Genomic DNA, 144,179 nt, shown 5'->3' on the forward strand with positions numbered 1-144,179 from the left:
TGCCCCTTATTTTGCACAGGATTTTGTAGTAAAAACAGTAATTCCTACGCCACCCCCAAGGCTGGCATACTTTTCTGTATCTGTTTTGAGTGATGAGACCATTTAGTGAATATGAATCGGTCTTACAAGAAAACTACCACTAGAAGTCAGACTTAAACCAGCTTTAGGGTCCATTCACACGTCCGTAATTTGGGTCCGCATTCGTTCCGCAATTTGCGGACCCATTCACTTTCAATGGGGCTGGAACGGATGCAAATCCACATTTCCTGGATCCGCATCCGTTTTTTCGGGATCCGCAATTTCGTTCCTGGAAAAAATAGAACATGTCCTATTCTTGTCCGCAATTGCGGATCAGAAAGGGCATTTTCTATTATAGTGTCTGTGATGTGCGGATCCGCAAATTGCGGATCGCACATTGCAGGTGTCTGTGTTTTGCGGATCCGCAATACACTTACGGACGTGTGAATGGACCCTTAGGCTCATGCACACGTCCATATGTATTTTGCGGTCCGCAACAATGACGCCCGTTTGCATTCCGTATTTTGCAGAACTGAACAGCTGGCCCAAAATAGAACAGTCCTATCCTTGTCCGTAATGCGGACAATAGGGTATGTGTGTTTTTTTTTATTTATTTTTTTTATTTTTATTAAATGTGCCCCTCTGTTCACCTAGTCTGACAACTACTCGGGGTACATTTATCAAACTCGCCGTTTTTAGGTGTAAAATTTGACTGGCATATTTGATTCGGCTGTCAGTCCTTTGCCTAGTATTTCTGAAAAGTCGCACAGCAGTTGATTTATACTAGGCATATTATTATTGGGCTTATGCACACGGCCCAAAAGTGTTTTTGTGGTCTGCAAATTGCACATCCTGGCCGTGTGTATGCTACCATTTATTTTTTTCTTTAACTGCTGTAGAAGTGTTGGGGCACATTTATTAAGAGGTTTTGTGCTTGTTTCAGTCGTATTTTATCTGTTTGGCAGACTTCTCTATTTAATCACATTTAGGGCTCATGCACACGACCGTAATACACGGGCCTCCGGTCTTAGTTTTCCTCTCTGTGCTGCCACCATAATTCAGTAGGCATGGTCATGCAGAGAGGGGCACATTTACTATGGGCTTTTTATGCCGGTCTTAGTTTTCACATCTGCGCTGCCATAAGGTCCGTCTAATTTATGGCGAGGCATACGCCTCGTCCTAAATTAGTCGCATCTGTGAGCCTGGAGTAAAAACTACGCCCTGGGTGGTGTAGTTTTTAGCTATCACTTGTGCCTGTTTCCAAGCGTAAATGTAAGTAAATTTGCTGGGGCTGGAGTCTCCTGTCATGCCCAACTGGTGTACAAGGCGCCAAAGTTGTCGCACAGCTGGACAGAAAAGGGGACTTGTGACGCTTATAGATGTAAAAAGTGTCGCAAGTCCATTAGTAAATGTGCGCCTGGAGTAAAAATTACTCTATCCCCTGAACCAAACCAGAGTTCGGTAAAAGGTTTTTTACAGTAGAAATGTATTTCTGAAATTACCCGAAGTCCCGCAAGACTTCGCAAAGTAATAACTTCGGCTCATAGGAGCCAATACATTCTAATACTGTACGGAGCGCTCACTCCGTACAATATTTTAGCAAAGCATTAAGCGAATCGGTTTCATCCCTACATTATATAAGGTCACGTTATAATGGGGAATTTTCTTTACAGGCACACATTATAGGGGGAATTATTACTACTGGGGGCAAAATAAGGGACATTTGGATGCACTGTTACCACAGTGTACTCTGGCAGAGAATTATTACTATTGGTGGTACTTTTGGGAGGCACCCTGGCACAGTATCAGCAATTGTTTTTGGAGGACACCACTATGTTTACGGCACTAAGTTTCAGAGACACTATTTGATGGGCACAATTTTTTATTTATTTTTTTAGGACACTGTGTGCCAATAATTATTGAAGGGGAACTATCTGTGTGGTACTAGTATTTTCAGGGGTATTATCTGTTTCTGCAGTATAGTACTGGGAAGCACAGTATTAGAGGTGGCAAGATGGGGTATTCAGAAGGTGGAGGAGGATGGAAAAGAAGTTGTCAAACTCTACAGAGACAAGAGTTGGCTGGAAAAAAAAAAATGGAGAAGATAGAGACCGTCTACATCAGAGGACACATCACTGGATGTAAGACGTATGTGGCGCTGTAATACCCTGTATGTTTTGTAGCGCTGTATGTAATGTTTTCAAAGTATCTCTTTACCAGTAGGGCTGAAGGGAAGGGATTAGGTAAACAAATTGGCATTGGGGGGATGCAGTTTCAGTTTTCTCCTCCGGCAGCAGAAAGGCTAGGTGCACCCCTGGGCACCTAGCATAATAAATCTGTATACTGCCATGCACTTCTGCAAGATGAGCAGTGTCCAGAACAGAGGATCCCGCTCCCACACAGAGTGTGAATTTTGGACTGCACACGCTTGAGTGAGACAACCCTAGGGCTGAATATTGGAACATGAGCTGGATATTAAATCCAGACAACTTCCCAAATTGACCTAAAGTTGTGCAATTAACAATATGTACTACAGTTCCCACAGTAGGGTGTATCTTCTCAAACAGGTAGCTAATCTGTTGTGAAAGTGTGGTGAGAACCAGAGACAATTAACCCTTTTCACCAGCAGCAAAGTCCATAGCCATAAATGAGGATTGCCTTTGCTATCACGCACTTTCCACTATGGTCCTGTAAATACCTGTTCTTTCTCTCATGCAGCTCCTCGCACTCCGGCTGCCTAGGCCAGATTCTTCCTCAGAGGCTGAAGGTCCAGCCTTCCTCCCAAGGTAAGGCAGCGTTTTCTGTCCAGTGCTGTTTTACATTAGGCGTCCTCAGTAATGCACCAGATGAATATGAATGATCACATAGAAAACTATGGGATCAGTTCTAGCTTCAGTTCCCCTCAAATGTTTTCTACTTCGCCGGTGGGGAACTGAACTGGATCACCAGATATATGTGGAGCTGGCCTGACTAAGCTGTGCTTCCTATATACAGATCTTGGATTTACATTCAAAGTATGAAGTACGATTTAAATGAAATTTCAAGTGCGGACACCGTATCTGCACTTGTTGTAACCACATTCAAACTGGCCAAACCATTGTTTCTGTGGCCAACCCAATTTTTTTTCACTAAAACAGTACATCAACTGCAACACTCACTTTGTGGTGTACTGCATCACCTGCACGTTATGCCGCTTGCTATACATAGGCTGTACCTCCAACAGTCTTAAAACAAGGATCCGCAGGCATATTTCCGACATTCCTCATGCGCTGACTAGAAAAGTTTCAGCGGTTTGTCGTGCAGGTGATGTCAGTGGACTCATTTCTTACGGTGTGGTGCCCTTCCAATGTATTTAAGAAGCAGCTATAAAAGTCTAAAAAAAATTTTTTTGAGCCCCCAGAAAATTTTACCTTCAGTTTGTTGTTTTTTCTCTCAGAAATGGGATAGAAAAATAGAACTGTATAATATTTACTGCAATACTTCATACAACCAGCAGGTGGCAGTATGGGTCTTTTCATGGCATGGACAGTAGCTATGTTCATTCTCCAACCTGGAAAATTTGGCAATATCAAAAAAAAAAATATTTTTTTGCTTGAAAGCTGACAATACCAGTAACTTCTTCCAGTAAAGGTGTTCCCAGCTTTACACATCTATAATGCAAAGGCGGCTGCATTCTAACATTCACATTATGCTAACACTTGGTTCCGCCAGAGTTCTGAACCGAACTTGGATCACCATATATGGAAAATGTTGTTTTTTTTATGTCCAGTTCAGTAGAATACCAGGGGAAGCAGGTCTTGTGTCCGTAATACGGATGTGTAAACAAGACCAGTCTCTAATGGTAGATTTACACTGCACAGTTGTCGGGCCGATTATAATGGGCTGTGAATGTGCTGCTGATAACCCGATGAATGAGCAATATGCCGCTTTTCACCTCCACTGACGAGCGGGCAGTTATCGGGAACAGACCTTTCCTGATAATTGCCTGCTGTGTCGGCGCATGTAAATGCAGCATAAGCCCTGGTTTCATGGAACGCAGTTGGGGGAGGGAGCTTTGCCTACATTCATAGACGCAGAATATATATGGTATGCATTAATGGGGTCCTATATACAGATCACATCTGCATAGGTGCTAACAATGCCCTCTGCCAGCCTGGTGCTGTGCAGTCAAAACTTTGAGGACAAATATACTATCTTGTCCATTAAACTGTGCCGCTCTTTGAAGTAAGTGAGGCTGAGCTGCAATATCGGGCAAATTGATTTGTATGGCAATTGATAGTTGCAGTACCTTTTTCTGTTTTTTACTTTTTGCTTTTTTATTTTTTTGGGCCTGTACTAAAGCCCTTTTGTATAATTAGATTAGGTTAATTCCTGTAAGTAGCTTACCGTTATATCTACTGGGCAGTGGGTATCACAGCCTATTCAGGAATTGGTTTTGTTACATCTTGACCAGTTTAGACTAAAGGCAGATAACTACCGGTACATTTCAAATTCACTTAATCTCCATGCATCTATTTAAGGATGTATTTGGCATTCACTTAATGAAAGGGTTACAAAATGCCGCACTGCAGCAGATGTAATACAATTTTTTTTTTGTAGAAGTTGTATGTGGAAAATAGTCTGTTTTTTTTTTTTTTTTTCCCCCTGCAATATTTTTGGGAATGTCTATTTATTTTGGCAGAGGTTTGAGCTGCGCCTGTTGCTAGGGCACCATAGTCACTCCAGGCTACTGTTTGCTCTGACCGCAGTGAAGCAATTTGAGTCAATTTGTCTAAATTGTTGTCTTTTTGTAGATTCTGAATCGGATACATGGCTGTCTGACGGAAGCACAGGGGAGATGCTGACTGCTCACTCTGCCATGTCCCAGGATTGCTTTTCACCATAGTTTCTGCATATCCTAGTGACCATGTTAGTCTTTTCACTTGCTGGGTAAAGTGTCTTTACGATGGCAAGGTCATGTAAGTGGACGTTCTGTCCCAGTGTCGGGGTGCAGGCACTACTGTGACAGATCGCATGTCAAGTGCATTCAAATTGGTGGTCAGCTATTGATGGTGAAGAAGGGGAAAAAAAAAATCTGGAAATGGCACAATATTTTATTTTTAATCAATTTAATGTAGTGTTTTTTTTTTTTACATTAATACTATAGAACTGGTGCTTCAAAATACAGTACAGTAATTGATTGGATTATTTCATGCCATTGAGCAAATTTGCTCACTGCCAGTACTGACCTGAACTATCAATAGTTATATCACATAGGTGAAAAAATGCTATTTCCATGAGATGCAATTTTTGGGGAATTAAGTGATCCCTTAACAGCACTTCTGTTCAGCCTCTAAGTCATCATGCACACAACTGTATTTTTGGTGTGCACGGACCCATTCATTTCTATGCGTCTGCAAAACCTAAAAATAAAATATAAAATTTGTCCATGGTCAGGCCACAAATTATAGAGCCTGTCCTATTTTATGGGTCCTGTGAAAAATGCTTGCTGCACGAGGACCACATCCGTATCTTGCAGATCTGCGTTTTGTGGACCGCAAATTTGCAGCAGTATTCTATAAACTCATTAGAAAATATTGTTTGTTCAGTTTTAAAGGTTTATTGCACACCCATTAACAAAGAACACTAAATAATACTGTAGTTCTAATGAGTCAAAAGGGATGATCAGGATTAAAAAACATGGCAGCTTACTTTAAACACCCCCCCCCCCCCCCCCCCCCTCCACCGTCCATGGGTTGTGCCTGGTGTTATTGGAATCGATGGGCTAGAGCTGCAATACCATGCACAACCTGTGGCCAGAGGTGGTGCTGTTTTTGGAAGAAAGCAGCAATGTTTTTCTAATACTGAACAACACCTTTAGTTATAATACCACCACAGCTTGCTTGGCAGTTGCGGTTCTCTTCCTCATGGCAACCATGTCTTGGCAACGTCAAAGATGTGCCATGTGGTTGAACACTTAGGAATGTTGGATGCAGAGGCGTAGCTATGGGGGGTGCAGAGGTAGCAGTCACTACTTGGCCTAGGAGCCTGAGGGGGCCCAAAGACCCTTGTGCTGCATAAGAACACACCGGTATTATAGAAAGCGCATGCTGGCTGGAGGGAAGGGGTTAGGTGTCTCAATTTTTGCCTCAGGCAGCCCGAAGGCTATGCGCTTTCCTGCCCCTGGCCACAAAGCACTGAGGGAAGGGGGGCCCAAGCTGAACTCTTGCACTAGGGCCCATAAGCCTTTTAGCTATGACCCTGGTGGGATGGATTCATCGATCGCATTGTTCACATACTAACTGCCAGTACTGAAAACAGCGGCTTGGGTAGACCTAAAATGGAACCTATCAGGTCATGGAGCAGGAGGAGCTGGGCAGGCTAATATATAGTTCAAGGGGTTGGCCACTTTCTGGCTACCGTTTACCAATGTGTATGGAAGATTACTACATGGCACTTACTAATATAGCCTTTTTTTTATATTCTGTGCCATTTGCTATATTTCATAAGCCATGTCACCTTGGAAAATGTTCTGTGCTGTCCACATAAAGGTCCTGTCCATAAGATGGCCGCTGATGGAGGATCATGTGACCAGACAATTCACTCGGCCTCCTCCATTCACACACACCGCACCTGCACTAAACTCCCGACTGTGTGAGGGTAAGGTCCTACTGAGTGACCGCTATCCCTGCATGCAGTCGTACAAGAGACTGTCATTCGTTAGTTAGGAGTCCAGTGGGCGGTCCTAAGCATACGAGCAGGAATGTAATTTTGATAAATTGAGTTATACTGAATGTTTTCACACAAACATATATATGTCTGCTCAGATTGCCTTTCATGGAGCTGAACTGCAAGAGCCCAGGACACAAAGTGTTGGCATAGGGACGCTTAATTCTACACAGGAATAGTCTTTTTGGTTCTTTTTATGTGGCAACTTTATATAAGTTGTCCTGCTTGGGTTACATATGACATCCTATTGGATTAAAGGGGTGGTCTCGCATGAATAACTCAGTTGCCCACTTAAGGGTACTTTCACACTAGCGTTATTCTTTTCCGGTATTGAAATCTGGTAAAGGGTCTCAATACCGGAAAAAAATGCATTAGTTTTGTCCTAATGCATTCTGAATGGAAGGCAATCCGTTCAGTATGAATCAGGATGTCTTCCGTTCCGTCCCTTGTACGGTATTTTTTCCGGCCAAAATCCAGGAACATGACCACACTTGCCAGATCCGGCATTAATTTCCATAGAGATGTATTAATGCCAGATCTGGTATAAAGAGTCCTGGAAATTGCCGCGTTGCCCAATCCGGTTCTCCGGTCTGCGCATGCACCAGGACATAGGAGGAGCTATTTTTGCTTTTGATCTTTGAAAAAAATGAAATACCGGATCCATTATTCTAGATGAGACTGATCCGGTATATCACCGGATCTGGAAAAAAAACATATTTCCGTTTGCATACGGTTTGCCGTCATAAATCATAAAAGGAGGTTTGTCATTCCTGATCCCTCCAAAGAACATGGAAAGTTGTAAACAGTGGCTCAGGTGACACATTCAGAAAACATGGCTACTAGCTGATTGTAATAAAGGGCTTGACTCCCTTTTAACTTATCTGTGTCTTTTAGTCAAGATCTACAGACTGCCTTGACCTCTGACAAGTCCATTGCTGATAAAACTAGTCAGGTCACCCCAGGGAGGGCTGTAAACTTGTCCTGCTGTTTATTACTTCTTCTGTTCTTTTCCTGCTGTATTGTGAGTCTTTTAATGATTAAAAGGTGATGTCATGTGTGAGATTGGCCTCCCTTCCTGTAAATGCTTCCAACGGCAAATTTAAGAGTGCTTGTGTAGATCTAGCTGTGCAAAACAAGGAACACATTGAATTCCATTACTGTTCTGCTTACACTGATGAAGAATAAATTTAGGCCTCATGCACAGGACCGTTTTTTGGTCCGCCTCCGAGCCGCAGTTTTTGCGGCTTGGAAGCGGACCCATTCACTTCAATGGGGCCGCAAAAGATGCAGACAGCACTCCGTGTGCTGTCCGCATCCGTTGCTCCGTTCCGTGGTCCACAAAAAAAAACTGTCCTATTCTTGTCCGTTTTTATGCGGACAAGAATAGGCAGTTATATCAATGGCTGTCCGTGCCAATCCCCAAATTGCGGAACGCACGCGGCCGCCATCCGTGTTTTGGGGATCCGCAATTTGCGGACCGCAAAACACACAACTGTCGTGTGCTTGAGGCCTAACGGTGTTGAAGGTGACTGAAGGTTATACCTGATACTGTGGTGTTTTAGCACATTTAGGCCAAGTCCACACTTCAGTCATTTTGAGCCGAAACTATTAGTGAAGCCTCAGAGGTGGGGTATAATGGAAACTATCTGCTCCTGTGTTTTTGTACCAGCATTTGGTTTTGTCTGTGAAGGTTCTCATTTATCCAGGTCATGGTATATCTGTAAAGAATAAATCAAGGCAACTGGACTTGCTGTAGATTTCTTGGAAACGTTTCACTCGTTCTTCCAATGAGCTTTCTCAATTCTGAGTGACTGTACAAGAATTCTCTGGGAATAAATATGTAACTGAATCAACATCTGGTAATTATACCCAGCATGGGGTCAGAGGTCATTACACCCAGCATGGGGTCAAAGGTGTTGATTCCATTATCCTAATTGGAGTCAGTAGGTGATAATGACCTCCCAGAAAAAGGGGTCAAGACAGCATTGTATGTGGCAGACAATAGATGTCTAACCCCCCCCCTTCCCCCGCCTCTATTCAAGCTTGGCTTCTCAATTTTTACATAGATGGCCTCCTTCACACCTCGTTTGTACCAATCGGCCTCCTTATCCAAAACACGGACTTGACTGTCTTCAAAGGTGTGACCTGTTTTGTGAACCCAAAAGACCCAACGCCTAAACACAAGATGGACAACATTGTGTACGCAGTCCAGTGTAATGAGGAATGCTCAGAACTGTATATAGGCGAAACAAAACAACTACATCAGCGTATGGCTCAGCATAGAAGAGCCAAAACCTCTGGTCAAGATTCAGCCGTGTACTTACATCTAAAAGAAACCGGTCACACCTTTTGAAGACTGTCAAGTACGTGTTTTGGATAAGGAGGCCGATTGGTACAAACTAGGTGTGAAGGAGGCCATGTACATAAAAATGGAGAAGCCAAGCTTGAATGGAGGCGGGGGGGTTAGACATCTATTGTCTGCCACATACAATGCTGTCTTGACACCTTTTTCTGGGAGGTCATTATCACCCACTGACTCCAATTAGGATAATTGAATCAACACCTTTGACCCCATGCTGGGTATAATGACCTCTGACCCCATGCTGGGTATAATTACCAGATGTTGATTCAGTTACATATTTTTTCCCAGACAATTCCTGTACAGTCACTCAGAATTGAGAAAGCTCGTTGGAAGAACGAGTGAAACGTTTTCAAGAAATCTACAGCAAGTCCAGTTGCCTTGATTTATTCTTTACAGATATAACATTTGGTTTTGGCTCCCATTAACTGACTAAATAACTGAAGTGTGAACTTGGCCTTATAAGAATCCCTGCTATAGCAAAGTCAGTGGGTAGTCCAGTACTTAATAAGTACCTAATTGTAAAAAATGTCTCCATGTCGCATGCAAATGCAGTCACGTGAGCATTTCCTTTGGATGGGACACTAAAGGGTCCTCTACACGGGCTGAGAATCCTGAAGGTAATCACTAACCAGCGATCATAGGAACGTTGGCTAACCATTATCTGGCGGAGTAAATGTACCGCTGATTACCCGATGAACAAGCGAAACGCGCACACAAAAATCGTTATTTTTTAACAGCAGATCTTTGGAGGAGATCGCTTTGTGTAATAGCAGCACTCTGCGCCACTGACGAGCAGGCAATTGTTAGGAAGGAATGCTAATTTCGACGCCAACCCAGGGCTGGCGTACTTTTTATTTTGAGTGGCGAGTTACGCCACAATTTGCCTACTTTCATTGAGATGTGCGCCACATTTTTTTAGTTTAGTGAATATGAATCTCTTACAAGAAAACGACCACTAGGTGTCAGACTTAAACTAAAAAAGACAAACCAGATTTATGAAAAGATAATAAAAGTAAATTAAAATTAAAGACCGACTTTGCCAATACGCCTGCAAGAAAATTCTGCATGGAAATTCTGTTTGGAAACCCCCACCCATGTGCAGGTAGCCTAAGGCCTCTTTAACACGGGCGTCACTGATTTGGGCCGGATAAGATGCGGGTGCATCGTGGGAAAATGCGCAAATTTATTTTTTTTCGCGTGAGTGCAAAACATTTTGCACGCGCGTGAGAAAAAAAATCAGCATGTTTGGTACCCAAACTTCACAGAAGTTTGGGTTAGGTGTGTAGATTTTATTTTCCCTTATAACATGGTTTTAAGGGAAAATAATATCATTCTTAATACAGAATGCTTGGTAAAAAAATTAAAAATTCATTTAACTCTCCTTAATCTACTTGTTCGCGCAGCCCGGCTTCTCTTCTTTCTTCGAGGAAAAGGACCTGTGGTGACGTCACTGCGCTCATCACATGGTCCGTCACATGATCCATCACCATGTTGATGGATCATGTGATGGACCATGTGATGAGCGCAGTGATGTCACCACAGGTCCTTTTCCTCCTGGACAGCAAAAAAGACAGAAGAGAAGCCGCTGTGCGAACAAGTGGATGAGGTGAGTTTAAATTATTTTGTATTTTTTTTTTTTTTAACCCCTCCAGCCCTATTTTACTAAGCATTCTGTATTAAGAATGCTATTTTCCCTTATAACAATGTTATAAGGGGAAATAATAATGATCGGGTCCCCTAGCAACCATGCGTGAAAATCGCACCGCATCCGCACTTGCTTGCGGATGCTTGCGATTTTCACGCAGCCCCATTCACTTCTATGGGGCCTGCGTTGCGTGAAAAACGCACAACATAGAACATGCTGCGATTTATCGCGCAACGTACAAGTGATGTGTGAAAATCACCGCTCATGTGCACAGCCCCATAGAAATGAATGGCTTAAACTCGCCCATGTGAAAGGGGCCTAAGGGAGCCTGTCACTATGAGATGCAATCTGCAGGCAGCAATATATAGAGCACGAGAAGCTGAACAAATTGATATCTTTCAGTGATTGATAGCATTCTCAGTATAGAAGTACGGTAATTAAAAATGTATTACAGCTACTGAGAGATTTCATTGAATAACTCTGTATAGCGCCACCTGCTGTTTGGTCTTTTTATTTTTTTTTATTTCGCTGTCCTGCTCACTAAGACGAACACACCTGCTCAGTTCCATCCTTCAACTGTCACCCGCTGCAGCAGAAAGGACACCCCCCCCCCTAAGATGCCTTCTTGAAATAAATCTAGCAAAGCAATTGGAGCATTGAATGAGGAGATCTCTGGGTCCATGTGAGGTACAGGGCTGGTTCTAATTTGTTAGAAAGAGTGTCATGTATGATTTTCTTTTTTTTACTTTATGGGATAACCCTTTAAATATTTAAATTGCAAGTTGTACTGAATATTTTCCCATAAAACTATAGATCACTCTTGTCAGTTCCTTCTGCTCTATAACATGCTGCATGCAGGTTGCACTGTATTTTGTGGTGACAGGTCCTCTTACGAACACATCAGACTTCTGATCCCTCTATTGTGGGCCTGTTTAGTGCATGCTGAAGCACTAACTCCCCTTTATCTTGTAGATGCCCTAAAATATAGACACTGTGCATGTCACAGATGTTGTTTTAGGGTACATCCATGTGGCATGATGCACTGCAGATATGTATGTGGTAAATCCATAGCCTGTTAGGGTACCACCACATGGTGTACAGGCCGCACCTGGCTCTAGTAAAACTAATGATACCACTATGTTTATTCAGTCTGCATTGTTAGGCCTCTTTCATGTGGCCATGTGCTGGCTGGGCCCGTGCTACAGACCGCAAATTGCGATCCGCAATGCATAGGCACCGACTGTGGGGCAGCCGTATGTGGATCGCGAGCCCATTCACTTAAATGGGGTCCGCGATCCATCCATTCTGCAAAAAGTTCTATATTTTTGTGGAACGGAACACCACGGAAACACTACATAGTGCTTCCATGGGGTTCCGTTCCGTGCTTCCGTTCCGCACAGCATCTCCAAGTGAATGGGTCCACATCCGTGATGCGGGACTGCCATATGCGGCCCACAATACGGCCATGGGAGCACTAAGGCTGTGTGAAATCTCCTGCTGTTCCGCAGCATAATAGGCATGCTAAGAAATAAAAAATTCAAGGCATGCCCTGAGTTCAGCACTAATGGGATTTTAAAACTGCAGCTTTTCTTAAAGGGGTTCTCTGGGAATTAGGAAAATGAAAATGCTTAAATATGATTTTATGATAAATATATTCGTAAATATCTTTCATTAGTTATAATGGCTTGTTTTGTCTAGGGAGCAATCATTATAAATAAAATGGCAGCCGTCCTATTAGTACACACAAAACATGCCCTAGTCACACAGGTGGCCAAGTTACTTCACAACACTGAGCTAAAGAGCTGCCTCATCCTAAATACAGGTGAATCTCTGTGGGAATGGAGATGACGAGGAGACATGAGCAGAAAAGGAGCAGCAGCACTTTTATGCAGTCACCATTACTACAGCCTGTCCTGTCCGTCCTCTCTGTACTTCATGTCTCCTCATTAACTAAATTCCCAAGGGATTCAGATAAAGTTCTTATCAGTTGTATTCAGGGAGGTGGATGAGGCAGCTCTTTATCTCAGTGTTCTGAAATGATTTGTCCTGCTTGTGATTAGGACAGGATCTGCTGCCCAGAAACAATTAATTATTCTGTATGAGGACGAGGGACCACAATATAGATTCCTTTACTTTATACAGTGAAGGAGATCGCTGCCTGTAAATGCGCGGTTTCCTCCTTTACTGAACAAGGAGCTGACCGTCGGGAAGGAACGCCTCCTTCCCAACAACTGGCTGCTACAATTCTGCAGTCTAAACCTGCCTTTATCCCTAAAAATACTTGAACCTTGGCACATGATCTATTGGCTGCAACTTATGCTGGATTTAGATGGGCCGACATGGCAGGTAATTATCGGAAAGGAATCGTTCCTTCCTGATTGCCTACGGGTCAGCAGAGATGAGTCGCTGCATCTACATGCAGTGGTCACCTCTGATGTATGGGAACAATTGATTGCTACTGGCATTGCTCATCCTCATACGGATTCATTATTTTTGGGCAGCAGATCGCTGTCTACACAAGGGCATCTGCTGCACAAAAATAATTTCACAGGATGAACGTGTTTTGTCTTTTGATCGGCAGCACATTTACATGGGCCAGTTATCGTGAGTGAGCATTCATAGTAACATTCTTTCCCAATAATCGGTCGGAAAATTGAGCCATGTAAATCCAGCTTTACTTGGCAGAGGAATATGCCTGCTGCACGTTTACTCCAATATTCTGTGTCAAAATGGTGCATGTCTTTAAATTTGCCGCATGTTACCTCTTAGCCACATCCCTTTTTAAAACTGTTGAGGTGTCTAATATACATTACAGCATTGGCACATTTTCCTTACTTGGCCTCCACCCTCGTCCATTCCAGACCCTTAATTTTATTCAGTAGCGTTTGGCTATTTCCAGCTGTATTTGCAGACACAGTTAAGACCCCATCTTACCCCCTTCCTCCTTTTTTATATCCTTCATTTTCTCCTCCTTCGCCTCCGTAACCCCCCCCCCCCCCCTCAAAAGGTTATAAAGCATCTACAGCTGTGTCCTTTATTAACATAGCCATTCTCTCCACTACAAGGGGGAAGAGACGAGATATATTACAGTCATTACCTCTGTCAAAAGGTGACCATTTTAAAACCTCTCTGCTTTTCACGGGAAAGTCTCTTCTCACAATAGAAGTTTAACTTTTCTTCTGGCTTGCATCTTAAATATAGGTCACTTGCCTCTAATCGTTGGTGCAGATATAAGAGTTCAAAGCTTAGAACAATTCCTCAAGATATTGCAGCTTAAACGTTCTGTTGTAGTAATTGTATTCTGAGCTAAATCCTTACTAAGAAGAATACAAAACAGAAACACTTCTTGTTCTTTCTTGCTAATATATTAGCCATGTTTATTGTATCAAGGTTCTTAAAGGGGTTGTCCAAGATTAAAAAGAAAAGGGTGTTTTTGTGACCCCCCCCCCCCCCCCCCTCTAGAAACAAAACCACTGTTAGGCATGGCTGGGTCTGGTATTGCAGCTAGTGCTCATTAAAGAGCTCTTCCGTCCATGGAACCATTCGCTGAACATATAAGAACACACCCTGACATAAAAGGCCTAATGGTAGATAAACAAGAACATCGCATAGGCCTATTCGCCGATGTACTGATAATCACATCAAACCCGATTTCATCTTTACCTATTAACAGCATAATCAATAAATTTGGCCAGGCCTCATATTACAAGATAAACTCTAACAAATCACAAATGCTAGATTTAGGCTTGTCACACCATACAAAATTAGCAATCGCCACATCCCAAGAATTTTCATGGGCGCAAGACTCCCTTACATACTTAGGCATTCACCTCACTTATCCAATCAGCAACTTATTCTCCCATAACTACTTACCTTTATTGGATAAAATTAAAACGCGTTTAAATAACCTCAGACTTCATGCTTTGTCCTGGCTGGGGAGAATAGTAGCGATCAAAATGGTGGTCCTTCCAAAAATTTTATGTTTTCCGAAATGTGCCAATCTGGATCCCAGACTACTTCCTGAAAAAGCTACAATCTCTCATTAATTACCACTCTTGGAATAAACGTAGATCAAGGATTAAAGCTTCTATCCTATACAAACCCATTGACCAAGGCGGCCTCAATTTCCCTTCGCTTTCTAATTACTATAAAGCAAACATCTTAGGTCATTGATAATGCCCGATCTATCAAAAAAAAAAAAGGGTAATCATAGAAAATGGTTATTTAAACTCAACAAATATATACTTACACCTTCTAGCTCAAAGCATTTTTGGTTCTTCACTCAAATCACCACTGCTAACCAATTCCTCCATATCTAAAGTCTGGAAACAGATCACCAGAGTGGAAAATCGTCTCCCCATATCAATAATGGATGCCCTTCTCAAACTTTGTGAGCTTGTTATACCTGACTTATCTTTGAGGGGTTGGGAACAAGCTGGCTTAATAAAAATTGCACAATTATGGCGAGATGGAATCTTGGTTGATTTTGCCCATATACATAGGACCTATGGCATCTCCAACAGAGTTCTACAAGTTTCTTCAAGTCAGACACCTCTTAAACTCTCCATATGTTTTCTTGTACTCGTTCAGACAAAAGGTTACAAAAGTGGTTATTTTCAACCTCTACTATGGACAAAGGGATCACTAACGCAGTGGCGTTGCTAGGGCTGGTGTCACCCGGTGCGGTAGAAAATGGTGTCACCCCAACCTGCCCCGCAGCTCACCTGGTGTCACCCCAACCTGCCAACCGCAGCTCACCTGGTCCTGGTTCTGTCTGCAGCAGCTGTCTTCTCCTCTGTGTGGTCCTGATATCTTCTCTCTGCTTCAATCTGGTTTGAGGACTGTACTTTTCGCCCTATAAGATGCACATAGGTTTTAGAGGAGTATAATAAGAAACAATATTTTCCATTATACCTCAGGTCAGACCCCCATATCAGCCGTCAGCACCCCATCCATCATGCCCATGTCAGCCGTCAGCACCCCATCATGCCCATGTCAGCCCCCATCCATCATTACCCCCCATGTCAGCCATCAGCCCCCCATGTCAGCCATCATGCCCCCCATGTCAGCCATCATGCCCCCCATGTCAGCCGTCAGCACCCCATCCATCATGCCCATGTCAGCCGTCAGCCACCATCCATCATGCCCCCCATGTCAGCCATCATGACCTTATGTCAGCCGTCAGCACCCCATGTCAGCAGTCAGCCATCAGCCCCCCATGTCAGCACCCCATCCATCATGCCCATGTCAGCCGTCAGCACCCATCCATCATTACTCCCATGTCAGCCATCAGCCCCCCATGTCAGCCATCATGCCCCCCATGACAGCCGTCAGCCCCCATCCATTATGCTCCCTAATGGGGGACAATGTTGGAGTCTGCACCATCAGGGGGGGTGACATGATGAGGGACAATGTTGGAGTCGGTGGCACAGACATTTCTTCTCTTCCCCTCCAGGCTCCATGGCACAGACATGTTTGTACATTTTGTCCCCCATCTCCCCCTCTCTGTTACAATTACAATACATTTACAGTGTCAGTACCTGATATATCACTGGGGTCTGGCTGGAGTGGGGTCAGTCTGGTCCTGGCTCCAATCTCAGCTGGCTCTGCCTTAAGGTGTCTTCTCCAACAGTCGTGCCACTGTGTTCTTCTGCTGCCAGCCTGGAGGGGCAGCTTTTACAGGCCACAGCAGACAGAGGCAGAGCAGCTCCGCCTCCTCTCCTCCCTCCGCCGCGGCCCCACTGACAGTCAGTGACGCCTCCTTTGGCCTGAGCCGGCACACATGTAGGCAGGATAGCCGCAGGCCCGCTGCCGCTGCCCGCACTGTAAGTAAAATTTAAATAGTATGTAAGGCCCCCGGACTTACTGCCGAAGTGCAATTTCAATGTGTTACACAAGCATGTCAAACTCAAAGGCTAACATGGGCCAAAAAAAACAAAATTTTAGTTTATGTGGGCCGCATAAAAAAAAAAAAAATATTTTTTTTTACAATATAATGCAGACGGATCCGTTCTGAACGGATCCACCGTCTGCATTATATGAGCGGATCCGTCTCAGACGGATCCGCTTTGAACGCAAGTGTGAAAGTAGCCTTAGGGGCGAGAACCTGGGATCTTTCATCCCTTGTCCTATTCAGCTCTATCAGGGTGAATAGGACTTCACACTGTCCCTGCTGCTCTGTGCCTTGTGCACACAGCATCAGGGATGTTACCATGGCAACCAGGGCTTCTGTAGCGTCCTGGCTGCCATGGTAACTGATCGGAGCCCCAGGCTTACACAGCTGGGGCTCCGATCAGAAGCTGCCACTGCACCACCAATGAGGGGGAGGGGAGAGGTCCCTGTGGCCACTGCCACCAATGATTTTAATACTGGGGGGGGGTTGAGAGGGGCTGGCGCACTGTGCCACCAATGATTTTAATGGGATGGGGGGTTGAGGGGGGGGGGGCACACTGCACCACCAATGATAAATTACCCCTTTATACAGGAGGCTGGTACTGGCAGATCAGCAGTTAACCCCTCAGGTGCGGCACCTAAGGGGTTAACTGCCTCTGATCGCAGCTCCCTGTCAGCGGAAGGGTGCCGGCAATGCGATTCTGCTGCCGGCACCCGCCTCCTGTATTGTGTTAAAGACTGACTTTCACTATCAGGCCACACAGAGCGGTGCCCAGCGATGTCTCAGCACTCACCATTAGTCCTGGGCGCCGCTCCGTTCGCCTTCAGTGCTCCATTACTGTCTCCTCTCCTGCTCCACATGCTGCTGATTACTATCGGAGCGATGGGAGGAGACATCAGCTTCACTAGTGGGCGTTCCTTCTTCCTGGCTGTAGCGCTGTCCAATCGCAGCGCAGGGAGAAGGAACGCCCACTAGTGAAGCTGATGTCTCCTCCCATCGCTCCGATAGTAATCAGCAGCATGTGGAGCAGGAGAGGAGACAGTAATGGAGCACTGCAGGCTAACGGAGCGGCGCCCAGGACTAATGGTGAGTGCTGAGACATCGCTGGGCGCCGCTCTGTGTGGGAAATGGGAATAGTCCTATCATTGGTGGCTCAGTGCGCCCGCCCCTCCCCCCCCCTCTCTTCTCATTGGTGGCAGCGGCAGCGGCAGCAGCACAGGGGGAGGGAGGACAGCTTCCTTCTCCCCGTGCTGCTGAGAGAACATGAGCGCGCCGATAGTAGCGCGCTCATGTTCAGAGATACTAGACTGCCGGGCCGCAAAGATATTCATTGCGGGCCGCATGTTTGACACCCATGGCAGCCAGACCTACCAAGGTGATTAATGAAATGATGTAACACATTGAAATTGCACTTCGGCAGTAAGTCAGTCCGGGCCTCAGGCGGCCGGGTGACACCCCATCAGACTGGTGTCACCCGGTGCGGCCCGCACCCCCCGCACCCCCCTTGCAACGCCACTGCACTAACGGATACCAGTTCCTAAAGCAACTTAGGTTAGACCCTCTATCTAAATTACTAGACTTATGGAATGTAGATCTAAATATGTCCATTTCCAATAAAGAATGGAAAGATGCTTTCTCGGCTACAGCTAAATTCACGATGTGCAGACCATTTAGAAAATGCTAGGAAAATTTTCTATAGGTGGTATAGAACTCCTACGTCTCTTAATGCAATATTCCCTGAAATGTCTTCATTATGTTGGAGATGCCATAAAGACACGGGTACTTACCTACACATGTGGTGGTCATGCCCTCGTATCAAACGATTATGGCAAAGTTTTTAACCTCCTGTCAAGTGTTTTACATATCACAATATCTCCATCTCCAGAGTTGGCCCTCCTTTCCATAGGCTTGAACTCAATTCCTAACAGCATGAGATCCCTTACCATTCATCTCCTTATTGCCACTCGGAGCAGAATTGCAGCCTGCTTAAGATCCAAGTCCATCCCCAACATTAATAGAGTCACGAGAATACTAGACAATAACTGTGTACTTGAAGGTATCTGGGCTTCCTCTAGAAACAAGAAATTAAAATTTAAGAAGGCATGGGAGCTTTGGTTGGGTAGTCATATACGTCAAATTGACGTAAACTCGTTTATCAGGTCCTAATTCTCAATTTCACTACTTTCACTTGTGGTGATCACAACCAATGTTGGCACTTTATCTACCCATACCTACTCGTATTTTGAAGTCCAGGGAACAAATTTATGATGTAATCCTATTACTCCATCTCTTTTTATGCATTTACTAACTTTTTTAATGTGTAATATGCATTTGCCAAACTATGTTCTTTCCAGAATATTATGTTCACTACATTATATCTGTATATGTAATTCACTATACCTATTACGTACTGTATACATGGTTTCCCATTTTGTCAAACTATTGTTCACAAAAAAAATTAGCTCTTCCAATCCTTTGATATTAATGGTCTATCTGGCCAATCGGGTGTTTTGCAATAACTTCAGGAACGAAACTACAGCTCCATCCATTGCGTGTAGTGAATGGAGCTAGTTTCTGCAGAGATGCCTCCCATTCGGTGGGAGCAGCGTTAGAATAACCAACTCCATTTACTGCAAAAAATGGACAGACCTGGAGCTACTGCAGAATAGATCGTGGGGGTGCAGGATGTCGGACCCCCCCGATGAACAGATATTGGTGGCCAATCCTGAAGATAAGCCATCAATATAAAATGATAGGAAGACCCCTTTAAAGTTAATAAAAATGAGCAGCCATGTTTCTCTAATCATAGACAAGCAGATAATACGGTAGGTCGAACAGATGCCTTCACCTCCTTTTGACTTTTCACTAATGAATGCTCAGTTGTCAACATCATTTTTATGAAACCAAAACTGATGGAGACCCGTATCTGGCAAAGAAATTTCCAAAATCACTATCACTTGGCCTAAATAGGCTAATTTCCGATCTTATCCCAGATATTGAAACTTAACTTTTACTGACCCATTAATAAAGCAAATCTAATAAAGCTAACTCTTAGAGTGATGGTGTACAGCAACTATGTTATAGAAAGTGAGACCGCATTGGGAAAGTGCACTCCCAGCTGCTGTTTGTAAACCATATAGCACCTCTGAGCCAAAAACAACCATGATTACCAGCTAGTTTGAACTACATGTGTTTGTGCTCACTAATAATTCACACTAAGAGTTAGCTTTATTAGATTTGTTTTATTAATGAGTCAGTAAAAGTTAAGTTTCAATATCTGGTATAAGATAGGAAATTGGCCTATTTAGGCCAAGTGATAGTGATCATAATTTTTGAGGGATCGGATGAAGAGCCCACTTTTATGATCATATAATGGAACTGTAATATGCCACCCTTAACTGACCAAGTATGCCCATGTTGGAGGCATTTGGGAGATATCGGCCAAGCAAGCATTTCTGACGGCTTTCTCTTCTGAACACCCATTTGATGTGCATGTGGGGTTAATGGGAAAGGGGAGATAGCAGCTTATGTCCCCAAAATAAAATGAAGAAATACTACATGCACGACCCTTCTCTTCTTCCCCCCCCCCCCCCCACCATCTACCATCAAAGGAGAGATGGGAGAACTCCTCCATACACGTTGGATGGTTCTCTGAAATTGGCAGGTTTGGCCATCATTTTAATGCATGTCCAGCTTTAGAATATGGGTCCAAATGGTAATGCACATTTGCAACTTATTTAGACACCATAAGGATGCCCAATTGCCCATGTAATGAAGTGACTCTTTAAAGGGCTTCTGTCACCTCACTAAACTCATATTTTTATTTTTTTATGTACTTATAATCCCTATCCTACCATATTGCCATACATTGGTATTAATAATTTTCGTTCAGTAGATTTAACAAAAACTTACTTTTATGATATGCTAACTACCTTTCTACCAGCAAGTAGGGCGTCTACTTGCTGGTAGCAGCTGCAGAAAACCGCCCCCTCCTTCTGTTGATTGACAGGGCCAGCCGCGATCTCCTCCTCCGGCCAGCCCTGTCAGCATTTTAAAAATCGTGTGCCTGTGTTGATTCGGCGCAGGCGCTCTGAGATGGAGGCTCGCCTCCTCAGCACTTCCTCAGTGCGCCTGCGCTGATGACGTCACTGAAAGAGAAGACGTCATTGGCGCAGGCGCACTGAGGGAGTGCTGAGGAGGCGAGCTTCCTTATCTCAGAGCGCCTGCGCCGAATCAACACAGGCGCGCGATTTTTGAAATGCTGACAGGGCTGGCTGGAGGAGGAGATCGCGGCTGGCCCTGTCAATCAACAAGAGGAGGGGGCGGTTTTCTGCGGCTGCCACCAGCAAGTAGACTCCCTACTTGCTGGTAGAAAGGTAATTAGCATATCATAAATAAGTTTTTTGCTAAATCTACTGAACGAAAATTAATAACATAATGTATGGCAGGATAGGGATTATAAGTACACAAAAAAAAAATGCGTTTTTAGTGGGGTGACAGAAGCCCTTTAATGGTCACCTTGTGTCCCTTAGTACCTTTTTCTAACCCATCCACCTCTAGCAATATCCCCACCATAGATGAATCACACAAGCATCAGTGAAGGAGGTTAGTGATCGTTTTGGAAAAACTGAAATGTAGCTGACATACGTTGACTTACTTCCAGACCAACCTGTATTAGTTGGCGGGCAGGGCCTCTAAGTTTTTGGGACACCAGATCCCCAACTTGTATTACACTGGTAAACCCCACCCAAAACGAATTCTCTCCTCATGTTAAAAAAAATAATAATTTTTGTATAATTTTATTACCTTGTCTTTTATGTACGAAGCCAGAAAATATGAAACGTGTTACCTATACTCTCACACCTTCAAAAGTCGCCACAGAGCGTCTTGAAAAATGGAAAAAGAAGTCTGGAAAACAAACCTGTATTGATTCATCTGATATTAAGACCAAAGGGCAAACCTCAAAAACCAGTGAAGCCCCAGAAGAACTCCTGGCAAAGAACATTAATAGACTCTTTGTGACTGAAGAACAAAATCCAACAAGGTGGGGTAAATAACTTTAATATATTCAATAGTGTGGTTCCTATGGGATAAAAGTGTGTGCATATCCTAAAGAAGTTGTTCAGAGCTAATGGCTCCCACGAACCCTGAGTTTCTTTGGAACATGGATGGCAACAAAAATCTGTTTACCAGGGGTGGACTGGAAACTTAAAGTGGCCCTAAGTTCTAGGGGAGTTCAAATTGACAGAAGTAGGCAGGACCAACACAAGCCACAATTAGGGATGGACAACAGAAGTAGACGGGCCACAAATACTGTAGTGAAGCACAAAATACTGCCCAATCAAAACCAAATGCCACAGCGCAGCATGAAATACAGCCCTGTCGCCATACCGAGGATGGTGATGCAGTTGAATTCAGGAGGACACCTGCGGTTGCTGGTCAAATGCATAAGTACCTGATGCTCCTAGTATGAATTAATGCTGAGAGCATTGGATTGTTATGTACCTGGCCAATGGTCATGAGGAGGACCCACCGGGAAATTTCCCTGTAGGCTATATGGCCAGTCTGCTCCTGCTATTTAGTTAGTATACATTGATGTTTGGCATACTGTTAGGCAAAGCAGTCAAGAAATCTGAGCCAGAATTTAGAATGCTTTATCAGAGCTGCTTGCGGCATGAAGGTTTTTGTGAGGTATAGAAAAAAATGTAAGCGTTCTGCCAAGGTAATAAATCTGGCAATGAAATCCAATGTTCTAAGGATTTGTAGTTACTAGTTATGCCATTTCTCATTACTTATTGACTTTTGGTTCAGAATACTAACAGAGCCAGAACTAAGCAAGAAGGGCTCCCGACTCCGAGGTCCACCATTACCCCTGAAATGTTCTGCATTAGAAGATATTGCTGATCTGATTTTGAAGAATTTTTGCAAGAAAATAATTGTTATGGCGGGTGCAGGAATTAGTACAGCAAGTGGCATACCTGACTTCAGGTTAGTAGCGGCCTCTTGTGTAGTAAAATGAAGGAACCTTTGTGAGGGTGGTGGGATCAGCCAGCATAATAAAAAATCTGAATTTCTAGTTTTTTCCGGGTGGTAGAAGGAAGGTAGCGAGGTGGGCCAGCCATAAACTACAGTATAGTTATAGGAGTCTGCTTTTCTTTATCCAGAAACAGCACCTCATGTCCATAGGCTGTGCCTAGTACTGCATGTCAACCCCAGTCATTTGGACAGAGTTGAACAAAATTATTAGACACACAACCCATGGACTTGTTTGGCACAGTTTCTGGAAAAAGGCAGACAATTTCTAATGTCGTGTAACTCTTTATAGCTAATTGTAAGTAATGATTGTAGTTCTTTGTCACAGGACACCAGGCTCCGGCCTGTACGACAACCTGGAGAAGTACAATGTTCCATACCCGGAAGCCATTTTTGACATTGATTACTTTACCTGCAACCCTCAGCCTTTCTTTGCTCTTGCCAAGGAATTATATTCAGGAAAATACAAGCCAAATGTCGTTCACTATTTTCTGAAGCTGCTGCATGAAAAGGGCTTGTTACTGAGATGCTACACACAGAACATTGATGGACTAGAAAGAAGTAAGATCTGATTTACTATATAGTGTGTGTGTGTGTGTGTGTGTGTGTGTGTTAGGGGCTCATGATAGTACAGAGTAAAATACCATAATGAACGTAGGATGGTATAAAATGGCAAGTTGGTTGTGGTGTGCCGGAACCGACGATGAGGTAGGCCTCAGAAAGAAGAGGGCTTACCAAGGGAAGAAAAAGGAAAATAATGTTGTGTGGTGGGAGGGTCATTCAACGCTGACCTCGAACGGTATGCAGCCAGGTAAGGGGCGTCCCTTAAATAGGTTAGGAGTAAATAACGAGCCCCTCCCACAATTACAGGCCAGCTAGCCTTAATACAAATATATATATATTATATATTTCTCATCTCTGACCAAAAAGAGAGCTTCTATATAATCCTATTGGGCAAGTCAAAGTTTGTTTTTAACTACCGAGCTCCAAATCACCTTCTCCCCTCTATTCCAATCTGATATTGATATCTTTAGAATAGACCATCAATATCAGATCGCTGGAGGTGTGAGACCCAGTAGCGATCAGCTGCTACCAGAAGCCACGGCCACAGGACTAACAGTGTACATAGCCAGAAGCAGATGGCACCATCCACTGTGTAGTGGTCTGTCCTCTGCACCTCAGCCTTCATTCTAGTGAATGGGTCATCAGTCAACTTCCACTAGCAGCCAGCACTCAGGATTTAAGAGGAATATAGAAGTCAGATTTTATTACTGAATTTGTTAGGAACTGTATGAGTGCAGTCATCTCCCACTGTCTTCCACTTACAGAATGACTTGCTACGACCTGTTTGTGACTAATTTTTATATATATATATATATATATATATATAATATAATTATATATTTTTTTTTTTTTCCAGTGGCTGGGATCCCTCCAGAAAAGCTTGTCGAAGCTCATGGAACTTTATCCACTGCATCGTGTCATTTGTGTTACACACCTTACCCTGCAAAAGAGGCACAGGTATGGACCTTGAAATTCTGAATGACACCTAGACCTTTTGGGCTAGTACAACTTTAGGGCCCTTTACACGGGCCAAGAATCTTAGATAATCGCTAACGAGCATTCCTAGGAATTCTAGTTAGCAATTATCTGGCGGTGTAAATGTACTGCCAATAAACGAGCGAAAAGCTTAATTTGGTAATCTGATTTGTGCCTCCACAAAAATCGTCGTTTGCCAGCAGCAGATTATGCTATGTAAACGCAATCCACTGTCGGCAAACAACGAATAAGTATGGAGAAGAGCGATGGCATTAGTGATCGCTCCTCTCCATACTCTGGAAGAGATCGCTGCATGTAAATACACCGGTCTCCTCCAACAGCAAGCAGCAAATTATCGGGAAGGAACACAATCTGTTCTGTCGTCCCATATAATGGGGTCTCTTGTCAATTTCTGTTACTATTTTTTTCCTTTTTAAAGTATTCCTCCTGTAATGAAGAATGCTGTCTATCCAGCCCTAAGAACTGATGGTCAGACACTGCAGGGATGCCAATACAAGCCAGTTGCTGTGCCCCTGTTGCTTTCTATTGTCATAAAATAAATTATCCAGACTTTTTATTTTTAATTTTTTAAAATATTTTTATTTTTTTAGTTTTTAGTATGCAAAATCAGCACCAATGATCCAGAGTTAGTCTACTTTCACACTGGCGTTTTGGTTTCCGTTTGAGATCCGTTCAGGGCTCTCACAAGCGGTCCTAAACAGATCAGTTTGCATTTTAATGCATTCTGAATGGAAAAGTATCCGCTCGGAATGCATTAGTTTACATCAGTTCAGTCTCCATTCCGCTTTGGAGACGGACACTAAAACACTGCCTGCAGCGTTTTGGTGTCCTTCTGATGAATCTGAGCCAAACGGATCCGTCCTGGCACACAATGTAAGTCAATGGGGACGGATCAGTTTTCACTGGCACAATAGAAAACTGATCCGTCCTCCATTGACTTTCAATGGTGTTCAAGATGGGTCCGTCTTGGATATGTTAAAGAGAATACAAACGGATCCGTTCTGAACGGAGGGAGCCGGTTGCATTATCTGAACGGATCTGTCCATGACTGATCCGCACAAAACGCGAGTGTGAAAGTAGCCTAATCAATCTCACAAATAATCCCAAACGTTGAACCTATACTGATCAAATATTGCTGGCCATAAATTTTTATTATAGGGGACCCAAACTAAAATCCTTTTTAACGTGGAGCTCAGTCTGCCTCAGAGAATGTTACTTTAGGAAGAAGGGGGAGTAAAAGAGCTGGAAAGTTGAGAAATAGGTATTTTATTTTGATAATATACAATAAAGTTTCTTGTATTCGCCTGTTGTATTTATTTTATATATTGTTTACTGTGTGTGTAAAATATATTAGTTTATTATACACACTCTCTTGTAAATTCTTTTTTTTTTTTTAAAAGGATTGCATTATGAACGGTAATTCTCCTCGCTGCAATGTCTGTTATGGAGTGGTTAAGCCGGATATTGTTTTCTTCGGTGAAGACCTTCCAAAAAGTTTTTCTAACTTTTCAAAGGATTTTCCTCAGGCTGATCTACTAATTGTAATGGGGACATCATTAGAGGTAAACAATAACAGTTTAAAATTCCACTTGTATACCTGTCCTATACCAGTGTGATAGACCCCCTGTCTTTGCAGTGCAAACTGTGTAGCCCATAAATGTGTCCTCTACCGTGCTGGCTAACTGAACAGGACACATGGCTAATTGACGTACCAAGTCACGAACCCTACAGATCATATGACTGCCACCATATCTGGTCTTATTCGGTAAACTTATGGATGTGTCCTATGTACTGAACTGCCCCTCATGTTGACAGATCTTCTAGATCTATGATGGCTAACCTCCGGCACTCCAGCTGTGGTAAAACTACAGCTCCCAAGATACACACTTGCTTGGTTATTCTCAGAAATCCATAGGAATGAATGGAGCATGCTGGGAGTCGTATTTTCACCACAGCTGTAGTGCCGGAGGTTAGCCATCACTGTTCTATATCAAGGTACCTAGCAGATGTTCTAATAATTTTAAAGGGGGGTTTCCATCTCAGTACTTGAAGAATGCACTTGAGCGCAAGAAGTAGTGTAAACTACTAATCAAGTGGGTTTTTCTTAATTTATTTTTGGGAGACCAGTCACTTCAGGGTATGGGTAATTTGTAACTTGGGCTTTCAAACAAATCAACCTGATGGCATCAATCAGTAGGCCCACTGTTGAAGATGCCCTCAATCAGGGCTGATTAGGTTTGCTCTACTGCTCCAAACTAATAGTAACCCAAGGGGTTTTACGTGCACGGAAGAAAATAACTGACACACACACTGGAGTCAAAGCAAATTCTCCTTTTATTTAAGGAAGTGAAGCAGTTTATATGTACATCAGAGGGGGCATCCCCCTAAAGGCTCATGGCATCGTTTCATTGGCGAGAATACAATAATAAGAAAAGAGATAACACTTGGCATCTGTGCATTGTTTTACTAACTCTGGTATACAAACTATGTAAACATCTAAGTCCAAGTGCCATATTGTAATGGCTTCACTCTAACAGCAGTACAGCATATGTCATATATGACACATCAGGGAGGAGGGTCCTCTTGGAACTTGAGCGAATAAGGCGTTAGCTGAGAGCTGGAGGATATGGAGGCCATCTTACTTAATCAAGAATTATATCCACATCTCTATCAGTCCCCCCTTTGAAGCCATTTCAATTGGCCTAATGCTGTTCCTAATCTAAGTTGGTTCTACAATCTGTTCCATTGTACCTGTTGGTTGTTTCACCACTTTGGAGACAACCTATCCCTATTGGATAGAATCCTTCGTAATGGACTTATACAATGGGAAGTCAGATTCTCACCTATCCCTAATACAGAATATATGGGGGCGATGTGAAGTGGTGGCTTCTCCATTATTGTTAACATAAAATTATTAATACTAGGAATCTTTGGGCAATACTATCCATGGGTCACTGGACTGGAAGTATCAGGCTGTAACAGCTTTGTACTTCCTTTTACACAACTTTTTCACAGCTCAGAAACCTATTTTTACTATCTCATTTGAAATCCATATTCTTTGAGTCAGGATCAGTAGTCGCACAAGACTCAACATTTTCTTGCAATGACTGATGTAGATCCAATTATGCTTTCCTTTTGAGCTTCACTGATGTGCTTGTGGTCAGCAACACTTGGAATGGACCATCATAACAGGGTTTAAGGACTTCTCTAAAGTGTTTTTTTTTTTTTTTTTTTTTTTTTTTTTACCACCACCCAATCTCCAGACACAAGTGGGTGGGTTTCTGGTACTTTATCAGGATCTGGAAGTGAAGCAAAAACTCGAATGTATTTTAGTCAAATGCCTGTGCAAACTGATCACCTAATCTGTCAGACAACCATGTTGCATCTGGAGCTGCTGTGGGACATACAATCCTGTCCTAGGGGCTGACCCAAAAAGGACCTTATAGGGACTAAGGCCTGTCTTACGGTTAGGGGTATACCTTACTGGAAAGAGGGCTACCAGCAGGCACTCTGATCATGGCTTTTTGAATCTTTAACTTTAGTATCCCGTTCAGTTCCTTTTTTTCCTACCCTACCGTTGCTTCGTACCATCCACAAAGCAAAACCTTAATCTCCTGCATCACTTCACCTGTAAAGTGAACACCTCTGTCACTTTGAATGGTCTCAGGTACCCCATACCTGCATACAACTTCGGCCATAATCCTCTTTGCTGTGGTCTTAGCTACCGGGTATGCTTCTGGCCATTCTGAAAACAAGTCATCGCACACCAATACATACTCGTATACGCCCACCTTGGGTGGTTGAATGTAGTTTGCAAGCGTTGAAACAGATACAAAGGGCAAGACGTGTGTTTCTGGAGTACCTTAACCACCTTGTCTCACGTTGTTCTGGGCAAAAATCATACATCCTTGAGTATATCTAGCTGCTACAGTGCTGAACCCTGGGGCGTACCATGTACTAAATCACACAAAGTAGTTTTTTGACTGGTGAGTCACTCAGTGCTGCCTGTGTCATCGTGGGTTAGCGGGACCTGGGAAGGCAGAGTTTCCCTTGGAACTGTATTAGGCCTTCATTTGCAGTCCCCCATTTATTTTTTTATTTTTTTCATCCACTAGTCCCTTTCCTCCTTCCCCATTTGGTTCTGTAAGGTCTTAAGAACTTCCAGCGAGGTAGGAGGAGGTATTTCAGGGACCTGAGCTGTATCCACTAAGGCAGGGGTCTGCCTAGGCAATTTGGCAGCCATTGTTGCCGCCTGATCTGCTTTGGCTTTTCCCTTTGCCTCCTCTGAGTCTGTTTTACAGCAACATTTGTTTTTATCACCGGCACTCAAGTTGGCGACATGAGGGCTTCTATAAGGGACCTCACTGCTTCCCCATTTTGATGGGTTTACCTTAAACTGTCAGGAAGTCTCTGGCTTTAAATGGGCCCATAGTCATGGGCTATATCTGGAATCAGTGTAAATGTTGGATGCTTTTTTTTTTTCCCCTCTATGTATCTGCATGCAATCTCTCTAGAGCCCTTAGCTCTGCTTCTTGGGCAGACATGTGTGGTGGTAAGGACTCTGCTTTTTAGTGTCCTGTTTCATCACCACTGCCCAACCTGTGCAGTACCTGCCATCCTGACCGTATCTCGATCCATCGACAAAGAGCACATAATCTGGTTTCTCTAATGACTGATTTACCACCCACTGTCTCTCGCAACATCCTCTGCAAACAGTCATGTGCCTCTTCCTCTGTATTTGGAAGAAAAGTTTTTTTTTTTAAATGCCCTAAGGCTGGGTTCACACGAGCGGATGCCGTGCGTGGCATCCGCTCCGTGAAAGAGTGCCAAGACCCGATGCAGACTGCAGAGGCACGGAGCATTAACATGACTGACAATGCTCCGTGCTTCTCTGTACTACGAAATCACAGTGACAACGTAGTAAAGAGGTCACAGAGAGGCACGGAGCATTATCAGTAATGTTAATGCTCCGTGCCTCTGCAGTCTGCATCGGGTCTTGGCACTCTTTCACGGAGCGGATGCCACGCACGGCATCCGCTCGTGTGAACCCAGCCTAACTCTTCCCTCACCCCCCCCCCCCTCCTTGCTCCAGAGGCAACAGGTTGGCTGGATGCAACATTTTACACCTTTTGGACAGTACCATTGTTGGGCAACAAAATGGAACACTGCATTCTCAAATGGCAGGCAACAAAAAGATTTGGTTGTAGTTTCATGAGGAACAAGCACTGTCACTTTGTGGTTCAGGACTATCTCAGCTTTTATCAAGCATGGCTCACAGCAGTACAGCATACGTCATATGACACATCAGGGAGGAGGGTCCTCTTGGAACTTAAGTGAATAAGGTGTTAGCTGAGAGCTGGAGGATATTGGGGCTATTTTACGTAATCAAGAATGATATCCACATCTCTATCACCACCATGGCCTACAAGTAGCCATTCGGCCAACCTATGTACACCCATGTCTAAACCTCCTTGTGTGTAGTATACCTGCTCAATCTTTGTGGCCCCCTCAAAACAAATACTAAACCTTAGTATTTTGGCTTTTGGCTTTTGGCTAAGTTCATCACTCTAACCTAAAGGTGCCCATACACCTTCGATACCTGTATGCAGTTTGAATGAGAAGAAAGGTAAAAGCTGCTGCCAGCCAGTGGCTTATCGCCACAATCGGAAGGATCGTGTGTTGAAATTCAACACACCCGATTCTTCTCTCCCATGACCTCATCTGGCCAGTTCCTCTGAAAATGGCATGTTTCAGCTGACAAGACTATGGGATCCTTAAGCTGGATTTACACAGCCCAATATTTGTCAACTAACATTACTACAAATGCTCATTCCTGATAATACACCAGTGTAAATGTGCTGCCAAATAATCGCCCAATGAATGAGCAAAATGCTCATTCATTGGCTGACATTACCCTTTGTGCAGCGCATTAAATCATTTCTGGGCTGCAGATCATGCTGCGTAATCAGCGATCTGCTGCCCAGAAATAATGAATTTCTATGAGGATAAGCAATGTCCCATACAGTGAAGGTGGTCGCTGCATGTAAATGCAGCCCTTACCTCCACTGACGAGCAGGCAGTTATCGGGAAAGAACAGTCAGGCTGTCTAAATCCAGCATTAAAGAGAATCTGTCAGCATGATCAACCCTATTAAACCAAGCCTAAAAAACAAATTATGATGGCCCATTGCTGAGAAAATTGCATTTTTATTCATATGCAGATAACCTCTAGAGCATTGAAGGGCCAGCCAGAGCCCTCGGAGCACCAGTTTTACACCCCCTTTCAGATGTAGTCCCTCCCATCTTCCCTGGGAGTAAAGTTATTTTCATATGAAAAAAAAGTTTTTCTCTGCAATAGACTGTCATAATCAGGGTATTGGTTTTATCAGCATGATCAACCCTATCAGGCTGTATGCCTGGTTTAATAGGTTTGATCTTGCTGACAGATTTGCCATCAATGTGAATATCCCAGGGAACCACTTTAATGGAACCAATCGGACAATTTCTAAGCAGAGGGATGCTGTGATTTTGGTCATGTCAACTTGATCTCCATTTGCATAAATTAGGTCTAATATTCATGGGTAGCCGCTACTATACTCGAATGCCAACCGCTCTTCCACCTTCTTCTGTCTGCAGGGTCAAACCTCAAGAGGGCCTGTTTGACAATGATTTCAAGTCAATTGATTCATTAGAAGCAGGAATCTTATAACAAATCAAGGCACTGGCTAAAAGCAGAATGTTATTGGCTGTGGGATGTGAAAAGCCCATTTGGCCCTTGTCGCTGGCAGGAATGATGTCCACAGATCAATGTGTCATTACCTTTTATTGGGACACTGATGGTTCTGTCAGGGCCACAGAGCACTTTTTAAAAACATTTGTAGATTTTTCAGTTTGCCTATCCTCATTTCAGTCAGAACTTCATTTTATTTTTTTCCAATTTTCCTTTTATATTCTTAGATTGAACCCTTTGCCAATATTGTACATGCTGTGCGCCCAAATGTCCCACGGCTTCTAATCAACCGGGATCTTGTTGGTCCATTTAAGAAGAAGCCATCAAAAAGAACAGATGTTGTCGAGCTGGGTGAGCTCTGCGTGGTCACCAGAAAGTTCATAAGTGCCCTGAACTGGCAGGCAGACCTGGATGACTTAATTAAATCTCAAAAGCTCTAGGTAGGTATTGTGCCATGTCAAATTTACAAACCTTGCCCATTTTAATGGGACTTTGTCCAAACATTTCTTTCCCTATATGGCCACATAAACCTATGTTGACGAGTTTGCTTCAGCAGACCACGGAAGCTGGGGAGGGGGTTTTGAGATCGTGGTGATCATTTTATGTGTAAATAATCAGAATGTCTACTTTTCAAAATTGTAAATGGAAGTAAAAGTGGTAGATGCAAGATTAGAAAAAACATGGCTGCTCTCATCCAGAAACTGTGGCACACCTGCCTTTTTTTTATTGCCATGAATGGAGATGCAATGCCACACACAACCTGTGAAAGGGAGTGGCACTGTTTCTGGAGGAAAGAATATTTTTTTTACCCTGTACATCTGCACTAAAACAAATTGTAACCCATTTGACTGCTTTCAGTGTGGATTCCATTCTCAAAATGTCATACTACATTAATTGAGCTGCTATACAAGATGTCCTTTGATCCAGACGTGATGAAGACCGACCACTGATGAACACTAGAAATCTACAGGGCATTGATTTATTTTAATTTTTTTTTATAATATACTGATGCCCCAATGCACTACAGCACTTAATATATCAATTGCATTTATTTTATCATAAATCTAAGGGAAATCTCAACCTTTTTTTTTAATCTAGGAAGAAAGTTTGCAAATATGTCAATAAATTCTATTAAAGTTGCCCTTTTCCCTAGAAACGGTGCCACTTTTCCACATAGGCTGTGTTCGGTACTGCAGCTCAGCCTCGTGCACTTGAATATATAGAAGCTGCAATACCAGAGTCTATGGACAAGATGTCGCTGTCTCAGGCAAAATCGGAATATAAACGCAATTAAGTTTTAATAATATTGATTAAAGGTTTGAGGTTTTATTTCTGCACTTTATTTCCTGTATGTGATGCCTACTGTCTAAACCGTTCAGATATATGTTTGTAAATGTATTTACATCAGTCTTTTACATGTTTTTTTTTTTTTTTTTTTTTTTTTTATACCTTGTTTTTCAATTTCCTTTTTGGGAATGTGCATGCTTTAAGATTTTCAATAAAATTTGCTTCATTGAATTTAATTTTGTTTTTGGTACTGAACTTGGTGCCTTTTTCTTTATTTTCATAGTGGTTTGAACTTTTTTTCCTTGCGATTTTACAGAGCTCCAGATCCCTTTTTATAGACATCGATTTAAGAGGTAGCATGCTGACTACCTGCAGCCACCACTAGAGGGAGCTGATTGTAAATTGTTATTGAGTTTAGTGTGTCACAGTATTCTGTAAACTTCCTCTAGTGGTGGTTGCAGGCAGTCAATGTTTTACGGACTACTGCCAGATAGGACCCAAATTCCCACTTTCAGCTTCGGCAGGGCGGAAGGAAGTCACGTGTCATGAGCTGGCTTGGTGAGTAAGGTGTGTGTGTGATGGACTGTCTGCACGCATATCCCTCATTGCTGTCATGGCTAAAAGGGGCGATTTTATCAGATTTGCAAACACACATGATTATCATCTTCCAGGCCAAGGGTGGCAGTATTTCTGAAACTGTGCAGTTTCTGAACTATTTGGGTGCCTTCACATGCGGCAGATTTTGTGGCAGAAAATTCTGCGACTGAAAATCTGTTCTATTCATTTGAATGGGGAAGCAAGCACATAGATTTTTACAAGCCTCGTTAAGGTGAATAGAACAGATTTTCAGTTGTGGAATCTTCTGCCACAATCTGCTGTGTGAAGCGCCCTTTATGTGCTGCTGTGGTGAGAATATCGTGAGTGACAAATGGCACCTCTGCAAATAAGTGACTTGGAAACTGCAGAGCACCATGTGCCACTGATGGCAGAGGTGAATGTCTGCTACGAAGGTGCGAACAGGCAGACTGACACTCTACAGTGTAGCCGCTCATCAAAATGAACCAGGAGGCTCCAAACGAGTCTAAGGGCTCATGCACACGACCGTATTTTGCGTCGCAAAAAATGTGACGTCTGTGTGCATTCCGTATTTTACAGAACAGCTGGCCCTTAATAGAACAGTGCTATCCTTTTCTGTAATGCGGACAATAGGACATGTTATATTTTTCTTATTTTCTACGGAATGCACACGGAGTAACTTTTAGTTTTTTGCAGACCCATTGAAATGAATGGTTCAGAATCCAGTCCGCAAAAAAAAAACTGAATGGACATGGAAAGAAAATACATTTGTGTGCATGAGCCCGAAAACAACAGTTCAGCGAACCTTGTGTGGGGCTCTGAAGCAGATTGTATAGTCACTGCACCCTGCTAACAAAGTAACATCAGCAGAAAAGGCTTCAAATTATGGGGGAGTATTGGAATTGGACCTCCGCTGATTGGCAAAGGGTTGACTTCTCCGATGAGTCACGTTTTCTGCTTCATCAAACGGATGGATGTTAAGCCTCATTCACGTTTCAATGTGTCACAGACATGTGCTTTACGTGTTCTCCACGGACAGTACACGTACCTATTTATTTTAATGTGTGTATTCAAACATCAGTGTTTTGGCACGGTCCATGTTTTTATCAAGGATGCATGCTCTATTTTTCACGGATCCATCATGCCAATCATAGTCTATGGGTCAGTGAAAAACACGGATGCTATCAGTGTTTCACAGACCATTAGGAAGAGATGCTTTGAATTATTTTTTTTCAGCTGTGCAGTGTCAGTGAAACACAGACAGCAAAAGACTGACACACGGATCCTTCACTGACCACCTTCTCATGGATTTGAGCATGGACATGAATGTGTGAATGAGGCTTTAGTGTGTCTGGGGAATGTTTTTATGGCATTCTTTGGGACCACTCATCCATGTGGAAAGTACTCTCAACTGATTTGTGTATATTAATCCATCCGTGCAGATCTCATACCCCCAATACATGCAGTCTTCCCTGGGGCAGATGGGACCTTCCAGAAAGGCTATTCTAGCCGTGTGACATGATGCAATGTCTGACATTGGTTAGAAGGGCATGAACAAGATTTCTAACTACTACCTTGGCCCCTTAACTCCCCAAACTTGAACCCAATTGAGAATCTATGGGCCCACCTTGATGGCTGTGTTCACTCTATGGATTCTTCCCTATTCACCATCCTCCAGCAGCTGTGTGATGAACTGCAGTCAGCATGGCTCCAGATACCTGTGACAGCCTACTAGGACCTTAGTCACTCCCAGCTCGTGAAGATGCGGCCTGTGCTGCACATGGAGATTACTCTGTATATTAGGTGGTGGTCATTATAATGTGATAAATTGCAGGGTTAGTGATTTATTATATACGTTAAAACATAACTTTTACTAAAGATATTTAGAATAATAGGCCCAAAAAAAATAAAGATAAACAATTAATAAACAGAGCGGCGGTTTGACAGGTAATCGTGCACGGCGGCACCCAAGGTAATATTAAGGGAATGCTCGGCGGCATCCAAATAAATGGTAACCCGTGCTCCTACCACTCTGTAGTCTGCGTCCAGATGATGTCACGGTAATCGACTCCTAGGAAGACGCTGTTCTGCTGTAAGGATGGCGGGGTGCAACTATGGCCCTGGTTTGCCCTATAAATGTGGTCTATGGCTTGCCCTGATACTAATAAGGGATAGCAGCCTAAACACAGGGCACTCGTCCTTAAAAGGGCGACCCCGTCCGGAACCTTGCCCTGAATGGCCCATTATAATGTGACTTGACTGTGTAGTATAAAGATCTAAACAATTCTTCGCAGTACGTGTATTACAGGTGAAACTTGAAAAATTTGAATATTGTGCAAAAGTTCACCTATTTCAGTAATGCAAATTTAAAAGGAATTGCATTAATGCAACTTTAAAATTAGAGTTTTGGGAAAAGGTTCAATATTCTAGGCTCAGTGTCACACACTAGTCAGCTAATTAATCCATACCCCCTGAGCAAAGGGGACCTGAGATTGTGACTTTGGGGTTTCATAAACTGTAAGCCATAATCATCTTAATTATAACAAATAAAGGCGTGAAATATCTCGCTTTGCATGTAATGAGTCTATCTCATATATTAGTTTCACCTTTTAAGTTGCATTACTGAAATACATGAACTTTCCATGATATTCAAATTTTTTGAGTTTCACCTGTATATAGACTTGTAAGTGCCAATAAACCCTCAAAGGATAAAGCTTACCGAAACTGGAAAAGTCATTTTTATTGCCAATTCCCAAAATCAGCCATACACAGTCCCTATAACAATACATAAATGTGTTCATATGTAAATATATATACAGTCCCCAGTGTATAGGATATGCAAAGCGCTTTTGAGGCTTAGTGGTTCTGTGCAACATCCCAGTGTGAGCAGAGTGGCACCAATCTAGGATTGCAGAAGATTAAGGCCGTGTTCCACGGCCGAGAGCGGTCCGTGGTATGCAGGGCTGGATTCCTGTTCAGAGCAGGAGCGCACGGCGTCATTGGTTGCTATGACTCCATGCGCTTCATGCTGCCGCTGCACTACAGTAATACACTCGTATGATCTATAAGAGTGTATCACTGTACAGCAGCGGCAGCATGAAGCGCACGGCGTCATAGCAACCAATGACGCCGTGCGCTCCTGCTCTGAACAGGAATCCAGCCCGGCATACCGCGGACCGCTCTCGGCCGCGGAACACGGCCGTGTGCATTCGGCCTAATACTTATTGTGAGATCACATCAAGATACAGTATAATTTCGCAATGTATGGAATCATCTGTGGCATTTACAAGGGTGTGAAGTTCACCCTCCTGTCTCATTGAGGGGGTTGTCCAGTATTCCGCTGCATTGTTTTTCTCACAAAACCTTTCCCTTTAAAAAACAAACATAAATTCTTGAATGCTCTATTTCAATTAAAGGGGTATTCCAACTTATAAAATAACACTTATCGCCTATCCACTGAAACCGTTTAAATGTTTCCATCACTCTTCTAAAATACAAGAAGACCAGCTGCACCGTTGCTCTAACCTCTTCATTGCTGTGGTCACTGTCTTATTTTTCTAAAGCAGGAGTCTCAGCAGTTGGATCCTAGTGGATAGGTGATACATTTTTTTGGTTGGGATAATACACTCTCTGAGAAATGACAAACTGACCGGGTTTTCCTCAAATGAATGCTGCGCTGTTCTTGGTCGTAATGGGAAGTCAGGCTAATATTGTGGTGATTGTTACATAAAGGTTACAAAAAAAACAGACATACAAATAAATAATCTATGAATGTACTATGTGAAAAGACCCTGAATAGTAAGTATAAATCCACTCCGTGTACATAAATACACCTAATACCAAAAATGAACTGAGATCAAACGGGTATATTCTCAAAAAATAAATCCTTTATTGAATATAAAATTACATCTATAAAATGAGAACATGATACAACAGATAAAAAAAATGACTACACCTGAGGAGGTAGGTCAGCGCCAGTACATCAAAGAGAAAAGGGAGTGGGGTAGAGGAATGGAGACAAAAAGGACCCCCAGAGGAAGGCATCGCCGAAATGTCTGGGTACGTGGCTCTCCTGAGGTGGATATCCCCAACACAATGGGTGTGCATTTATATTATGTCTCTGAGTTTTTAGGGATGTGGCTATAGGCCCTGGTCTTTGATTATATCTACTTAGGCCATTTTATGATAGATGTTGTTACTGTACCACAGCCATATAACTATGGATATGGAGATTCAGTTATTATGCACTTTGCTGTGTTTCCTGTGACCGTTTATTGATGTGGAGATTTATTTCATTGCATTCTTTACATGCACTTGCACTTTATATCCTTTTGGATGTTATATGTCTCTATACATACATATCAATTGGGGTCACAGATTTATACACAGCATTAAGCCAGCTGATTTACCTTTTGTCTCCATTCCTCTACCCCACTCCCTTTTCTCTTTGATGTACTGGCGCTGACCTACCTCCTCAGGTGTAGTCATTTTTTTTATCTGTTGTATCATGTTCTCATTTTATATATGTAATTTATATTCAATAAAAGGATTTATTTTTTGATGATATACCCGTTTGATCTCAGTTCATTTTCGGTATTGGGTGTAATATTGTGGTGAGCAATAGTGATGAGCGACAGGGGCAAAATTCGAATTCGCAATCAACACTACTCCTGAAGTCAAAGATATTGCAGCCTTCTCATTGGCCTACAAGCTAGAAGCAGGGAGGGATCATGTGTACGATTAAAAAACAATCTTGAATATTCGAAATTACAAATATATATCACCATATTCTAAATATTCGCGAATTCTCGAAGTGGCGATATTTGCGATAGAAAATTTGCAATTCAAATATTCGTGATCAACACTAGTGAGCAAGTTTGATAAATGAGGCCTATTATGTAGAAGGCAGTGTATGACACATGGATTCTATTTGGTGCTTACTGAGTCCCTGCATCATGCCCCCCATCCATCCCCTGTACTAGGCATAACAAGTGTATCAGGTTTAGGCCTCTTGCACACGGCTGTTGTGGGTCCGTTCAGCGCATTGGGGACCGCAATTTGCGGTCCCCAATGCACGGGCAACGTCCGTGCGGCAGCCGGGATGGATCGAGACCCACTCAACTTGAGTTTGTCCGTGATCCGTCCGCACCGCAAACAAATAGAACAAGTTCTATTTTTTTGCGGTGCGGAGGCACGGACAGAAACACCACGAAGCACTACGGAGTGCTTCCGTGGGGTTCCGATCTGTGCTTCCATTCTGAATCTCCGTGATTGGGGACCCACTCAAGTAATTGGGTCCGCATCTGTTATGCGGAGTGCACACGGGCCGGTTTCCGTCTATTGCAGACCCGCTGTATGCAGGCCGCAATACGGCCACGGGCACACAACTGCCGTGTGCAAGAGACCTTACCTAAAGTTTTCCTTTTAACCTCCTTAAGGGCCCGTTCGCATGGCTTTTTTTTGGAGCGGTTTTTCAAGTGAAATCCACACCAAAAAATACTCTTAGGCCTCTTTCACACGAGCGTCATGTTTTTGGCCCGGATAAGATGCGGGTGCGTTGCGGGAAAATGCGTGATTTTTCTGTGTGAGTGCAAAACATTGAAATGCGTTTTGCACGCTTGTGAGAAAAAACGGCATGTTTGGTACCCAAACCCGGACTTCTTCACAGAAGTTCGGGTTTGGGTTAGGTGTTGTGTAGATTTTATTATTTTCCCTTATAACATGGTTATAAGGGAAAATAATAGCATTCTTAATACAGAATGCATAGTACAATAGGGCTGGAGGGGTTAAAAAAAAAAAAGAAAAAAATTTAACTCGCCTTAATCCACTTGTTCGCGCAGCCCGGCTTCTCCTCTGTCTTCTTCTTTGAGGAATAGGACCTTTGATGACGTCACTGCGCTCATCACATGATCTTTTACCATGGTGATGGATCATGTGACGGACCATGTGATGAGCATAGTGACGTCACCACAGGTCCTTTTCCTGTGCAGAGCAAATATGAAGACAGAAGAGAAGCCGAGCTGCGTGAACAAGTGGATGAAGGCGAGTTAAATTATTATATTTTTTTTTTACCCCTCCAGCCCTATTGTACTATGCATTTTGTATTCAGAATGCTATTATTTTCCCTTATAACCATGTTATAAGGGAAAATAATAATGAATAATGAAACTGTGCGGGAAAATCGCACCGCATCCGCACTTGCTTGCGATTTTCACACAGCCCCATTCACTTCTATGGGGCCTGCGTTGCGTGGAAAACGCACAAAGAGGAGAATGCTGCGATTTTCACGCAACACACAAGTGATGCGTGAAAATCACCGCTCATGTGCACAGCCCCATAGAAATGAATGGGTCTGGATTCAGTGCGCGTGCAATGCGTTTACCTCACGCATTGCACCTGTGCGAAAATCTTGCCCGTGTGAAAGGGGCCTTACTGTCAAAAAGGCTAATAATATTCTTTCCAATAGGATTGTCACCCAGCCTCCATAGGATCCTAAATGGCAAATCTGCCTTACAAGCAGGCAGTGGAACACTGGATAAATGGACAATTTTTTCATAGAAAATTGTGGGCAAATTGGTTGACCACTATAAGAGCTTTATTGGTGGCTATAACCGTAGTGAGTAGAACTTGAGAAAAGAGAAACTTAAAGGCTATGAACACCTTTAAGGGCAATTTATTTTCTTACTGCATTGTACTCATTTTGAACAAATAATTTTTTTTCAATTTGTCTTTTACATTTTTAGCCCCTTTCTCTGTACAGCCTTGAGATTCTCTAGTGCTGGGCTCTGGTGTTTATACTGTTGACAGCTACTTATCTCTGATCTCTTGACTCATAAGAATTGAGCTATAATGAATGCTTAACTTACTGATAGGAATATGACATAATAATTGTCTATAAACTGTTAAAAGTGTATTTAGACGCACCAATAATCGTCCTGTATGTGCCACCAATCACCCGATGAACAAGCAAAGTTTTCACAAAGGCTAACTGAAAAATGATTATTAGCCCAAAATTAGTAAAATGTAATCTCAAAAAAATTGCCCCCAAAGGTGGTCATAGCCTTTAAGGACTTTTTTTTTCCAGGGTCACTGGACTGTAACAATCATAATTTAATATTTTTTTTAATTTGGACATATCAAGAGTATAAATAGCAATCTCTCACTGTAAGAAAAAAATAAAAATAAAATAAAACAGCAGGCGAAGGTCTAGTCTGAATCTGAACTGTCTGCCTCGGCAATCTGTGTATAGTGTACGGCTTCTTCCAGCGGAGCCATCGTCCCATCGGGTTTCACTCCCATCGGTTTAATAATATCTTCTCTGAAAGACAAAGTTAAAAAGATCTATTCAGTACTAGATAATAACATGGACGCTGCATCTTCCATAGACCAAAGCGACAGAAAAACTGTCAGACCGTAATGTTTAGCAAATAAAGGACCACAATGACTGGAGGAAGAATGGGCGCCGCTTGGGCATAGTTGTGGCTGTCCAATTAAAGGCAAGGCGCTGAAGCCGATGCTTAATGAGTAGCCGACAAGACAAGGGCTGTATCAGCAGTGTCTTTTGTCTGTGATTTTTTTAATTTTTTTAAATATAGAAATAAATAACTTGCCCCGGACCCAGCACCAGTTCAGCACCAGGCTCTGAGCCAATTAAATAGGTGACTTGATGTGTTTTCAATTTAATCGTTGAAGAAGAATAGGGGGGGGGGAATGGGTTGGTAGTTAGTAGGAACATTCTGCAGGCACATCCTCTAGTGGTGCTTGAAACCCAGTCGATTCACTAGGAATTAGGCAACCTTTTGTCTGCGCAGGTTTAATTACAGAGCTGACAATCAGTTTAATCCTTTTAAAGTTCCCGACGGCTCTCCAACATTAATCCAATTATATCTGCCCTGCAAGGCACTGCCACATTTAGGAATCATTAAATATTGATTTAAAGCTAATAAAGAAGTGCAGGAAATTAATTTTCAACTTTATGGCATCAACCAAAAACTTCAGGCTGTACCAAGATGTGTCCGGGACAACGGGAACAGCCTGCATGTACAAGATAAGACATGTTTCTACACTGGTCATGGACTTGATGCCGTTACAAAGAGGTTCATAAAACTGTGCCCCGAATAGGCAGAATTGGGATGACGTATATATATTACAAAATTGCACCCCATCCTACATAATCTATTAGGGATCAGGGAAAGAGCTGTAGGACCAGGGTGTGTGCCCTAGAAAGAGCCTACTCTATAAAATGGGGCTCTGCTCTTAGTAGAGCAGGTCTGGGGCATACCTCTTGGGATGTGTGGCGGAAGAATAGGTATGGGGTATTTACTAAAAAGCTGCCCCCCTTCCTATTGGTACCTACTGGTTTATAGCATTCTTCAAAGTAACACAACAAGTAAAACACTTATGTCTAGTGCTGAGCCTCAGGGGCAGGGCATGACACAGATTCAGAGAGGACAAAAGCGAGAATCAGCCATGTCCCGCCCCTCAGGACTTCCACTAGGCATAATACTGCGTATCAGTTTTGTCTGGAGTGTTCCTATACAGAATGAAATTGTGATTCACAACCACAATTTAATTATACATTTAGCTAAAGGGGGAGAGGAAATATTAAAATGCCCTTGAATAGTAGAGTAATGCAGCAGAATACCATCAATTCTAATGGTGGGGGCCAAATTAACCCCTCAGCAGTCAGTAGAACGGCAAAGCACCAACTGGACAACCTATTTAACGGCGCTCTGTCCTGCATAACGGAAACCGGACGAATCCGTTATGCTGCCCATAGACTTCTATTATGACAGAATGCAAAATGGAATGCCCCTTAAAGGCTTCTGTGGTGCGGTTATGGTCCGGTGTAACAGAATCCATAACTGAATTGCCAGAAAACCCGAACGCCGAACTTCAAAACACGAAGTTCGCTCATCACTACACATGAATCATTTCAATCGGCAGGATCAAACCTATCAGGCAGAATAGGACTGATCCTACTTCTCTTTAGATAATACAACTCTGGCTGCTTTCAGCTACCACTAGGGGAGCCAATGAGCTGACTGTATACAGTCACATGAATTTAATGTATGCAAACTAGTCTGGCAAGCTCCTTCTTATGCAGCATGTTATCTATGTCTACATAGGGGAGCCACCCCATATGCTTATTAGAAATTATTCCAACTACTTAACTGGCATTTAAGAAACTCACGGCCCCATTGTACCCCCTAAATAACTCTTAATAAGATGAGATATTGCTCAATTTCTACTCTAGGAACAGAATTAGACAACAACTGGCATAGACATATGGCACTTATCTAAGATTTAGCCAATGTAGCAGAGCAGGCACACCTATCTGGTGGCATAGCTTAAAAGCAATGTCCTGTTTAGAAAACCCATTTTCATACATCCTATTAGGGAATTCTGAGTTAATAAAAGTGTGGACCCTGTTTAGCATCCTGATCTCTCAATTAAATTGGAGAGCGGTTAAAAAGAGCGCCACTCACTCTGGAGGCCTTCTCTTTCCTGCCTTGCAAAGACAACCCACCGCTTTGAAGGAGCAATGTTTAATTCTTAATTTCCCCTGTGGTGGTGCTGCAGGAAAAGAGACAACCTACTCTCAGGTCATCTGCACTGATCACAGATGATTACTGATGGTTCCAGCAGGGGGACAACTTGTAATCTGCTCATCATTAAAGGAACCTGCTAACAAGTAGAGACCAAAGCACAGAACACTTTTAATGAGCAGAGAAGCAGGGAAATGGATAGCAGGAACAATTTATAAAGAGTTCTGTAAAAATGTTACGTAACTGCTAAAGTCTCATCTCCAACACAGGTCTGTCCGAGTCACATTCCTTCACTAGCTTCCAGGTCTCCTAAGAGGAGAAGTCCTTTCACCCACAGGTTTAATTAGAAACGTACCTGAGAAATCACTGTATTTCATCTACGACCTTTCATCCTGACAGTCACAAAGACACCAAAGCATGCTTCTTCCCATACACCATTAATGACTGTCTGCAGCGAACCAAGAGCCATTCACAAGCTGGAGCTCTTATTTCACAATATGGCGCTCCCTCCCTATTAATATTTGGTGTTAATTGAAGTCTAAATACCAACAATACTTTCTATTCCCTTTCTATGACATTATTTTGTTTTGTCACCAGCTACAAAGAGCGCAAGGAGTGACAACAGCACGGCCTTAACAATTAGCCTGTAATTACGTCTCTTTAATGAGCAGGCCCGCACAGGCCGCTTATATCCTTGCTGCTTTACTGAATGTATTACAGAACTCCGCGATAATTGGACCCGATTCTTCCACTGTAGGATTCCATTACCAACAAAAGGTTGGCTGGCAGCACGAAGCCTTAACTAAGAAGCCATTGTGATATACATAAAGCGCTGCATTCAAAACAGCTCACTTATTAAAACTATAGGTGGACGTACAAAGAAGGGTAAATGGGGAAGAGCATAATCTGAGGAAAATATGCAATATAACAGCCTTTAAAGCACCAATTTGCCATTTGTTAAACGGACAGTAAATGTTTATAAAAATATTAAATGAATGATGAACCATCCAAAATAGAGAAGACTGGATGGGAATATGTCTAAAATGCCCTTTCACACTTTGGAGTTATGCGTCCAGTTTCTGGCAGATTTAAAGGGGATGTCCAAGATTAGAACAATAGATCTGTTTTTTTTACCCCCTAGAAACAGCACTAAACCTGTCCATGAACGATGTTGGATATTGCCGCCTATCTTCATTCATACACTACTCACAAAAAGTTAGGGATGTTTGGCTTGTGGGTGAAATTTCAGGATGAACCTAAAATGCACTCTAACCTTTACAGGTGAACTTAATGTGACCTTCTCTAAACTTTTAAATGCACATGTCCAACTGTTCAACGTTTTAGTACTTTTTGCATAACTTGCTGTTCTCTAACAAGGAGCTTAACGGCAAAATTCAAATCCGGTGTTTGATCCATGAATCGCCCAATACATTTCCTGGTTCAATTAGAATTGGTATTTAAAGGGTTTCTATCACTTCATATGACATAATTAGCTGGCAGACACTAGCGATCTGCTAGTGTCTGCTCTGGCCAACCATCCTACTATAATCACTTGTGGGGCAGCGGTTTTGCTAAAAAACTAACTTTTATAAATATGCTAATAAGCCTCTAGGTGCTATGTGGGCGTCATTAGCACCTAGAGGCTCCGTCTACCTTCATACACAGCGGCCGCCCAGCACGTCCCTCCAGCCCTCCCATGTCCTCCTCCGTGTGACGCAGCGGCCGAATTCTCGCGCATGCGCCGTGCGCGGCTGTATTCGGCGCATTAGAGATGTCTGAGCTCGGAGCGGTCAGACATTCAATGCGCATGCGCCGAATACAGCCAGATGGTTGGCCAGAGCAGACACTAGCAGATCGCTAGTGTCTGCCAGCTAATTATGTCATATGAAGTGATAGAAACCCTTTAAACAGTCCTCCTCATCATGCTGTCCACATTCTGACATCATGAGACCAAGACGACACCAAACAATTGATCAACAGTACCTCGTCATTGCAAGGCTTCAAGCAGGATGTTCTCAGATGGAAGTGGCCACTGAACCTAGAGTGTCATCAGCAGGTTACAACAGACATACAGAGAGACTGGTAGAGTCACAGAAAGGCATAGAAGTAGACGTCCTTTGGCCACATCCCACACTGATGACCTCTTCATTGTGAACAATGCCCTGCAAAACCGGGTGATGAATGCCACACAACTGCAGGCACATTTAAAGGCGGTGAGAGGCACCCAAGTGTCACGTCAGACCATTCAAAACCGTTTACATCAGCGTAAACGACATGCAAGGGTACCTGACCACAGGCGTCATAGTTTTGCATAGGCCAGGGAGCTTCTACTCTGGACGATGTACCAGTGGGCCTCAGTGCTGTTCACTGATGAAAGTCGATTCATGCTGAGCAGAAATGATGGCCACCAACAATGTTGGAGACGTCAAGGAGAGCGCTATGCAACAGCCACAGTTTGCCTTTGGTGGTGGTGGTGTTAGTGTGGGCAGGTGTGTCTAGTCAATACAGAACTTCCCTATACTTTGTGAATGGTACAGTGACAAGCCCATACTACTTGAATAACATCATTAATCTAGTCATTGTGCCTCTGCATGAACAACACAGGCCTAATTTCATCTTCATGGACAACAATACGCCAGCTCATCGAGGTCACATTATTAGGGAACGGCTGCTGGAGACTGGCGTACCTCAAGTGCAGTGGCCTGCACTTTCTCCAGACCTGAATCCCATTGATAACCTATGGTATCAGCTGAATCGCCGTGTAGAGGATAGTAAGCCTCCGCAACCTCAATGACCTGAGGGCCGCCATTTAAGAAGAGTCAACAGCATGAGAAGTCGTTGTTAAGATGTAATTGATGCTCAAGGCCACATGACAAGTTATTGAGACATTGACAGTTTTTTGTGGGGGTTTACCCACCAATGTTGTTGTTTCAATAAATTTCTTGAGATGAGGAAATCACCATTGCATGCTTCTACTTAAATGCCCTACTTTTATGCCCTTGTCTGCAGTTCCCCGCACAGCTGGTTGGCCAGGAGTGAAGCTGTGTAGGGGAAACTTAGACACAACTCAAAATCAGCGCTTTTATTCACAGGATCAGTAAGGGTTTCAAAGGTCAGTCCACCCACCAAGCAAAGTGATGGCATATCCAAGTGAAATGCCATCACTTTACAAGATGGAAATACTCCTTTAAAGAAGCACTCCATTTTTATATATTTTTTATATATATTACTACCTCACCACCTGTACCGCTCCTCTGTATATCCCTTATTCTTTTGAAGATATAACATCTCCCCTATCTGAAGCAACAGGAGTGCAGATATATAGTAGTGTATACAGGGATTAGCTGCAGTTTTATAAACCTCCTGACACACTGCCTGTCTGTACTATCTGTATGTGCTGACTCTCCAGTGCAGTTCTATTAGAAGTGCTTTCACAATGGTCTTCTACCTTCTGCACGGAGAGCTGACAGGAGAGAGAGTGTTGACAGGGCATAGATGGGAGACAGGATGAAGCTGCATGACAAAGAAATACATGGAGAGACAGCAGTGTGAGGGGATAGCAGCTGTGTGACTAATCTGTCATGGCTGCCCTCAGAGGGCATAGAGCAGCGCAGTGTGGTAAGAATCTTCCCTCTGTCTCTGCAAATTCAGGTATGATGGGAAATGTACGATTAATTAGGAAAATCCTATCTGAGGGAGAAGGAATCAAGATGGCTGCCAACCTACAAATTAGACATAACATCAAACAGGTATACGGTAGATAAGGCATACACAACAGCCTCTATCCTTTTCTTTAATAACAGCCTATTCTGCACTATAGAGGCAAAGAAAAAAATCCCTGAGTGCTTTTTTTAATGGGTTCTAACTGGACTGATAGTATGACACAAGCTCTATGTGGCCTTAGTACCTGGAAAGTTTGTCAAACATGTTGACGAGTTTCATTGCCTCATATTCCTTCTGCTCCTCTGTCATTTCATCCATAGGATTTGGCAATGGTTCTTCCACATGACCCGTTATCAGATTTATGCTGAAAGACAGAGATGGGCATTAATATTATATTTCACTTTTCCATAGGCTAATATTAACATTAAAGATTATCTGTCCTAAAGGAGTTTAAAAAATAATAAAAAATTATTTTCTTTATGAATAAAATATAAAATGGCATACTAAGGGTGGGTTCACACTAGCGTTATAGAGTCCGTTATTGCTTTCCGTTATAACAGGGTTATAACGGAACATAACGGAATCCATAAGACGGAAGGGCGGATCTGTTTTGCTGCACATAGACTTGCATTATGATGGAATGCAAAACGGACGCCTTTGGACAGGACTTTGTTTTCCGTCTTGCATAACGGGACCCAGACGGATCCGTTATGTTTTCCCATAGACTTCTATTAGGACGGAGCAAAACGGAATGCCTCTTAAAGGCTTCCGTTTTGCATTCCATCCTATGGATTCCGTTATGTTCCGTTATAACCCTGTTATAACGGAAAGCCATAACGGACTCCATAACGCTAGTGTGAACCCACCCTTAGGCTAGTTTCACAATAGTGCTCATAAGTTGCTCTCTGCTGGATCTCTCTGTATCTGGCATTGCCAGACGATACATGGATGCGGTCCGGCCAAATTATTTATAATGGGGAGCAGCGGAGATCGTGCTGCAACCCACGAATATGGCGAGAATCGGCAGGACAAATACTGCTGCACGCAGCAGTATTTGTCTGACCATTTCTCTGCATATTTGCCTGAACAGCCTGCAGGATCTCACGAACGCTAGTGTGAAACTAGCCTAAAAGGACGTGGCTCATCTGTGCCAAGGAGATTAGGCAATGCCCCACAATGTCACTCACCACTAAGTGCTGGTCGAGCTTCCCTTCTATTGGAACCTGCTGCTGGGTGAAATATATATATAACATCTGAAATAGCACCACTCATGTCCAAAGAATGCCTCTGGTATTGCAAGTCATGTCTGTCAGATGTTTGGAATCCTGCTATGGCTACGCCCAACAAGCTCACAACTATGCTCAAGATATAGGCAGCCAGGGAGATGCCAACAGCTGGCTTTAACACCTCTGCAGACCATCTCCTATCATCTGGGCAACTGCACTCCTAGGAAATTACATTGCTGAACCATCAATGTGTGCCAACCTGCAGGAGCTCCATGTAATGATACCCCCTTAGTGTTACTTCCCACATGGAGCTGGCACTCTACACCCAGTACGGGCTGTAATTATGCCAGAATTCAGACGCATTTTGATAAGTAAATCTTAACTGTGTATATTGTACAGATTCCTGAAGAAGCTTTTGTCTTCTATATAGAAGGTGATTTATAGCTTCCAGCAGCTCCTTCTGACTGTCTTATGTAAGCACTTCATCAACCCCTTTTAGTGTTCTTAGTAGTCTTCTTAAATCTTCATTTTCTTCTTTTGGGCTGACAGTTTGGGGGCTTCAGAACCAGAGTTATGGTCTCAAGTTGCCATTATTTTCAACTTTAAAACGTTGTCCCAGAAACAATTAATATTGGAATTTGAGGGGACAATGTACAGATAAGATGGACAGACTAGATAGATATATACAGTGGATATAAAAAGTCTACACACCCCTGTTAAAATGTCAGGTTTCTGTGATGTAAGAAAATGAGACAAAGATAAATAATTTCAGAACTTTTTCCACCTTTATAGTGACCTATAAACTGTACCACTCAATTGAAAAACAAACTGAAATCTTTTAGGAGGAGGGCAGAAAACAAAAAAACAACTAAAATTATGTGGTTGCATAAGTGTGCACACCCTCTTATAACTGGGGATGTAGCTGTGTTCAGAATTAGGCAATCACATTCAAAATCATGTTAAATAGGAGTCAGCATACACCTGCCATCATTTAACCTGTTAGGGACATAGGGCGTACAGGTATGCCCTGATGTCGCGGTACTTAAGGACAGAGGGCATACCTGTACGTCCTGTGTAGTTCCGATCACCGCCGCCTGGTGGGCAGTGATCGGAACAAGGAACTGGACGTCCCTCCAAAATTGATGAAAAGACGAGAAGAAAACTGGCCTGGGAGGCTACCAAGAGGCCTACAGCAACATTAAAGGAGCTGCAGGAATATCTGGCAAGTACTGTCTGTGTGGTACATGTGACAACAATCTCCCATATTCTTCATATGTCTGGGCTATGGGGTAGAGTGGCAAGACGAAAGCCTTTTCTTACGAAGAAAAACATCCAAGCCAGGCTACATTTTGCAAAAACACATCTGAAATCTCCCAAAAGCATGTGGGAAAAGGTGTTCTGGTCTGATGAAACCAAGGTTGAACATTTTGGCCATAATTCCAAAAGATATGTTTGGTGCAAAAACAACACTGCACATCACCAAAAGAACACCATACCCACAGTGAAGCATGGTGGTGGCAGCATCATGATTTGGGGATGTTTTTCTTCAGCTGGAACTGGGGCCTTAGTTAAGCTACAGGGAATTATGAACAGTTCCAAATACCAGTCAATATTGGCACAAAACCTTCAGGCTTCTGCTAGAAAGCTGAACATGAAGAGGAACTTCATCTTTCAGCATGACAACGACCCAAAGCATACATCCAAGTCAACAAAGGAATGGCTTCACCAGAAGAAGATGAAGCCAGAGCCCAGACCTGAATCCGAATGAAAATCTGTGGGGTGATCTGAAGAGGGCTGTGGCACAGGAGATGCCCTCGCAATCTGACAGATTTGGAGTGTTTTTGCAAAGAAGAGTGGGCAAATCTTGCCAAGTCAAAATGTGCCATGCTGATAGACTCATACCCAAAAAGACTGAGTGCTGTAATAAAATCAAAAGGTGCTTCAACAAAGTATTAGTTTAAGGGTGTGCACACTTATGCAACCATATTATTTTATTTTTATATTTTTTCTTCCCTCTACCTAAAAGATTTCAGTTTGTTTTTCAATTGAGTTGTACAGTTTATAGGTCACATTAAAGGTGGAAAAAGTTCTGAAATTATTTATCTTTGTCACATTTTAACAGGGGCGTGTAGACTTTGTATATCCACTGTAGATCGACAGATAGACTAGATTAGACATTCTTACTTTGGTTTTGCCTTTATATATTCCTCAGTGTCTGTATCCTCATCATCAGAATACCAGCGATCGCCTCTCCCACCGGCCAGGAGACCTCTCGCAGCAAGAAGCCCAGCAGCATTTCCATAGCCCGTATATTTCAGTAGGTTATCCACTGCCAGGATAATCACAGTCAGTAAAAATACTTATACCACCCAAAAAGCTAAGACTTCACAAGAGACACAATACATAACCCACTCCTGGCCAAGTCACAGGAGATCAGGAAACAGAGAACTGGGGTCCTTGCTGCCTTGCTGGTAGTTTGGTACACAGGAAGATTTAAAGGGGTTGTGCAGTGTCACAATACTAATGGCATATCCTCAGGACAGGTCATCAATATCAGTTCGGCAGGGGTCCAATTCCCAGCACACCCGCCAATCAGCTGTTTGAAGAGGCGACTCCTGCGAGAGCTGCGTCCTCTTCAACGTTTACCTGCATGGTGTCTACACTGTAGCGGTAGTGCAATGTAATTACAGTTTCCTCTCCCTTTCAAGCGAAAGGGCAGAATGGCTGTAATTACTGTACACTGCACTACTGCTGCAATCTAGATTGTGAACACCGAAAAGAACGCAGTCTCTTGTGTGGAGAGTAGGACGCCGCCCATCTGAAATTTTCTTAATTTTTATTGTCAACAGATTTTGTCTGTTTGAGAAGGCAGCGGCGCTCCAGTAGCGCTGCGGCCTTCTCACTGTTCACCGCTGGCCCAGTGACATCACGACTAGTATCGAAAGGGCCTGGGCGCAGCTAAGCTCTGTTCCCTTGAATGGAGCTAAGCCCCGCCCAGGCCAGTTGATACTAGTCGTGACGTCACTGGGCCAGCGGTAAACAGTGAAAAGGCCGTGGTGCTCCTGGAGCGTCGCTGCCTTCTCAAACAGCTGATGGGCAGGGGTCCCGAGTGTCGGACCCCCGCCGATCAGATGCTGATGATCTATCCAGAGGATAGATCATCAGTTTAAACATACTGCAGAACCCCTTTAAGGTACAGTCATCCCTCTCATCAGTAACATGCAATGGAAAGGAATAGTAGACAAGGCTGTAGTAATGGCTTTACTTTCACGTAATACTACATCTGCTTTGCAGCAGCTCAGATGGCTAAGGTTTCCCCAGGCAAAATTAGTTTTAGTGGAAGCAAGACCAAATGGCCAGCTACACGGTCCGGCACTGATTAGACAGTGTGCAGGGACACCCCCCAACTGGTAATACCCAGGGGTCATAAATTCCTGTGATGAATAACAGAGGAACGGCAAAACACAGGGTTAAGAGAAAATATGCTCCAGAATTATTTCATGTGTAATATGAATATTCACTGACATGCCAGAAAAAGTGACAGATCCTTTTTAAAGGGGTTCTCTCTTGAAAGACAGTCCCTTTTAAGCTGGTCACTGAAATGTCATAGCTGATGGCAAATGCTAATTTACATGACCTCTATCTGTCCAGATGCCCCACTAACACGTATGGAATTTTTTTCTTCTATCCCCATTGGCCAGTACCCATAGACATTATATTGGATTGTCTGAACTTTCTGTAAAAAGAAGGGCCCCTTAGCCACTAAACAATAAGGTCTGCATAGGTCAATTACCTCTTTCTTTGCACAGAACAAATAGAAATTCAGCAGCAATTTGCTTGACCCCTAAATCCACATGGGTCATCAATCGCACCAGTTTGTTTCTTACGGTTGTCCCCACTTCTGGCCGGTTTGAGACATCCCTCAGTGGTGGGAGAACCTAAAGGAAGTGAAAAAAAATAGGTCCGCTAAAGAATTCCTTCACAAATCTGCGTTCACACATGATGGTAGTCGTATAGTACTGGAATGAGTACCACAGCAGTACAGAATCGTAACACTCCAGAAAGACCCCTGCTGGTTACAAACAGTAAAGCATGTTGTACCACCATCACCTAAGACTTCTAAGTACTCAAACAGATAAAGAGAGTGTTTCCCATCAACAGGTATAGCAGGTATAATGGGTGACAAGCCTGTAGTACCTTACTTCTAAGCCCTAGTGTTGTTGATGACTTCCCACTTCCAGAATTCCAGTCTGTCAATGCCCACCTTCGTTGGACTAGAAGTGGACACTGATAAGGTGGAAAGGGGAGAATTAGAGGGGGGTTAAGGGTCAGAATTCAGGTTGTGTTGGCCTTGTGACACTGGACAACGGACACTGATGAGGTAGCAAGGTGAGGATCAGAGGGGGATTAGGGGGTCAGAATTTAGGGTGTGTTGGCCTTGTGACACTGGTCAACGGACACTGATGAGGTAGCAAGGTGAGGATCAGAGGGGGGGGGTAGCAAGGTGAGGATCAGAGGGGGATTAGGGGTCAGAATTTAGGATGTGTTGGCACAGAAAATAACAGATTAGAAGAGGTAATAAGCAGAACAACAGAACATCAAAAGGCCACAATTTGAAGGATCAGTCCCAGAATACAGGTTTCCTGCACTTTCTATCATATGGTTTAGCATACCGACGTTACCTCCGCTTTGATGTATTTCCGGATGGGTCTGTGAGTTCTGGAACATTCTGTGAGTAAGCTGAGGACAGGAGTAAGGCCTTCTCTATAGCTGCATCCCTGAGATAAGATGGAAAGAAGGAGAAGACTGTGTGATGCTAACCAGACTGTGTATAAACAGGAAATAAAATTAAATCCAGCAATGCAGTGATAAACTATAGTCAGACCCAGGGTCCCCGGCACCAGACTAAACCATCAATTACACCATAAGAATAAACAGCAGGATAGCCCTACAAATATACACGCTACTGCACATTCCCAAATCTTCACATTTTAGGCCAGGGCTCCATAGTGACATATCATTTTGCAAAGGGATCTCTTATGAAAATGCAGCACTAAATCATATGTGATATACAGCATCTCACAAAATTGAGTACACCCCTCACATTTTAGCAAAAATGTTATTATATATTTTCATGGGACAACACTGAAGATATGACACCTTGATACAATGTAAAGTAGTCAGTGTACAGCTTGTATAACAGTGTAAATTTGGTGTGCCCTCAAAATAACTCAACACACTGCCATTAATGTCTAAACCGCTGGCAACAAAAGTGAGTACACCCCTAAGTGAAAATGGCCAAACTGTGCCCAAAGTGTCAATATTTTGTGTGGCCATCATTATTTTCCAGCACTGCCTTAACTGTCTTGGGCATGGAGTTCACTAGAGCTTCACAGGTTGCCACAGGAGTCCTCTTCCACGCCTACATGACCATATCACGAAGCTGGTGGATGTTAGAGACCCTGCGCTCCACCACCTTCCATTTAAGGATGCCCCACAAATGCTCAATAGGGTTTAGGTCTGGAGACATGCTTGGCCAGTCCAGCACCTTTACCCCCAGTTTCTTTAGCAAGGCAGTGGTCGTCTTGGGATCATTATCATGTTTGAATACAGCCCTGCAGCCCAGTTTCCAAAGGGAGGGGATCATGCTCTGCCTGAGTATGTCACCTGTTGCCATTCATGGTTCCCTCAATGAACTGTAGCTCCTCACTGCTGGCAGCACTCGTGCAGCCCCAAACCATTACACTCCCACCACCATGCTTGATGCTTGACTGTAGACACACTTGTCTTTGTACGCCTCACCTGGTTGCCGCAACACACGCTTGACACCATCTGAACCAAATAAGTTTATTTTGGTTTCATCAGACCACAGGACATGGTTCCAGTAGCCCATATCCCTAATCTGCTTGTTTTCAGCAAACTGTTTGCAGGCTTTCTTATGCATCATCTTTAGAAGAGACTTCCTTCTGGGACGACAGCCATGCAGACCAATTTGATACAGTGTGCGGTGTATGGTCTGAGCACTGACAGGCTGACCCCCCACCCCTTTAACCTCTGCAGCAATGCTGCCAGCACTCATATGTCTATATGAAAAGACAAGCTCTGGATATGACGCTGAGCATGTGCATGCAACTTCTTTGGTGGACCATGGCGAGGTTTGTTCTGAGTGGAACCTGTCTAGTCAAACCGCTGTACGGTCTTGGCCATCGTGCTGCAGCTCAGTTTCAGGGTGTTGGCATCTTCTTATAGTCTAGACCAGGCATGCTCAACCTGCGGCCCTCCAGCTGTTGTAAAACTACATCCCCCACAATGCCCTGCTGTGGCTGTTCGGGCATGCTGGGAATTGTAGTTTTGCAACAGCTGGAGGGCCGCAGGTTGAGCATGCCTGGTCTAGGCCATCCTTATGTAGAGAAACAGTTTGTTTTTTCTGATCCTCAGAGTTCTTTGCCATGAGGTGCCATGTTGAACGAGTTATTTTGAGGCCACACCAAATTTACACTTTTAGACAAGCTGTACACCGACTACTTTACATTGTATCAAAGTGTCAGATCTTCAGTGCTGTCCCATGAAAAGATAGAATAAAATATTTACAAAAATGTGAGGGGTGTGCTCACTTTTGGGAGATACTGATTATATATACAGTACAGACCAAAAGTTTGGACACACCTTCTCATTCAAAGAGTTTTCTTTATTTTCATGACTATGAAAATTGTAGATTCACACTGAAGGTATCAAAACTATGAATTAACACATGTGGAATTATATACATAACAAACAAGTGTGAAACAACTGAAAATATGTAATATTCTAGGTTCTTCAAAGTAGCCACTAGGGGTGCACCGAAATGAAAATTCTGGTCCGAAACCGAAAATTCAGGATGCCCTTGACCGAAAACCGAAACCGCCTTTTTGCCCAAATACTTTTAAAATACTTTTTTTTTAATGATTTTATTAATAATTCTTTTTCATGAATTTAATAAATCATATTATATATGGAGAGGGGGATCTGTGGGTGGCTCTGTTATGGAGAGGGGGATCTGTGGGTGGCGCTGTTGTGGAGAGGTGGATCTGTGGGTGGCGCTGTTATGGAGAGGGGGATCTGTGGGTGGCGCTGTTATGGAGAGGGGGATCTGTGGGTGGCGCTGTTATGGAGAGGGGGATCTGTGGGTGGCGCTGTTATGGAGGGGGGGATATGTGCACTGTTATGGGCATAACAGTGCACAGATCCCCCCTCCCCATAGCAGTGCCATAGACCGATCCCCCTACCCATAACAGCCCCGGCCCTGCTGCTCACAGCAGACTAATCACTCACTGCATCTTTATTTTACCTTACAATAGTGAAGCTCCAGTAACAACTCTGCAGGCAGAGCGGAGGGCGGCGTAACGTCACTTACTCACGTGACGCACCTGCTCCGCCCACTTTATGAATGAAGGAGGCGGAGCAGGCGCGTCACGTGAGTAAGTGACGTTACGCCGCCCTCCGCTCTGCCTGCAGAGTTGTTACTGGAGCGTCACGATTGTAAGGTAAAATAAAAATGCAGTGACTTAAAGTAAACCGCCCGCCCGGCGCCCGCCCGCAGATGGTGAGCTACTTGGTGGGTGACAAATCCCACACCCCATATTTTCGGCCGATATGTAACAATATCGGCCGAAATGGATTAGGTACATTTTCGGCCGATATTTTCGGCTGCCGGAATTTCGGTGCACCCCTAGTAGCCACCTTTTTCTTTGATTACTGCTTTGCACACTTTTGGCATTCTCTTGATGAGCTTCAAGTGGTAGTCCCCTGAAATGGTTTTCACTTCACAGGTCAGGTTTAATAAGTGGGATTTCTTGCCTTATAAATGGGGTTGGGACCATCAGTTGCGTTGAGGAGAAGTCAGGTGGACACACAGCTGATAGTCCTACTGAATAGACTGTTAGAATTTGTATTATGGCAAGAAAAAAGCAGCTAAGTAAAGAAAAACGAGTGGCCATCATTACTTTAAGAAATGAAGGTCAGTCAGTCAGCCGAAAAATTGGGAAAACTTTGAAAGTAAGGGCTATTTGACCATGAAGGAGAGTGATGGGTTGCTGCGCCAGATGACCTGGCCTCCACAGTCACCGGACCTGAACCCAATCGAGATGGTTTGGGGTGAGCTGGACCGCAGAGTGAAGGCAAAAGGGCCAACAAAAGCTAATCATCTCTGGGAACTCCTTCAAGACTGTTGGAAGACCATTTCAGGGGACTACCTCTTGAAGCTCATCAAGAGAATGCCAAGAGTGTGCAAAGCAGTAATCAAAGCAAAAAGGTGGCTACTTTGAAGAACCTAGAATATGACATATTTTCAGTTGTTTCACACTTGTTTGTTATGTATATAATTTCACATGTGTTAATTCATAGTTTTGATGCCTTCATAGTCATGAAAATAAAGAAACCTCTTTGAATGAGAAGGTGTGTCCAAACTTTTGGTCTATACTGTATATATATATTATATTCTATTTGCAATAATGACAAAAAATCATGACAGCATATGAGATTTCATGCGCCTCCACAGTCTTACATTAGAGGCAATATCGCACTGTGTTCTTGAAGGCAAATATGTTTGCTTGTTTATCGTGTGTGGAGCCCTGGTCTTAAAGGGGTATCACCAGCTTATAAAGGGACTGCATATCTCTAAGATCATGGATCTCCGACCTCTCAGTCCCCATCGTTTCTCATGCTGAAGTGGCTATAGCACTGATTCACAGTCTACCGTACACAGCGCTGCTCCCAAACACCCTGATGTGCTGACCTTAGCGACACGCGCTACTTCCCCAATTTGTGTAACCTTACAGCTTCTCCTTGTTGGTGCTTTATCTCTCTGTGCTGACTGCTACAGAAAATAGTTTGTATTTCATTTTCAATACTACAGTACTGCTAAAATAAGTAACAGCCAGCAATTATTTAAAAAATTGGTTTCTATGAACACGGAGTTTAAAGGAAATGTGTTCACCAACATTTTTTTCTGCCAGTTAAAACCAGATAGCGATACGTATACTTTTTTTAAAATCTGTATTTATTTTCTGATTGGAGATTTATTTATTCTATGTCCTGAACATGATTATGGGGGCGGCCTTTTTGCCTAAGCATTAAGAAAATTGCCTTATGGCAGCCCCATAAGCCCTAGACACAATGGTCAGGAGGGCACCGACTTCTATGGGAGAGTTTTCTGGGCATGCTCTGTGACCTGTGCAGAGGTCATTGTACAAGGAAAGGACAGATAAGCTCTGACAATCACCGGTTGTGAATGGTGGATCCTGTCTTATCTATACACAGAGGTGATATCTGTTATTCTAAACCTACCTGTAATGATAAGGAGAAAACTGCAGTAAAGTGATCCGTACAGACCAAGAAGTTTTGCCTATTATTGGGCTTAATGGCCAGTGTCAAAAAGGCAGGATTTTATAATATAGATATTCACCACCTCCGGACCGCTGTACGCACAGACGCGTCCTGGAGGTGGTTGTTTCATTCCGAGTGGACGCGCCAGCGCGTCCTCTCGCGAGACGCGAGATTTCGGTCTCAGCCGGCCCGCGCATGCGCATCGCGGGCCGGCAAAAGTTTGAGGAGAATTGCATCAGCAACCTGCCAGCCAATGATCGTCGCTGGCAGGTTGCTGATTTTTAAAAAATCGAATCACAAGCCAGATAACAGATCATATTAGTAAATATGATCTGTTATATGGCTTCTCTGCTCCTGTGCTGGTCCTTTTCGTCGGTTGGATCCAGCACAGGAGCAGACTGAACTGTGAGTACACCAAACACTACACTTTAGCCCCAGATCACCCCCCTGCACCCCAATTAACCCTTTGATCACCCCTTTGATCGCCCCTGTCAATCACTAGTGAAAGGAAAAAAAGTGATCAGTGTAAACTGTCACTTTTTTTTTTTCACTGGTATTGACTGATAGGTTTTAGGGATAGTTTAGGCCCCTTGGTTAGGTAGTTAGCGTCAGTTAGCGCCCACCCCACCGCACCGCAGTCACTTTTATTCGCTGATTAGCGTATCGCTAATCAGCATTTGTACTTTTATAGTATCTGTAAGTGATCAAAACTGATCACGGTCAGATCTATAATAGTATTAGTGTCACTTTAGTTCGCCCTCCACCCAAAACGCAGTGTTTGCCCGATCAGGCCTGATCGGTCGCCCACACGTGCGTTCACCCACACCCGCCCCACCGCAGTGACAAAAAATTATTATTTTTTGATCACTGCACATTCACTTTACACGCACTGCGGCGATAAAAAAATCAGTTTTGATATTTTTTATCAACCGCAGCGGCCTCCGGTACTTCGCTAGCCTCCCCTTTGTAAGACAGGTTTGCTTTTTTTCTTGGGTAGTCTCAGGGAATACCCCTAAATTTAGTAGTCCAAAATGTCAAACAGGGGGTATTCTTCTGAAGAGGCCTACAGGATTCTGACCCAGTCGGATGAGGAGTGGGAACCCTCATCTGACGAATCTAGCGGGTCAGAATATGAACCTGTGGAAAGCAGTGGCTCTCTGACCCAAAGTTCGGACGAGGAGGTGGAGGTCCCTGGCAGCACCAGGCGTACCCGGCCCCGTGTCGCTAGACCACAGGTTACGCAGGATCCGCTTCAAGAGCAGCAGAGTGGGGCTGTCGCTGCCGGATCACGTGGTGAGGCATACACCAGCAGCGCAGCCCTTCCTGGACCTAGTACCAGCACTGCCGTACAACATGGTGAAGTAGCGAGCACCAGAAGGGCAGTTGAAGCTGGTACGGTGGCACGTGCAGTAGTTACCCCGTCGCAGCCACCGCGCAGACAGGCCCGTAGACCCCCTAGAGTCCCTGAGGTGCTGGCAAACCCTGATTGGCAGTCACCAACTTCAGCCGCACCTGTAGTTCCCCCTTTCACCGCCCAGTCTGGAGTTCGGGTTGAGACGGCTCAAATCGGTTCGGCCCTGGGATTTTTTGAGCTGTTCTTGACTGCGGAGCTCTTGGACTTAGTCGTGGCAGAGACCAACCAGTATGCCACACAATTTATAACCGCAAACCCGGAAAGCTATTATGCCCAGCCTTTCCGGTGGAAACCAGTCCAAGTTTCCGAACTTAAAATTTTTCTGGGCCTTCTCCTCAACATGGGCCTGACAAAAAAGCATGAATTGCGGTCATATTGGTCCACGAACCCAATTCATCACATGCCCATGTTCTCTGCTGCTATGTCCAGGACACGATTTGAGACCATCCTGCGTTTTCTGCATTTTAGCGACAACACCACCTCCCGTCCCAGAGGCCACCCAGCTTTTGACCGGCTCCACAAAATTCGGCCCCTCATAGACCATTTCAACCAGAAATTTGCAGATTTGTATACCCGAGCAAAACATCTGCGTAGACGAGTCCCTAATACATTTTACCGGGCGCCTTGGCTTCAAACAATACATCCCAAGCAAGCGTGCCCGGTATGGGGTCAAATTGTATAAGCTCTGTGAAAGGGCCACAGGCTATACCCACAAATTTCGGATCTATGAGGGAAAAGATCAGACCCTGGAGCCGGTCGGTTGCCCTGACTACCTGGGGAGCAGTGGGAAGACAGTCTGGGACTTGGTGTCACCCTTATTCGGCAAGGGGTACCATCTTTATGTGGACAATTTTTACACAAGTGTGGCCCTCTTTAGGCATTTGTTTCTAGAACGGATTTGCGCCTGTGGCACCGCGCGAACTAGTCGCGTGGGCTTCCCCCAACGGCTTGTAACCACCCGTCTTGCAAGGGGGGAGAGGGCTGCCTTGTGTAACGAAGAACTGCTCGCGGTGAAATGGAGAGACAAGCGTGACGTTTACATGCTCTCCTCCATTCACGCAGACACGACAATCCAAATTGAAAGGGCAACCCGTGTCATTGAAAAGCCCCTCTCAGTCCACGACTATAATGCGCTCATGGGAGGGGTGGACTTCAATGACCAGATGTTGGCTCCCTATTTAGTTTCCCGCAGAACCAGACGCTGGTATAAGAAGGTGTCTGTATATTTAATTCAATTGGCGCTGTACAATAGTTTTGTTCTCTACAGTAAGGCTGGGAGAACAGGATCCTTCCTCAAATTCCAGGAAGAGATCATCGCGAACCTCCTTTACCCAGGAGGTTCCGTGGCCCCATCCACCAGTGTAGTTAGCCGTCTACACGAGCGACATTTCCCCAGTGTCGTTGCTGGTACCTCAACCCAACCGCCACCCCGAAAAAAATGTCGTGTCTGTAGCAGGAGTGGAATAAGGCGTGACACCCGCTATTTCTGTCCTGACTGCCCTGACCACCCTGCCCTATGCTTAGGTGAGTGTTTCCGGAAGTACCACACACAGGTACACCTAGCATAGGGATTGCATCTCACAGGACAGGCACACAGGGCTATTAGGGCCCTTTTACTCACAGCTGCTGCAAACCTCTCCTTTCACCTGGGATAAAGTGCATTACGTACTTCGCCACATCTTTGGGCGATTTGCGCTTTGCACATTGTCCCATGGGGAAGGAGAGGTTTGTTCTATAAAGGTAAAAAAAACTAAACAAAAAAAAAATTACCGGTAAGTAAAAAAGTTTAAAAAGTTTAAAAAAAGTTAATATGTTCTGTTCTAAAGTTAATAAAGTTATTGCTTTGCGGCCTGGTTTTTTCTTTTTTGTTTTGTTTTTTTTACCTTCCAGGTGGACCAACCGATCGACTAGCTGCAGCACTGATGTGCATTCGGACAGAAGCATTGCGCTGCTGTCAGATTACACGCAAGTCGGTGTATGCGGCGCTGCAAGACGAGATTTCTCCTCTGCAGTAAAAGATATGTTTGCCGAGGCATATGAGCTGAGGAGGTGGCGGTGTTCATATACTTTGGCAAACACTTTGTATATATAAAAAAAAAAATCCCGGCAATGATTTATTCATCCACATCGATTGATGTGAATGGAGAAATCGGGTTTGCCAGGGCATACGAGCTGAAGTGGGTATGGATGTTGGGCGGAGCTCCTATGTCCTGGCAGACGCCTTTCCCCTCCTTTTTCTTTTTTTGGCAGAGATTTTTTCATCCACATTGATCGATGCGAATGAAGAAATCTGTGCCGTTCATTTTTTTCTTTCAGCCCAGAGGCTGAACGGAAAAAAAAAATCTCATTACCTGTATGCTCAATATAAGGAGAATAGCAGAAACTCCTAATGCTGGGCATACATGTAATGATTGCGGAGACCCTCAAATGCCAGGGCAGTACAAACACCCCACAAATGACCCCATTTTGGAAAGAAGACACCCCAAGGTATTCGCTGAGGGGCATATTGAGTCCATGAAAGATTGAAATTTTTGTCCCAAGTTAGCGGAAAGGGAGACTTTGTGAGAACAAAATCAAAAAAATCAATTTCCGCTAACTTGTGCCAAAAAATGTTCTTTTCTATGAACTCGCCATGCCCCTCATTGAATACCTTGGGGTGTCTTCTTTCCAAAATGGGGTCACATGTGGGGTATTTATACTGCCCTGGCATTTTAGGGGCCCCAAAGTGTGAGAAGAAGTCTGGTATCCAAATGTCTAAAAATGCCCTCCTAAAAGGAATTTGGGCACCTTTGCCCACCTAGGCTGCAAAAAAGTGTCACACATCTGGTATCGCCGTACTCAGGAGAAGTTGAGGAATGTGTTTTGGGGTGTCTTTTTACATATACCCATGCTGGGTGAGATAAATATCTTGGTCAAATGCCAACTTTGTATAAAAAAATGGGAAAAGTTGTCTTTTGCCAAGATATTTCTCTCACCCAGCATGGGTATATGTAAAATGACACCACAAAACACATTCTCAACCTTCTCCCGAGTACGGAGATACCAGATGTGTGACACTTTTTTGCAGCCTAGGTGGGCAAAGGGGCCCACATTCCAAAGAGCACCTTTCGGATTTCACAGGTCATTTACCTACTTACCACACATTAGGGCCCCTGGAAAATGCCAGGGCAGTATAACTACCCCACAAGTGACCCCATTTTGGAAAGAAGACACCCCAAGGTATTCCGTGAGGGGCATGGCAAGTTCCTAGAATTTTTTATTTTTTGTCACAAGTTAGTGGAAAATGATGATTTTTTATTTTTTTCATACAAAGTCTCATATTCCACTAACTTGTGACAAAAAATAAAAACTTCCATGAACTCACTATGCCCATCAGCGAATACCTTGGGGTCTCTTCTTTCCAAAATGGGGTCACTTGTGGGGTAGTTATACTGCCCTGGCATTCTAGGGGCCCAAATGTGTGGTAAGGAGTTTGAAATCAAATTCTGTAAAAAATGACCTGTGAAATCCGAAAGGTGCTCTTTGGAATATGGGCCCCTTTGCCCACCTAGGCTGCAAAAAAGTGTCACACATCTGGTATCTCCGTACTCAGGAGAAGGTGGGGAATGTGTTTTGGGGTGTCATTTTACATATACCCATGCTGGGTGAGAGAAATATCTTGGCAAAAGACAACTTTTCCCATTTTTTTATACAAAGTTGGCATTTGACCAAGATATTTATCTCACCCAGCATGGGTATATGTAAAAAGACACCCCAAAACACATTCCTCAACTTCTCCTGAATACAGAGATACCAGATGTGTGACACTTTTTTGCAGCCTAGGTGGGCAAAGGGGCCCATATTCCAAAGAGCACCTTTCGGATTTCACAGGTCATTTTTTACTGAATTTGATTTCAAACTCCTTACCACACATTTGGGCCTCTAGAATGCCAGGGCAGTATAACTACCCCACAAGTGACCCCATTTTGGAAAGAAGAGACCCCAAGGTATTCGCTGATGGGCATAGTGAGTTCATGGAAGTTTTTATTTTTTGTCACAAGTTAGTGGAATATGAGACTTTGTATGAGAAAAAATTTTTTAAAAAAAATCATCATTTTCCACTAACTTGTGACAAAAAATAAAAAATTCTAGGAACTCGCCATGCCCCTCACGGAATACCTTGGGGTGTCTTCTTTCCAAAATGGGGTCACTTGTGGGGTAGTTATACTGCCCTGGCATTCTAGGGGCCCAAATGTGTGGTAAGGAGTTTGAAATCAAATTCTGTAAAAAATGACCTGTGAAATCCGAAAGGTGCTCTTTGGAATATGGGCCCCTTTGCCCACCTAGGCTGCAAAAAAGTGTCACACATCTGGTATCTCTGTATTCAGGAGAAGTTGAGGAATGTGTTTTGGGGTGTCTTTTTACATATACCCATGCTGGGTGAGATAAATATCTTGGTCAAATGCCAACTTTGTATAAAAAAATGGGAAAAGTTGTCTTTTGCCAAGATATTTCTCTCACCCAGCATGGGTATATGTAAAATGACACCTCAAAACACATTCCCCACCTTCTCCTGAGTACGGAGATACCAGATGTGTGACACTTTTTTGCAGCCTAGGTGGGCAAAGGGGCCCATATTCCAAAGAGCACCTTTCGGATTTCACAACTCCTTACCACACATTTGGGCCCCTAGAATGCCAGGGCAGTATAACTACCCCACAAGTGACCCCATTTTGGAAAGAAGAGACCCCAAGGTATTTCGTGATGGGCATAGTGAGTTCATAGAACTTTTTATTTTTTGTCACAAGTTAGTGGAATATGAGACTTTGTAAGAAAAAAATAAAAATAAAAAAAAATCATCATTTTCCGCTAACTTGTGACAAAAAATAAAAAGTTCTATGAACTCACTATGCCCATCAGCGAATACCTTAGGGTGTGTACTTTCCGAAATGGGGTCATTTGTGGGGTGTTTGTACTGTCTGGGCATTGTAGAACCTCAGGAAACATGACAGGTGCTCAGAAAGTCAGAGCTGCTTCAAAAAGCGGAAATTCACATTTTTGTACCATAGTTTGTAAACGCTATAACTTTTACCCAAACCATTTTTTTTTTACCCAAACATTTTTTTTTATCAAAGACATGTAGAACAATAAATTTAGAGCAAAATTTCTATATGGATCTCGTTTTTTTTGCAAAATTTTACAACTGAAAGTGAAAAATGTCATTTTTTTGCAAAAAAATCGTTAAATTTCGATTAATAACAAAAAAAGTAAAAATGTCAGCAGCAATGAAATACCACTAAATGAAAGCTCTATTAGTGAGAAGAAAAGGAGGTAAAATTCATTTGGGTGGTAAGTTGCATGACCGAGCAATAAACGGTGAAAGTAGTGTAGTGCAGAAGTGTAAAAAGTGGCCTGGTCTTTCAGGGTGTTTAAGCACTGGGGGCTGAGGTGGTTAAGGAGACAAAGTGGGCATAACCATGTTTAGAAAATCAAATGCAGATGACTAGACGCACATTTTATTCTTTACCCTCTGACTACAGAACTAGTCACATTTACAGCAATCTGTAGTCAGGAGCCCATGTAGTCCATAACCAGCAGTTAGAGGGGGTAAGGGTGAAACAAAAAATGGCTAATGATTACATATAGAGTAATTTCGGTAAGTAACTCACCAATGAGTAGTAAAAAGTGTCATTTTAAAACACTACTGTTCACACGAGGGTATTGTAATCCATCTGTATTCCGGATTATATACTATTAAGATTGTTATCAGTAATGCTTCAGTAATTTATCCGCATTTACATGTGTATTCCTTCCTTCCTGCATTTCATGAACTCCCATAGACTATAATGGGCATATCTAGAAGCTAATATACACAAAACTCGGACATGCTGTGGATTTCAAATACGGACGGAAATAATACACCCAAATGAATAGCCCTATTCATTAACATTAGCAGCGGATTCCGGTACACAAAATCCGGGCCATATGCGGATTGCAAACATGCTGGTGTGAATGAGGCCAGGAGCGAATACCTTGTCGATCCTCTTCTCCATGAAATCCAGGATGAGTTGGATAGCCTCCATATCTGGCTCATTGTTATTGGCAGACATTTCTTTGCCAGAAGGGCATATGAGGACATCCAGGCAAGAAACAGGGACGTTGCTCAACAGATTGATGGTATTGCTGGGGAAATAAGGGGGAAAAAAATACATTTCCATGACCAATAATTATGAACCGAAGCATGGCATAGTGATTGTAAGGAATGTCTCTTCTAGAGTCGGAGAAGAAGCACTGCTAACCAACTCTAATCATGATACAGCGATCTCCCTCGATCCGTACATTGCCGCACAGGGTCCAGACCTGAACAGAATGCCATACCAGTACAGATTAGAAGGGAGGGGGCATGTAACTGCATATCCAAGCCAATATATGTCATACCAGTCTATATAAAGCTGGCTGACAACCTATAGAGGCAATGTAGTGCAATACTACAGATGCATATACCAGCATCTGTAAACTCAATGTAATCAGTCATACAATAAGTGAGAAAAAAATACGACTTGCTAAATCCTAAAATAAAACGTAACCCCCATTAAATATCTTTTGTGCCACGCAAGCAGGAACAACAGGATCAGAAGAGAACACACAAGACTGGCGAGTGAGCAGAGGATAACTATACTGCATAGTTTGTCATTTTGTACATTTGCTCTTAGTGGATCCAAGTGGCGTAGGGAGTACTACAGGCAATGTTTACCTTTAGTCAGACTACTGTTTGCCTTCTTTAAACATATGTCTTATATTTCCTTATAAAACTTAGCTTTTAATCTCAATCAATATTATTGTCATCATTGACCATTAAATGTATTAAAGGGAACCTGTCACCGGGATTTTGTGTATAGAGCTGAGGACATGGGCTGCTAGATGGCCGCTAGCACATCCGCAATATCCAGTCCCCATAGCTCTGTGTGCTTTTATTGTGGGGAAAAAAAACGATTTGATCCATATGCAAATTACCCTGAGATGTGTCCTGTACGTGAGATGAGTCCAGCGTGAAGGAGCCCAGCACCGCCCCGCATCCTCCGAATCTCCTCCTTGCTCCCCGACGTCAGACAGCCAGAGCGCCGTAATCTTGCGATGCGCGAGCTAGCGCATGCGCAGTGTCCTCATAGTGTTCCTTCCCTGTGCTGGCATCAGCCTCAGGGAAGGAACAGAGCGTGCGCTAGCTCGCGCATCGCGAGATTACGGCGCTCTGGCTGTCTGACGTCGGGGAGCAAGGAGGAGATTCGGAGGATGCGGGGCGGTGCTGGGCTCCTTCACGCTGGACTCATCTCACGTACAGGACACATCTCAGGGTAATTTGCATATGGATCAAATCGTTTTTTTTCCCCCACAATAAAAGCACACAGAGCTATGGGGACTGGGTATTGCGGATGTGCTAGCGGCCATCTAGCAACCCATGTCCTCAGCTCTATACATCAAATCCCGGTGACAGGTTCCCTTTAATTAAAACTCTCGGTTGTGTCGCTTCTTTTGTTTCTGTGTGTTTTGTCAGCACTATTATATCATAATGCTCATCTAGTCTGTGGTGGGAGACTGGTAGCCACGTGCAGGCTCCAGATTCTTCCCTTAATAAGCTTCTGTATCTACCACATAATAATTGTTGGTATTTTTGCTAACAGTCGTCACTTCTGTCTCTAAAATCACCCTCAAGCACTGCCCCCCGACATGTTTCGCCAGCTGCTCTTGCGTCTTCAGGAGATCGGGCAGTGACCCTCCCTGCCCGATCCCCAGAAGACTCCAGAGCAGCTGGCGAAAAAAAGTGGGGGGGGGGGGCAGTGCTTGAGGGTGATTTTAGAGACAGGAGTGACGCCTGTTAGCAAGAATACCAACAATTATTATGTGGTAGATACAGAAGCTTATTGAGAGAAGAATCTGGAGCCTGCATGCGGCTACCAGTCTCCCACCACAGACTAGATAGCATTATTATTATTATTATTATTATTAAAGCGCCATTCATTCCATAGCGCTGTACATATGAAAAGGGGTATAAATACATAATACAGAAATTGCACTAATCATAAACAAGACGAGTTATAAACTGGTACGGAAGGAGAGAGGGCCCTGCCCGTCAGGGCTTACAATCTACATGGTATGAGAGAAGGACACAGTAGGTGTGGGTGAAGTTGATCATGGTGGTATAGAGGCAGCAGGGTCACTGGTTGTAGGCTTGTCTGAAGAGGTGGGTTTTCAGGTTTCTTTTGAAGGATTCCACTGTAGGTGAGAGTCTGATATGTTGGGGTAGCGAGTTCCAGAGTATGGGGGATGCACGGGAGAAATCTTGGAGTCGATTGTGGGAAGAGGCAATAAGAGGAGAGGAGAGAAGGCGGTCTTGTGAGGATCGGAGATTGCGTGTGGAGCTGTATCGGGAAAATAGCTCAGAGATGTAGGGAGGGGAAAGGTTATGGACGGCCTTGTATGTATTTGTTAGTATTTTGAACTGAATTCGCTGGGCAATGGGGAGCCAGTGAAGGGATTGGCAGAGGGGAGAGGCAGAGGAGTAATAGGGTGAGAGGTGGATTAGTCGGGCAGCAGAGTTGAGGATAGATTGGAGGGGTGTGAGAGTGCTAGATGGAAAGCCACAGAGGAGGATGTTGCAGTAGTCTAGGCGGGAGATGATGAGGGCATATACAATTAGTTTCACAGACTCAAAGTTGAGGAAAGCGTGGATGCGGGAGAGGTTTTTGAGTTGGAAGCGGCAGGTGGTGGAAAGGGCTTGGATGTGAGGTCGGAAGGAGAGGGCAGAATCTAATGTCACTCCAAGGCAGCGGACTTGGTTGACCGGGGAGAGTGTGCAGCCATTGATCATGATAGATAGGTCTGTTGGGGGGGGTTGAGCGAGATGGGGGAAAGATGATGAATTCTGTTTTATCCATGTTAAGTTTTAGAAAGCGGGAGGAGAACAAGGAGGATATAGCAGATAGACATTGTGGGATTCTGGTGATGTCTGGACCAGAGAGGTAGATTTGTGTGTCGTAGCATAAAAGTGATACTGAAGGCCATGGGACTCTATGAGCTGTCCCAGTCCGAGAGTGTAGATAGAAAAGAGCAGAGGTCCTAGGACAGAGCCTTGCGGGACACCAACATAGAGGGAATGAGACGAGGAGGTGGTGTGAGAGTGGGAGATGCTAAATGTCCGCCCTGTGAGGTATGATGTGATCCAGGAGAGGGCCAGGTCAGTGATGCCAAGAAATGAGAGAGTTTGTAACAGAAGGGAGTGGCCGATAGTGTCAAAGGCAGAGGACAGGTCAAGGAGAAGGAGGACAGAGTAATGTTTTTTGGTTTTGGCTGTTAGTAGGTCATTGGTGACTTTGGTAAGGGCAGTCTCAATTGAGTGGTGGGGTCAGAAGCCAGATTGTCGGCGGTCAGAGAGGGAGCAGGAGGAGAGATAAGAGGACAGTTCAGAATGGACATGTTGCTCAAATAGCTTTGAGGCATATGGAAGAAGTGATATGGGGCGATAACTGGACAAAGAAGATGGGTCAAGTGAAGGCTTTTTGAGGATGGGTGTAATGGTAGCATGTTTAAAACCAGAGGGGAAGACACCAGAGGTTAGTGATAGGTTGAAGAGATGAGTTGGGGGTGGCATAAACACTGTGGTGGGGTTAGTGATGAGGTGGGATAGGATTGGGTCAAGTGCACAGGTGGTGAGATGTGATCTGGAGAGTAGCGTGAAGAGTTTTTCTTCTGTAATGGTGGAGAAGCGGGTGTTGGGAGAAGAGGACTGAGCAGTTGTGTAGAGGGTCTGTGGGGACTGTGCACTGAAGCTTTCTCTGATGTTGACTAGCTTTTGTTTGAAGTATGTGGCAACGTCCTCAGCTGAGATGAGAAGGTGGGGGCGCTGGGGGGCGGAGAAGGGAGTTAAAAGTGTTAAAAAGTTGTTTAGGGCTGTGGGACAGGGAAGATATGAGAGAAACTCATCTACAGGCAGAGAGAAAAGATGCCTTAAAAGGGATTTTTAAGATAAAGAGTAACTAAACTTTTAGTTAACTTTTTGGAAAAATGTCCCTGATGCCCTAATAATACTTTTTGTAATACATTTTATTAATGGATTTTTAATTTTTAATAAAGATACCCCCCCCCCCCAAAAGCACACCTTTCCCTGTGCGCTTAAAGGTGCATTCACACGTCCGCATCCGTTCCGCAATTTTGCGGAACAAGTGCAGACCCATTCATTTTAAATGGGGCCGGAATGTGCTGTCCGCATCCGCAGCCATTTCGTTGAGTATCCGACGCAGGCGCAGTGAGGGAAGGACGTTCTCCGGCAGCCGGCTTCCTCACTGTGACGTATTCGGTGCAGGCGCAGTGAGGAAGCCAGCAGCTGCTGGGCGTCCTTCCCTCACTGTGCCGAATACTGAACGGGACGGCGCAGGCGCGAGATTTTGTTAGTAGACACGGCCGGCAGGAGGAGAGCAGCGCTGCCCTGGCCCTGTCAATCAGGAGAAGAAGGGTGTGAAAAGAGGTGGGCAAATGGAGCCCCTTCCCCCTGCTCTTAGAGGCTAATTAGCATATTATTAGGGCTGCAGCTAACGATAATTAGAATAATCGATTAGTTGTCGATAATTTAATCGATTAATCGGGGAAAAAACACCAAAATTACAAAACAAAGAGGTTTATATGATTTTACTTGAAAAATTATGTTCAAAGGCCATATTAAAACAAATTGTGGATGGCACTGTTATGGGGGATCTGTGGATGACACTATTATGGGGGATCTGTGGATGGCGCTGTTATGGGGGGGGGGATCTGTGGATGACACTATTATGGGGGATCTGTGGATGACACTATTATGGGGGATCTGTGGATGGCGCTGTTATGGGGGGGAATCTGTGGATGGCACTGTTATGGGGGGGAATCTGTGGGTGGCACTGTTATGGGGGGGAATCTGTGAGTGGCACTGTTATGGGGGATCTGTGGGTGGCACTGTTATGGGTAGGGGGATCTGTGCACTGTTATGGGGAGGGGGGGATCTGTGGATGACACCGATATGGGGGGGGGGGGATCTATAGATGACACTATATAGCATCTTATGCTATATGTGTCATCCACAGATCCCCCTCCCATAACAGTGCACAGATCCCCCTCCCCATAACAGTGCACAGATCCCCTTCCCAATAACAGTGCACCGATCCCCTTCCCAATAACAGTGCACCGATCCACTTCCCAATAACAGTGCACCGATCCCCTTCCCAATAACAGTGCCATACACAGATCCCCCTCCCCATAGCAGTGCCATACACCGATCCCCCTCCCCATAACAGCCCCGGCCCCGCTGCTCACAGCAGACTATTCTGGCAGTAACTTTTACTCAGCGCATCTTTATTACCTTACAATGAAGCTCAGGTAACAGGCAGAGCAGGCGGCAGCGTAACATCACTCACTCACGTGACGCACCTGCTCCGCCTACTTTATGAATGAAGGAGGCGGAGCAGGCGAGTCACGTGAGTAAGTGACGTTACGCCGCCGTCCGCTCTGCCTGTTACTGGAGCTTCATTGTAAGGTAAAATAAAGATGCGCTGATTTAAAGTAAACCGCCCACGCGCATAGCAACGAATCAGCGATTATTCGATAACTGGATTCGTCGACAACGAATCCCGTTATCGAATATTATCGATAAAGTCGATTAATCGTTGCAGCCCTACATATTATAAAAGTTAGTTTTTCTCAATAATGGCGGCACGCAGTGAGATGGCACTAATATAGTTTTGTTCAGCTGACATTAGCACATCGCTAATGTCACCCAGGTTAATAGCCATTTTTCAGGTGACAGAAACCCTTTAAAATAATAGAACCCAAGCAGCTACTAACAAAAGAAGCGATACTCACTACTCTTCTACCCTGCTGCTTAAGCATCAATATCATGGAATACAGTTAGGCCTCATGCACACACAGCATGGTTTGAACGCCATACAGTTGTAAATGGACCGTCCGATCTGCCGCAAACTCCTAGTGGGAGAAGAGAATGCCCAAAACACTGGAGTCTGTCAGGATGGCCATGTATAGCACAAAATGGCTTCCGGACGCTGCTAGGGTAATGCATAGCCAACCGAATCTTCCCCAGAAAAACCACCAGCTTGCTGAGGAGCTCGAGGGTCATACCCTGAGGTAAAAGGGATTTATGGTGATGACACATGAGGTGGCACTGCCAATATTAGGATAGAATGACAGACGTGGCACACATTTCTTAGTGACACAGTGGCGCCATCTTTGACCGCTCCCACATTTCACAGTTTATTCTAGTGCCCCCCCTGCCCCCATTCTTCTGGTTTTCCTAACAAGATCAAACCGAAACCCATCCCTGCCACTGACAAAATGAGATTTTTTTGCATGGCTGTGCACGAACAATTGTTTTCTTGGCGAGGGCACATAGTGATCTTTGTCAGTTTTATTTGTGAAAGTATATAAAATGTTCTGGGTACCGGTGACTCGGGCTGGGAGCACAATAGTACTTGCATTCCTAAGTCAGTATGTCTATAATGACATTACTCCTCCTTTCTCTCCCCAGTGGTCATTAATCACTTCGACGTGCCCCCCACCCCCTCCTGCCATGCAGGGGTTTCACTCAGACACCTCAGTGTGGGAATGAAGAGGAGTTTACCACATGATGCTCCGCATTTCTGAATATAAATGGGATGCAGGCACTGAAAGGCTAGCAGAGCGCATAGTGGGAGAATACAGCTGTAAAAAATAAGGCTCTGTTCACACCCTAAAACGCCTGTTGGACCCCAGTGACTTTGGCCTCATGCACACGACCATAAGGATATATGGATACGGTCCATGTGACATCAGAATTTTTTTGCGGACCTATTGACTTCAATGTTCATTCCTCAAAAAGATAGAACATGTCTGCAAAATGCAGACCACTGACCCAGTGAAGTCAACAGGTTCACCAAAGAAAATAATGCGGACATCATACGGACTGCATCCGTATTTTGCGGATTCGCGGTTTGAGGACCGCATAACGAACACAGTTGTGTGCATTGAGGCCTTACATAAAAAAGGTATGTTGGGTTTCTGTCATTTCCATGGGAAGAATAGTGTAGAATGCTGCTCAATGTTCTATTAAATAGGACAGAGTTTCCGACATTGGAAATGCGAACTGAGACTTATATAGGTTTAGATTTTTTTTCCCACTGCATCACAGGGAAGGGAATGTAGTACTATGTCTCTTCTTTGAGAGGACCACCCCACTAGAAGACCATTTTACAAGCAGTTTTGGGTGGTTGTCGCAGTCTGTATATAGTGTATGTATCACTCTAAAGATAATAAAGTAATATATTGGACTTTACCATGCAATTATATATAGGCTACTTTCACATCAGCGTTTTAGATCCGGCAGAAGATCTCAAAACTGGGCCAGTTCAGTTTTGTTCTCATTCATTGTCAATGAGCAGCAAACTGATCAGGATGCATCAGTTCCATGTTGTTGCGTTTTGTGACCGTGTTTTTTTTTTTTTTTTGTCCGGTCTGCAAAAGTGAACAAACAGGATCTGGCATGAAAATGAAAAAAAAATAAAAACGGATCCGGTACCCATTGACTTAGGATGATTTTAATGCCGGATCTGGTTTGTTCCGTTTCTATCTATTGGATGTACAGTCCTGATCAAAAGTTTAAGACCACTTAAAAAATGGAAAAAAAATCATATTTTACATTGTTGGATCTAAACAAGGTTCCAAGTAGAGCTTCAACATGCAACAAGAAGAAATGAGAGTGAGACAAAAAAATTTTGAGCATTCAATTAATTGAAAATAACGATTAAACTAAAACAGGCTGTTTTTCAGCTGATCCAAATTTTAGGACCACATGCCTTTAAAAGGCCAAACTTGTGCAAAGATGTGGATTCATTGTCCTTTTCTGTCAGGTAGTCACACGTTGTGATGGCAAAGGCAAAAAAACTCTCCCTTTTTGAACTGCATAAGCAGGGTCTCTCACAGCGCGCCATCACTGCTGAGGTGGGACGCAGTAAGACAGTCATTTGGAATTTCTTAAATGATCCTGAGGGTTAAGGAACAAAAAAGTCAAGTGGAAGACTCCAAAAAATTTCATCAGAACTGAGCCGGAGGATCCAATTGGCTGTCCGTCAAGACACTGGACGATCCTCGACCCAAATTAAGGCCCTTACTGGAGCTGACTGCAGCCCCATGACCATCAGACGGCATCTGAGACTGAAGGGCTTCAAAAACGTCTTCAAAGACCTCGTCTCCTTGAACGTCACAGAACTGCTCATTTGGACTTTGCAAGAGAGCACCAAACATGGGACATTCAAAAGGTGGAAGAAAGTTTTATTCCCTGATGAGAAAAAATTTAACCTTGATGGTCCTGATGGTTTCCAACGTTACTGGCCTGACAAGCAGATCACACCTGAGATGTTTTCGCCCCCTCCACAGTGGAGGGGGCGCCATGATGGTCTGGGGTGCTTTTTCCTTCAGTGGAACAATGGAGCTTCAGGAAGTGCAGGGGCGTCAAACGGCCGCTGGCTATGTCCAGATGTTGCAGAGAGCATTCCTCATGACTGAGGGCCCTCGTCTGTGTGGTAACGACTGGGTTTTTCAACAGGACAACTCTACAGTACACAATGCCCGCAGGACAATGGACTTCTTCCAGGAGAATAACATCACTCTTTTGGCCCATCCTGCGTGTTCCCCTGATCTAAATCCAATTTAGAACCTTTGAGGATGGATGGCAAGGGAAGTTTACAAAAATGGACAAAAGTTCCAGACAGTAGATGGCCTTTGTGCGGCCGTCTTCACCACTTGGAGAAATGTTCCCACTCACCTCATGGAAACGCTTGCATCAAGCATGCCGAAACGAATTTTTGAAGTGATAAACAATAACAGCGGAGCTACTCATTACTGAGTTCATGTTTGGAAGTTGGATTTCTGTTTTGGTGGGGTTTAGGGTTTTTTGGAGGTGTGGTCCTAAACTTTGATCAGAGGAAAAACAGCCTGTTTCAGTTTATTCATTGTTTTCATTAAATTGAATGCTCAAAAAATGTTTTGTCTCACTCCCATTTCTTCTTGTTGCATGTTGAAGCTCTACTTGGAACCTTGTTAAGATCCAGCTATGCTAAATAAGATTTTTTGCCATTTTTCAAGTGGTCTTAAACTTTTGATCAGGACTGTATTAAATAAAACGGAAGCATTTTATTCAGGATTTGAGATCCTATGCTGGATGTCAAAACCGGTGTCCCTGCAATATGGACTAGATGTTTATAGCCAAACCCCCACTGGCACTACAGGTGCATTTACCTTTACCTGCCGGGGAGCAGCAGATTTTCAGGGAAGCGTTCCTTCCTGACAGTCGGCTGCTCGTTACATGCAGCGATCACCTCCACAGTATGAGGAAGGTTGCTATTGCTATCGCTCATCCTCATACAGCTGCAATCTTTCTGGGCAGCAGAGTGCTTTTTAGATAACACGATCTGCTGCCCAGAAACAATAATTTTGGTGCCTGCAAAAACAACTGTTTTGCCCATTCATCGGGTGATTGGCTGAACATTTACACGGACAGATTGTTGGGAACAAGCATTCACAGCACCTAAATACACCTTTAGTCACCCGCTTGATAATCATTATGGTAGGAAGCAGTGAACCCTGAACTACCTATCCCACTGTCCCTACCTACTTGCACAATCCGCCCTTGGCAGCAGTCCACAACTGGATGACAGTCCTTTCCTAAATAAGTGCAGGGGCCTTTAAGGAAGGAAGAGCCTAGTGACAGATCAACGACTACATTAAGAAATTAGAGGAACAGACTAGCCGGGTCAAACCAGGAGAAACTACACTGCGTGCAGAATTATTAGGCAAATGAGTATTTTGACCACATCATCCTCTTTATGCATGTTGTCTTACTCCAAGCTGTATAGTCTCGAAAGCCTACTACCAATTAAGCATATTAGGTGATGTGCATCTCTGTAATGAGAAGGGGTGTGGTCTAATGACATCAACACCCTATATTAGGTGTGCATAATTATTAGGCAACTTCCTTTCCTTTGGCAAAATGGGTCAAAAGAAGGACTTGACAGGCTCAGAATAGTAAAAAATAGTGGGATATCTTGCAGAGGGATGCAGCACTCTTAAAATTGCAAAGCTTCTGAAGCGTGATCATCGAACAATCAAGCGTTTCATTCAAAATAGTCAACAGGGTCGAAAGAAGCGTGTGGAAAAAACCAAGGCGCAAAATAACTGCCCATGAACTGAGAAAAGTCAAGCGTGCAGCTGCCAAGATGCCACTTGCCACCAGTTTGGCCATATTTCAGAGCTGCAACATCACAGGAGTGCCCAAAAGCACAAGGTGTGCAATACTCAGAGACATGGCCAAGGTAAGAAAGGCTGAAAGACGACCACCACTGAACAAGACACACAAGCTGAAACGTCAAGACTGGGCCAAGAAATATCTCAAGACTGATTTTTCTAAGGTTTTATGGACTGATGAAATAAGAGTGAGTCTTGATGGGCCAGATGGATGGGCCCGTGGCTGGGTTGGTAAAGGGCAAAGAGCTCCAGTCCGACTCAGACGCCAGCAAGGTGGAGCTGGAGTACTGGTTTGGGCTGGTATCATCAAAGATGAGCTTGTGGGGCCTTTTCGGGTTGAGGATGGAGTCAAGCTCAACTCCCAGTCCTACTGCCAGTTTCTGGAAGACACCTTCTTCAAGCAGTGGTACAGGAAGAAGTCTGCATCCTTCAAGAAAAACATGATTTTCAGGCAGGACAATGCTCCATCACACGCGTCTAAGTACTCCACAGCGTGTCTGGCAAGAAAGCGTATAAAATAAGAAATCTAATGACATGGCCTCCTTGTTCACCTGATCTGAACCCCATTGAGAACCTGTGGTCCATCATCAAATGTGAGATTTACAAGGAGGGAAAACAGTACACCTCTCTGAACAGTGTCTGGGAGGCCGTGGTTGCTGCTGCACGCAATGTTGATGGTGAACAGATCAAAACACTGACAGAATCCATGGATGGCAGGCTTTTGAGTGTCCTTGCAAAGAAAGGTGGCTATATTGGTCACTGATTTGTTTTTGTTTTGTTTTTGAATGTCAGAAATGTATATTTGTGAATGTTGAGATGTTATATTGGTTTCACTGGTAAAAATAAATAATTGAAATAGGTATATATTTGTTTTTTGTTAAGTTGCCTAATAATTATGCACAGTAATAGTCACCTGCACACACAGATATCCCCCTAAAATAGCTAAAACTAAAAACAAACTAAAAACCTACTTCCAAAAATATTCAGCTTTGATATTAATGAGTTTTTTGGGTTCATTGAGAACATGGTTGTTGTTCAATAATAAAATTAATCCTCAAAAATACAACTTGCCTAATAATTCTGCACTCCCTGTAATATAAGCTGAATCAGAAATAGTGAGACAGATTAAAAAACTGGGTGCAGGAGTCAAAACCAGAATAGCAATTAGAGCAAACCTGAATCAGAACCGTTACCGAACCAGGAGGGCGTGTCAAGATCGAAATCATCAGCCAAAAATCAGAAGCCCAGCCCTAGTGTCATAAGATCCAAATGCCAGTGGCACTGTGTATTAAGGAGCTGCCTATGGGGTTGAGGGGGCGTGACCTTACTACGCTCTGGTACTTGCATATACTACATATTGGTGAGTTTTCCTGTCAGGCTGCTCAGCCATGATGGCATGTTGTAGGCAGGATCACATCATTACCATCTATTGTAGAGCAGTGCTGTGTATAGTGAGTCTATGATTTGCGGATAAGCTGTCCAGAAAGAAGAAAAAATTCTGGTTGGCAACCCTGGTCATCATCCATACACATTGGTCACAAGTAGCCAGAAAGTAGCCAACCCCTATAAGGCATATTTCCCATGCAGTTCACCATTTTCAATATATCTTTAGACATTTTTTCCAATATTCTCAACAATTAAGAGGTCATCTTTGCATATGGGAATGAGGATGTGGGAAGTTTAGAATTAACTATGGTCAAACAGCGTGAGGAATCTGCTGACCCACTGAAGTGGCCTCATGGATGATGACAAAGTCAACAGAAGAAGTCAGGCACGGTGCTAATGATAATGACAGGAAGAGAGCCATGAAATTTCGAAAACTGGACACCAGATAAAAGCTGAATGTTTTAACAGAGGTCAAATCAAGTGTGTACTAGTGTAGCTTCCCAGCTGTTCAGCTCTGCACATGTCCAAGGAGAAGATGCCCTCAGGCGTCTAATGCAATGAGGTAAGGAGGATTTTCCGTTGTATTTTTAAATGGCACCTTTTTGAGGTACATCTAATGATTTATAGGACTTTTATTACGTTTTTGGGGGTGACAGCATAAAAAAACAGCAACTCACTGTTTGGTATAAATGACATATGGGGAGATTTATCAAAATTGGTTTAAAGTAGAAATGGCTTAGTTGTCCATAGCAACCAATCAGATGCCAGCTTTTATTTTCCACAGGAGTTCTGAAAAATGAAAGGTGGAATCCGATTGGTTGTTATGGGCAACTAACCAGTTTTGATAAAATTTCCCCCAATTACTTTATTCTGTGGGTCATTTTTACTTTTCCATCAATGGAGCTGAATGAGGGCTTGATTTCTGCGCAATGAGATCTAGTTTTCATTGGTGCTATTTTGGGCTACACATGACTTTCTGATCGCTTTCTAGTACGTTTTTGTGATCAATGTGATCATTTTATTATTCATACAGCTAAATGTGATAATTGAATTGAAATTAAAAATAAATAATTTAAAAAATAAATAAATAAAATCACCACGTCCTCAAAGAGCACCTGTAACCTCTCCTCATGTCTCTTTTATTAACTACTTGCATTCCCCATGTCTTATTACCTTATGTTGTGCCATTCCTTTATTATTCCTGCTAGAAGTTTATGAATAAATTACCATCAGTTTTCAGCAAAGGTGAAGATGGGTGTTGCCATTTGGGGGTGCTAGACTGAGCAGGGGCACACCCCCAACTGGTAACACCCATCTGAACCTTCATTGCAAACTGCTAGTAATTTATTTATAACTTCGAGGAGGGATAATAAAGGAGTGGATCATCAGAAAGTCATAAAAATAGATACTTCAGAATTCTTATTACAAGGGGGAGCCAACAAATGAAACCGCATACGGATTTAAGCCATTAGCCTTCTTTTATCTCTACAAGATAATATAGAGAACACCAACATATTCATCCATAGTTTAATTCAATGAATAAAGTGCAGTTTCAAATAAAGTGCACTGTCCAAATTTGTTGCATCGAGACCGATACTTGAGAAAGGGGACGTGACTCCTGAAATGTTGCAAGCATGTAGGTATGCAGACTTCCCTCTCGATTTATCACCAGGACACATTATTTTGGCACAGAGCGTTACCTACCCGCTCTCAAAGACTTTACAGTACGTCACTAAGCGGGAAGGGCTTAAAAACGCTGACCATCCTGACATCAATCACACCAAGAGACTGCCCAACAGTGACGATTCCTTTAATTCCATAGTAAATTAAACATCAAAAAATTACGTTAACATCAGTGGTGTTGGAAATTTTCTTAAACTATAGAGTCAAATGAACTATGGGCTCTACCGTTTTGCATTTCACTAACTTCAGGATCTCTTCATGGTCTCTGCCTTCTCAGTGTAACCCCTTAGTGACCAGCCTATTTTGGGCCTTACTGACCAAGCGATTTGTTTCATTTTTTTCATTGTTGCATTCCAAGAGCTATAACTTTTTTATTTTTCCACCTATGTAGCTAGTTGTCGTTTTTAATTAAGGTTACTTTCACACTCGCTTCCGTTCAGATAATACAACCGCATGCATCCGTTCAGAACAGATCCGTTTGTATTATCTGTAACATATCCAAAACGGATCCGTCTTGAACACCATTGAAAGTCAATGGGGGATGGATCCGTTTTCTATTGTGCCAGTGAAAACGGATCCTTCCCCATTGACTTACATTGTGTGTCAGGACGGATCCGTTTGCCTCTGCATCGTCAGGCAGACACCAAAATGCTGCAAGCAGCGTTTTGGTGTCCGCCTCCAGAGCGGAATGGAGGCAGAAATGGTGGAATTTTTTTTATTAAACCGTTCACCATATGGGATAATGTACATGATAGATGCGGCAATACCAAACATGTGGAAGAGACTTAATTTTAAAATCAAAATTTTTTTGTTTGTTTTTTTTACTTTTTTAATCAGTTAATAGTCCCACAAGTGGCTACTTTCACATCTACGTTTTTTCTTTTCCGGTATTGAGATCCGTCATAGGATCTCAATACTGGAGGAAAACGCTTCAGTTTTGTCCCTATTCATTGTCAATAAGGACAAAACTGAAAGCATTCCGTTCCGTTTGGTTGCGTTCCCATGCCTGACAGAAAAATGCTGCTAGCGGCATTTTTGAGCGAGTCATGGGATGCAGAGCAAGACGAATCCAGCATGAAACAAAATGTCAGAGGTGGCGGATCTGTTTTCTCGGACCAAAAAAAAAAACGGATTCAGTCCAATTGACTTACAATTGGTTTTAGTGCCGGATCCAACATGGCTATAATTAGAGATAATACAACCAAATCCGTTCATAACGGATGCAGACGGTTGTATTATCCTAACGGAAGCGTTTTTGCTAATCCATGACAGAGCCAGCAAAAACGCAGATGTGAAAGTTGCCTAAAACAGGCAATTTTTTTATTGCTTCTAAAATACAATACACTATTCCTATTCCAGACTTAAGAAGAGGAGAGGGCTGCTTTAGCTGCTCATATTTTGGAGTTGGTAGCAGCTAGATATAGGTGTCTTGTTTGGAAGATGGCATTCCAAGCTTTCATTACATTGGAAGATATGGCTGTTAAAAATCAAGTCAGGAGTGAAATCAGTGAAACGTATTTTTACTTTCAATCTAGGGATGCAATCGAGCTCTTGACAACTTCTGCCTTTAATGTCACCAGATGTAAGGCAGCTATCCTATAGGTCAATGTTCGACCCTTTAAACAGGCCTTGAGATATGACTTGGATATTAAATAAGCCAGCACCTCATCTGCAGACAGCTGTTTCGGGGTGATTGCCCCTCATCAGTGCAGAGCAGAGAGTACTGGCTTAACTGGGTGAGAGGCCTAAGTCAGGATTTGGGGAGTACTATCTCTCCTAGGGGAGAGAGCGCCTTAAATCGGCGTGAGGAGACTTTTAGGCCATACATGCTCCTACATGCCATGCCTGAGAGGAGCATGTATGGCCTATTCGTCTCTTCATGCCAATTAAGGCGCTCTCCCCAAGGAGAGATGGTACCCCCAAATACTTTCACTCTGTCATCCTGATTTTTAACAGCTATATCTTCCGATGTAATGGATATAATGCTGTGATTCTGGTATTGTCTTGTCTCAAGATATGAGCAGCTAAAGCAGCCGGGCCATCCCCTCTTCTTAAATCTGGCTTGATTTGGGCACTTGGAACAGCAAATCCCACCAAAGCCGGGCATTAGGGAACTGTTTTCCAGCAGAATAAAAGCACTTTTTCTGGACAGGGAATAAAGACACAAAGTGCACACGGGTATGTTTGGAATGTATGTGCAATCTTCTGTGCGGCAGTGCTGTTAGTTATATAGGTGAAAATGACATGACAGATTCCCTTTAAATTTATTAAATCTAAATAATAGTGCCCCCCTATTGGTAGAAGGATTTTCACTGGGTCTTCAGGCTTTCTATTTTTCAATAGGCTAACTAAAGATATATTAATTAGAATACATCACTGCCTGTATGAGATGGTTAAAAAAGAAAATAATAATCTCTTTATTCATATATTAGTCAAAAAGATACAGAAGTCGCCCTGTTATCAGGAAAACTGGCAGATAGGGGGACTGATGTATACATTAGCACATTGGTGTACAATTTGGGGGAATATATCTATTGACCTCCAAACCCACACGGCATCTGGGTCTAATTGGAGGGGGGTTGGCGTAGGCAACTTTTGCCCCCAATAGATATACACCCGTGCTGTTACTAGACAGAGGTGTTCACTTATTTTGCATCAAGGTGCTAATGTATACAGCAGTCCCCCTATCTGCCTGTTTTACTGATAACAGGACGACTTCCGTATCTTTTTAGCTAATATATGAATAAAGAGATTTATTATTTTCATTTTTAACCGTCTTATACAGGGGCAGTGATGCTTTCTATTTTTCATACTTAACAGTCACAGATATGTAGTTTACACTAACCTGTGCAGCTCCTCTGTTTTATCTTCAGATGGACCCCGGGAAAGTAAAATATGGCGTAAAATGGCAGCCAGGTGGCGGAACTGATGAGCGTCACTCTGTGCAACATAAAGAGGGGGAAGGGGGGGGGGGGGAGAGTCAGGAAGATCAAACAGCATTTTAAAAAATTTAAGAAAATTATACTTGCATACAGCAAAATTTGAATTCACTTGCACCGAAATCCCTCTACCTGTCCTACTCAGAGTGGTATAGAAAGCGGAGATGCAAGGTCACTGCAGTGTGAGCTGCTCTCTTTCTTTCTGTGCCTGCAACACTGCCAATCGGAGAACCAGTTGGCCACCATAGATATACAATACTTGGTTGTACAAAGTTAGGGATATTTGGCTTGTGGGTGAAATTTCAGGATAAACCTAAAATGCACTCTAACCTTTACAGGTGAACTTAATGTGACCTTCTCTAAACTTTTGAATGCTGATGTCCAACTGTTCAATGTTTCAGTACTTTTTGCACAACTTGCTGTTCTCTAACAAGGAGCTTAACGGCAAAATTCACAACAGGTGTTTGATCCATGAATCGCCCAAAACATTTCCTGGTTCAATTAGACTTGGTATTAAACAGTCCTCCCCATCATGCTGTTCACATTTTGACATCATGAGACCAACACGACACCTAACAATTGATCAACCGTACCATGCCATTGCGAGGCTTCAAGCAGGATGTTCTCAGACAGAAGTGGCCACTGAGCTTAGAGTGTCATCAGCAGGTTGCAACAGAGATAGAGAGAGACTGGAAGAGTCCCAGAAAGGCATAGAAGTGGAAGTCCTTTGGCCACATCCCACACTGATGACCTCTTCATTGTGAACAATGCCCTGCGGAACCGGATAATGAGTGCCACACAACTCTAGGCACATTTAAGGGAGGCGAGAGGCAACCAAGTGTCACGTCACACCATTCAAAACCGTTTACATCAGCATGGTCTGTGTGCTAGACGACCTGCAAGGGTACCTGACCACAGACGTAATGGTCTTGTGTGGGCCAGGGAGTATCTACGCTGGACGAGGGACCAGTGGGCCTCAGTGCTGTTTACTGATGAAAGTCGATACACGTGAGCAGAAATGATGGCTGCCAACGATGTTGGAGACATCAAAGAGAGCGCTATGCATCAGCCACTGTTGTCCCCAGACAAGACTTTGGTAGTGGTGGGCTGGTGTGTCTAGTCAATACAGAACTGCCCTACACTATGTGAATGGTACAGTGACAAGCACATGCTACTTGAATAACATCATTAATCCAGTAATTGTGCCTCTGCATGAACAACACAGGCCTAATTTAATCTTCATGGATGACAATGCGCCTGCTCATCGAGGTCACATCATTAGGGAACGGCTGCTGGAGACTTGGGTACCTCAAATGGAGTGGCCTGAACTTTCTCCAGACCTGAATCCCATTGAAAACCTATGGGATCAGCTGAGTGTTGAGGATCGTAACTCTGTACTCCAGAACCTCAATGACCTGAGGGCCGTCCTTCAAGAAGAGTGGGATGCCATACCTCAGCAGACAATAAATCGTCCTGTGAACAGCATGAGACATCGTTGTCAAGCTGTAATTGACGATTAAGGCCACATGACAAGTTATTGAGACATTGACAGTTTTTGTAGAGGTATACCCACCACTGTTGGAGACTTTTATTTCAATAAATTGTTTGAGATTAAGAAAACACCATTGCTGCTTCTTACTTAAATGCCCTACTTTCATGATATAAATATCACTGTAGCATGACCTTTTTACGTTTTCCATAAATTTCACCCGAAAGCCAAATATCCCTAATGCTCTCCTTTGCCCTGCAATGAACCCGGACAACCCCTTTAATACATCGAATTTATCATTCCCCCCATGCCTGTTGTGTTAGCGACTTTTTAAACGCCATTGCAGCAAATTTATGTTCTTTTATGCCAGTTTTCTGGAATAAAAGAAGAATGAAATCTTAGTCAATTTCAGTCTAGGCACTCGGACTACCAAAGCTGCCTGCGCCTATTCATAAATTAAGTGCATGTGATACCATAGACCAGTGTAAAACGCCGGACCAGGATGAATCTCCTCGAAGAATAGCAGAAGGATTATGTTCACAGGCCAGAACTTCATCAAGGATATACCACACCAAAATGTGCAATCCACCTACTCATGTAAATGGGATTCCACATCCTCGTTCACATGTATTAGAAAAATTCCGTGAATGTTTTTCCTACCACAGAAAAAAAAGGGCCACTATTTTCAGACAGATATACCATAAATGCCTGATAGGTGCAGGTCCCACCTTGAAATTAAAGGTCCCCCATACATACTTGGTGGGTTTATCCGTCAATGTGTATGGGGAGCTTCGTCAGCTGATTCCTGCGTGCTGCGTTCTCCATACTAATAGAAGTCTATGGGAACTACAAAAAGAGTAGAGTAAGCAGCATGCGACAACTACTTCACAGGCCGCACTGAGAATGTGGCAGCTAGGGACCCACACAATTATGGCCTATGTGGTCACCGAAGTTTAAAGTACTTAAGATGGGAACACCCCTTTAAGATTTTTCTTTACATAAAACTGGAATATCACTTTGGACCTTATTCACACGATGACAGTCTGTGTTTTTAATGGTCTGTGAATACTGGTTTGCAAAAAATCGGACATGTTCTATTTTGTCGGTTTTCACGGTCCGACAGCCCCAATACAAGTCAAGGGGATGTTTTTAACGCCTTCCTCACAGTTTTCTCATTTTCGTTTTGTAGTCGCTGCCTTCCCGGAGCCATATTTCTTTTAATTCTCCATTCACATGTTTTTTTTTTAAAGTACGTTCTAATGGCACCATTTAACCACCTCAGCCCCCAGTGCTTAAACACCCTGAAAGACCAGGCCACTTTTTACACTTCTGACCTACACTACTTTCACCGTTTATTGCTCGGTCATGCAACTTACCACCCAAATGAATTTTACCTCCTTTTCTTCTCACTAATAGAGCTTTCATTTGGTGGTATTTCATTGCTGCTGACATTTTTACTTTTTTTGTTATTAATCGAAATTTAACGATTTTTTTGCAAAAAAATGACATTTTTCACTTTCAGTTGTAAAATTTTGCAAAGAAAACGACATCCATATATAAATTTTGCTCTAAATTTATTGTTCTACATGTCTTTGATAAAAAAAAAAATGTTTTGGTAAAAAAAAAAAATGGTTTGGGTAAAAGTTATAGCGTTTACAAACTATGGTACAAAAATGTGAATTTCCGCTTTTTGAAGCAGCTCTGACTTTCTGAGCACCTGTCATGTTTCCTGCGGTTCTACAATGGCCAGACAGTACAAACACCCCACAAATGACCCCATTTCGGAAAGTAGACACCCTAAGGTATTCACTGATGGGCATAGTGAGTTCATAGAACTTTTTATTTTTTGTCACAAGTTAGCGGAAAATGATGATTTTTTTTTTTGAAATTCGAAAGGTGCTCTTTGGAATGTGGGCCCCTTTGCCCACCTAGGCTGCAAAAAAGTGTCACACATCTGGTATCGCCGTATTCAGAAGTTTGGGAATGTGTTTTGGGGTGTCATTTTACATATACCCATGCTGGGTGAGATAAATATCTTGGTCAAATGCCAACTTTGTATAAAAAAAATGGGAAAAGTTGTCTTTTGCCAAGATATTTCTCTCACCCAGCATGGGTATATGTAAAATGACACCCCAAAACACATTCCCCAACTTCTCCTGAATACGGAGATACCAGATGTGTGACACTTTTTTGCAGCCTAGGTGGGCAAAGGGGCCCATATTCCAAAGAGCACCTTTCGGATTTCACTGGTCATTTTTTACAGAATTTGATTTCAAACTCCTTACCACACATTTGGGCCCCTAGAATGCCAGGGCAGTATAACTACCCCACAAGTGACCCCATTTTGGAAAGAAGACACCCCAAGGTATTCGCTGATGGGCATAGTGAGTTCATGGAAGTTTTTATTTTTTGTCACAAGTTAGTGGAATATGAGACTTTGTAAGGGAAAAAAAATAAATAAAAAAAATCATCATCATTTTCCACTAACTTGTGACAAAAAAGAAAAAATTCTAGGAACTTGCCATGCCCCTCACGGAGTACCTTGGGGTGTCTTCTTTCCAAAATGGGGTCACTTGTGGGGTAGTTATACTGCCCTGGCATTTTCCAGGGGCCCTAATGTGTTGTAAGTAGGTAAATGACCTGTGAAATCCGAAAGGTGCTCTTTGGAATGTGGGCCCCTTTGCCCACCTAGGCTGCAAAAAAGTGTCACACATCTGGTATCGCCGTATTCAGGAGAAGTTGGGGAATGTGTTTTGGGGTGTCATTTTACATATACCCATGCTGGGTGAGAGAAATATCTTGGTCAAATGCCAACTTTGTATAAAAAAATGGGAAAAGTTGTCTTTTGCCAAGATATTTCTCTCACCCAGCATGGGTATATGTAAAATGACACCCCAAAACACATTCCCCAACTTCTCCTGAGTACGGAGATACCACATGTGTGGCACTTTTTTGCAGCATTGATGCGCAAAGGGGCCCACATTCCTTTTATGAGGGCATTTTTAGACATTTGGATCCCAGACTTCTTCTCACGCTTTAGGGCCCCTAGAATGCCAGGGCAGTATAAATACCCCACATGTGACCCCATTTTGGAAAGAAGACACCCCAAGGTATTCAATGAGGGGCATGGCGAGTTCATAGAAAAAAAAATTTTTTGGCACAAGTTAGCGGAAATTGATTTTATTTATTTTTTTCTCACAAAGTCTCCCTTTCCGCTAACTTGGGACAAAAATTTCAATCTTTCATGGACTCAATATGCCCCTCACGGAATACCTTGGGGTGTCTTCTTTCCGAAATGGGGTCACATGTGGGGTATTTATACTGCCCTGGCATTCTAGGGGCCCTAAAGCGTGAGAAGAAGTCTGGAATATAAATGTCTAAAAAATTTTACGCATTTGGATTCCGTGAGGGGTATGGTGAGTTCATGTGAGATTTTATTTTTTGACACAAGTTAGTGGAATATGAGACTTTGTAAGAAAAAATAAATAATTTCAGCTAACTTGGGCCAAAAAAATGTCTGAATGGAGCCTTACAGGGGGGTGATCAATGACAGGGGGGTGATCAATGACAGGGGGGTGATCAGGGAGTCTATATGGGGTGATCACCCCCCTGTCATTGATCACCCCCCTATAAGGCTCCATTCAGATGTCCGTATGTGTTTTGCGGATCCGATCCATGTATCCGTGGATCCGTAAAAATCATACGGACATCTGAATGCAGCCTGACAGGGGGGGTGATCAATGACAGGGGGGGTGATCAATGACAGGGGGGGTGACCAGGGAGTTTATATGGGGTGATCACCACAGTCATTGATCACGCCCCTGTAAGGCTCCATTCAGATGTCCGTATGCGTTTTGCGGATCCGATCCATCTATCAGTGGATCCGTAAAAATCATGCGGACATCTGAATGGAGCTTTACAGGGGTGTGATCAATGACAGGGGGGTAATCAATGACAGGGGGGTGATCAGGGAGTCTATATGGGGTGATCACCACAGTCATTGATCACGCCCCTGTAAGGCTTTATTCAGACGTCCGTATGCGTTTTGCGGATCCGATGCATCTATCAGTGGATCCGTAAAAATCATGCGGACATCTGAATGGATCTTACAGGGGGGTAATCAATGACAGGGGGGTGATCAGGGAGTCTATATGGGGTGATCACCACAGTCATTGATCACGGCCCTGTAAGGCTCCATTCAGATGTCCGTATGCGTTTTGCGGATCCGATCCATCTATCAGTGGATCCGTAAAAATCATGCGGACATCTGAATGGAGCTTTACAGGGGTGTGATCAATGACAGGGGGGTAATCAATGACAGGGGGGTGATCAGGGAGTCTATATGGGGTGATCACCACAGTCATTGATCACGCCCCTGTAAGGCTTTATTCAGACGTCCGTATGCGTTTTGCGGATCCGATCCATCTATCAGTGGATCCGTAAAAATCATGCGGACATCTGAATGGAGCTTTACAGGGGTGTGATCAATGACAGGGGGGTGATCAGGGAGTCTATATGGGGTGATCAGGGGTGATCAGGGGCTAATAAGGGGTTAATAAGTGACGGGGGGGGGGTGTAGTGTAGTGGTGCTTGGTGCTACTTTACTGAGCTGCCTGTGTCCTCTGGTGGTCGATCCAGGGGTTAAAAAAATCACATCTCCAGCCTGCCAGCGAACGATCGCCGCTGGCAGGCTGGAGATCCACTCGCTTACCTTCCGATCCTGTGAGCGCGCGCGCGTTCACAGGAAATCCCGGCTTGCGCGAGATGACGCATATATGCGTGACTCTGCGCAGGGCTGCCACCTCCGGAACGCGAATCTGCGTTAGGCGGTCCGGAGGTGGTTAATGTAGTGGGAAGCCGAAAAAACGAATTCATCTTAGCGTGGGGGCTGTTCAGATGCCGTGGTCACAAATGACACGAGCAGACATGAGCTCAGGGTGTCTGCTGTGTAAAACAGCAGGTACCCGGCGGCTGTGGCGCCCGCTCTGCACACGACATCTTTAATGTACATGTACGGCGTGGTCCTTGGGAGTGGTCACCACTACCAGATCAATGAGAGTTTGACTCCTGACACCCCTGCCGATCAGCTGTCGTCTACAAAAGCACAGCACAGTGGGTCAGTGGTTAGCACCGTTGCCTTGCAGTGCTGGCGTCCTGGGTTCAAATCCGACCACGCACAACATCTACATGGAGTCTGCATGTTCTCCCAGTGTTTGTGTGGGTTTCCTCCAGGTACTCCACAGGCATACTGAGGGGACAGCTTGATGCTGATGTCTGTAAAGTGCTGCAGAATACGTCAGCGCTATATGGCGGAGTATAATAAATAAGCGTTTCACAAGCGCCGCAACCTCTTCAAACACACTACAGTTACACTTTATAAGCCAGCCAATAGAATAATAAAATGGCTACTGGCGCATACTTTTATGGGTGACTTCTGATGATGTTTATGGATGTGTCGGCAATTGGTTTGATCCATTCACAACAGGATCCGCAATGATACTATTGCTAGGACATCAAATACATAAGCATATGCCCACAGGGAACACCATCCATTATGTATTATCATCAACAGGAAATTGTGGACGGGAGTTTGTTCCCTTCATTTTCATTGTGCATTGTTATGCCAACGTATAAATGGCTTCCCTGACATCATATCTGATAGCACAAATATCTCTGGAGAGAGGATGATGGGGAACATGGAGCCAGAGGAGATGAATTCTCACACTACATATTCACTACGTAACGAGGCATGGTCTGGAGAACCTCAAGTAAAGGTTTAAAGGCTATTGGGGTCATTTATCAAACTGGTGTAAAGTAGAAGGCCAATAAGATAATGGGTTGCATCAAACGGGGCATAGATGCCCGTGATAAGAACATAGTCCTGCCACTTTACAAATCACTGGTCAGACCACACATGGAGTACTGTGTACAGTTCTGGGCTCCTGTGAACAAGGCAGACATAGCAGAGCTGGAGAGGGTCCAGAGGAGGGCAACTAAAGTAATAACTGGAATGGGGCAACTACAGTATCCTGAAAGATTATCAAAATTAGGGTTATTCACTTTAGAAAAAAGACGACTGAGGGGAGATCTAATTACTATGAATATATATATCAGGGGTCAGTATAGAGATCTATCCCATCATCTATTTATCCCCAGGACTGTGACTGTGACGAGGAGACATCCTCTGCGTCTGGAGGAAAGAAGGTTTGTACACAAACATAGAAGAGGATTCTTTACGGTAAGAGCAGTGAGACTATGGAACTCTCTGCCTGAGGAGGTGGTGATGGCGAGTACAATCAAGGAATTCAAGAGGGGCCTGGATGTATTTCTAGAGCGTAATAATATTACAGGCTATAGCTACTAGAGAGGGGTCGTTGATCCAGGGAGTTATTCTGATTGGCTTCTACCTCACAGTTTTTTTTTTGCCTTCCTCTGGATCAACTTGCAGGATAACAGGCCGAACTGGATGGACAAATGTTTTTTTTCAACTTTCTAAACTATGTTAGAACTGGCTTAGTTGCCCATAGAAACCAATCACATTCCACCTTTCACTTTTGACAGCTTTTTTGGAAAATGAATGGCAGAATCTGATTACGGTAGTTGTAATAGGCAACTAAGCCAGTTCTACTTTACACCAGTTTGATAAATGACCCCATATGTTCACGGAAATTTAGACTAGCACATTCATAGTCGCAGGTGCACATCCATAAAGCTAGCATGCAGGAAGCAAACAAAAACAGGTATGGCAGCACAACATATCACATACAAACAATAAAACTGGGAAATAGGGATTATACTAAACTAAAGGGGTATTATAACTACTATAAATGAAAAAAATAGAAGCTCTTTGCGCACATTTTTGATCAAACGTGTGTCGGGCCCAAAAATGTGCGCAAAGAGCTTCTATTTTTTTCATTTATAGTAGGTATAATACCCCTTTAATTTAGTATAATCCCTATTTCCCAGTTTTATCGTTTGTATGTGAAATGTTGTGCTGCCATACCTGTTTTTGTTTGCTTCCCCCATATGTTCACGGTCGCAACCAAATGATTCTGTCTCAATGCCTTTAAAATGACAGATGAAGCAACTTTGCCATCAATTTTAACTACAAACTTCCTACAGTTTTGGTACTACAGCTCCTATGCAGACAATGGGCCAGATTTATCATTAGCTCAGGTCAGAATAATGGAGTGAAAAAGTCCCAAAAAAAGTCCCAAACGCTAAAACTGCGCACAAATTTGCGACTTTTTTCGGCTCTGCACTATGCTCGCCAGTTTTCTGAAAGTGGGCGTGTTTTCTTATGCAAATGAATCTCTAGACAGATTTACTATTGGGACTATTTAAAAAGTCGCAAAAAAGTCGCAATTTCACTCCAGTGAGGACCATGCTTATCTTATGAGAACATGCGACTTTTTCATAAAAACGTGCGACTTTTTCGTAAAGATGTGCGACTTTTGTAAAGCTGCTTACTGACGGATAAACTGCTACCGTCAAACCACATTTATTACAGTCTTAAAGGGCCGATCATAAATCTGACTTGGCTAAAACTGACTTTAGCCATATGTTAAAGTGGAGTGAGCTGTCAGAGTAATGATAAATCTGGCCCAATGTGTCTCCATGGTAACAGGCAGGAAACAAACCTTGTCTAAAGCTTGTATAAGGTCTCTTGCACACGACCGTATGGCTTTTTCAGTATTTAGCGGTCCGCAAAAAATAGATCCGGAAAAAATACGGATGACGTCCGTGTGCATTCCATTTTTTGCGCAACGGAACAGCTGGCCCCTGATAGAACAGTACTATCCTTGTCCGTTATGCAGACAATAATAGGACATGTTCTATATCTAAACGGAAATACGCAAACAAAAGGCATACGGAATATCTTCCGTTTCTTTTTGCGGATCCATTAAAATGAATGGTTCCGTAAACAGAACGCAAAAAAACGGAACGGAAATGTGCAAGAGGCCTAAGGGTCCATTCACACGTCCGTAAGTGTTTTGCGGATCTACAGATGCGCGGATCCGCAAAACACGAACACTGGCAATGTGCGTTCCGCATTTTGCCGACCGCACATCGCGGCACTTAATAGAAAATGCCTAATCTTGTACGCAATTGCGGACAAGAATATGACATGTTCTATTATTTTTTTCCGGGAACGGAATTGCGGAAGTGCGGGTCCGCAAATTTCGGATCCGGGCAGCACATCATGCGGCACCATAGAAATGAATGGGTCCGCAATTCCGTCCCGCAAAATGCGGAACAGAATTGCGGACATACGAAGAGACCCCAAGACAGGCAGATCAGCAAGCGATTGTTAGGAGGGAAGCGTTCCAACGTATGTATGTAATAGCATGCTGCGTTCCGAGTGTCATATCTCCTCGCCTGCTCACTAGCGGAGGAGACCGATTCTATTACATGCAGTGATATCCTCCGCAGCATGGGGAGCAGTGATCGCTAATGCCACTTCTCGTCCCCATACTATCTAGTGGTTTACCAGCAGCAGATCGCTATTAGACAGCACGATCTGCCGCCAGCAAGCGCTGACATTTAAGTATGTTTTAAGTTTAAGCATTTGCTCATTTATTAGGCAATCGGCGGCAGTATTACACACAAACACTCATTAGCGATTAATACAGCCGTAACCTACTCTAATGTAACCTTCCATTTGTTGCCTACTTTATGGCAACATAGTGTAGAGGTTATCAAGATGTAAAGCACAGATAAATGGGCAAAATATAGAAAAAGGTGTACATGGCAGCACTGCCATACAGGTACCCAGACTGATGATGCATGGAGACAACGCCAAGCTGGCTGCAAGACACACAACAGAACACAGGATTAGCCCCAGGACCTGCTTTCTGTTGTGTACAGCTATGGAGTACAGAATCAGACTCTACAGGGTTGGTTTGTTGTCTGTTACCATGGAGACACATGGGTCTGTATAGGAGCTATAGACAGAAAACCATAGGGGATGTTTCATTACAACCTATTGCAAAGTTGACTCATTTCTCGTTTGGCCATAAACGTTCAGTGAAACCGGGCGAGGGACAAAAGATCTTTCTGGGAATGTTCTATTGAAGAACTATCTTTTGTCCATCAGCGATCTTTTTTTGAATAAAATACTTTTTCATCTGGCTAATGGATAAAAATGTAAAAACGCAGCGGACCAGTTCTCAGATGAGGATGATGATGGTCTGTCATCGCCTGGCTTAAAAGATCGTCAACCAACGAATGGTCAATTTGGTTGAAAATGTATGTTAGACTAATAGGTCATCAGTATCTGATCAGTGGGGGTCTGACACCCTGGGCCCCCTCCGATTAGCTGTTTGAGAAGGCATGGGTGTTCCTGTGAGAGCCACGGCCTTCTCTCAGCTCCGTACACTGTAGAGCGGCTGTGCTTGGCCTGGGCCATGTGACCAATGAATGTGATGTCACACGGCCTAGGGCAGGGGTGAGCAACCTTCGGCTCTCCAGCTGTTGTGAAACTACAATTCCCAGCATGCTCTAATTACTTCGGTGGGAAAATAGATTCAACACTAATTACTTCGGTGGGAGTTCTAAGTAGAGTAGAGCAAGTGTGCATGCTGGGAGTTGTACAGGGTGGGCCATTTATATGGATACACCTTAATAAAATGGGAATGGTTGGTGATATTAACTTCCTGTTTGTGGCACATTAGTATATGTGAGGGGGGAAACTTTTCAAGATGGGTGGTGACCATGCAACCCTCTTCTCCCACTCTTCACACACTGATAGCAACACCGCAGGAGAAATGCTAGAACAGGCTTCCAGTATCCGTAGTTTCAGGTGCTGCACATCTCGTATCTTCACAGCATAGACGATTGCCTTCAGATGATATTAGATGTGCAGCACCTGAAACTACGGATACTGGAAGCCTGTGCTAGAATTTCTCCTGCGGTGTTGCTATCAGTGTGTGAAGAGTGGGAGAAAAGGGTTGCATTGACAATCCAACACAATGGGCAGCACATTGAACACATTTTATAAGTGGTCAGAAACTTGTAAATAACTCATGAAAGAATAAAGTTATGTTAAAACCAAGCACACCATTGTTTTTCTTGTGAAATTCCCAATAAGTTTGATGTGTCAAATCACCCTCTTCCTATTGAAAAAACTAAAGTTGGATTCAAAATGGCCGACTTCAAAATGGCCACCATGGTCACCACCCATCTTGAAAAGTTTCCCTTCTCACATATACTAATGTGCCACAAACAAAAAGTTAATATCACCAACCATTCCCATTTTTATTAAGGTTTATCCATATAAATGGCCCACCCTGTAGTTTTACAACAGCTGGAGTACTGGAGGTTGCCTACCCCTGGCCTAGGAAAAGCTGATAGAGTGCTGCTGTCTTCTCAAACAGCTGATCAGCGGGGGTCCCGAGTGTCAGACCCCCACCAATCAGATACTGATGACCCATCCAGAGGATAGGTCTTCCATGTAAAACTCCTAGAAAACCCCTTTAATATAATACACTGTGTAATGCTTAATTTCCCCTGTGGTGGCGCTGCAGGGAAACTGGGAAACTTTTTTCAAGTATATAAATGCCTGAAAAAGGCTAATGTATAGCCGAAACGTCGCACCTGCTGGATCATTTACGCTGCAGGGATACTGAACATTTACTACCTGTTCCCCCACAGATTACAGCTGATCGCCGGAGATCTCAACAGTGGGACATCCTGTGATCAGCGTATTACCTGACAAAAAGGGTCTGTCCACAAGTAGACAACTCCTGAAAAACATGCATGTATGTTAGAAAATGTAAAAAATAAAGCCATACCTCACTATGGACGTTCCAGCTGTCCAGTGTCACATTAAAGAGCGCTTTTAAAGCCTCGATGGTGCAGTCCGTCTCCTGCACTGACAGCGCGGGGGCACTCACTTCAGCAACAGCCTGGTATTTCCCTGCCCACTGAACACTCAGGATACTTTCCAGGGTCTTTGTAAGTAGGGGCAGTCCTTGCAGTTCTTGTTTTAACTGAGCCCTAATGTCTGTGTGCAAAAGTGTAAGCAGAAAGAGCAGCCGCAGATCGAAGCAGCGAATGTCATTGACTGCGCGTCCGTCCATGCACTTTTCCAATAGCCTGCAAAGCCCGGCAGCAAAGTTCAGGTCCAGACTCAGCTTCTGCGCAGTAGGACTATTGAAGACGATATTGCACAAACACTTTAACGCCTCAACAACGACCGGGAAGTCAGCGACGTCCCCCAGAGTTTTCACTTCAGGATCCAGCTTGGCCTTTTTCATCAGGATTTCCATATTTTCCCTTGTGGTCACTGGAGCTAAAACCTTCTTATCTCTGGAGAGGATGCGGAGAGCTTCCAAGCATGTCATCTGACAGGACGTGCTCGCTCCTTTATCCAGGACTTCGAAAAGGGCTTCACATAGTTTCTGCAAAATAAATGATATATACTAGGTTAGGTCCCGAAGTTTTTGGACAGTGACCCAATCTTCACGATTTGGGCTCTGCATGCCACCACATTGGATTTGAAATGAAACAACTGAGATTGAAGTCTAGACTGTCAAGTTTAATTAAAGGGGTTGAACAAGAATATCCTGTGAAAGAGTTTAGGAATTGCAACAGTTTCTCTACAAAGCCTCCTCATTCCAGGAGCTCAAAAGTAATTGGACAAATTAACATTACCATAAATCAAATGTTCATTTTTAATACTTTGTAGACAATCCTTTGTGAGAAAGGACTGCCTGAAGTCTGGAACCCATGGACATCACCAAACCTTGGGTTTCCTCTTTTGTGAGGCTTTGCCAGCCCTTTACTGCAGCTGTCTTCAGTTGTTGCTTGTTTGTGGGTCTTTCTGCCTTAACTTTTGTCTTAAGCAAGTGGAATGCATGCTGGATCGGGTTGAGATCTGGTGATTGACTCGGCCATTGCAGAATATTCCACTTATTTGCCTTGAAGGGAACCTGTCATCAGCTTTATGCTGACCTCACTGAGGGCAGCATAAAATATAGACATAAATACTGATGTCAGCGGTGTGTCACTGATGAGCTAAAAGTAAGTGGTTGCCAAGAACCAGCATCATAATCATTGCAACACAGGCCTTGAAAAGAGTCAAATCTACCTGAGAAGAGTCCTGGTTATACATAATCTCCTGCACTCTCGCCCATCTACTGATGATTGGCAGTTCTCTCCTAGAGAGAAAGGGAGAAAACTAGGTAGAAGACTGTCAGTCATCAGCAGGTGGGCAGGAGAGCAGGACTTCATGAATTACCAGGACTCTTCTCAGGTGGCTGTGACTCTTTTCCAGGCCTAGTCTGCAATGATTGTGATGTTGGTTCTCGGCAACCACTTACTTTTAACTTATAAATGATAGATTATAAATGATAAAATCAACTCACCTGTCTCTACTTTATTCTGCCATTAGTATGAGCAGTATAAAGTTGATGACAGGTTCCCTTTAAACAACTCCTGGGTTGCTTTTGCAGTATGTTTTGGGTCATTGTCCACCTGTACAGTGACGCGGCATCCAATCAATCTTGCTGCATTTGGTTGAATCTGAGCAGAAAGTATATCCCTGTCCACTTCAGAATTCATCCGGCTGCTTCTGTCACATCATCAATAAACACTAGTGACCCAGTGCCATTAGAAGCCATGCCTTCTTCCCATCATTCTAGTACAGGTTGATCTTAGTTTCATCTGTCCCAAGAATGCTGGTCCAGAACTGGGCTGGCTTCTTTAGATTTTTTTGGGCAGTCTAATCTAGCCTTTCTATTTTTGAGTACATACACAAATCACTGCAAAAAATGCACCAAAATGATGCGCAACTGACAATACTAGCTAATTCCTCAGGCCGATGTTAAAAGCTGAGAACTTTGTCAATATCTTCCAGTCAGGAACATATCGGAGCCCCTCATGCACCACGTCACGGTGTCTCAGCACGCATGGTTGGGCAGGGAGAGCAGGAATTTCTGAATAACCATGACTCTTCTCAGGTTCTCAGCTTTTAACATCGGATTGAGGAATTAGCTTTCTATTTTTGAGGCAGATTAATGGTTTGCATCTTCAGGTGGACCCTCTGTATTTGCTCTCAGAAGGTCTTCTCTTTATGGTAGACTAAGGCTACTTTCACACTAGCGGCAGCCTTCTCCGTCAGGCTGTTCCGGCGCGGGCCGGATCCGTACGACATGTCGTAGTTTTATTCCGCCTGCCTCTCAGCATGTTTGCCGTGCGGCCGCCGGAACTCCGGCCCTCCCCCATTATAGTCAATGGAGCCGGCACGCGTGCACTAGTGGCAGCACGGATCCGGCAGGCTGTTCACCCGCCAGAACAGCCTGCCGGAGAAGGCTGCCACTAGTGTGAAACTAGCCTTAGATACTGATGCATCTACTTTCTGGAGAGTGTTCTTCACTTGGATGGATGTTGTGAAGGGGTTTTTCTTCATCCACCACTGTTGACCTCCGTGGACGTCCAGGCCTTTTTGACTTTCCGAGCTCACCAGTGCGCTCTTTTTTACTAGAATGTACCAAACTGTTGATTTGGCCACTCCTAACATTTCCGATATCTCTCTGATGGATTTCTTCTTTTTTTTCAGCCTAATGATGGTCTGTTTCACTTCGATTGAGAGCTTCCTTGACCGCATGTTGTGGGTTCACAGCAACCGCTTCCCAATGCAAATGCCACACCTGGAATCAACTCCAGACCTTTTACCTGCTTAATTGATGATGGATTAACGAGGGAATAGCCGATGCAGCCCATTAAATAGCTTTTAAGATAATTGTCCAGTTACCTTTGATACCTTGAAAAAGAGGCAGCTACATATTAAATAGCTGTAATTCCTAAACCCTTCCTCCAATTAGTACCTTCTTAATAAAGCTGAGAGTCTGCACTTTAAGCCTATATTGATGATATAACTGTATATTAAAAGTTTTGGTAAACAGCTAAAATGCCAAATCTTATGTTACTGTCCAAATATTTCTGGACCTAACTGTATATCAAAAGAACATACACAGTTTAAAGGGGTTGTCTGAGATTTTTCTATTGATGGCCTATCCTCAGGTTAGGTCATCAATATCTGATTGTTTGAGGTCTGACTCCTGACACCACAAACGATCATCTGTTTGAAGAGGCTGCGGTGCTCCTGTGAGCGCTGTGGCCTCTTCCTAGGCCAGTGACGTCACATTCATCAGTCACGTGGCCTAGGCGCAGCTCAGTCCCAATCAAGTGAGTGGGGCTGAGCTGCAGTACCAAACACAATCGCTATCCAATGGACGGTACTGTGCTTGGTAAGCAGCAAGAAGGCAGGTGTCCACCGCAGCCTCCTCAAACTGCTGATTGGGGGGATACCAGGTGTCGGACCGCTGCCAATCTGATATTGATGACCTATCCTGAGAATAGGCCAACAAAATTAAACTCCCGGAAAACACATGTCTCGTTAGTAAATACATAAATATACTGAAGAATCTTTATTAGAGCTCTGCATTGTGCCATTGCCCTATTAATCCTCCTGAAAATGTATTAATTATTAATATTTATAAATAATAAAAATAATAAATGATAAACTGACAATAGGGTGATACATCCCCCACTGACAAGTGGAATAGTACCTACACACTGTCCTACCAGTACTGACAATGTAAGACTGGACAGTACAATGGGGGTTGTAACAACGAGTTGTCAGTTTTTTCATACATTTACAAGAAGAATAACAGAGGAACAGCCCACTGCAGAGTTCTAAGATGCTTAAACTTGCACGAAAAACTCACATAAAATCCCAATAAAAACCAAACAGGGAACAACTTCACTAACATGCCAGGGACAAGGCAGAAAATCACACAATTCAAGGTCAGAATGCCCTTCTAGAAACAATACTTGCCTTTCTCTTTTCTTCGTCAGCTGGATCAAACTGAAACATGGTGCGATTCTGTGTGGAGAAGATACAAACTACATGAACAGGAGAAACATATACAGCATGTTTGTCACAAAATGGCTGCCGGAAACTGATCTGGGCAGCACCGCAGAAGTTTGCTCCGATCCACAGCATAGGAGATAGCTGCTAGATCTGTGCGGGTCCAACCGCTGGACCTCACTGATCCATTTATTTTCTATGGGACTGCTAGAGACAGCAGAGTACAGCGCTCGGCCAGGCCTATAGAAAGTAGCTGTGCGACTGAACGATCAGACGCTCAATTGATTCTGGAGCATGGGACCCCCACTTTCATGGTCGATGGGGGACAATTAGTTAGACCCCCACGATCTAACAGTTCATGAGTGCATGCCCATTTGTCACTGATTCCATGGAATTTTGGAAATTTGGGAAATTTCCGTAAAAATTTTAAGAATTGCTTTTAAAGGATAACTATATTTTTTGAGTATTGGATTGTGGTGATTAATATCACCTTGGTGGCCCTATTTCAACTTTTCACTGTGTATTCAATTACCCCTTAATTCCACAGTTTTGTTCCCTGTTCTGCCTACTTTTACCTGTGCTTACAATAGGGTTGCTAGGCATGGTCCATCTAAACAGATAGACGGAGCACGCACCGTGCAGGGTCACATTACTGACAGCCAGGGACTGTAAGTAAATGATTAAAGCCAGGTCCTCCCTAGCAGCTGATAACAGTGCCTGGGCTGTGTGCACTTCTCCCTGTCCCTGCGCTTGGCAGACGCTCCCTCACTCAGCAGAGCTGGAGAATGCAGAGTGGAAGCAGCGCAGACCAGGGAAGGGAGATCTGCCATCTGCTCAGTGTATAAATGAAAGCAACATGTGGTAAGAGGACCCCTTTGTGCTGCAGGAGATTAACCCTTTAGGGGGAGGGCTCTGGTTACTGACACTTTTGGGGGGCTATTGTTACTGGCTAGTGAGGGCAGGCGGGATTAGCCTCAGGGTGAGGGCAGTGGCGGCCATCTTAACTGAATAGTGAAATTGCAGTTTTATGCAGACTGGTTGCTAAGGGCTGAATCTTATTAAATATGGGGTAAGTCAGTCTAATAGTAACTGATTCTGGAATATCATGTTATTAGTAACTACATATATGAAAATTGAAATTAGGGTCTAAATGTGACAGTTATCCTTTAATATTCTAAGCTTTCTAACATCCTAAAAAAAATAAAAAAAAATTCAAAATGATGCCAACATTAAGCAGACAGAAAATTTAGAAAATTGAAAATTTACAGAAAAAAAATTCACAATTTTCTAAATTTAAATTTCTCTGCTTTTAAAGCAGATTATGATACCACATATAATAGTTATCACTTTACATTCCCCATATGGTAATGGTGGTAATTATCATCATTTTACAGCTCATAGTAAATGCTAGTAATGAGTTCTTATCAGTATATAGAATTATTTTTTGGCTGTCCGTGATTTTGGGATAAGGCGTTTTGGCTTTCCGTTTGTGAGATCCGTCATGGGCTCTCACAAGCGGTCCGAAACTGATCAGTTTTTCCCTAATGCATTCTGAATGGAAAAGGGTCCGCTCAGAATGCATCAGTTTGGCTCCGATCAGTCTCCATTCCGCTCTGGACGCGGTCACTAAAACGCTGCCTGCAGCGTTTTGGTGTCCGTCTGACGAAACTGAGCCAAACTGACACAATCTGGCACAATAGAAAACGGATCCGTCCCCCATTGACTTTCAATAGAGTTCATGACGGATCCGTCTTGGCTATGTCACAGATAATACAAACGGATCCGTTCTGAAAGGATGCAGACGGTTGTATTATCTGAACGGATCCGTCTGTGCAGATCCATGACGGATCTGCACCAAATGCGAGTGTAAAAGTAACCCAAGTTGTCCAGAAAAAAGAAAAATTGTGGTTGGCAACCCTGCATCTTACCCTGATGCTATCTTCAATGGAACGGAGCTATCTGTTCCAAAACGAAGGGGTTCATTTACTAACCAGAAATACACTTATATTAGGTGTATTTCTGGCGCAGATTGCGGTGCAAAGGTCTTTCGCGCCACTCACGCCAGGTTTAAAAAAAAGTGTGCGTGGTGCGGGCAGGGAATGGGGTGGGCCGGCAGGCCCGTCTCATTTACCATTTTCTACGCCTGGTTTAGGCGTAGAAAAAGGTCTAAACATAAGACAGCTAGGAAGTTGGCTTACATTTAGAGCTGGCGCTGGATGCGGTGAAAGTATGGAGAGGACGGTGCCTCTACAGAACTCTGGAGGATCCACCGCCAGCTATAGGGGATGTTAAGACCGGTGTCTAAAACGCCGGTCTTAATAAATGACCCCCTAAGTGTTTTCTACTCTCCTAGCCCCACCTAAAGGTGTCAGACCCCTTTAAATGATGACCCCTCTCCTGACATGCCTGTTGTCGTAAATGGCTGTATTCCTCATGAAATATCAATTGTGGAGCATCTTCTGTCATAACTCTCCTCTGTTATTCCTCTTGGAGCTGGGTCTATACACTCTATGACACTACTGTCCAATCACCCCTTTAACAGAGGGAAAGATAACACCCGACTGTCAATTTTTTTAAAATACATTTATAAGAGGAATAACAGAGGAGCGGTACAATGCACAGTTCTAAGAAAAGATGCTCTGGAATGATTCATGGGGATTACAAGTATTTAGTAAAGCAGGCATGCCAGGAAAGCTAAGTGGATCTCTTTAAAGCAGTCCCTGTGTATTTGCTTTCTAGCAAATATATCTTTAGCGCATCAAGGGATTGTCCCCGGTGGGGCCGAGGCAAAGTACAGCACATGGTTACAGCTCACTGTCGTCAGAGCATTCCCGTATGGAAATAACCGCGCTGAATGCATTTACCTTCCAACCAAGGTGTATTTGTGTCTGCGAGCCGATGCTCAGCTTGAAGGGGAACTGAAATTCGGAACCATCAGAAATAATATATTAACCAACAATTCCATAAGGCCTCTTTCACACGGCCGTTTTTTTTTCCCGTTTACTGGCCGTTTTTTGCGGTCCGTATACGGTACCATTGATTTCAATGGGTCCGCAAAAAAAACGGAATGTGTTCCGTATGCATTCCGTTTCCGTTTTTCCGTTTTTCCGTTCCGTTTTAACATAGAACATGTCCTATATTTGGCCGCAAATCACGTTCCGTGGCTCCATTAAAGTCTATGGGTCCGCAAAAAAACGGAATGCATACGGAAGTGCATCCGTATGTCTTCCGTATCCGTTCCGTTTTTTGCGGATCCATCTATTGAAAATGTTATGCCCAGCCCAATTTTTGCTATGAAATTACTGTATACTGTATTTGCCATACGGAAAAACGGAACGGAAAAACGGAACGGAAACGGAAACACAACGGAAACAAAAAACGGAACAACGGATCCGTTTAAAATGGACCGCAAAACACTGAAAAAGCCATACGGTCGTGTGCAATAGGCCTAAATCAAGTTATTATGAATCACTTCTACTAATAACCTTAAAAAGGACCCGTCAGCGCTCCTGACATTGAGCATTGAAGGGACCATCTTTTAATACCATTCCTTGGACTTTGCCTTATGGTCCCCTGAAGAACCTTAAAGCATATATAGGGAAGTAATAGGGAATCTGAGGGTTTAGCCACCGAGAGTGGGGTCGCCCCTGTAGGCAGGGATAGCTATAGGGGCTTTTAGGGTGAGCTATATGTCTGCTGACCAGGATATACAATTATTTCATCATCCATCTTGAGACCTCACCTATGGCAACCTGACCATTATCTACCGTAATTAAGGGCCGTGAGTAAAGTTGTTCATGTGCCTAGTTTTGGCTACTTTCACACTTGCGCTTTCCCTTTCCGCTACTCAGATCCGTCATAGGATCTCAATAGCGGGAGAAAACGCCAAACTGAACGAAACGAAGTGCCCCAGAATGCATTCCGTTCCGTTTAGTTGCGTCCCCATCGAGGACAGAATAACCCTGCAAGCAGCAATTTTCTGTCCTCGATGTGGTGCGGAGCAAGATGGATCCGTCCTGACACACAATGGAAGTCAATGAGGATGGATCCGTTTTCTCAGACACAATAGAAAACGGATCTTGGCTATGCTAAAGATAATACAACCGGATCCGTTCTGAACGGATGCAGGCGGTTGTATTACCATGACGGAAGCGTTTGTGCAGATCCATGACAGATCCCTAAAAAACGCTGGTGTGAAAGTAGCCTTAGACTGATGCTAGAAGGTATTGTGTGGTAAGACAAGGAGTACCGATGGCTCTGTAATCCAGAATCACAGGGCCTCTACGTGCTGCCCTACAGCTAGGATTCTGGTGTACACTTTACTAGGAGGAAATCCATGCAAGGCAATAGAAAGCTTTCCTGATTGGGGGTGTCCATCGCTCAAAAATAAACGTAAGATTTTTTATACTGGTCTATAATCTGATTAATTACAATGTAACATTCCAGTGAAATGATAAAATAATAGCGAAATGCGTTTGTTTAGCCAAAGTACATCTCAGCGCCAAGTTCTCTCTCATTAAGTGTGAAAGTTGACTCCAAGTCCTGCTTATTAATTTATACAAAGCATTCTCCATGCAGAGCGCATTGTCTAAGGCAGCAACGCGTTTCGGGTCCTCCTGAAATATTTATCACCTTTTCATTCAGACTGAACCTAGAATTCGCAGTAAATGTAGCTAAATGTATGCTAAAAGACATCAATATATAAATCTAGGTAATGGCAGTAGCTGTTCTGCCTCACGCAGCTTCTCCCAGTTTACGCTGGGCTGGCAAAGATCACCAAGTACGTCATTTGGCATAGATCAAACACTTCCTTTATGCAAAGCAGCAATGGTGTGGGCTTCTGATGCTTTCCATGAAGGAAGGTGGAGAACGAAAATGAGCAAACCCAACCTGCTAATGCATCAGAGATCAGAAACAACATGCTGCAAATAGAGGGCGACTGACCAATACATGGACAATCTCACCAAGGGTCGCCCACAGGCTTAAAGGGGCTCTCCACTTGGGAGACTTTTTCCTTTTCGAATGGCTAAAGCAGAGAGACACTACAAAAAGAAAATGTTGATTTAAAGAGGACCTGTCGCCTCTCCTGACATGTCTGTTTTAGTAACTCCATGCATTCCCCATGTAATAACGATTCGGGAGCATCTATTCTTATGACTCTGTGATGTGCCATTCCTTTATTATTCCACCTAGAAGTTACGACTGAATTGCTAGCAATGCGTCATGAAGGTCCAGATGGGCGCTAACAGATGGGATGTGTCCCTGCACAGTCTGCATAGTGTCAGACTGTGCAGTTACACCCATCTGGACCTTAACTACAAACTGCTAGCAATTCATTCATAACTATTAGCAGGAATAATAAAGGACTAGCGCATCATGAAGTCATAAGAGTAGATGCCCCAGAACTGGTATTAAATGGGGAAATGCAAGTAGTTACTAAAAAAGACATGTCAGGAGAGGTTAAAGTTCCTCTTGGGGACTACAAGTTCTCTCCATATCAGTCCTGCTAGTTATCATTCTTTTTGGATAAATCAGGGCTTTACAATGAGGGCGCATAAGATATATTTATAGGATTAACATTTTTAAAATTTACCTAAATTCCTATGAAAGTAAATATGCAAGAAGCTGGGCATTTAATAAATTAATGACACAAAAATATAATATTAAATATTTTTATTTTGAATTCGGAGATGGTACATTTCTATTATATGCTCCATGTGCCCTATTAGGGCGTACGGACATCATCGTAGAGATCCCACTTAGGACGCCATGCTACCCCTCGATGAGCCAGGAGTGGCTCCTTCATACAATCCATGGACAACATGGACGGTGGCTGCGGCTTCACTTGTGGATAAGCTGTTATCAGCCGCGTGTGTGCGAAGTTGGACCTGTGCTGATCAACTTCTTTAGAAAAAGGACACCCTAGTCAATATACACGTCGTGTACCCATAGGAGTAAAGAGATGGAATTCAAGCTGTCGCTAATCAGTTACAAGATAGACACAAATGGCGCCCAATGGACCGCACTGACATATAACGGGGTCCGTTCAGTTCAGCTACGGTGCCCGTCATGTTAGCACTATATGCTGTACTATTTAATCTGCGATGGAGGCACCAAACAGAGTCTCCAGCCTAACCGGACTGCTCACCAGTGCTTGCTTTATTTCTGAGGGGCCTCCTGTTCCAGACATACGGCCCCTGGTACTTCTTGCAACCCTATGTGTAAATTGTCAGTGTTTTGCCAAAAGAGGGAGGCTACCACAAATTTTAGTACCGCCAGACCACTCTGCTGATGCTTTGAAGGAAAAGAACTAACCTGAGGGTGAACAGAGCCTAAAGCTCCTGAACAGGACAAGCACTGATCATTGATACAAGAGTCAGTCAGCACTTATTTGCATTGATCTATCGCACTAGTTGATGCAAAGAATTCCTACCGCAATCCTACCTCCGCCATTCATCTGTATTAATTATCGCCAGGTTACACAGGGCGACAGGCTGCCAATAGTCGGGCATCATTTGCTCTTCTGTTGGTTGATCTGCAACACAATTACATAGGCCAAATAGTGACCACGATCGGAGATAACACAGAACCTTGCGGATTTTGTCGGAGAAATTTCTGCAAATGAAAACCAGTTCCATTCAGCTGATTGGGGCTTGCAGAAATCCATGTGCTTGCCGCCCCATTCAAATGAACGGAACTGGTTTTCCGTTGTGGCAGTTTCTCCAACAAAATCTGCAACGTGTGAGTGCACCCTTAAGGGTACTTTCACACGAGCGTTATTCTTTTCCAGCATTGAGTTCCGACCTAGGGGCTCAATACCGGAAAATAACTGATCAGTTTTATCCTGATGCATTCTGAATGGAGAGCAATCCGTTCAGGATGTCTTCAGTTCAGTCTTTTTGACTTTTCAGGACGGAGATAATACCGCAGCATGCTGCGGTTTTATCTCTGTCCAAAATTTCCGGAACACTTGCCGGCATTTTTTTCCCATTGAAATGCATTAATGCCGGATCTGGCCCCAAGTGTTCTGACAAAACGGATCCGTCCTTCCGGTCTGCGCATGCTAAGACCGCAAAAAATGTGAAAAAATAAAATGCCGGATCTGTTTTTCCAGATGACACCTGAGAGACGGATCCGGCATTTCAATGCATTTGTCATACGGATCAGGACCCTGATCCGTATGACAAATGCCATCAGTTTGCATGCGTTTTGACGGATCCGGCAGGCAGTTCTGGCGATGGAACTCCCTGCCGGAATCCTCTGCCGCAAGTGTGAAAGTACCCTAACCCCTCAGGCTCCCCCTGTCTTCCGATTGGAGCCCCCGCAGCAAGATTGATTGTTATAACATCCTATGGCCTTGTAAAGGATGAAGAAATGACTGAAAATAAACTAGATATTATTGTGGGTGAAATATTGGGGATTCACTGGACTTTAAAACATAACTTTTTAATCAAATGTTATTAAAATAAAATCCCATTAAATACACATAACAATCATCACATATGGATAATAAGTACACTATATATGATAGGAGGGTCAGTATTTGATACATTTTTGGGGGGTTATTTGCCACCGCTGTGGCTACTCACGATTCAGTAGTCAACCAAATAGTAGTTGAGCCTCCGATCACAGAGAAAGATGTCTTCTAATTCTGGATAATATCCACCTTAAATACCTCTAAGGGGCACACATGGGTTTGCTTTTGGGATTCTTACCCTATAATACTAACATTCCCTGCCTACAAGCAGAGTAATGGCCCGGAAAGAGGTGGCCCCACTTCTCGGTGGCTGACCCTCAAAATAACTGTCCCTTCCTACATTAGTATCCCATTATCTATCTGTAGTCTTCCTACCCGACGCATTTCCCCTATTTCAGATCTATAGGTTCCTCAGGGGATCAGATAATAGTAGGCACAATGGCCCTAATGATATGCCAGTTGATATTAGTCGGGCAGAATAAGGTCATTATGTTACTTTTAGTGCACACTGAACGCTGTAAAAACAAAACCTAAAAAAACCTTAGAGGATTTTTTTCCAAATTTCACCCCACAAATAATTTTTCCCATTTTCCAATAGAAGCTATGCAACATCATTGTGGCTGAGGGAATGTATGGAACAGGCATCTGCACTGAGACTGCTCCATAAGTGGCGGGTGCCAGCTTTATAATACAGCAAGCACCCGGCCGCAATGACCAGGTCTTTTAACCCCTCAGATGCAGAGAGAGGGGGCTGTCATGGTAAACTGCCTGTAAGGCTGTGCACGAGGCACAGCTCAGCAGGTAGTGCGTCAGACTCCTATAGACTATAACAGTTCTCTATTATGGAACAAGCGATCAGAAGATTCCAGGTTCTAGACCCCTAAGGGTCCCTTCCATGCTTTGGATTGGAAGGCACCCTTTGGAACCGATTTCCAGTCGTGGCATATTGTGCAACCAAATCGGCAGCGTGTGAAGTTATTAGGTAAAACATTTTTTTTTTTAAAGTGTGAAGAAAAATTAAAAAACATAAAAATAAAAAAAATAATTCTAATCACCCACTTTCCCAATTTTAAATATAAATAAACAATAATTTTAAAAAAAACATAACAGGTATCGCCGCGTCCGGAAAAGTCTGGTCTATTAAAATATAAAAATATTTTTCCTACACGGTCAACACTGTAACAGGAAAAAAATAAAAACACGAGATTCACCATATTTTGGTCACCTTGTCCCTCAAAAAAAAAATTGTGTTCACATAGTCGTATCTACCCCAAAAATGGCACTAATAAAAACTACAGTTCATCCCGCAAACACATGCCCTCATATAGCTCTGCAGACAGAAAATTAAAAGGTTATGGCTGTCAGAAAACCGTGATGCAAAGAAAATTTAGATTCTTTTCAAAGTTTTTTTTTTTTTTTCAAAAGTGGTAAAACAAAAACACACCATACAAATTTGGCATCGCTGTAATCGCATTGACCCGCAGAATAAGGAAATATGGGGGGATGGTTTCAATTTCACCCCACAAATATATATTTTTTCAGTTTTCTAATACAAGACACGGTAAATGAAAGGGGTTGCCTGCTTTTTATCTATTGATGGCCTATCCTCAGGTTAGGTCATCAATATTAGATCGGCGGAGGTCCGAATCGCTGAACCCCTGCTGATCAGCTGTATGAAGACAAAGCAGCGCTCCTACGAGCGCAGCCTTCTCTTCACTGTTTACTTGCTCGCCATCGCAAAAGCAGCGTAGAGCAGGTGTAATTACACCTAAGCCGCCCCATTCACTTCTAAGTGAATACGAAGGAGCCGTCCCACTGAGTGAATGGGGATGGCGGGAGTTGTAATTACACCTGCTTGCCGCGGCAGTCCCTTGTAAGCAGGATGACGGGAGGTCCTCCATCTATGAAGTCCATATCCCATTTGGAGCCCGTGTGAGGTCTGGTTTTCCCACAGAGTCTTGCAGGAAAAACAGGCAAGAATAGAACATTCTGCAATCTTCTCTGCACAGATAGATGGTTTGTGTAGAAAATCGTGCATGTGAAGATTCCTATTCCACTGAATGGGTCAGCATTCAGTTAGGGGGCTGTCCATTGTAAAACTTGGGCAGCACCTGGGGGGGAAAAACACCCGTGTGAAATTAGCCTTAGTTTGCCCACCTATTACTTATCTTGTACTGATTCCGAGTTACAGCTAGGATTGGGCGATATCAAAAATATTCAGATGATAACGATATTAAGAAATGTATCGTGATAACGATACATACCCGTTTAAAAGAAAAAAAAACACAAGGAGACATTATACTGTATAGGGGGCAGCCACAAGGAGGCGTTATACTGTATGGGGGCAGCCACAAGGAGGCGTTATACTGTATGGGGGCAGCCACAAGGAGACGTTATACTGTATGGGGGCAGCCACAAGGAGACGTTATACTGTATGGGGGCAGCCACAAGGAGGCGTTATACTGTATGGGGGCAGCCACAAGGAGGCGTTATACTGGATGGGGGCAGCCACAAGGAGGCGTTATACTGGATGGGGGCAGCCACAAGGAGGCGTTATACTGTATGGGGGCAGCCACAAGGAGGCGTTATACTGTATGGGGGCAGCCACAAGGAGACGTTATACTGTATAGGGGGCAGCCACAAGGAGGCGTTATACTGTATGGGGGCAGCCACAAGGAGGCGTTATACTGTATGGGGGCAGCCACAAGGAGGCGTTATACTGTATGGGGGCAGCCACAAGGAGGCGTTATACTGGATGGGGGCAGCCACAAGGAGGCGTTATACTGTATGGGGGCAGCCACAAGGAGGCGTTATACTGTATGGGGGCAGCCACAAGGAGGCGTTATACTGTATGGGGGCAGCCACAAGGAGGCGTTATACTGTATGGGGGCAGCCACAAGGAGGCGTTATACTGTATGGGGGCAGCCACAAGGAGGCGTTATACTGTATGGGGGCAGCCACAAGGAGACGTTATACTGTATGGGGGCAGCCACAAGGAGGCGTTATACTGTATGGGGGCAGCCACAAGGAGGCGTTATACTGTATAGGGGGCAGCCACAAGGAGGCGTTATACTGTATGGGGGCAGCCACAAGGAGGCGTTATACTGTATGGGGGCAGCCACAAGGAGGCGTTATACTGTATGGGGGCAGCCACAAGGAGGCGTTATACTGTATGGGGGCAGCCACAAGGAGACGTTATACTGTATAGGGGGCAGCCACAAGGAGGCGTTATACTGTATGGGGGCAGCCACAAGGAGGCGTTATACTGTATGGGGGCAGCCACAAGGAGGCGTTATACTGTATGGGGGCAGCCACAAGGAGGCGTTATACTGTATGGGGGCAGCCACAAGGAGGCGTTATACTGTATGGGGGCAGCCACAAGGAGACGTTATACTGTATGGGGGCAGCCGCAAGGAGATGTTATACTGTATGGGGCAGCCGCAAGGAGACGTTATACTGTATGGGGGCAGCCACAAGGAGACATTATACTGTATGGGGGCAGCCACAAGGAGACATTATACTGTATGGGGGCAGCCACAAGGAGACATACTGTATGGGGGCAGCCACAAGGAGACGTTATACTGTATGGGGGCAGCCACAAGGAGACGTTATACTGTATGGGGGCAGCCACAAGGAGACGTTATACTGTATGGGGGCAGCCACAAGGAGACGTTATACTGTATGGGGGCAGCCACAAGGAGGCGTTACACTGTATGGGGGCAGCCACAAGGAGACGTTATACTGTATGGGGGCAGCCACAAGGAGACGTTATACTGTATGGGGGCAGCCACAAGGAGACATTATACTGTATGGAGGCAGCCACAAGGAGGCGTTATACTGTATGGGGGCAGACGCAAGGAGGCGTTATACTGTATGGGGGCAGCCACAAGGAGGCGTTATACTGTATGGGGGCAGCCACAAGGAGGCGTTACACTGTATGGGGGCAGCCGCAAGGAGATGTTATACTGTATGGGGGCAGCCACAAGGAGGCGTTACACTGTATGGGGGCCACAAGGAGACGTTACACTGTAGGGGGCGGGGGCCACAAGGAGATGTTATAATAAAGTCTTGTAGCCACAGGCCACCATACATACAGTAATACTTTACGATATACCTTTCCCGCGGCTGCCTCGCTTGTGTGCTCTGATTCTGACATCAGATGTCGGTGGGCGGAGATTTGAATATCGGAGCAAGGAGGAGGGAGAGCCGGGGACGGCCCGCTGCGGGAAGTAATACGTTTGTAATTTTGTCATTAGAGCACACTAGGCAGCCGCAGGAAAAGTCTCTCCAGAGACACCCAGTACTCACACAGAGTTCGCCACATAGAACCGACACAGGTGGGTGACGGACGGTGATGTCAGATGGTGGGTGGAGTCTGGAGACTTGAATAAGGGAGGCGGAGCAAGAAGGAGCCAAGAGCGAGAGGAAGTAATGTGTTTGTACTTCTCAGCTCTATGCAAGGTGCAGGGGCGGGCGGACGCAGATTTAGTCAGCACACATGCGGTCAGCACACATGACGTCACAAAATACCGCGGTAATTAGGAAACAGCGATATCGCCATATCGCCATTTTTTAATACCGCGGTATATCGTGAACACCGGGAAAAAAAATAACTCTTCCCCTGCATTGTAGGAGCTGAGCAAAGCCGATGGGGTGTATCTGTCTCCGAGCTTGTCGACTGCTTCCAGTAGAATTGTGAATGCAGCTCTGGAGTATAAAATGAGCTGTAATTCACGGAGTTACTTAACTTCTTGCCTAAGGTTTTTTTTTAATCTGTCATATATTTCGGTTTTCCATGCACAGCTAATGTGTTATTGGAAGAATTGATTGCGTCAACTACTCAGCTTCCATTTAGCGTTTTCCCTTCGGAGGCATCATTTCCATCAGACCATAATAGACGTCATGCACTGCACTTCCATACGTGTGATAGCATTCCAGGAAGCTGTTATACAACCGCTGTATACCAGTTCCACCAGTTCAGCTATACCAGCCTTTGTTAGCAACTTTCCTCTATACAAAGAAATTTCCTCATAAAACTGCAAGCAACTACATGAATAAGGCTCTGTTCACATCGCGGTTGTGGAGTCTGTTTTATACGTGGAACATGATGCAGTACCGGATCACACAACAATCGCCGGCACTGCGATCCCAGTGACTTTTATGGGGTCCATTTGGTGTATAAAAGGGGTTAAATAATAGTCACATTTTTTCCCATAAAAAGTGTAATATTCCGAGGTGCTTTCACAGAGGAGGATGAACAGCTCGTAAGGAGTCAATTGGTGCCCGATTTTCCTATTTATTTGCACTGGGCAATTATCGGGAATTGTTCTTGTGGTGGTTCAGTTCTCACAGAATTACAATGTTTGTTCACATCAGATACCTGAGTACAAGGGGCGATCTGCTGCCGACAATCATTTTTATGACCACCATAAAGACATGATCAACATTTCGGTTGATCGCGGAATATTTGCATGGGGCAATGATCGGGAAAGAGTGTTCATATGCTTGTGTAAAAGGACATGATCACATTTGTGTCCACTGCAGATTCCGGAACCAGCGCTATTTTTCTTGTCAAGGTGACATACACCTCAGCATCTAATGGACCCCATAAAAGTCACTGGGGTCGCAGGGCACTGACAATGATTGTTGTGTGATCTGGCACACCTTACAAACGACGTCACTATCCAGGGTTTCAAATTTCTTTTAGAAACAAACTTGAACTCACGTAGGTGTATACCGATACTTTAGGGTAAGATGGTTTCCTCATTGATATGGGATGCTCTAACCTATTAAACATACATGAATGTAAGAAGATATACCTATTAGGAGAGGACAACCGATTCTGGCGTCAGCCTGGTCTTAGTTATAGAAGAAAAACAATATACCTAAAAGGGTATTTCCACCATAATAAGGGCTCGTTCAGAAAGGAGAGCTAGGCGGGAAAAGAAGGACGATTTGTGTGCAGTCTAGTTTTCTTAAACAACCATTCACTAAAATGGGCGAGTGTTGGAGGAAAACCAGAACTAAACAGTGCATGCTAGGACTTTCCATCGGTTTGTGCACAAAACTGCACAAGGACTATAATGGATCAGTGTCCAGTCCGGGGGCTGTCCATTCTTCACTACGACGTCAACACCACTCATGCATGGAGTTTGTATGTTCTCCCCGTGCTTGCATGGGTTTCCTCCAGGTACTTCGGTTTCCTCCCACACTCCAAAGACATATGATAGGGAACTTAGATTGTGAGCCCCATTAGGGACAGTCCGATGCAAAGTCTGTAAAGCGTTGCGGAATATAGTAGCGCTATATAAGTGCATAAAATATTAATAATAATCTGAATGAGGCCAAGCAACAGCATACTGCTAGGATTGGTCATCACTATCTGATCATGATAACCAGACCACGCCTAGTTTTGCACCTCCTCGTTCCAGTAGGACTTTATATATGGTAATCTTTCCTCATAACTAAGACCCTCCATGCCCCTTATCAGTTTAGTCGCTCTCCTTTGTACTTTTTCCAGCTGCAGTGCATCCTTTCTATGTACCGGTGCCCAGAACTGGACTGCGTATTTCAGATGAGGCCGCATCAACGCTTCGTAAAGTGGTAATATTACATCCCTGCCCAGCGAGTCCATTCCTCGTTTAATGCATGACAATATCCTGGTGGCCTTAGAAGCAGCTGATTGACATTGTATGCTCTTATTTAATCTACGATATACAAGGACACCCAAATCCTTCTCTACAAGTGACTCTCCCAGTGCTACATCCCCTAGGACATATGATGCACGGAGATTATTACTACCAAGATGCATAACTTTACATTTATCCACATCGAACCACATTTGCCAAGTGGATGCCCAATCACTCAGTCCAGAGTCCAAGTCAGCTTGTAGTTTATAGGTGGTCTTCACAGGGATGTCATAAAGGAAGCCCTCAGAGAAGTTTGAAGCAAGCAGCATAGCCCCATCATACTACTGATCAAACCCCAACCATCCCACATTAGGAGTCTACCCTCTACCCTCATCACCAATAAAGTATTTGTCTTTATCTGATCCCAATAGTTGAACCCCCATTGATCAGGAGAATCGGGACTCCTGTTCTTGTATGAATGGAACGGCGGTCGAGTATGCGCCATTCATTCCCTATCAGACTGGCAGAAATAGCCGAGCGCCGTACTGAATGAATGCAGCAGCTACGTGCAAGCTCAATCTAAGCTCCATTCATTCAGGGACACAGAACCCCCATTCTTTTGATCGGTGGGGATCTCACGGATCAGATACTTATCCCCCATCATTCGTATCTAGAGACAAGTCCTTTAGGCGTCCGCCATCAGAGGCTTCCCCAATTCTAGCAGCTATCAATCAAAGTAACTTCACTGGTTGCTATGGGCAACTGCTCCACGCGTTTTGATAAATCTCCTCCATTTACCCACATATGAAGATACATCGAAGCACAGAACATGGAACGGACACCCAGTGTATCAACTATAACCCCCTCCTGACCCTCCAGGTCTCTTGTGTCTTCTGGCAAATTGTACATGTGACTTGCATAAGACTCTAGTAGCTCTTTTTTTTCTCTTTTATGCAATTTTTGTGAACTTTTGTCACATGATTATCATTTTGGTCAACGAGGAGGAATGTACGACCTCAGACCATCCATCACGACGGGAAACAAAACAGTACCTAAGGGCATTCCTAAAGCAGAAATTGCATGAACGGTGGTCATTTTGGTTAGAACTGGGGTCCTGGGTTCAAATCCAACGACTGCGTAGAGTTGTATATGCTCCACGCGTTGATGGCGGTTTCCAATACATACTTGATGGGTTCATTGGCTTTCTAGGAAGCAGTACCTAATGTATGTGTAAAATCTGGAGATCAGATTGCAAACCACATTGGGAATGTGGATTGGTGTGACGACAACCTAGTGTACAGCGCTGCAGAATATGTCGGTGCTATGTAAACAGGAAGTCTATATAAATGTATGTCTGCTGACTGTAAAGCACTGACGAATACGTCGTTGCTATGGAAATCAAGCATATTATATGATTAGAGGGGTAATCATGCCATAAGCACAGTGCAGTCAGACAGTACAGCCTGGTGACCACCTCCTAGCACTGTATACAATGTAATGACAGCACAGCATACAATGCAGGGTATTGCATTACCTGGTCATTGTATTCCTTCAGAGCTGATTCAGTCTCCTCATGCTTCCCCGGCCTCACTCTTCCCAGCACCGTCTCCAGGTCCATGTCTAAGCTGAAAGTGCAGGAAACTTAAATATAAACTAGAAGCAAAGCCCTTTCTTTTACATTCTCACAGAGCCTCTCTGTCTGCGCATGCGCCGTCATACACACACTGACCAGCCCTGTAACTCGTATTCTGATGGTCGCGGCTCTACCTATCTTGATTCTGTATAGGCGAAGTGCGCAGACTCAGTCAGCATGATCATTCATTCGGAGCTCAGCCTAACCTGCTGGCCCCAACCTATCTCGCGTTAGTTGCAATGAATGGGAGAAGTGCGTGTTATGCGTCAAGCTTGAAAATCGTGTACAACAAACAAGGGGGTTTGGTCGCGGTTTATGGAGGCCGACATGTTTTTGGCGTTTTATTCGTCTGATGTAAAAATGGTGTATCAATGGGGGTATAAGGTAGCAACCATTGATTAGTAGCAGGTGTAAAGGATTTTTTCTATGTTTTAAAAAAAAAATTTATTGTCAAAATTTTGATATTGGTCACCTCATGTGGAGTCATGTCAGCTCCCACGTACAAGGCATGGAAGGTGAATCCCACCTGGGTGTAGGTGGGTACTAGAGCGAATTAGGGAAGTTGGTATAATGCCCAGTTGGTTATTTTACCATTTGAGGGGAGATATATAAAACTGGTGTAAAGGAAAACTGGTTTAGTTGCCCATAGCAACCAATCAGATTCTAGCTTTTATTTTCCACAATCGCTCTGAAAAAATTAAAGGTGGAATCTGATTGGTTGCTATGGACAACTAAGCCAGTTTTCCTTTACACCAGTTTTGATAAATCTAACTCTTGTACCCCAAGTGACAAGACCTAACCTTTAACCCCTTAACGACCAGCGCCGTACATGTACAGCGCAACCGGACGTGACTTAACACCCAGCGCCGTACATGTACGGCGCAAGGTCGGCGGGGCTCTGGGGAACGATCGGGGGGAAGTCGCAGCACCATGCCTGCTCTTACCGGCAGCCATGCCGAGTAAGGGCAGCATGGTGCTGCACCGCTCCCCTGCAGCTCCAAGAGCTGCGATTGGCTGATCAATGAGACCGACACATTGCAGCGCAGGAAGCTGTCAGAGGTATCGGGGAGGGTCGGGAGAAGATCAGGGGGAGGTGGCAGGTGCTGAACAAGTCAGCCCCGGTCACCTCCGAGGTGAGGCAGGGGACACCAGTGTTTTGGGTCCCCTGCCAATGCTTCTATTGGCTGGACAACGGCAGCGCTATAGCTGCACAGGAAGAGGCAGAACTTCCCTGCATGGAGACATTCTAGCTGGTGACTGTATGCAGAGAGGTTCTGTGCTGATTGTTGGCTTGCTGTGACTTGTGGTGCACACCATAGCGATTTAACCCCTTTCCTTTTGAAAAGAAGAAGAACATCTGGAATAGCTGCACAGATTTATTTATTTTTTTTTCATTTTCAGCTGTTCCAGATCCCTAAACCACCCTCCATCCCTGTCCCTTTGTTGAGAGTAGCTCCGGGTACACCCACAAATTCCGCGTTTATGAAGGGAGAGATTCCCGGATAGAACCCCCAGAATGCCCCCTCATCCTAGGAGCTAGTGGGAAGATTGTGTAGGACTTACTGCACCCACTGCTGGATAAGGGTTACCACCTCTACATGGATAACTATTATACCAGTATCCCCCTATTCAGGTTCCTAACACTGGGTTCAGACCTGAGCGTATTTGATATGCGCGTTTTTGTCCATAGTCAACGCGCGTATTACGCGCGTTTGTGTGATTGACAGCAGTGTCCTATGGCCGCAAACGCGCGACAAAACGCCCCAAAGAAGCTCAAGAACTTGTCTATGCGTCGGGCGTTTTTCAGCGCGTTCGAACGCGCTGTAAAACGCGCTGTAAAACGCGAAAATGTGAACCAGTCCCATAGGGAAGCATTGGTTTGCATCGGTTATGCGTTTTACAGCGCGTTCGAACGCGCCGTAAAACGCGCAAGTGTGAACTTAGGGTAACTGCCAGAGGTACTGTGGCTTGTGGCACAGTGCACAAAAATCAGAGAGGGCTCCCTAGATCCCCGGTAGGGCAACCACTGAGAAAGGGTGAAAGTAGGGCTCTCCTCCATGAGAACATGCTGGTGGTTAAGTACAAGGACAAGAGGGACGTCCTTGTTCTGACCAACATTCACACTAACGCCAGCTCCCCTGCTCCTGTACGAGGTACCACAAACACTACCCCCAAACCGGTTTGTATCCTGGACTACAACAGGCACATGGGAGGGGCAGTGGCGTTGCGAGGGGGGTGTGGCGGGTGCGGGCCACAGCGGGTGACACCAGTCTGATGGGGTGAGTGACATCACCCGCCGGACCCAACACCACTCAGTTCCGAGGGAGAGAGCCAGGGCTCGAGTCGAGGGGGAACGGGTGGGAACGGCGTTCCTGCACTTTTTTCATGGCAGGAACGCCGTTCCCAAAGTTTCAGGGCAAAAGGACCGGGAAGGAAGCGGTGAATGCTTTGTACTCACCGCTTCCTGGTCCTCGGCTGTCGGCTCTGCAGGCTCTGAGTCGCTCTGTGACGTCACGCTGTGCGCAGTCTTCACAGCACAGCCGACAGCAGGAGAAGAGGAACGTCTGCGTCCAGGAGAGGTAAGTGTTTTTTTTTTTTTTTCATATATTATGGGCAGTGGGCTGATGAGAGGCACTGGGGGGGGGGGCTGATGGAGAGGCACTGGGGGGGCTGATGGAGAGGCACTGGGGGGGCTGATGGAGAGGCACTGGGGGGGCTGATGGAGAGGCACTGGGGGGGCTGATGGAGAGGCACTGGGGGGGCTGATGGAGAGGCACTTGGGGGGGGCTGATGGAGAGGCACTTGGGTGGGGGCTGATGGAGAGGCACTTGGGGGGGGGGCTGATGGAGAGGCACTTGGGGGGGTTGATGGAGAGGCACTTGGGGGGGCTGATGGAGAGGCACTTGGGGGGGCTGATGGAGAGGCACTTGGGGGGCTGATGGAGAGGCACTGGGGGGGCTGATGGAGAGGCACTGGGGGGGGCTGATGGAGAGGCACTGGGGGGGCTGATGGAGAGGCACTGGGGGGGCTGATGGAGAGGCACTGGGGGGGGCTGATGGAGAGGCACTGGGGGGGCTGATGGAGAGGCACTGGGGGGGCTGATGGAGAGGCACGGGGGGGCTGATGGACAGGCACTGGGGGGGCTGATGGAGAGGCACTGGGGGGGGCTGATGGAGAGGCAAGGGGCTATTATCTGAGGTCTGATTGTTGGTCATTCATATTGAGATCTGATCTGAGGTCTTATTGGGGATCTTATTGGGGCTGTTAGCTGAGGTCTGATTAACATTGGGGGTCTGATTGGTGGTCTGACCTGAGGTGTAATGAAATATATTTTTTTCTTATTGACCCCCTCTAAAACCTAGGTGCGTCCTATGGGCCGGTGCGTCTAATAGGGCAAAAAATACAGTACTTGCTTGCTCCAGCCGACCTCCCCTGCCCTTTGCGAACGCCGTGACATCACGCGGAGGCACTTGGGTGAGTTCCCACACTTTTTTTCCCAGGACTTGACCCCTGGAGAGAGCCACCCCCTCCTCATCCACTGTGCAAGTCAAGGGCAGGTTCAAGCAGCAGCCGGGACACGCTCAGGTTAGTGGAGACCTATATGACCTACATGTATGGCTGCATGTGGGAGCTGTGTGTACACGTGTACTAAGCCTGTGCACCCACCTGACTGAACAGCCCCAGCTTGTCTCACCTCTGAGGTAAAGTTCACTTTTATGGTGGCTTTTTTTCTGCCTTTCCCATTCACATGTTGCAGTATTTACCACAGTCGTGCTCCTGAAACGCAGCCTGAGGTGTTTTACCGTCAGCTGCTTCACTATAAAACGCATATGGCTTGACGTATGGCATTTTTTATTTTTTTTTACTTTTCATAAAACTGCTTTAATCAAAAAATTAAAAGAAAATCAATGTTAAATAGTCAATCAATGTTTTTTTTCTCATGCGTCAGTATTTCGGATTTGCAATGCACCACAAACTCTGCTGTGTGAACGAGGTTTAAGGTGTGTGTTTGGTGGCAAACAAACCATTGATAGGGGGAATAATGCTGTATGTATAGCGCTCATGCAAGCAGCCATACTACCGCACCATTGTGCACAGAGCAGTAATACTGCTACCATAGAGGTACATGTCATTTACTCTACCTCCATATTCCTTCAGTTTTATACAGAAGTGTTTTGTGTGAGATTCTGTATGAAATCCAACAGAAAAACAATTGAGGCGTGCTTCATTTGCCTCTGTATGTATGAAGGTATTCTCCCCTAGAAGCATAGCTCCGTTCTAAGGTGCTGATATACAGCTTCCATGTCTGTGTGCACGAACCCTTAGGCTATATTCACATGGAAAATGACCATCACACGACTGAAGAACAGTGGTAGTCTATGGGGTTATTCACACTACCAGTTTTTTTAATGTCTTATTTTGTCCATGGTGGCTGCACATAGGCATGGGCGCACATAAGGTGGCTGCACATAGGCATGGGGGCTCATAAGGTGGCTGCACAGAGGCATGGGGGCACATATGGTGGCTGCACATAGGCATGGGGGCACATATTGTGGCTGCACAGAGGCATGGGGGCACATATTGTGGCTGCACACAGGCATGGGGGCTCATATGGTGGCTGCTAAGAGGTATGGGGGCTGCTAAGAGACATGGGGGCACATATGGGGCTGCTAATAGGCATGGGGGCACATACAGGGAGTGCAGAATTATTAGGCAAGTTGTATTTTTGAGGATTAATTTTATTATTGAACAACAACCATGTTCTCAATGAACCCAAAAAACTCATTAATATCAAAGCTGAATATTTTTGGAAGTAGTTTTTAGTTTGTTTTTAGTTTTAGCTATTTTAGGGGGATATCTGTGTGTGCAGGTGACTATTACTGTGCATAATTATTAGGCAACTTAACAAAAAACAAATATATACCCATTTCAATTATTTATTTTTACCAGTGAAACCAATATAACATCTCAACATTCACAAATATACATTTCTGACATTCAAAAACAAAACAAAAACAAATCAGTGACCAATATAGCCACCTTTCTTTGCAAGGACACTCAAAAGCCTGCCATCCATGGATTCTGTCAGTGTTTTGATCTGTTCACCATCAACATTGCGTGCAGCAGCAACCACAGCCTCCCAGACACTGTTCAGAGAGGTGTACTGTTTTCCCTCCTTGTAAATCTCACATTTGATGATGGACCACAGGTTCTCAATGGGGTTCAGATCAGGTGAACAAGGAGGCCATGTCATTAGATTTTCTTCTTTTATACCCTTTCTTGCCAGCCACGCTGTGGAGTACTTGGACGCGTGTGATGGAGCATTGTCCTGCATGAAAATCATGTTTTTCTTGAAGGATGCAGACTTCTTCCTGTACCACTGCTTGAAGAAGGTGTCTTCCAGAAACTGGCAGTAGGACTGGGAGTTGAGCTTGACTCCATCCTCAACCCGAAAAGGCCCCACAAGCTCATCTTTGATGATACCAGCCCAAACCAGTACTCCACCTCCACCTTGCTGGCGTCTGAGTCGGACTGGAGCTCTCTGCCCTTTACCAATCCAGCCACGGGCCCATCCATCTGGCCCATCAAGACTCACTCTCATTTCATCAGTCCATAAAACCTTAGAAAAATCAGTCTTGAGATATTTCTTGGCCCAGTCTTGACGTTTCAGCTTGTGTGTCTTGTTCAGTGGTGGTCGTCTTTCAGCCTTTCTTACCTTGGCCATGTCTCTGAGTATTGCACACCTTGTGCTTTTGGGCACTCCAGTGATGTTGCAGTTCTGAAATATGGCCAAACTGGTGGCAAGTGGCATCTTGGCAGCTGCACGCTTGACTTTTCTCAGTTCATGGGCAGTTATTTTGCGCCTTGGTTTTTCCACACGCTTCTTGCGACCCTGTTGACTATTTTGAATGAAACGCTTGATTGTTCGATGATCACGCTTCAGAAGCTTTGCAATTTTAAGAGTGCTGCATCCCTCTGCAAGATATCTCACTATTTTTGACTTTTCTGAGCCTGTCAAGTCCTTCTTTTGACCCATTTTGCCAAAGGAAAGGAAGTTGCCTAATAATTATGCACACCTAATATAGGGTGTTGATGTCATTAGACCACACCCCTTCTCATTACAGAGATGCACATCACCTAATATGCTTAATTGGTAGTAGGCTTTCGAGCCTATACAGCTTGGAGTAAGACAACATGCATAAAGAGGATGATGTGGTCAAAATACTCATTTGCCTAATAATTCTGCACGCAGTGTATGGGGGCTGCTAAGAGGCATGGGGGCTGATGAGAGGCAGTGGGGGCTGATAAGTGGCATGGGGCTCTTATCTGAGGTCTGATTGGGGGTCATTCACATTGGGGTCTGATCTGAGGTCTTACTCGGGTCTTATTAACATTGGGAGTCTGATAGGGGCTGTGAGCTGAGGTCTGATTAACATTGGGGTTCTGACTGCTGGTCTGACCTGAGGGCTAATGAAAAATATTTTTCTTATTGGTCTCCTCTAAAACCTAGGTGCGTCTTATAGGGTGAAAAATACGGTAATTTATTTTCATCCATGATGTACCGTGTAGTTTTACCACCTTATATCTTTGATTTAGTCCATCTCGCTTGCATATCCACTTTCCAACAACCACTACTTTTTTTTTTACTGTGAGACAACTGTGCCCTTTCCACCACTTAAAATGTTCGTACGGGGGTGCACTTTCCAAAAAGGGGTAATTTCTAGGGGTAAAATCCATGTCTTTATTCAGGCCTGCAAAAAACTGTTTTTCACTTTGCCTCTAGAGACGTGCTGTGCGCTAATTGAGCAGGCTACAAGCACATATGGGGTGTTTGCAAAAAGGGAAGAAAATCTGGAACATATACTGGGGTGCATTTTCTCCTTTAACCCCTTGTGAAAGTGAAAAATTGGGGTCTGCTAGTAATTTTTTATTTTTACAAATGTGGGCTTTGAAATCCTTTCTCTAGTATTTCTGCCTTCTGTGAGACACCTGTTTGCTGAAAAGTACCCTTTCCACCACTTAAAATGTTCGGACGGGGGTCCTCATTCAGAAATTGGCTCACTTCTTGGGGTCTTTCATTTCTGGGGACCTCAGAAATTTATTTAATTGCGACATGGCAGCTAAAATCCATGTCTTTATTCAGGCCAGCAAAAAAACGTTTTTTGCACTTTGCCTCTAGAGACCTGCTATGTGCCAATACAGCAGGCTACAAACATATGGGGTGTTTGCAAAAAGAGGAGAAAATGGGGAACATATACTGGGGTGCATTTTCTCCTTTAACCCCTTGTGAAAGTGAAAAACTGTGATCTGCTAGTAATTTTTCATTATTACAAATGTGTGCTTTGAAATCCTTTCTCTAGTATTTCTGCCTTCTGTGAGACACCTGTTTGCTGAAAAGTACCCTTTCTACCACTTAAAATGTTCGTACGGGGGTGCTATTTTCGAAATAGGGTGACTTCTTGGGGGGTTTTCATTTCTGGGGACCTCAGGAATTTATTTAACCACCTCAGCCCCCAGTGCTTAAACACCCTGAAAGACCAGGCCACTTTTTACACTTCTGACCTACACTACTTTCACCATTTATTGCTCGGTCATGCAACTTACCACCCAAATGAATTTTACCTCCTTTTCTTCTCACTAATAGAGCTTTCATTTGGTGGTATTTCATTGCTGCTGACATTTTTACTTTTTTTGTTATTAATCAAAATTTAACGATTTTTTTGCAAAAAAATGACATTTTTCACTTTCAGTTGTAAAATTTTGCAAAAAAAACGACATCCATATATAAATTTTGCTCTAAATTTATTGTTCTACATGTCTTTGATAAAAAAAAAATGTTTGGGTAAAAAAAAAATGGTTTGGGTAAAAGTTATAGCGTTTACAAACTATGGTACAAAAATGTGAATTTCCGCTTTTTGAAGCAGCTCTGACTTTCTGAGCACCTGTCATGTTTCCTGAGGTTCTACAATGCCCAGAAAGTACAAACACCCCACAAATGACCCCATTTCGGAAAGTACACACCCTAAGGTATTCGCTGATGGGCATAGTGAGTTCATAGAACTTTTTATTTTTTGTCACAAGTTAGCGGAAAATGATGATTTTTTTTTTTTTTTTCTTACAAAGTCTCATATTCCACTAACTTGTGACAAAAAATAAAAACTTCTATGAACTCACTATGCCCATCACGAAATACCTTGGGGTCTCTTCTTTCCAAAATGGGGTCACTTGTGGGGTGGTTATACTGCCCTGGCATTCTAGGGGCCCAAATGTGTGGTAAGGAGTTTGAAATCAAATTCTGTAAAAAATGACGAGTGAAATCCAAAAGGTGCTCTTTGGAATATGGGCCCCTTTGCCCACCTAGGCTGCAAAAAAGTGTCACACATCTGGTATCTCCGTACTCAGGAGAAGTTGGGGAATGTGTTTTGGGGTGTCATTTTATATATACCCATGCTGGGTGAGAGAAATATCTTGGTCAAATGCCAACTTTGTATAAAAAAATGGGAAAAGTTGTCTTTTGCCAAGATATTTCTCTCACCCAGCATGGGTATATGTAAAATGACACCCCAAAACACATTCCCCAACTTCTCCTGAGTACGGAGATACCAGATGTGTGACACTTTTTTGCAGCCTAGGTGGGCAAAGGGGCCCATATTCCAAAGAGCACCTTTCGGATTTCACAGGTCATTTTTTACAGAATTTGATTTCAAACTCCTTACCACACATTTTGGCCCCTAGAATGCCAGGGCAGTATAACTACCCCACAAGTGACCCCATTTTGGAAAGAAGACACCCCAAGGTATTCCGTGAGGGGCATGGCAAGTTCCTAGAATTTTTTATTTTTTGTCACAAGTTAGTGGAAAATTATGATTTTTTTTATTTTATTTTTTTTCATACAAAGTCTCATATTCCACTAACTTGTGACAAAAAATAAAAACTTCCATGAACTCACTATGCCCATCAGCGAATACCTTGGGGTCTCTTCTTTCCAAAATGGGGTCACTTGTGGGGTAGTTATACTGCTCTGGCATTCTAGGGGCCCAAATGTGTGGTAAGGAGTTTGAAATCAAATTCTGTAAAAAATGACCTGTGAAATCCAAAAGGTGCTCTTTGGAATATGGGCCCCTTTGCCCACCTAGGCTGCAAAAAAGTGTCACACATCTGGTATCTCCGTACTCAGGAGAAGTTGGGGAATGTGTTTTGGGGTGTCATTTTATATATACCCATGCTGGGTGAGAGAAATATCTTGGTCAAATGCCAACTTTGTATAAAAAAAATGGGAAAAGTTGTCTTTTGCCAAGATATTTCTCTCACCCAGCATGGGTATATGTAAAATGACACCCCAAAACACATTCCCCAACTTCTCCTGAGTACGGAGATACCAGATGTGTGACACTTTTTTGCAGCCTAGGTGGGCAAAGGGGCCCATATTCCAAAGAGCACCTTTTGGATTTCACAGGTCATTTTTTACAGAATTTGATTTCAAACTCCTTACCACACATTTGGGCCCCTAGAATGCCAGGGCAGTATAACTACCCCACAAGTGACCCCATTTTGGAAAGAAGAGACCCCAAGGTATTCGCTGATGGGCATAGTGAGTTCATGGAAGTTTTTATTTTTTGTCACAAGTTAGTGGAATATGAGACTTTGTATGAAAAAAAAAAAAAAAAAAATCAGCATTTTCCACTAACTTGTGACAAAAAATAAAAAATTCTAGGAACTCGCCATGCCCCTCACGGAATACCTTGGGGTGTCTTCTTTCCAAAATGGGGTCACTTGTGGGGTAGTTATACTGCCCTGGCATTTTCCAGGGGCCCTAATGTGTGGTAAGTAGGTAAATGACCTGTGAAATCCTAAAGGTGCTCTTTGGAATATGGGCCCCTTTGCCCACCTAGGCTGCGAAAAAGTGTCACACATGTGGTATCGCCGTATTCAGGAGAAGTTGGGGAATGTGTTTTGGGGTGTCATTTTACATATACCCTTGCTGGGTGAGAGAAATATCTTGACAAAAGACAACTTTTCCCATTTTTTTATACAAAGTTGGCATTTGACCAAGATATTTCTCTCACCCAGCATGGGTATATGTAAAATGACACCCCAAAACACATTCCCCAACTTCTCCTGAGTACGGCGATACCAGATGTGTGACACTTTTTTGCAGCCTAGATGCGCAAAGGTGCCCAAATTCCTTTTAGGAGGGCATTTTTAGACATTTGGATACTAGACTTCTTCTCACGCTTTGGGGCCCCTAGAATGCCAGGGCAGTATAAATACCCCACATGTGACCCCATTTTGGAAAGAAGACACCCCAAGGTATTCAATGAGGGGCATGGCGAGTTCATAGAAATTTTTTTTTTTTGGCACAAGTTAGCGGAAATTGATATTTTTAATTTTTTTCTCACAAAGTCTCCCGTTCCGCTAACTTGGGACAAAAATTTCAATCTTTCATGGACTCAATATGCCCCTCACGGAATACCTGGGGGTGTCTTCTTTCCGAAATGGGGTCACATGTGGGGTATTTATACTGCCCTGGCATTCTAGGGGCCCTAAAGCGTGAGAAGTCGTCTGGAATATAAATGTCTAAAAAATTTTACGCATTTGGATTCCGTGAGGGGTATGGTGAGTTCATGTGAGATTTTATTTTTTGACACAAGTTAGTGGAATATGAGACTTTGTAAGAAAAAAAAAATAATAATTCCGCTAACTTGGGCCAAAAAAATGTCTGGAGCCTTACAGAGGGGTGATCAATGACAGGGGGGGTGATCAATGACAGGGGGGTGATCAGAGAGTCTATATGGGGTGATCACCACAGTCATTGATCACGCCCGTGTAAGGCTTAATTCAGACGTCCGGATGCGTTTTGCGGATCCGATCCATCTATCAGTGCATCCGTAAAAATCATGCGGACGTCTGAATGGAGCTTTACAGGGGGGTAATCAATGACAGGGGGGTGATCAGGGAGTCTATATGGGGTGATCACCACAGTCATTGATCATGCCCCTGTAAGGCTTCATTCAGACGTCCGGATGCAGTTTGCGGATCCGATCCATCTATCAGTGGATCCGTAAAAATCATGCGGACGTCTGAATGGAGCTTTACAGGGGGGTAATCAATGACAGGGGGTGATCAGGGAGTCTATATGGGGTGATCACCACAGTCATTGATCACGCCCCTGTAAGGCTTCATTCAGACGTCCGGATGCGTTTTGCGGATCCGATCCATCTATCAGTGCATCCGTAAAAATCATGCAGACATCTGAATGGAGCTTTACAGGGGGGTGATCAATGACAGGGGTGTAATCAATGACAGGGGGGTGATCAGGGAGTCTATATGGGGTGATGACCACAGTCATTGATCATGCCCCTGTAAGGCTTCATTCAGACGTCCGTATGCGTTTTGCGGATCCGATCCATCTATCAGTGGATCCGTAAAAATCATGCGGACGTCTGAATGGAGCTTTACAGGGTGGTAATCAATGACAGGGGGGGGGTAATCAATGACAGGGGGGTGATCAGGGAGTCTATATGGGGTGATCACCACAGTCATTGATCACGCCTCTGTAATGCTTCATTCAGACGTCCGGATGCGTTTTGCGGATCCGATCCATCTATCAGTGCATCCGTAAAAATCATGCGGACATCTGAATGGAGCTTTACAGGGGGGTGATCAGGGAGTCTATATGGGGTGATCACCACAGTCATTGATCATGCCCCTGTAAGGCTTCATTCAGACGTCCGGATGCGTTTTGCGGATCCGATCCATCTATCAGTGCATCCGTAAAAATCATGCGGACATCTGAATGGAGCTTTACAGGGGGGTGATCAGGGAGTCTATATGGGGTGATCACCACAGTCATTGATTACGCCCCTGTAAGGCTTCATTCAGACGTCCGGATGCGTTTTGCGGATCCGATCCATCTATCAGTGGATCCGTAAAAATCATGCGGACGTCTGAATGGAGCTTTACAGGGGGTTGATCAATGACAGGGGGGTAATCAATGACAGGGGGGTGATCAGGGAGTCTATATGGGGTGATCACCACAGTCATTGATCACGCCCCTGTAAGGCTTCATGCAGACGTCCGGATGCGTTTTGCGGATCCGATCCATCTATCAGTGGATCCGTAAAAATCATGCGGACGTCTGAATGGAGCTTTACAGGGGGGTGATCAATGACAGGGGGGTGATCAATGACAGGGGGGAAATCAATGACAGGGGGGTGATCAGGGAGTCTATATGGGGTGATCAGGGGCTAATAAGGGGTTAATAAGTGACGGGGGGGGGGTGTAGTGTAGTGTAGTGGTGCTTGGTGCTACTTTACTGAGCTACCTGTGTCCTCTGGTGGTCGATCCAAACAAAGGGGACCACCAGAGGACCAGGTAGCAGGTATATTAGACGCTGTTATCAAAACAGCGTCTAATATACCTGTTAGGGGTTAAAAAAAACACATCTCCAGCCTGCCAGCGAACGATCGCCGCTGGCAGGCTGGAGATCAACTCTCTTACCTTCCGTTCCTGTGAGCGCGCGCGCATGTGTGCGCGCGTTCACAGAAAATCTCGCGTCTCGCGAGAGGACGCGTATATGCGTCCAGGCGGAATGAATCAACCACCTCCAGGACGCGTCTGTGCGTATAGCGGTCCGGAGGTGGTTAATGCGACATGGCACCTAAAATCCATGTCTGCCAATTCAGGCCTGTCAGCAAAATTCATATATTGTCGTTTGCCTGCTGTGCGCCCATACAGCACGCTACAAGCGCATATGCAGTGTTTCCTGTATTGGTAGAAAGTTGGGAACACAACCTGGGGTCTATTTTCTCATTTAACCCCTTGTGGAAAAAAATTGGGGTCTGCTAGTAATTTTTTTTTTCCACAAATATGTGATTTGAAATGCTTTCACAAGTATTTCTGTCTTCTTTGAGACACCTGTTTGCTGAAAAGTACCCTTTCTACCACTTAAAATGTTCGTACGGGGGTGCTCTTTCCAAAATGGGGTCACTTCTTGGGGTTTTTCATTTCTGGGGACCTCAGTAATTTATTTAATGCGACATGGCACTTAAAATCCATGTCTGTTTTTTCAGGCCTGTCGGCAAAATCCATATTTAGCTGTTTGACTCTAGAGCCCTGCCATGCGCCCATACATCATTTTTTAAGCACATATGGGGTGTTGGCGTATTCGGGGGGGAAATGTGGAACAAAATGTGGGGTGCATTTTGTCCTGTTACCCCTTGTGAAAGTGAAAAAATGTGAGTGTAAAGCAACTTTTTCTGGAAAAAAATCTCATTTTTCATTTTTACAGCCAAGCGTTTCCTAAGGCCTTATGCACACGACCGCATGGCTTTTTCAGTATTTTGCGGTCCGCAAAAAATACGGATGACGTCCGTGAGCATTCAGTTTTTTGCAGAATGGAACAGCTGGCCCCTGGTAGAACAGTACTATCCTTGTCAGTTATGCGGACAATAATAGGACACGTTCTATCTTTGAACGGAACAGAAAAATGGAAATACGGAAAGGAAAGTGATACGGAGTACCTTCCTTTTTTTTGCAGATCCATTGAAATGAATGGTTCCGTATACGATCCGTATACGGAACACAAAAAACGGAACGTAAACGGAAAAAAAACGTTCATGTGCAAGAGGCCTAGTTCTGTGAAACGGCTTATGGGTCAAAGTGCTCACTACACACCTTGAAATATTCCTTGAGTGGTGTAGTTTCCGGAATGGGGTCACTTTTTGGGGGTTTCCACCGTAGGGCCACCTCAGGGTGTCTTCATATGCGACATAGCTCCCAATTACCATTTTGCTAAATCCGCTCTCCAAAAGCCATATGGTGCTCCTTCCACTCTGAAGCATACTGTGCGCCCATACATCAGTTTTTGAGCACACGTGGCGTGTTTCTATAAGCTCCAAATTGAGGATAATAGATTTAGAGGTTTTTTTGGCTGTTACCCCTTGATGTGTTGCAGAGAAAATAGATTAAAATTTAAAATCTGCAAAAAAAGTGAAATTTTGAAATTTCATTCCCATTTTCATTTAATTCTCGTGGGGCACCTAAAGGGTTAACAAAGTTTGTAAAATCCATTTTGAATAGCTTGAGGGGTGTAGTTTCTAAAATGGGGTCATTTATGGGGGGTTTCTAATATGTAAACCCCAAAAAGTGACTCCATTACTGGACTGGTCTTGAAAAAATTGGGGTTTGGAAATGTTCTTAAAAATCTTAAGATTTGCTTCTAAACTTCTAAGCCTTTTAATGTCCCAAGAAAATAAAATGTCATTTTCAAAATAATCCAAACATGAAGTAGACATATGGGGAATGTAAAGTAATAACTATTTTTGGAGCTATTGCTATCTGTTAGAAAAGTAGAGAAATTGAAATCTGGAAATGTGCAAATTTTTCAAAATGTTTGGTAAATGTATTATTTTTTTATAAATAAAAATGAAAATTTTTGACTTATTTTTACCACTTGTATAGAGAGGACCGGCACTCGCTTTAGTTATGATTTTCAAGTAATTTTAATGGTCACATACAAGTGGTAAGTGATGCGTTTCGGCTACTATGAGCACGCGCACCGCATCGCTGACAGCGAAGTGCCGCCTGTACCTTCCTTGGATTTATTTTTGCCACTGTCATGAAGTACAATATGTGATGAGTAAACTGTCTCAGAATGGTTTGGATAAGTAAAAGCGTTTGAAAGTTATTGCCACATAAAGTGACACATCAGATTTGCTAAAAATGGCCTGGGCAGAAAGGTGAAAAATGGCCCGGTCCTGAAAGGGTTAAAGGGGATGTCTGGGTTCAGCTCCCAGGGAGCCCCCTGACATGAGCATCGGATAAGTCACCACAAAATGCAGTGCAATCTGCAGGCAACATGTTATAGAGCAGTAAATGCTGAGCAGATATATTGGGAGGAGATTTACCAACTCTGGTGTAAAAGAAAACTGATTTAGTTGCCCAAAGAAACCAATCAGATTCCAGCTTTCATTTTCCAAAGGAGCTAGAGAAATAAAAGACTGACTCTTATTGGTTGCTATGGGCAACTAAACAATTTTTCCTTTACACGAGTTTTGATAAATCTCTCCCTATAGTTTTGTGGGAAAAGATTCAGTAAAACTTGTAATTTGTACATTTAAATCTCTCGTCTTTCTGACTTTATTGTTCACATGGGAAAGGTGTTATCAGTGATTGATAGCATTCTCTCTGTAAGTGTTTATACATAGATAGCTGTCAGTCAGTGATAGTTGTACACAGAGGAGGTGATATCAGTGATTGATAGCATTCTCTGTGTAAGTGTGTATACAGAGATAGCTGTCAGTCACTGATAGTTGTACACAGGGGAGGTGTTATCAGTGATTGAAAGCATTCTCTGTGTAAGTGTGTATACATAGATAGCTGTCATCACTGATAGTTGTACACAGGGGAGGTGTTATCAGTGATTGTTAGCATTCTCTGTGTATGTGTGTATACAGAGATAGCTGTCAGTCACTGATAGTTGTACACAGGAGAGGTGTTATCAGTGATTGCTAGCATTCTCTGTGTAAGTGTGTATACAGAGATAGCTGTCAGTCACTGATAGTTGTACACAGGAGAGGTGTTATCAGTGATGGATAGCATTCTCTGTGTAAGTGTGTATACAGAGATAGCTGTCAGCCACTGATAGCTCTACACAGGGTGTTAGCCCAGCGGTCTGTGCCTGCGTTGCTGCCCCTACCCGTGGGCACAGGCGCCGGGCTCCCTCTTTCCCTCCTGCTGCTATGCACCGTGCTGACAGGCGATAAATTCCTATTTAGAATAAAAAACATTTGGGACCACAAGGAGACATTATACTGTATGGGGGGCTACAAGTTGTAGCCTCCTCCATTAGTATGATGTCTCCTTGTTGCCCTCATACAGAATGTCTCCTTGTGGCCCTGTACAGTAATATCTCCTTGTTGCCCCAATTGTATGGGGGCCACAAGGAGACCATACTATGTTGGCCACAAGGAGACATTCTGTATGGGCCGGGTCGTGTGGGCAGCAGGCAGCGGCCCAAGGGAGACATATACTACACATGACATGGGCTGGGATGCTGGGCAGGCAGCGGGCTGCGAGCCACAAGGAGACATTATATACTGCATGGCCTGGAAAAGGATGCTGGGCAAGCAGTGGGCCACAAAGAGTCACTATACTGCATGAGGCCACCAGGAGACATTATAATGTGGTCTCAGGAACTATACTGTAAGTGGGTCACAAGGTGACATTATACTGTAAGGACAAAATTTTTTGAAGCCCCTACTTCCTCAGTATAATAAAGTCTTGTGGCCACCATACAGTAATGTCTTCTTCTTGCTCATGTATGGGGGACTCATGATGACTCATTATTCCCTAATGCCTGCTATTAGAGATCAATGTGCTGACACTAACTGCAGCTTTCAGGCAGGAAGGGAAGGACCAGGCCAGGGCCACAGAAGACATAGACATACCACCTTTATTTATGACACCGTCTGTGACCCAGGCTGGTTCTATTCTATGCTTTAGGATATCCCACTCCTTTTCCTCTGCCTTGCTTCGACACTCCTCGCAGGCCAGGAGTCGGGCGATGTGGCGAACTCTGTGTGAGGAAGGAGTCTGGAGAGAATTTTCCAGCGGCTGCCTCGCTTGTGTGCTCTGATTCTGACATCAGATGTCGGTGGGTGGAGACTTGAATTTGGGAGCGAGGAGGAGTCGGGGACGGCCGATGCGGGAAATAATACGTTTGTATTCTGAATCAGAGCACATGAGCGAGGCAGCCGCGGGAAAAGTCTTTCCTGACACCCTCCCCACACAGAGTTCACCACATAGAATAGAACCGGCCCGGGTCACGGATGATGATGTCAGATGTTGGTGGGCGGAAGCAGATTTAGAAGCGGTCAGCGCATATGAGCGCTCCTATGACGTCACAAAATACAGTGGTTATTAGGAAACAGCGATATCGCTGTTTTTTAATACTGCGTTATATCGTTGCCACCGGTATATCGCTCAACCCTACATGCACGGGCGTGTCTCCCCTCCCTTGTTAGGCAGCACGTACACACCCTCTATCTCCCCAGCCTATGGCTGGGTTGCTGAAAGTATTTAAAGACGCTTCCTGCCCCAGGAAGGTGCCTGAGCAATCTTGGTTACTAGCTTGTCTAGTTCCTAGTGTGAAGGTGTTTTTGGAGTTGCTGCTTTTCTGTGTATCAGACCCTGCTTTTGGATTTATCGTATTTTGCTTGTTTGCCGCAAGCCTCTGACCTTGGAATTTGTTTATGGACTTTGCTTGATCGCTGCCTGCCATGACTTCGGACTTCCTGACCACGTCCTTCCCCTCGGTGCTTGCACCAGTATCTCTGACCCCCTGGTCGGCTGCCACTGACTCGGGGACTGCTCTGGAGTGGCACCTGGCAACGACCCTAACGGCCCAATTCTATCCTCCCAATCAGAGGCTCTAGTGAAGACCAGGTAGTTGCTTAGTCACGCCCTTCCAGGGTATAGCCAGTTAGTGACGCAGTGGGTCCACACCAGCTTGCATAACACAGGGGAGGTGTTATCAGTGATTGATAACATTCTCTCTGTAAGTGTGTATACAGAGATAGCTGTTAGTCACTGATAGATGTACATGGGAATGAGTTATCAGTGATTGATAGCATTCTCTGTGTAAGTATGTATACATAGTGTGAGAAGGGTATGGTTTGGGAGAACCGATATTTGCTGTTGAAACAGTTAAACTGTGTGTGGTAAGCCTTGGGCTTGTCTCTGGGAACCGAGACACAGGATAAGCAGGGTTGTTAGCAGGGCCGTCTTTAATATTGATTGGACCCTGGGCAAGAATTTCCTTGGGCCCCCTGAAATGCTAAGGTCCATCTGTCTTCATGAGTGATTATCGCAGGGAAGGCAGGTTAGTTAGTGTACCCGAGCATTAGATTTTAAGACGCCTGTGGCCACCGGGGGAGCACAGGAGGCAGAAGCACAGCTCCCGCACAGCCCGTCTCCCCTTTTCAAATAGAAGACGGGTGGCCCTTAGTAACGCTCATTTCAGAGAGCGCTGCTAAGGGCCATTTCAGCCACAGTTTTCTACTAAAATTAAACGTTTTGGCTAAATAAACTATATTCTAAAAATGTTACTTATCACTTGCCCTACACTTTAGCAAAAAAAATAATTAAATGGCAGTTACACTTTAAGCTCTTCCAAGCGACGGTTGTCCTGAGAGTCGGTGATAAATGCCTGTCATACCGGTTGCTAATCACTGCAGTATTATTTATTTAGGGACTGTAAGCACATGCAGTCTCATGAGTGGTCCACACCACACCCCTGCCTTGCAGCCTCACAGGAGTACAGGACCAGTATCTGTACACGTATGTATGGCATAATTAATGGAATGACACATCACACATAACATGACATGAGTTACCAGGCTGCCTGGTAAAGACCTGTGTCACTCATGTCATGTCATGTGTGATGTGTCATTCCATTAATTATGCCATACATACGTGTACAGATACTGGTCCAGGCAGCAGACACATTATTATTGCCACATCAACAACCCCCCTCCCCCCCACATGTGCCAGTATCAGGTGCCTCCCCATGTGCCAGTATCATAGTGCCAACCCCCCCCCCTTCCATGTGCCAGTATCAGGTGCCAACCCCCCTCCCCATGTGCCAGTATCAAGTGCCTCCCGCTCCCCCCATGGCAGTAACAGTCGGGTATTAATAATAATAAAAAAAAAACACTTATACTTACCTCCATATCAGCGATGTGATGCAGCCTCTTCCTGTGTCCCGCCCTGTATGTCCATATATGGAGTCAGTGCTTGTGTATTCTAATTTAGCCTGTATTTCAGAAAAGTTTCTGCTGGGATTTGAACCCACGATCTTCTGTATCAGAGGCAAAGCACTTACCAACACAGCCATAAGAGCTGCACTGCAACTGATTGAAAAAATATGAGACTTCTACTGTTATAGCTGGCTAAGGGTACTTTCACACTAGCGTTTTTCTTTTCCGGCGCTGAGTTCCGTCCTAGGGGCTCAAATCTGGAAAAGAACTGATCAGTTTTATCTTAATGCATTCTGAATGGATCCGTTCAGGATGCATCAGGATGTCTTCAGTTCAGTCTTTTTGACTGATCAGGCTTTTCAGAAAAACGTAGCATGTTGTATTTTTACCTCCGGACAAAAATCCTGAACACTTTGACTGAACGCCGGATCCGGTCTTTTTCCCATTGACTTGCATTAACGCCGGATCTGGCGCTGTGTGTTCAGTCAAACCGGATCCGGCTTTTGCATGTTAAACCCGAAAAATGTAAAAAAAAGTTAAAGTCCATAAATGGCAGATCCGTTTTTTCCAATGCATTTTTTCATTGTGATCAAAATCCTGATCAGGATTCAAATGTAATTCGTTTTCACATGTTTTTCCGGATCCGGCGGGCAGTTCCGGTGTCGGAATTGAACGCCGGATTAAAACAATGCTAGTGTGAAAGTAGCCTAAGTGTACATCTATACACGATAGCTGCCCTAACACACCCAGCACTGCTATATCTCTATATGACAGCTGTCCCAGCACACTCAGCTCTGCTATATCTCTATATATGATAGCTGCCCCAGCACACCTAGCTCTGCTACATCTAATACACATGAAAGCTGCATCAGCACACTCACCTCTACTATATCTCTATATATGACAGCTGCCCCAGCACACCCAGCTCTGCTACATCTAATACACATGACAGCTGCACCAGCACACTCAGTTCTACTATATCTCTATATTTGACAGCTGCCCCAGCACACCCAGCTCTGCTACATCTATATATCTCTAAATATTGCTATACAGTAGATAGATATATAGAGATATAGCAGAGCTGAGTGTGCTGGGGCAGCTGTCATGTGTATAGATGTAGCAGAGCTGGGTGTGTTTGGGCAGCTGTCATGTGTATAGATGTAGCAGAGCTGGGTTTGCTAGGGCAGCTGTCATATATAGAGATATAGTAGAGCTGAGTGTGATGGTGCAGCTGTCATGTGTATTAGATGTAGCAGAGCTGGGTGTGTTTGGGCAGCTGTCATGTGTATAGATGTAGCAGAGCTGGGTGTGTTTGGGCAGCTGTCATGTGTATAGATGTAGCAGAGCTGGGTTTGCTGGGGAAGCTGTCATATATAGAGATATAGCAGAGCTAAGTGAACTGGAGCGGCTGTCATGTGTATAGATGTAGCAGAGCTGGGTGTGTTTGGGCAGCTTTCATGTGTATAGATGTAGCAGAGCTGGGTGTGTTTGGGCAGCTGTCGTGTATAGATGTAGCAGAGCTGGGTTTGCTGGGGAAGCTGTCATATATAGAGATATAGCAGGGCTGAGTGTGTTGGGGCAGCTGTCATGTGTATAGATGTAGCAGTGCTGGGTGTGTTTGGGCAGCTGTCATGTGTATAGATGTAGCAGAGCTGGGTGTGTTTGGGCAGCTGTCATGTGTATAGATGTAGCAGAGCTGGGTTTGCTCGGGCAGCTGTCATATATAGAGATATAGCAGAGCTGAGTGTGCTGGGGCAGCTGTCATGTGTATAGATGTAGCAGAGCTGGGTGTGTTTGGGCAGCTGTCATATGTATAGATGTAGCAGAGCTGGGTTTGCTGGGGAAGCTGTCATATATAGAGATTTAGCAGAGCTAAGTGTGCTGGAGCGGCTGTCATGTGTATAGATGTAGCAGAGCTGGGTGTGTTTGGGCAGCTGTCATGTGTATAGATGTAGCAGAGCTGGGTGTGTTTGGGCAGCTGTCTCGTGTATAGATGTAGCAGAGCTGGGTTTGCTGGGGCAGCTGTCATATATAGAGATATAGCAGGGCTGAGTGTGCTGGGGCAGCTGTCATGTGTATAGATGTAGCAGAGCTGGGTGTGTTTGAGCAGCTGTCATGTGTATAGATGTAGCAGAGCTGGGTGTGTTTGGGCAGCTGTCTCGTGTATAGATGTAGCAGAGCTGGGTTTGCTGGGGCAGCTGTCATATATAGAGATATAGCAGAGCTGAGTGTGCTGGGGCAGCTGTCATGTGTATAGATGTAGCAGAGCTGGGTGTGTTTGGGCAGCTGTCATGTGTATAGATGTAGCAGAGCTGGGTTTGCTGGGGCAGCTGTCATATATAGAGATATAGCAGGGCTGAGTGTGCTGGGGCAGCTGTCATGTGTATAGATGTACACTTAGCCAGCTATAACAGTAGAAGTCTCATATTTTTTCAGGCAGTGGCAATGCAGCTCTTATGGCTGTGTGGGTAAGTGCTTTGCCTCTGATACAGAAGGTTGTGGGTTTGAATCCCAGACACATCTCTCCCTCTCCTGAGGACGGCAATACAAATGACTATGCCTGAGGTACATACCGTAGGGACGCAAGGGCAGACCCGGGTCGGAGGAGCTAGCATGGCACTGGCCGGCAGTAAGTAATTGTCTAATGCGAGCAGCGAGCCACACGCCGCTCGCTCGCATAGACAACAAGTGAATGTGGGAGTCGGAACACGGAGCTGCCTTGGGCCCCCAGGAGCAACTGGGCCCGGGGCAGCTGCCCCTTTTGCCCTGCGGCAAAGACGGCCCTGGTTGTTAACCTGTTTTGTGTATGTTAGCCATAGCTAACATAGACAGATTGTAAAATACGTACTTGGACCTGCTTATACTGGAGTGAGTGAGGTTGGCAGTGGGACGCTCACTCCACCCGAGCTTCAGTCCTGGGCTTTTATAGCCCACAACTGTGGGTCACATGGGTAATTAGGGCCTAATTTAAAGCTCAGTGTACAGCTGAGCAGTGTAGCCATACCTGAAGAGCTGACTGCTGAACTACAGAAGTGTGAAATAAAAACACTTAAAGAGGACCTTTCACTAGAATAAAACATCTAAACTAACTATACAGACATGGAGAGCGGCGCCCAGGGATCCCCCTGCACTTACTGTTATCCCTGGGCGCCGCTCCGTTCTCCTTTTATAGCCTCCGGTATCTTCATAGTTATGCTCCACCCAGGGGAACCTGCTGGGGTCTCCTTCTCCCATGCTGTAGAGCTGGCTTTTTTTTCTCTCAGGCTATGAGACGGGGCGCCGCTCTCCATGTCTGTATACTTAGTTTAGATGTTTTATTCTAGTGAAAGGTCCTCTTTAAATTGGACTTCATCCTGTCTGTGTCCCTGCTTCCTGCACAGCTACCAAGTGTCTACCAGAGTGACCCCCCACATATGGTGGAGGATGTGTAACACCCCAGAGTTGTGTTATTACACTCCTCTACCATCCTACTGCTTTTCAGGAGCCATTATGTTGTCATTTGATGTGATTTTAATTATGTCATTCACAAATGTGCATATCACCATGTTAAAGGTAATTTTTTCCTTGTAATGTTCCAGGTTGTCCAGCGGGTGGCAGCATCATTGGTAGGGATAGTTTTAATGTTATGACCGTTCTGAGTGGAACTATCCCGTTCTGTTCTGCCCCCCTGCCTAAGGGAAGTGGAGGTTCCCACGTCCTGCAGCAAGGGAGGAAAAAAACAGTTACAACCAGTTCTAGCTCTCCCTGCATAGGGAAGACAGCAAGGATCAAGTCTCATGCTGAGATTTGTTCAAATTCCCAGTCTGAGCTCTGCAGCTCAGCTGGATGACACAAAGCAGAAAGTTACAGACAACTCCAGTTCCAGGAAGAAACCATACCCTGAGAAGATAGCTGTGAGTAAAATCCAGAGACCCAGGAGAAGCCATTCCTCCTCAGCTAGTCAGTCCCCAGACAGCAGAAGATAGAGAGTGCAGAAGCCAAATTCCTGCCACAGTATAGAGCTAACAAGCAGACGTCCTTTCCTGCAAGCTCCAGGTTGATAGAGCAGAAGATAAATCCCTGCCAACCATTGCCAATACCTGCTGGGACCTAAGACTAAAGCTGTATCTTGCTTGGATGAAAGTTACAATCAGTAAAGTTGGAACTTCACCTAAAGGTCTGGATCTCAATTTCTGCTGCAAATTCCTCTATTACTCCCACTATCACTACACTAAATTTATTGCCAGGAGCAAGGAGTCCAGCCGTACCCAGGTAGGAGACACTGTTGACACCATTACCACTACCATACAGAGACATTACACAAACAAACTATAGACTATTATACCCATATCCTGACCGCCGAACGCAGCGACGCATCCTGGAGGTGGTTGATTCATTCCTCCTGGACGCATATACGCGTCCTCTCGCGAGACGCGAGATTTCCTGTGAACGCGCGCACACAGGCGCACGCGCTCACAGGATCGGAAGGTAAGCGAGTGGATCTCCAGCCTGCCAGCGGCGATCGTTCGCTGGCAGGCTGGAGATGCGATTTTTTTAACCCCTAACAGGTATATTAGACGCTGTTTTGATAACAGCGTCCAATATACCTGCTACCTGGTCCTCTGGTGGTCCCTTTTGCTTGGATCGACCACCAGAGGACACAGGCAGCTCAGTAATATGTAGCACCAAACACCAATACACTACACCCCCCCCCGTCACTTATTAACCCCTTGATCACCCCTGATCACCCCATATAGACTCCCTGATCACCCCCCTGTCATTGATCACCCCCCTGTAAGGCTCCATTCAGACGTCCGTATGATTTTTACGGATCCACTGATCCATGGATCGGATCCGCAAAACACATACGGACATCTGAATGGAGCCTTACAGGGGGGTGATTAATGACGGAGGTGATCACCCCATATAGACTCCCTGATCACCCCCCTGTCATTGATCACCCCCCTGTAAGGCTCCATTCAAACGTCCGTATGATTGTTACGGATCCACTGATACATGGATCGGATCCGCAAAACACATACGGACATCTGAATGGAGCCTTACAGGGGGGTGATCAATGACGGGGGTGATCACCCCATATAGACTCCCTGATCACCCCCCTGTCATTGATCACCCCCCTGTCATTGATCACCCCCCTGTAAAGCTCCATTCAAACGTCTGTATGATTTTTACGGATCCACTGATACATGGATCGGATCCGCAAAACACATACGGACATCTGAATGGAGCCTTACAGGGGGTGATCAATGACAGGGGGTGATCACCCCATATAGACTCCCTGATCACCCCCCTGTAAGGCTCCATTCAGATGTCCGTATGTGTTTTGCGGATCCGATCCATGTATCAGTGGATCCGTAAAAATCATACGGACATCTGAATGGAGCCTTACAGGGGGGTGATCAATGATGGGGGTGATCACCCCATATAGACTCCCTGATCACCCCCCTGTCATTGATCACCCCCCTGTAAGGCTCCATTCAAACGTCCGTATGATTTTTACGGATCCACTGATACATGGATCGGATCCGCAAAACACATACGGACATCTGAATGGAGCCTTACAGGGGGTGATCAATGACGGGGGTGATCACCCCATATAGACTCCCTGATTACCCCCCTGTCATTGATCACCCCCCTGTAAGGCTCCATTCAGATGTCCGTATGTGTTTTGCGGATCCGATCCATGTATCAGTGGATCCGTAAAAATCATACGGACGTTTGAATGGAGCCTTACAGGGGGGTGATCAATGACGGGGGTGATCACCCCATATAGACTCCCTGATCACCCCCCTGTCATTGATCACCCCCCTGTCATTGATCACCCCCCTGTAAGGCTCCATTCAAACGTCCGTATGTTTTTTACGGATCCACGGATACATGGATCGGATCCGCAAAACACATACAGACATCTAAATGGAGCCTTATAGGGGGGTGATCAATGACAGGGGGGTGATCACCCCATATAGACTCCCTGATCACCCCCCTGTCATTGATCACCCCCCTGTCATTGATCACCCCCCTGTAAGGCTCCATTCAAACGTCCGTATGTTTTTTACGGATCCACGGATACATGGATCGGATCCGCAAAACACATACGGACATCTGAATGGAGCCTTATAGGGGGGTGATCAATGACAGGGGGGTGATCACCCCATATAGACTCCCTGATCACCCCCCTGTCATTGATCACCCCCCCTGTAAGGCTCCATTCAAACGTCCGTATGTTTTTTACGGATCCACGGATACATGGATCGGATCCGCAAAACACATACGGACATCTGAATGGAGCCTTATAGGGGGGTGATCAATGACAGGGGGTGATCACCCCATATAGACTCCCTGATCACTCCCCTGTCATTGATCACCCCTCTGTCATTGATCACCCCCCTGTAAGGCTCCATTCAGACATTTTTTTGGCCCAAATTAGCGGAAATTATTTTTTTTTTTCTTACAAAGTCTCATATTCCACTAACTTGTGTCAAAAAATAAAATCTCACATGAAGTCACCATACCCCTCACGGAATCCAAATGCGTAAAATTTTTTAGACATTTATATTCCAGACTTCTTCTCACGCTTTAGGGCCCCTAGAATGCCAGGGCAGTATAAATACCCCACATGTGACCCCATTTTGGAAAGAAGACACCCCAAGGTATTCCGTGAGGGGCATATTGAGTCCATGAAAGATTTAAATTTTTGTCCCAAGTTAGCGGAAAGGGAGACTTTGTGAGAAAAAAAAATAAAAAATCAATTTCCGCTAACTTGTGCCAAAAAAAAAAATATTCTATGAACTCGCCATGCCCCTCATTGAATACCTTTAGGTGTCTTCTTTCCAAAATGGGGTCACATGTGGGGTATTTATACTGCCCTGGCATTTTAGGGGCCCTAAAGCGTGAGAAGAAGTCTGGGATCCAAATGTCTAAAAATGCCCTCATAAAAGGAATGTGGGCCCCTTTGCGCATCTAGGCTGCAAAAAAGTGTCACACATCTGGTATCGCCGTACTCAGGAGAAGTTGGGAAATGTGTTTTGGGGTGTCATTTTACATATACCCATGCTGGGTGAGATAAATATCTTGGTCAAATGCCAACTTTGTATAAAAAATGGGAAAAGTTGTCTTTTGCCGAGATATTTCTCTCATCCAGCATGAGTATATGTAAAAAGACACCCCAAAACACATTGCCCAATTTCTCCTGAATACGGCAATACCACGTGTGACACTTTTTTGCAGCCTAGGTGGGCAAAGGGGCCCACATTCCAAAGAGCACCTTTAGGATTTCACAGGTCATTTACCTACTTACCACACATTAGGGCCCCTAGAATGCCAGGGCAGTATAACTACCCCACAAGTGACCCCATTTTGGAAAGAATACACCCCAAGGTATTCCGTGAGGGGCATGGCGAGTTCCTAGAATTTTTTATTTTTTGTCACAAGTTAGCGGAAAATGATTTATTTTTTTTTTTTTCTTACAAAGTCTCATATTCCACTAACTTGTGACAAAAAATAAAAACTTCCATGTCACTATGCCCATCACGAAATACCTTGGGGAGTCTTCTTTCCAAAATGGGGTCACTTGTGGGGTAGTTATACTGCCCTGACATTTTAGGGGCCCGAATGCGTGAGAAGTGGTTTGAAATCAAAATCTGTAAAAAATGGCCGGTGAAATCCAAAAGGTGCTCTTTGGAATGTGGGCCCTTTTGCCCACCTAGGCTGCAAAAAAGTGTCACACATCTGGTATCACCGTACTCAGGAGAAGTTGGGCAATGTGTTTTGGGGTGTCTTTTTACATATACCCATGCTGGGTGAGAGAAATATCTTGGCAAAAGACAACTTTTCCCATTTTTTTTATACAAAGTTGGCATTTGACCGAGATATTTATCTCACCCAGCATGGGTATATGTAAAATGACACCCCAAAACACATTGCCCAACTTCTCCTGAGTACGGCAATACCAGATGTGTGACACTTTTTTGCAGCCTAGGTGGGCAAAGGGGCCCACATTCCAAAGAGCACCTTTCGGATTTCACCGGCCATTTTTTACAGATTTTGATTTCAAACTACTTCTCTCGCATTCGGGCCCCTAAAATGCCAGGGCAGTATAACTACCCCACAAGTGACCCCATTTTGGAAAGAAGACACCCCCAGGTATTTCGTGATGGGCATAGTGAGTTCATGGAAGTTTTTATTTTTTGTCACAAGTTAGTGGAATATGAGACTTTGTAAGAAAAAAAAAGAAAAATCATCATTTTCCGCTAACTTGTGACAAAAATAAAAAGTTCTATGAACTCACTATGCCCATCAGCGAATACCTTAGGGTGTCTACTTTCCGAAATGGGGTCATTTGTGGGGTGTTTGTACTGTCTGGCCATTGTAGAACTTCAGGAAACATGACAGGTGCTCAGAAAGTCAGAGCTGCTTCAAAAAGCGGAAATTTACATTTTTGTACCATAGTTTGTAAACGCTATAACTTTTACCCAAACCATTTTTTTCTTACCCAAACATTTTGTGTAAGAACAATAAATGTAGAACAATAAATTTAGAGAAAAATTTATATATGGATGTCGTTTTTTTTTGCAAAATTTTACAACTGAAAGTGAAAAATGTCATTTTGTTTGCAAAAAAATCTTTAAATTTCAATTAATAACAAAAAAAGTAAAAATGTCAGCAGCAATGAAATACCACCAAATGAAAGCTCTATTACTGAGAAGAAAAGGAGGTAAAATTCATTTGGGTGGTAAGTTGCATGACCGAGGAATAAACGGTTAAAGTAGTGTAGGTCAGAAGTGTAAAAAGTGGCCTGGTCATTAAGGGTGTTTAAGCTAGGGGGGCTGAGGTGGTTAAAGTGGCGTCAGTATACCCACATCCTGATCACTGCAGAGGCGGCCACTAGTGCAGGGAAGCATACACTGGTTGCATGTCCTGGCTATCAACAGCGCTGAAGCAACAAGCCACAGCCATAGACGAGCTAATAAAGCAGCTGGTTCAGGTCAACTTGCAGCAGCAAGAAACTAACCGACTGCTGGCACAGCAGGTGACAACACTGGTGGCTGCACAACAAAGGGCTGGTCCAGCAATGCCAGTGAGATGCCAGGTGAGAAGTCCGGAAAGCCATGACAAAGATGACGTCGGAGGACGACGTAGAGGACTTCCTGATGGGGTTCAAAAGTGGCCACCCGCAAAAGGCTGCTGCAGCAAAACTGGGCAGAGGTGTTGGCACCCTTCCTCATCGCAGAGCCCCAGCAGGCCTATTTTGACCTAAGCAAGCAGGAAGCCCGGAACTATCCTACGGTAAAAGCGGAGATCCTGGCCCGCTTGGGAGTCGACCAACACCTATCCGCCCAAAGAGTCCATAGCTGGAGGTACCAAGAGGCTTCATCCACCTGGTCCGCAAGTGGCTTCGGCTGGAGACATCAACCCCGGCCCAGGTGGTGGAGAAGATTGTTCTGGACTGCTTTCTGAGGGCCTTGCCGGGTGAGATACAGCAGTGGGTAGGACATGGGAACCCGGCTGACGCCAATGCTCTGGTGGGGATGGTGGAGAGGTACTGGGCTACCCAAGCTCTTGGGAAGAAGGCACCTCAATCCCCAGCCAACCCGAAGGCCCGTGGTTCCCGCAAGTTCCCAGGCCAGGCGCAACTCCCTATATCAGGGTGATATCCCAGGGGAGGAGGAGGGGAGAGGCTCCCACCTGTCGGTCCTGCCAAGAACCCGGCCATATTGCGGCCAATTGTACCCGCAACCCCGAGCCCATGGACTGCAGTTCTGCCCGAAGGGTGTCCCTTTATCAGTGCTCCAGACAAAAAAAAATATCAAGGAGCCAGTGGCTCCTAACCTGAAAAATTTAGGAGCCAAATAAAATTTTTAGTCGCGGAATTTAAAATACATATAATTACGGTATAATAAATAAAAAAGACATGTCTTACCTAGGGTTGTCACGATACCAAAATTTTGATTCAATTTCAATACCATAAAAAAGTATTGTAAGACTCGATACCACGCGAAAAAAATAAAACGCCAAAAAATCTGCGTGCATTCCGCATTTTATGGAGCGTCTGGCCATAATAGAACAGTCCTATTCTATTCTTTTGGGGGGACAAGGTGACAAAAAAAATTGTGCGTTTTTAATTTTCTTTCTGTTAGGGCGTTCACAGCATAGGAGATATTTTTAAATATTTTAAAAGTTCACACTTTTTCGGGCGTGGCAATTTGTAATATGTTTATTTTTTATTGTTTATATATTTTATATGTAAAATTGGGAAAGGGGGTTATTTAACCACCTCCCGTCCGCACGTTGACTATAAACGTCCGGGAGGTGGTTTTCTATCTCTGAAGTTTCCAGATGTCCCTGCCTTCTAGATCGCTGTATACACAGCGCTCACCGAGCTATGCGCTTCCTGTTTCGGCCGGGCGATCATGTGACCGCCGGGGCCGGGAGAGTGCAGGAGCTGTCGGGTCTTTCACAGACCTCGATAAGCCCTGCACTGAGGCTGTGCAGTATACCGTTGTACAGCCTCTCTCGGGGGTGTATTTCCACTGTAACGGGCTACTATGTTAGGTCTTGGTACTACCCTACCCCTTATCCTGAGAGCCACTTAGTGAAAGTACAGGTCGTAGTGAACTCTCTAAGGGCAACCGGCCTGACCGCAAACCCCAAGAAGTGTGCTGTCTGAATGGAAGAGACACGCTACTTGGGGTATGTGATCGAATGCACAAGCAGAAAGCGCTTTTCAGGCCTTGAAGTTACGCCAAGCTTCAAGAGAGAATTTATTGTACAGATAGACGTGTCAGATCTAGGGCCTGAGCTGTCCTGTCTCAGGAGATGAACGGAGAGGAGTATCCTATTACCTACCTGAGCAGGAAACGCACGTCGGCCAAGAAAAATTATAGTATCGTAGAGAAGGAATGTCTGGCGATAAAGTGGGTCTTAGAGGCGCTAAGGTACAACTGATAGTTGTACATGTGGCAGGTGTTATCAGTGATTGATAGCATTCTCTGTGTAAATGTGTATACAGAGATAGAGGCCAGTCACTGATAGTTGTACATAGAAGAGGTGTTATCAGTGATCAGTGATTGATAGCATTCACTGTATAAGTGTGTATACAGGGATAGTTGTCAGTCACTGATAGCACCTCCCCTGTGTACAACTATCAGTGACTGGCAACTATCAATGACTGACATCTATCTCTGTATACACACTTACACAGAAAATGCTATCAATCACTGATAGCACCTCCCTGTGTACAACTATCAGTGATTTACAGCATTCTCTGTGTAAGTGTGTATACAGAGATAGATAGATAGATAGATAAATAGATAGATGTCAGTCACTGATAGTTGCAGGGGCAGACTGAGAACCCTCAGGGCCCCCGGGCAAAATAAATCAAGGGCCCTCTTACAGGCCCCACCCATGTTCTGCTGCAATGGGGGATCTGTGGATGACACACTTTTATGGGGGATCTGTGGATGACACACTTTTATGGGGGATCTGTGGATGACACACTTTTATGGGGGATCTGTGGATGACACACTTTTATGGGGGATCTGTGGATGACACACTTATGGGGGATCTGTGGATGACACACTGTTATGGGGGATCTGTGGATGACACACTGTTATGGGGGGATCTGTGGGTGACACACTGTTATGGGGGATCTGTGGGTGACACACTTATGGGGGATCTGTGAATGACACACTTTTATGGGGGATCTGTGGATGACACACTTTTATGGGGGATCTGTGGATGACACACTTTTATGGGGGATCTGTGGATGACACACTTTTATGGGGGATCTGTGGATGACACTCAACCACTCTCAAACCCAACTGGTCAAACTTGTTAAATGGATCCCAAACACAATAATAACACCCCCACCCCCTCCAACACTTAATTAACCCCTTCATGGCCTAAACTTTTTTTCCAAAGCAGAACACACAGCTAAATGGGGCTTGGTGGGCTGACAAAGGAGGAGTTAATAACAATAAGTGATGGATCATGGAGGATCATCATCGCCCTGGATAATGTTGCTCGGTCTTACTTTGCTGGTCTTTGCTCAGGGGTAAAATGCAAAGCTGTTTTCTGGATTATCCCAGAGGGCCATGATCCTCCATCACTTATTGTTATTAACCCCTCCCTTGCCAGCCCACCCAGCCCCATTTAGCTGTGTGTTCTGCAGCAGAACACACAGCTAAATGGGGCTGGCAAGGGAGGGGTTAATAACAATAAGTGATGGAGGATCATGGCCCTGTGGGATAATCCAGAAAACAGCTTTGCATTTTACCCCCGAGCAAAGACCAGCAAAGTAAGACCGAGCAACATTATCCAGGGCGATGATGATCCTCCATGATCCATCACTTATTGTTATTAACTCTCCCTTGCCAGCCCACCCAGCCCTTATGGAAACAAGTCAAGTAATAACCTAAAGGACCTCAATGAATCATTGGGGTGGGGTCCATCCAAGTGGTCCAAGTCCAACATGTGTGTGATGGAGGGGGCGAGGGCACTAGGGCAGCTGGGCAGGCTTCCACAATTCTTTCCAGATGAGATTCGATTCCACTCCGTCCCAGTCCCACTCCCAGAGGCCAGAACAGAAGTTCCTGGCTGCAAGCCTGCAAACCAACCAGAATTGACTGTGTCTGGCAGTGGCAGGCAGGCTGCGGCGCGCTAAATCTGAAGGTGGCGTCAGGCAGCGGACATCGTCTGACGTCACCTGCCGCTGCGCAGCTACGTTACTCTGCGCAACGGCTCAGAGACTTTTAAAGGGGAATGGAGCCGGTATACCGTCCACAGGTATAATACGGGATTCACGGGAATCAGCGGAGCGAAGGGGTCGGGCAAGGAATAATCAATTGCCCCCCTCTAGCGACGCAATAAAGTTCAACTCAAGTGAAGTCACTGACAAATGGGAGGAAAAAAATAAAAATAAAACAAGAGAAATCCTCTGCGATCCTCTCCCTCTCTGTACTCACAAACTCAGTAGCACGCAGGCCGGGCGGCTG

At 44.3% G+C, this 144,179-nt stretch overlaps 2 protein-coding genes across 2 annotated transcripts; one reads left to right on the top strand and one right to left on the bottom strand.

Moving 5' to 3' along the window:
* The first annotated feature begins 22,455 nt into the window (after window positions 1–22,455).
* Window positions 22,456–32,279, top strand: LOC121007545 (NAD-dependent protein deacetylase sirtuin-3, mitochondrial-like). Its single transcript, XM_040439569.1, has 6 exons — window positions 22,456–22,614; window positions 22,988–23,220; window positions 24,080–24,180; window positions 25,620–25,781; window positions 31,176–31,388; window positions 31,807–32,279. The coding sequence occupies exons 1-5, from the start codon at window positions 22,568–22,570 to the stop codon at window positions 31,386–31,388; spliced, it is 756 nt and encodes a 251-aa protein (XP_040295503.1). The 5' UTR covers window positions 22,456–22,567; the 3' UTR covers window positions 31,807–32,279.
* Window positions 32,280–39,523: 7,244 nt separating this feature from the next.
* On the bottom strand, window positions 39,524–112,549 carry RIC8B (RIC8 guanine nucleotide exchange factor B). Its single transcript, XM_040439581.1, has 10 exons — window positions 112,328–112,549; window positions 96,655–96,702; window positions 92,606–93,214; window positions 80,230–80,324; window positions 64,037–64,187; window positions 51,931–52,026; window positions 51,042–51,186; window positions 49,433–49,577; window positions 46,267–46,386; window positions 39,524–40,129 (listed from the first exon to the last, which is right to left on the bottom strand). Exons 1-10 carry the CDS (start codon window positions 112,409–112,411, stop codon window positions 40,018–40,020), a joined length of 1,605 nt encoding a protein of 534 aa, XP_040295515.1. The 5' UTR covers window positions 112,412–112,549; the 3' UTR covers window positions 39,524–40,017.
* Window positions 112,550–144,179: the final 31,630 nt, after the last annotated feature.

This window comes from Bufo bufo, chromosome 1, assembly GCF_905171765.1.
Source record: "Bufo bufo chromosome 1, aBufBuf1.1, whole genome shotgun sequence".
Lineage (NCBI taxonomy): Eukaryota > Metazoa > Chordata > Amphibia > Anura > Bufonidae > Bufo > Bufo bufo.

Excerpts from the sequence above, each read along its gene's own strand:
- LOC121007545 (XM_040439569.1), top strand. The coding sequence starts at position 22,568 with ATGGCGGGTGCAGGAATTAGTACAGCAAGTGGCATACCTGACTTCAG. Across the intron at positions 22,615-22,987 it reads AGTGGCATACCTGACTTCAG|GACACCAGGCTCCGGCCTGT; the intron begins GTTAGTAGCGGC and ends TCTTTGTCACAG. Across the intron at positions 24,181-25,619 it reads ACCCTGCAAAAGAGGCACAG|GATTGCATTATGAACGGTAA; the intron begins GTATGGACCTTG and ends TTTTTTTAAAAG.
- RIC8B (XM_040439581.1), bottom strand. The coding sequence starts at position 112,411 with ATGGACCTGGAGACGGTGCTGGGAAGAGTGAGGCCGGGGAAGCATGAG. Across the intron at positions 52,027-64,036 it reads TGGAGAAGAGGATCGACAAG|GGATGCAGCTATAGAGAAGG; the intron begins GTATTCGCTCCT and ends ATCTTATCTCAG. Across the intron at positions 49,578-51,041 it reads TGTTCTGTGCAAAGAAAGAG|TGGATAACCTACTGAAATAT; the intron begins GTAATTGACCTA and ends TTATCCTGGCAG.